The 116,553-nt window shown below is 40.1% G+C and overlaps 1 protein-coding gene across 5 annotated transcripts; it reads right to left on the reverse strand.

Annotated features, from left to right (window-relative positions):
- Positions 1-40,605: 40,605 nt before the first annotated feature.
- On the reverse strand, positions 40,606-113,110 carry CDK8 (cyclin dependent kinase 8). 5 transcript variants are annotated; one of them, XM_032679143.1, is made up of 13 exons: positions 112,737-113,110; positions 90,247-90,322; positions 78,535-78,645; positions 75,306-75,446; positions 58,416-58,473; positions 55,525-55,656; positions 53,502-53,645; positions 51,383-51,452; positions 50,281-50,353; positions 48,192-48,289; positions 46,785-46,863; positions 46,507-46,662; positions 40,606-41,897 (listed from the first exon to the last, which is right to left on the reverse strand). In XM_032679143.1, exons 1-13 carry the CDS (start codon positions 112,862-112,864, stop codon positions 41,772-41,774), a joined length of 1,392 nt encoding a protein of 463 aa, XP_032535034.1. In that variant the 5' UTR covers positions 112,865-113,110; the 3' UTR covers positions 40,606-41,771. The 5 variants fall into 5 exon arrangements, with proteins under 5 accessions (XP_032535034.1, XP_032535033.1, XP_032535035.1 ...); XM_032679142.1 differs by having other exon boundaries at positions 46,507-46,665; XM_032679144.1 differs by lacking the exon at positions 78,535-78,645 and having other exon boundaries at positions 46,507-46,665.
- Positions 113,111-116,553: the final 3,443 nt, after the last annotated feature.

Genomic DNA, 116,553 nt, shown 5'->3' on the forward strand with positions numbered 1-116,553 from the left:
ACAAATGAAGTTCCCCCAAATCCAGCAAGTTCACAGAGATCATGACCAGCTGCCCTGCCCAGGGTCAGCAGGCTGTCCAGATCAATGGAGGCTTGCTTGGCCTTTATTTGGAACAGACAGCTCAGGAGCTCCACAGTGATCATGGCTTGGAATGATGCTCTAGAGAAGAGCACTAGGTAGTAGAGCCCACTGTGATGATGAGCAGCCAATCTAACCAGCTCAGCAGCTTGTCCATATCCTTCGAGGCTCAGGCTGCTCCACTCCAGACACTTGGACCCTCACGGGTGGTGGGGCAGCGGTGTCTGGAGCTGTGAAATAATATTGAATAAATATCATTTAGTCAATAGATAATCACAGCTGAAAGTAGAGGTTATTGAACGCCATCTCAAGTCAATCATCTTTGGCAACCAAACATTTACTGAACTCACTACCCGGTTTTACCACTACCACTACCCAGTTATCCACATTTTACCTTACAGCAAAGTTGTGGGTTCAGGAGCACCTCCTTTTCACAGAAATAATATGCAGTATTGCTGTAATTTTCAGAAAAATTATTTGTATTTAAGATATTGATATCAGTCGTGGTAAGAAGGAACAGCTGAGAACCACAGCTGTAATCACTCAAAGTTCGTGGCAAAAAGCAGCAAGCCAACTTTGAAGTGCAGATGGTGACAGTTTTATGATCACTAGCAAAGCAAACAGAAAAGAAGTCATTAAGCAACATAACCCTAAAAGAAGGAAGCAACAGGCTTTTTACTCAGTATACGGGCTCAGTGTGACAAAAATCCTAAGAGGAAAATAGTCTCTAGGTTTTGAGAAAAAGTTGTTCTCTATTCAAATTGAGAGTATTTTCTCTAAAACACATATGCAGCAAGAGAATCTCTTCAGAGACTGTAAAATAAAAGAGAGGAGAAAGGACCTGGTATTGTTAAAATACAGCTGCATTCATACTCATTCAGTGGTGCTCTTTTTATGCTGAAAATGGGATCTTGAGCTTGAAAAATATTAGTTTCAAACAGACCTATCTCTACTAGTAATTTTTTTTCCGCTCCATCTATACAAGTAAGTAGCCTGTGTGATGCAAGGTATTAATTAACATTTATTTAATTCCAGCTGCTTCCCAGGCTCCTGGATTCATTTTTAGCTTTCATTTTTCTCCTCTGTATTCATGACATTTTTAATGCTATTTTTAATAATACGTATACATCTCGAAAAAAAGGAACTCAGGCACAGCTTTATTACTGCTGTTTTGACCTTACCTTTGAATTTGCAAATAAAGCAAATCTGCCAAACAATTTGCATTGGATCTGTATTGAGTTTTCATTAAAAGAAAAAAAAAGGTGGTTAAATTAAATGCAAGGAATAATGGAATCAGCTTTTTTCTGAACCAATATTATTTTTTTGTTAAATCATGCTTCAGAAAAGCCCTCTGAAGGCAGTAGATACAGGTTTGGACTGGCATACCAAGAGATGTCCAGGATTAATCTTCTATTAGTTTCACTTGGAGGAAGAATCAGACTTCAGAGAGTAATGAAAGGGGAGGGTTATTGGAGACCAAAGCCAAGATGAGTTACTAGAAGTGAACATGATATTTTCTTAGTCTCTGCTTATAATATCTCTGGTTTAGATCAAATATATAAGAGCCTCCTTTTCTTGAATAGTTAATTTCACCAAAAAAAAAAGGTACAGCATAAGAAGAAATAATATTTTGAAAGGCTGTTATACAGCTTGTTACTTCCTGCTGAGGAGCATATTTCATGATAAGGAAACCATTTTATCTTTCAGGAAACACAAAATTGCTGAATAATGCTAAAATAAATAGTGTTACACAAATTATTTACAATGCAAGCAATAATCATTACAGCATCTCTGATTATTAATGGTACATTGATGGGCCCCTGCAGAGTTTCTTGCTGAATCAGCTTTTGAAATAAATTGCTTTCCCTCCAGTCACAGCCACACCCCAGAGAAAGCCGCACCATGTTTTGGCTGAGGTGACTGGTTTAGGACAGCTAGCAGATACAGGCATTGCACAACCTCAGATGCTTTATGCATTTCTACATCTCTGTTAATAGAGTTTATTTTCCATTATCACAAAACTACTCAGCCTTGATAAGGCTGTGTACGTGCTTCTCATACTATTCATATTTTCAGTGTTATTGATATTACCATGCTACTCATATTTTTCAGGAATATTTTCCTGAAACTATTAACTGTTTTGTGTTTTCTTTATTGTTTTCCTCTAATACACCTGGATTGCTGGAATACTGAAAGACTAGCAGAAAATATGAAACCAAGATGCAAGTAGATCCTCAAAGGAAACATTCAATATAAGTTCAGTGTCACTGTGTAATCAATCTCAAGAAAAAAAAAATGCAGGGAAGCAAGAACAAAAGGAAGCCTAATAACTTTTCAAGATAGCTACTTTCATCAACTAAACAGGAGTTGTAATTCTGCCAATTAATAGTAAGGTCCATTAACTGTAAGTCATAAAAGCTTTTTGCTATGCAAAGTGCTTGTTTTTGTTTGCTGGCTCTGACATTTTGGGAGGGCACTGTAGCAGGACATCCTATGAAGCAAGGACTGATGATCTATAGCAGGAGTGGACATAGTCGTTTAATGATTTTACAGCATTGCCAGTTGAACAAGCTCCCTTTATAAAAATAAACACAGGAAAGACAGAAGAGTTCCAGGAGAGATTAAAAAATTATATACAGAAAGCTGTAGTTAGTTATACACTGTTGATTTAGTGCAGTGCAGGGCACAACTAGGACTAATGGGATCAAGCTAAGAATCAAGAGCCAGAGGCGAGGGCAGGGGAGGGGAGGATAGTTGGGTTTCTGCAAACAGGACTGTGTGAAATGTTTCAAAGCATACCATACCAAACACTTTTCCATCAGCTAAGAATGAGCTGAATTTTATTTCTCCTGTCTGGATTGACTGTAGCCATATGCTTTCTACAGACCCACCAGTCCTTTCCTAAACTTCTGTGCCTCATTGTATTATGACCATCAATCATAACGGAGGTATAACGACAAGGGGAAAAAAAAATCTCTTATATAGGTAAAAACAGGCTTTCCTGGATAAAAATAAAAGGGTAAGGAATAGCAACATGTTGTTCAGTGCCTGAGGATTTATGCAGCTGAGTTCTGGGAAGTCCCTAGCTGCTGTCTCACTCTACTGAGCCCATAAACAAACATAGATATTGAAAGATTCATGATAACTATGTTGGACTGCTCCCAGCCTGATGTCCAGTAGTTATTGGTAGCCTCACTCCACCTGAATTGTCTGTCTCTCATGTAGTATCAAGTGTAAAGTTTACCAACACAGATTGCAACCATCCATTTCCCACTGACTTTCAGCAAGAGGCTATCATCTAGCTCCCTTATGTCCCTTTAGAAATCTCTCTTCTCATCAATAGAAAAGAGAGAGTGCCTCAGTGTTGTACTCCATTAACATCTCCTGCTTTGGGAAAGGCAGGGGAACAGTTAGACACAACCAGAGCGTGAAGGTAAGCTATCAGACCAACATGACTTTGGCTTATATTTGAACCTCTGTGATTTGCCTTAGATATGAAGGTACTTTGAATGACACATGCATGTGCAAAACTTCAAACCCAACCTCGTTGAAGATCTTGGAATGTCCCAGCAGCATCCCACCTCTTTGAACAGACATTAGCTGCGGTGGGGGATGTAATGTAGGGTAAGGGAAGGAGATGGCTTTGATGAAAGGGTTAGTTACATTAAATTATTTTTCTTCTTTTTATTCAGTTATAAAAATCATAGTGGGTGCCAATAAAAAATATGCTCCTGGAATTGTAAGGAGGCATATCACATAGCAAACAAAGATGGGGCATACAGTAAAAAATTGAGAAAAATATAAAAAATACGAAAGTATCCTACTCTTCCAACCATGCAGGTATGCGTATCTCATCAGAATAAAGCTGTCATGGGAACATCTTGATTACTGACTTTAGTGTCTGCTTCACTGGAATCAATTTCTCTGCACAGCTATTTAGATGGCAGGGACCAAATGTGTGTACAGGTTTGCACAACAGTGAGCACAAAGTGCTTCTGAACTTTCCCTGGCCCATTGTACAAGGCTTCCCCTTAGGAGTCCTGTGACAAGTGCACTGTTATATCCTGTTATATGGCTGGAGAGTGGCACAAGGCCAGTGAGACCATCTTTCAGTAGCTGGACAAAGAAGCCTATTTTCCAGTTGAGATGCCCCTCTCCAACTCCCTGACCCCCGCTGCTAAACACAGCTGGATCACCAGTTACGCTTACCCAATGGACTTGGCATCTGATGTCCCAGAGTGGAAAAAGCTGAGATTAAGGTCTGGAGATAAAGGTTGTAAAGCACCAGAAGAAAATTAAATGCATGAATCTCAGAGATGAGATGGATTTTTATTGAAATCAGGTTTCAAAAATATATATAAACTGACTGCAAATAGAAAAGTTCACACTAAAATTAAATTGGGATAGTAATGATAGAGACATGGAAAATGGGAGCAAAATGACACCAAGAGATATCTTAATCCACCCTTCTGTGTGAAGTCTGCATAAATGAGAGAGATATAGTTATGGACTGATGTCTGCATGATTATTTTAAAGTATTTAATCTAAAGCAGAGAATTTCACAATTTCCTCCTGCATTCTTGCCTAGTGTCTGTTGTCACAAACTTTTTACTAATGTCTAATGTAACTGTTCCATTACGTAAATTTAGCACATTCTTTTCTCTTGATATCCGCAGTGGACATGGAGAACAGATTACAACCTGTGATTATTTGAAAGCTTCTCAAGTCTCTCCAGTCATTCATTCAATAAATTAAACCCCTAACTTTTTCATTCTTGCCTCATTAGACATGTTTTCTAATTCTCTGGTCATTTTCCTTTTCTTCTTTCGAACTGCCTCCATATTTGCTTAAATTCACTGCACAGAACTAGACACACAACATTCAATAGGAAAGCTGCATGTTTGCTTTTACTGTAATAGTATGACATTGTTGATACATATCCCACTTGTGAGTCACTGTAACCTCAACATCTTTTTCAGCAAAACTTCTGCCTAGTCAGCTGTTTCCCATTCTGTGTTAATGCACTTGATTTTTATAGATTAAGTGCAGACCTTCCATTCTACTCTTTGAAGTAAGTTCATCCTATTTTTTTTGGCCAGCTGTCCCATTTGTCAGGATCACTTTGATTGCTACTCCACCAGGTTTGAGACATCTGCAAATGGTCTAAACATACTTTCTACTTCATCATCCAGGTCACTGAAGTGAATACAAAACACTGCCAAACTCAAGACACATCCCTGGAGAACCTCAGCCAACCGTTTTTCATTGTAGTAGTGAACCTTCGATAACTATTATCTGATTACTGCTTTCCAAGCAATCTTCTCCTCCTTCTTAAAAGAACATCATAGCAATGTTAAAAACCTCTATCTATACTGAGGCAGCAGAAGTTAAACATTTCCTTAAAATTCATGTTTATATTAATTTTGATTACTTATCTCTTGTATCAAGTACAGAACACTTATATTTGCACAAGAGACACAAAATTATATTTCAGAATTGACAGTGAAAGCTGGGCTTTTTGGATACCAGGCAGGCAAAATTTGGATTTTCACTCATAGAACATCCTCAGAGTTTGAGCATCAGTAAAAAATTTGAATTTGGGTGTTTGCTTACTTGACTGAGGGTCAACATCACTTTGATTGATCTTGAAAATTACAGTCTTTCTTTGTAATGAAGTTTGAGAGTGCTATATCTATTGGATTACTTTTTTGATGCTTACTCTTTATTGTCCTTAACAACAGAGCTTCAACATGCAGATTCTCTAGCTTTTATTCTTTTTGGCTAGAGCTAATACAGTTTAGCTACATTTTAGATTCAAAAGCAAGAGAAATCATGCTCTTCCTCAAAGCACAATGCTCGTGTCATAATGCAAAGTTGAAGAACAATCACCGTGAGAGGTTTCCATCTTGTACACTGTATCCTAAGCTTCCTGTTGTCTCCAATTAGACTTTTGTACCCATGAAGCATGAAGCACAAGTCCCTTCAAATATCAGTCATGAGCTCAGTCCTGCAAAGCTCTCTTGCCCTTGCTTTATTGAAGGACCTTTTTGCTGAGCTACATGGGGGTTTAAAAGTTCCACCTCTACTTTCTGGATCAGCACGCTCATTTCTTTGCAGGATGAAACCTTACATGAAAAGAGCATGAAAAGTATCATTTTCTGTGTGTCTTAAGTCTGCCTGAAAGCTGCACGGATGCCTACAGTCTTCAGGGGAGATGCCTACAGTCTGCATCCTCATATACAATTCATATACACGTGCCCCAATGCGCAATCAAATCTTATCCATGTGCATGCAAACTGGAATAGGCAAGAGGCGTTGCACTGCACTCTGAGTGCTCGCTGTGTCAAAAGGAACAGGAGTGCTAACTCCCAGTGGTAATTAAACCTTGCTGGGAAATCGAGCATATGTCATATAGAATAGGCTCACTCTCTGCTTTCTTCCACTCCCTCCCCCCACCTCAATGCCATTTTGGATGGGAAGGAATCAGAAAATAGAATGAGGGGGAGATTTTAAGTAAATCTTAGCAGTAGCTTTTCAGCTGTAGGAAAATCTGTTTGAATAACAGCATTAGAAGAGAAATTCTTAACTGATGCTGGAGGGAAATAACAATCACACTAAGAAAAAACAAAAACCTGTCAGAATTAAGAAATTTTGGTCAACCCACAGAAAGGGCTATTGGAGGCTCTATGGGAGAAAGAGAGTGGCAGAGCCTCCATAAAATGTAGATGCTCAGAGAGGCAAGGCAGAAAGGAGAAATAAAGGCTATTTACTCATTTGGTTTTAGCTGGAATGGGAGATGGCTGTCTTTCCTATCATACATCAAACTGAGCTCCAGAGCTCCGGGACAAAAACAGTTCAATACAGACTGTCTGCAGCTATGTCTTTTTTATTCTCCTTATTCAAACAATACTGCATGGGAAACCACATCTCACACACACTCCCCCACCCAGAAAAGAAAAAAAAAAGTCAGTTTAGAAACAACTGTCATTACATAGCATATTTTCCTCATTATGAGGCACTTAAAGAACAAGAAAAAGCCATCTGCTGTAACTTGGCTGCCCTTTCCATTTTAGGTTAATCCACATTTCTGGCTTTTTCATTCTCATTCCTAATTAAATCATTCTCAAAAAATAAAATCGATGGTTTTACAATTTGTATTTAAACATTCTTATTAAATTCCAGTTCTTTTGGAAGAACATCTGACAAAATCATCCTATCTCATAGAAAATATTTCTACTTAAACTTTTAACATATAATTGATCTTCCATTTTTAGGCTGATCTTTGGGGAAAAGGACTTCAAGCTTCTGTGTGACTAATAGTTCCAGTTTTGTGCTGAACGGAAGTACAATGCATCATAGCATACCTTGAGTTTTAAGTACTTCCTTGTACAGAGCTCTTGTGTTGAGTCTTCTGTTCACTTCCACTTTACATTTCTAGGAAGCTACTAGAAGAAGCTGTTGTATTGTGCTTTGTACAGTCACAGAATTGCACCATGTCCTGTCTCTTGGGGAGATGTTTGATTTTTGTTCTGTCTAGTTCTATCTGTTGTGCCCTAATCTAATACAAAAGTATCTGTGTGGAGAGCAGAATGATGGGAAATGCTTGCCCTGGAGTTCTAATGCTGTCTCTCCTATTTCAGTCTGGTTAATGAACAGCAAAACAAAACAACAAACGGACAAGTTTGAGCTTCTCTTAGATATCACAGCAAGCAAAATGGAATGGCTTCTCCTAGGCATACCAATCACTTTTACCACATTTACAGTGCTCTAATAAATACTGCTTGGAGCCGCTCCAGGCAACTGTAATTAATTCTCAGTGGGATGCTCATAGTGGTCACCCCGGATCAGAAAGGTCAGGACTTTGTCTGTGCCTTTACAACATCAGTAAAAATTAAATACCCACTTTCCCCAAAGGTCATCACAAGCCAAATACATGAAACAATCAATCTCAATCAGTTTCCCATTCCCTGCTGTTTCTCATTATTTCTGTAGTTATCCTAAAAATTAAAAGTAAACACATAAACAACTCAAAGCAGAAGGTGTTTTCAGTCTTGTTCTAATGCTCTCTCCTATGCAAGGACCTGAAGACACAACCAGGGAAAGTGAGAGAACCCCTTGAGAGCGCTGGAGAGCCAATTCACTTATGGGGACCCTGGCTTTAATTAATTAATCTCCCTGCCTTCTTAGGGTGGCTAAAAAAGGAAAATCCAGGCTGGTAAACATCTGTTGGACCGCGGGGGCGGCAGCAACTCAAGGTAGAAGTCTAGGGAATCTGAAGGGAAAATGCTTCCCCTGCCGACTGCGCGGGCAAGGGGCGAGGAGCGAAGGCCGCCGCCGCTCAGCACCATGGACAGGGCGCGCTGGGAGGGCAGGCCGGGAGCGGGACAGGCAGGCCGGGAAAGGGACTGGCAGACCGGGAAAGGGACTGGCAGGCCGGGAAAGGGATTGGCAGGCCGGGAAAGGGACTGGCAGGCCGGGAGCGGGGCTGCCCTCCCGGCGGACCCCCGAGATTGCCTCCCCCGTCCCCGCGGAGCTCGCCCGGCAGCCGTCCGGGAGGGGCAGCGGGCTTGGCGAGACATGTCTTTCCTTGCTGCATGCGTTTATTGCCAGCACTCCACTGTATTTTCCATAACTTGTCATGCCCTTTTGAAAAGGGCAATGTGAAATTGGTTGTCAGTTTTCTTTCCGTTTTGGTTTGGTTGGTTTTTTTGTTCGGGTTTTTTTTTGTTGGTTTTTTTTTACTGCATATCTCAGAGCCTGGCAGTTTCGCAAAGGAGGAGGAGGAGGAGGGAGGAGACCTCAGCACAGGTGGAGCGCAAAAATAAGGTAGAGAAATAGAGCAGTGTGGGCTTCAGCCAAGAGAGGAAGCATTGGCCAAAGTCATGCATAAAATAAAACTGTTTCTGGACTGTTCTAACCACACAGTTGCTCAAAACTGCAGCCTTCCCGACGGAGCGAACATCAGTCAAATTTTCCTCGGTGACGCTGGTGTAAATCCAGGTGCTTCTTTCAATATAACTGTTTTCTCTTTTCATTGCCAGAGAGGTCAAATTTGACCTTGGAGATTTTATACAAAAATATTAATTTTACAGTAAATTTTTTCCTGCTTCTTCTGCTGTATATTTCCTTTATGTGACAAGTATTATTTTCTTTCACTGCCATGGTGGAAATCCTGAACACATTATCACTTCTTTTTAAAACCATGTAATTTTGCTTGTAAATGTCAAGTCCCATTGTTCAGCATGGGAAGTGCCAGCTTCAGGGCCAAGGCAGCTGGATTGGCTTAAACAAGTGCAACAGTCTTCAAAGGCTATCAGACGCTCTGTTAATTTCCCTTGGGACAGTCAATCTCTGCTCATAGACTTCTCACAATCCCCTGCAAAGTCTCACTCTCCTTATATCAATCTCTGCTTCCCTCTCCTTCACCATAACCTCACTTTTGTACATCATCTCTCTCACTTTGGTTTTTTTTTTAGTCATTGTGCACCACCATTAAACAAAAAAGTGTTCCAGCCTCATTGCCTTTTCCTCACTGCCCTACTTCCTTCAAAAAGCCAGGGAGCCAAACTAAGGGGGATACCATCACATCATACATGATGTTTCCAGGGGCTCTCTCTTATATTTCACTTATCTTGATTGCAACTTATTGGGCAGACAAACTCTGAACAGTACAATCTCAGTTGATTTTTGGCTGCTGCTGATGTACAAATGAGAAGAAATTATCTGCCTTCAACTTGTACACAAGATAATTTCATTTTCCATCAAATAGTGTGTCTTGGAAGAGATGCAGACAGATGATGGACTCTGGCTGGTGTTTATTATATGAAGTGCAACAACTGCTATGATGCAGTCCTCCTTTTCTGCTCTATCTGCCTATTGATTCCTATCACATAATTAAATTGTGAACTCTGAAAGAGAAAGCCATCTTTCATTTCAAGTACTGCTCAGCGTCTAGCCTACCAGGCTCTGAGCCCTTATGAGGTCTCTGGTAATACTGCAATGCAAATAATAAGGGAGCTGCATCTGCCTGTTCACCAGCCACAAGACTCCATGCTTGCCTAATGCAGGGGTCCTATACAGCCAATAACACAACAGCTGGAGTGACAGATCATTACAGTGCTATTGTGCCTGAAGTGTTGTTATGAGTATAAAGGATTGAGCCGGTTATTAATCATCTCAAAGCACTTTACGTGGGCACAAACATAAATCACAGCACTCCATCCAGTTGGGTAATTACATTCTGCCACAATAAATTCCTTCTAAAATTTCTACCAATAATACTATTTTTCACTTCCAGTCCTACACTTTGTGCTTTCTTGCTTTACACCAATAAATAGCTTGTGTTTCTCTTCTGAGATGATCAATTGCCTTCTGTGGAAATTCAGATGTCCACAGAGCTGCACTATATTCTTTATACAGCTGTCAGAGAACTCTATAAAGCCATTTCTTCACATTAAATGATGTATAAATGCACAATTTTCTTACAATAAAGAAAAAGCATTAATGACGTTTAGCAACAGAGTTCCTTAAGCAGACTTTTTGAATGCCAGAAGAGTAAACATGGATTCCCAAATCATATTTTCCTGTGATGTCATCAAATATAAAATCATCCAGAAAAGAGAGAAAATAGTCTAATCTCCTCTTAATGCACCTTTCAAAGTCTCCACACAATTTGGACAGTTCTTAATATAAAATGTCAATGTCATTTGCAACTGGTTATTTATTATTTAGTATACAGGCTATATAGCTGTGCATTCCTTTATAATACATGAAGGCAGCTTTTAATTAGTAAAGCAGGGAAGATTTGGTCCTTTTAGACGGCCACGCTTGAGGGCATTTGAGAAGCCTTGCGGAATCTCAATTTCTGAAGGCTTGTGGTGCTGTTCGTAGTTACCACTTAGAATTTGTTTCTCAGAAAAAGCAGTTCTCCCTGAACACAGTAAAGTGTTTGTGCACAAATGAAAATTACATGCTGGAGCATGCTGTGCTGGTGACAGTGCAGGTCATTTCCTTTATTAAAAAAATTAAATATAAATCACTTGCCCGTTGCTGTACATAAGTCCCAATGTACTCTTTCAGCTTCTAAAGAGAAGATAAATGGACCATCTTTTCAAAACAATGTCTTCAAATTATGTATAACACCTGATATCATCAGTTTTGCAGCTATCTTTGGAAGCTTCTCTGGTTTAGCAGCAAACTAAAGAGATAAGCAAACATATACTAGGATCTGCATCGTTGCTTGGAAACAATCAGTTTGGGAATGGCATAATCCTATTAGTCTGAAGAAGACCAAAATTTTAATAGACTTCATGCAATTCAGATGCAAACTCTTCCTCTCAAATCAAATTCTACTACACATATAACAGCTTTCCTCTTTTTTTTCTCTCCCCACTAAAGGATGTACATAAATGCCTCATGGCATTGCAACAATGAATAATGATGTGCTAAACCTTTATTGATTTGCTTGGCATTCTCATAGACTCCCCACTCCCAAAACATATGCACTGAATTACACACTCATGTTTGCAGTATTAAAAATACAGTACATTCAAAAGAGAAGATTGGAGAGCTTAAAAGGACTGCTAATGGAATATAGAGATCTGGATTACTCAAGATGGGCTTGGCACAAGAGCACACCTGGGTGCACAGGAAGGATGCTGACACCACAGTTTTAGGCAACTCAGTCAGTCAGCATGTCTGATTAGAGTCCTGCTATTGGGAATGGAGAAACACCAGCACCCCCTGTGACTGAGCCAGAGCAGAGGTCTGACTTACTGTCCTGCTCCTTCTCCACTGAGTATAGAAGGAGCCTAGCTACCTAAAAAGATCACTGAAGTTGAGCAGAGCCTTAGGCCTACTCCAATATATTTTCAGCTGTCTCAGATGTCAAGTCGATACCCTGGGACTGCTGCAGCACAGGGAAGCCCTGTGCTCATGCTGCAGTGCCAGCTTGGAGGGCACTAGAGCATGACTCTCTTCCTCAGCTCTGGGATGAAGATAGTTCTAGTGGTGACTCAGGAAGACAACTTTCCAAATTCTAAGTGATGCAAAGCATCAAGAAATAAATAGAGGTGAAGTCTCTAGTCTTCTAGGCACTGAAATCCATCTTTATTCAGAGGAGCTCTCGTTAGCATGCTGAACTCCCATCTGCTTCAGTGGAACAGAAACTTGTGTAAAGGGTACCATACACACAATGCTTTCCCAGTGAAAATATTTGTTCCCTTATGGTCATGGCTGTGGCTTCAACCCAGCCAAGAAGGATAGTTATCTAACTGTACTGTATCAGTGTGAAATTCGCTTTTTGGCCACAGGCAGCTCCTTCTCAACAGATATCACATTCAGAGCCACTACAACAACACAGATTCATTTCATACCTGTCAGCAGCAATGCAAAGGGTGGGAACAGCCTTATGAACAGACCTGCTTTTTTCACCCCAAGACACTTCTCTCTGAGGAAGGGATGACACTTGCAGGGTAAGAATAGATGTTGCCTGGTCCATTATCTCAGGCTGTCAAGCAAGCCTGCACTTTCAACATTAAAAGCATGAATTGTAAAAGTACAAATGGGAGATGATTCTCAGAAGGCATTTTTATAGCCAGCAGAAAGCTTCATGCCAATTGCTTAAAAAAGGCTTTGAAAGTTTTCCAAGAGAGTACAGCAAAGGCCCAGATCACTCCTACTAGTTTAGCTTCATAATTACCTTCTCTTTCAATACTTATTTTTGTCTTCAGCAGAGTGCCTCCCTCCCTGCTGCTCAAGTCCCCTCTCACTGCCAGCATCCCTCAAAAAGGGCTGAATAGAGCTTCCCTTCCCACCCCACAAACATGACCTGGCTGTTCCACAGGTAGCCATGGACAGAAGCACAAGGTGCACTTAACCAGCTGTGCCCAAAAATATTTCCAACATTCCCAGCATGAAGTATTAGAAAGTCCAGCTCTCAGGCACAGTGCAGCTGACTGCCAACTCCTGAAACCTGGAGTGATCCCATAGAATTTGGCAATTTCTGCTTTGCCAACACAGCACTTGCAAATTCTGTCACCCAGAATTACATGACCAGCTGAGAAGGGGAAATATTTGTGTTTCAGCCAACCCCTCTGAGTGTTGGGTTTTACTGAGACAGGTTTCTGCAAGTAACTTGAATAAAAGATCGTACTCTAAGCTCTAACATATATTGCCAGAGTTTCCCAGAAGCCTTTTTTCACCTGCATAATGTCTGTCCTCAGCTAGTGCTGAAGGTCCCATGAATTTTAAATGCAATATTTGGATCAGAATTTTTTTAACCTCCTTTGTTGCTGTTTCTGTACCCATTCCAGAAGAGTTAGTCTGACCTGAGTTGAGATTGTCCTAGAGGCCTTTACTTCTTTATTATCTCTTCTGCTGTTGTCTAAACCTCCTGGGCACTTGTATTTCCGCCTCAAGATCTCCAGTGGTGCTGTCCTCACTCCTGCATTCAAGCACTGAGAAAATTTTGATCTAGATGCTTTAAAAATGCAAATCAATGGATTTGCATAATGGATAATAACCTTTTCTCATTTGTGTTCCTTAACTAGATTTTCTGCTAGTAAAAAAATCTGCTTTTTTTCTTGTCTTTTCTACACCTTCGGCACTTTAATGATTAGTCTACTTCTTATTCCTTCCTCTTTGGATTTTTTTTTATATTGCTAACACATTTTCATCCTGAAAAGATTTCCTTGGTTCTTCGGTGTATAACCATAAGATTCTTAATATATTATTGTTAGCTGGCTGTTGCTATATATATGTGTGGGATACAGCTGTTTGTGCAGCTGACTGGTCCTGATGGTCAGCTTTTGCTGGGAAAAGGCCAACACAGAGTGAGAGTGATGGTGTCAAAGTAGCTCAACCCCCATTTTTGTTATTTTTATTTTCTTCTCTAACTTTTCCTAGTCACAGTTTGCAAGGGCCTTTCTACTCTGAAGTGGTAGCCCCCTCTTCCAGTCCCCACTCCATTTGTCTGCAAGGAGGAGGGAGGTCTTTCCACTCCACATGTGATCTGAGCTCTCTTTAGTGTGCTTGGCCTCCAAGGAGCCTCGGTTGGGAATGGCTGTGGGTACAGTTCACATGGAAATGCCTACAGTGATCACAGCACATGCTTTGGGGTCCTAGATGCCACCACAGGGAGCAGAGGCTGACATTAGCAAGGAGAGATAGGTGAGCCAGTGTCATGGAACCAGCCAGGTGAAAAGGGGAACAGCCAAGGAAGTGAGTCTGGTATTAACCACAAGAATAATTGTCTTTCCAGTAAGGCTGGAGGCAGCAGATCATGGCAGAAAATGAGTGTCCACATGCTAAAGAGTTAAGAGCTTGCCCATTTGTCACAAAGCACCATCCAGCTGAGGAGAAGGAATGAGTCACAAGTGTTAAGCTTTCCTGAGAGGCTTAAACATTTCAAGTACCAGCACCCATGGCCCTATAACCAGGGCACTGCCACAGTTCATAATGGGCCCTTATATAAGGTGCTGCGCTGCAAGGTCTCAGGGCTGAAGTTCATCAGACTTTTTCTTGTCTGAAGTTTTCTCTACCTGCCTAGAGCTTTGGTTTAAGCATGGATAGCTGTATCTGCATTTTTTTATGCTAATGATCAGGCAGCTATGCTTGATTAGTTTTCCTTTTGCTTGTTTTTGCTGGCTATAACTGTGATGTTTACATTGCCAGTAGCAACAAAGAGCTCTTCCATGCAGAATGAAGCCTTCATTTCTACACAATGAGGTGGTGCAGAGGAAGGCAGGGTGAGCGTGATAGCAGAGGCCTTGAATGTCGAGGCACAGGACACAGCGTACAGGCACAGGATGATAAGAAAAAGGGCAGAGCCCAGGGCTGGAAATGACTCATCCATGGTCAGTTAAAAAGATGAAAAGATCTGAGAGCTGCACAAAGCACATTTCAAGGGTAGCAAACAGAGCAAAGAACAAGTACATAATAAAAGTAAAAGTTACTGTATATGTAGATTTAGTTGCCATGCAGAGTAGCAAATCAAGGTGTGAACCAAACTGGCAAACTTATACAAATTATCCCAATTGGCTCCTATGGGGGAAAGAAGAAACCATCAACCTGGCAAGGTACTCAGAGGTGCTGTTGCCCCCCCATCCCCGTGGTCTGTAGCCATCAATCTAAGTACCCAGAATGGCAGTGGAAGGGGTTGGAAAACACTGGAAGAGGGGCTATAAACTAGGAGTGAATATAACAATTTTAGCTGTATTGTTGTAATTGAAAATTTTTCTATAGTAGTATTCTTTGCTTTTTTTCCCTTCCTTTTCTGTAATAATTAGATCTGCATTAATAAGAATTCTTTGACTTAGATCATTTAGATTTCAATTATGCTAACAGTAGATTCTTAGATCTACACAGTGTGTTTCCTTTTTGTCCATAACAAGATTTTGAGCTTAACACGTTCAATAAATCCCAAATACTTTGGGGACTTAGGGCTGATTTCTCTCTCTGTTAACAGCTACACACACCAGGCACCTGAAGGCACTAACATTCTCACCATTTTCCCCAAGCAATGTAAGTAAGAATGGGAAAGAAGTGCTCAGCAGTTGCAGAGCACCCATTACAGTCATTCAGCCAGCATAGCAGCTTCTCTGAGGCTCTACATAACCGTCCTAGTATAAAGGATTTCTCATTCCTGTAAGAAACCTTGCTTTTTCCCATGACTCTGCAGTGCGTGCAGATAATTCCCACCAACTCCTAGCAGCTCTGTGCTATGTGTTTTAATGTGCTTTTCTGAGTAGGACAGAATGAGGTCCTGGAAACCGTGAGGTCATCCCCAGCACCTTTATTTTTGCACTGTAGAAAAGAGGCTGTAGCGCTGTATTAAGACGGTCTTTAGCCAAGCATCACAGAGCAGAAGAAAGCCCCAGCTGATATGGGGTGTGTAGGATCCATTATGCCTGTTTCTCACCCACAGAGGCAGAGTCAGCTCTTAACTATTCTGGTTTTATGGTCATTTTGCCTGAGGAGAGCAATTTAAAGCAGGTGCAGCATCATGGAGAAATGAGGCCAGTGACCTGGAGTGTCAAAGGGATTTGAGCATCTAGATAGAAGTACAGCCTTGCTGAAACTACCCCACACTCTTTGGGATACTCTTTCCTCTACTACTGAGTATTTGGAGCAGTTTTTCCCCTGGTTATTTCAGCGCTTCCAACATTTGCTCAGAAATTTCCAGATCTCTGCTGAAATCGATGAATTTAGGAGACGAAATGCCAGCATTTCCTTCTATTATCACTGAGACAATCCACTGAATTTCCAAAGCTCCTTCCTGCAAATCTCACTCAGTATCAGCAGCTCTAGTGGGAATTCAACACCTCTGAAAGTCCAACAAAGGACAAAACCTCAGGCTATAGACAAACAGGAGAGGGTGTTGGTGAAAGAAAAGGAAGAATAACTCTCTGAGAGATGTGGTATTCCCTGGAGAAAAGGCTGTCCTATCTGGCTGCTGCATAGATCTTTAGGTTGCTTTCGAAAAAAAAAAAAGTTATTTATGAATATATTAAAAAAAAGTTTTCATTGACAGATTAGCACCTAAATCCTTTGCAGAAGAAGTGAATTAAAGAGGAATTTGAGTGGGGAAAGTACAACACTGGGGACAGGAGGCCAATCTCCTATGCACAGTCTATATGCCTTTATGATATACATTTCCTCGTGTTTCTCAACTTTCTTTCTGCTCTTTAATTTAAGGTTGCATATTCTGATGGCAAATGTCTCACAGCTGCAGAAAGGAAGTCACAGACAGCCTGTAATCTACTGCCAAGCATCACTCTGAAGAAGTTTGCAATTTGTGATAATGGTATTGTTCCTTCAGTTTTGTTCTTGTAGCTCATCCTTCATTACACGCAGTGCTTTACAAAGCTTTCTGTGTTTATCAGCATTAGCCCCTCAAGCAATAGATTACAGTAAGAATATTTAAAATGTTATTACTGCAGCTTTTTTTTTAAGTCCCTAGTAGCAGTAAGTACAAGGTATGAGTGGGTGGTGCTAGGAAAAATCACTCTTGTTTGCATCAGGCAACAAATAAACCCCACATGTCTAATACCACTTGACATAATAAACCATCAGTGCAATTAGCCCTTAGATTAGTAATTTTTATAATTCAGCTGTTCAGCAATGACTCAAACCTGTTGTATGCCATCTTTCAAGTAACGATATAAATAGCTTGAGGAAGCAAAAAAGAGACCTGCAATTTATGGCTTCAAAATGCACTTTTTCATTCCACATATCTGATCTTTTTCCTGATAAAACTGAAGACGATTTGGATTAAATGGATGGGCTTTACCCAAAGCAGTCTGAGGCTCAGCTAGGAGTGTATAGTCTGTGTTAGCCCTGAATGGACTTGGGAGATGCATACTTGCCCAACAATAGGCCATTTCTCTGGTAAAGAATTTGCACTTTACTGCTTTGCCAGACAAGATACACATCGTCTCTTACCTCTAAGGAGGGAGATGAGGGGGTGCACTGAGAGTCACTGTGCAGAATCATGCAGGCAGGAAGGCAGGATTCAAAGCAAACAGATTTGCAGTTTCTTTAGTGTAAAGGTTGAGAGCTGCTTTTAATTATGATACTGGTCAAATCCACAGAGGATTTAGATTTGTGAACCCTAGATTTACTTTGATTTGTGATATTGGTCTTGCTGAGTTTTCCCATCAATGACTCCCTCCAGAAACATTAGTTAGTGTCACCAAGGGCCTTCTGAGGAAGGGGGAGCGTTCAACTCTGCTGCAGAGCTGTTATTCACAGACCACATGCAATTGCTCAGGATCTGTGGCACTGCACTTGGCTCACAGATTGTTCTTGCATTTCTGCATTTTATCAGTACCCAGTGGATCCTCTTTAGTGCTACAGTTAAATGGTTAAGCTTTTCCTCTTCTGCGTTCCAGTACGATTGTTTCTTTTCTCCAGCTGGGTTATATCTATCCTCTAGAGAAATAATATCCAGTGCCTTTTGAAGAATCTCTGTTTCACGCAGTTTATAAATGCACTTTATACTATAGTCCAAACCTTATATCCCATGTCTTTCTTCTCACCTTAGTATGATGAGATAGAGGGAGCCTTGCAGGCTAGATCCTCATCTACTTCATGAAGAACTTACCCAAAACATGGCCTCTCTTCAGCTGAGAAAAGTTTTTCTAACTCTGGTAATATATATATCAAAAGAAAACAGAAACAGGAATATGAATCATCCATCTTCTTCGTATCAATCATTAGCTATATTTAATTGAACACCAGGTCAATAAAGGCTGGTGATCTGATAATTTATTTAAAGTAGAATGTAGGGAGTCAAGCTGATATGGTATTTGTGAGTTTAGATATATTTTTCAAGAGCAATTTTTGCAAAGTTTTGTAAAGCTAATGTGACCCTCATGATGTTAAATAGAGAGGTGATATAATTAGAAGGTAGTTCACAGTTAATCAATACTATAAAATTCTCCAAATGCTTTGGTAGATAGATCATCATATATGGTTTTAAATGAAAATACAAGTAAGATTGGTTGAAAAAAGTCATATTTTCAGAGCAATTCTTTGGATGATTTTTTTTTCTCAAAATACTTTGCAATTGGTAATTTTTGTGTGATTTGTCAGGAGTAAATGTAACCAGGTTTTACCCAGGCCCTATCTCATTGCAACGTAACAGAAGTAAGAAGGAGTCCTCTGTGTGATTTTTTTTTTCCTTTTTTAGTATTAGTATTTACAAACTAAGATAATTTCTTAAGTATAATATACTTTATTTTACTTCTAGCATATTTAAAATAGAATTTTTACTTTGATTTCTTGAGGAAGTGGTATCTGTGATTTTTAGGGATTTGTGGCACATGCAGCCATGTAGGTATGAGGCATCTTTGGGCAGCAAGGTCTCTTTTGGCAGCCCTTATATTCTAGGTACTGCCCAGCTTTCCTCAGTTAGCAAAGAGCTCCACAGCAGCAGGGAGCCCCAGAAGACATCATGGAACCCCTGTGAACAATACATTAAACACCAGTTGCAGAATAATTACTGTCTTTACTTTCATCTTTGCGTGATTGGCCACATGCAATCTGACCAGCAAGCCGTGACTTCCATTCCCCATGTGAATTCAGATTGCAGCTCTAACATGAGGCACGAGTGCTCAGTGGAACACAGACTGCCCCCAGAATGGCACTGGGCACATTTCTGAAATTGGGCTGCATGTGGGAGAGTTTTTGGAAGACCTTGCTTTGTAGGGCTGCTGGCTTGTGGGAACATGACTGAGAATGTGGAGTGACATGATTAGATGGGGTGATACTTCAGGTTTGCTGTTAACAATGGGAGGCATTTCAGCTACTAGTCCCTAGAGAAGAAGTTGCTTGCTGAGGACAGACTACCACTAAAACTCAGCATTAAGAGATAGCATCACCTTTTTCAGATATTTTGTGAGTCCTTAGGGACCTGATTGCATCTCAGGGTGAAGGCCCACTCACATCTCTCCTCTCTTAGTTCAGTGTTTGTGATACGTGCACATTACCGTTTCACCCTCATGTTACCAGGCTCCTCTGAGCCCACCTCAAGAGTAAACACAGACATTGCTTTTAAGACAAAGCCCCATTTACCCACCAAGAGATAAGTTCAGGTTTCTGTTAGAACATTGCAAACTAAATTGCCAGCAAAGCATTAATACAGTTTTAATCTCAGCCCTGCAACACAATATGTCTGTTTGCTTAAGCTCTCTTACCTAAGACGTATATCTCTGCTCCCAGAAGAAGGCTGAAGGCACCATCCCACCATCATGGTGTCAACCTCTGCAGTCCAGAAACAGAGACCTCTTCCCCATTGTGGAGCTGGTTTATAGACCTTAGGACTGGAGTTCAGAGATAAAAAAGCAAATGCTGAGGAAAGTATTTAGGAGTCAGACTGGAAATTAGGACCCCTTAAATATCTACAGACTGTATTTTCCTTGGTCTCTGGACAAGATAATGTAATACATTGCTGTGATATACTTTTCCTGTAGTTGATCACAGAAAAAAAAAAATATGAAACTCATAAACTCTGCCTACTTGCAGCTCAGATGCCCATTTAAATATTGCCTTATTTCTGTCCTTCTACCACCAGCAAATGTCACAGTCAGCACAGCAGAGCGTCTGAAGGACTTGTTTTCCTTCCTGATAACATGAAGCAACCCAAATAATACCAATGGGCAGAGGCCAGAAAGATTTACTGGGGAGGAAAATTAACCCAGCTGAATAAACATGGGTCAGCTTTGGCTATAGCCTCAGGGTGAAATCTCTAGGTCACTTTGGCTGAAAATGATGGTATGAAATGGGTTAGACACCCAGGCCTTGGCTCCCCATTTGCCAAGCTCAGTTAGTCTTCACAGGCAAAACAAGCAGGGAATGTTTTCCTGCTGATCCACTGGGGTTAATGGGCTCTGGGAGGGCACAGGAGAATGATGGAGCCCGAGGAAGGAAGGATAGAGACAGTCCATCCTCGGGGAGGACAGAGAGGAGGCAGAAAGGGAGCAGAGTGTTGTTGCAGCAACAATGAGTTACTGCAGCACCATGCGACTGCGCCCCAGTTCTCTGCACACTGGCAGAGAGGAATAATTGTGTTTTGAAAAGGCTGGTTTTAAAAGACACAATAAATTTCCTGACTGACACCTCCCTAGTAAATGTGTATAAATTCCCTCGGATAATGTGCCACTTGGAGAATTACAGGCTGTGAGTGCGTGGGTAAGTTTTACTGCTTTGGTTTCAGTAGGCTGGCTAATGGCTATGAAATTCCCTCCCAGCTCTTAGTTTGAGCACTGTATTCACAATTTAACAGCACTCAGATGTTTAGCTCCATGTTAGCAAAAAAAAGAGGCTACATGGGCTGTATGGTATGTTATACACCTTGATGGAGCTTGAGGGATACCAGAAAGTTCACTACATCGGCAAGGCTGTAACCTTAAGTGAATAAATACATAGAATAGCTTCTCCAGCCAAAAAGCAGCTTTGAGCACCAGGAAGAATAAAGTCCTAATTCTGCAAAGATACTATCAGCAGTCACTGCAGCACCTATTGTTTCTATTCAAAAGCTCCCTCCCGTATCTTTGTCTCTTTTACTACATCAGTTTCAGGCTACTGAGAAATTCCTTGGTTCCCAAATCAGGCTCAAGCCACTGTAACCCCTGGATGCACTTGAAAGCAGCTAATTCTGATTTGGTTTTTGTTCTATTATCTCACATTTCCTCCCTTGACCTCTTCAAGAGATACCATTCAAACACTCTGAAAAGAAGCTCTGACTTGCTAGTTACATAAACTTTCAAACAAAAGGCATGCATAATTAGATTGCCCAAATTTGTGCAGGAGCAGAAGCCTTGTTAACAGACAGCAGCCCTGGAAAGAGGCTTTCTCTTAACCAAAGCAAAACCACAGTGCTCTGAGGCTGAAATGCTGAGAACACTTGGACGGTACTTATCTACTGCAGTCTTTAGATGACATAATGCTGTTAATTAATGGACTCCAGAGAGTCTCCTTCATTTGTCTTTGTCTACAAGCAGATTTAAATATAAACTTTTCTATCTCTGACCTGGACTCTCTTTTAGGGACCAATTCTGCATTGAATTTGCTATGGAGATGAACACCCAGCACATACATAGAATAAAATAGCCGGAGAGAAAAATAGGGTCATAGGGAATTCTTTCAGCACAGATCTACTCATTGTTCCTGTTTGTTATCCATGGCAGTGTATCACATGTCAGACAGCACTAGGTGCTGCACACATTTGCACAAAGCAAAGCTAAAGCTCAGACAATGATGGTTGTTAGCTCACTTGGACAGCTTATGCTACAGCTAAAGAGGCAAACACAAGCTCCAGGCAGATTATGGCTCCTCCGGACACAGCCGTTGTTCAGTTCCTACAAAAACCTGTGACCTGCTCCACAATGTGGGGCTACCCTGCTCACTGGGCTGTGTGGCCATCACAGGGCGTGAGCAGCATCTCATGATGTTTCTCTGGGGACACAGACCATTTGTATCTTTCTGAATCTCTCCAAAGAGACATCAAGAGAAGCTGACACAGTCCATGGGAGATAAGGACCTAGCTATTGTCTGATCACAGCTACACTTTGGGACTGTGAAAGGCTCAAACAGCTTTGTTTAAAATCATGTCCTCTGCCATGAGAAATGAGGAGAATGGAAGAGAGAAAAACCATCCTGGAGAGCTCAGCTCATCGGGAAGGACTCCAGTGGCCTTGCACATGCACAGTGTGGTGTCTTCAGAGGGTTGGAGAGTGTATTTGGTTCTGATCTTGCATCCCTCCAGGCACACAGCTTTGGTGTATTCTCTGTGAAAGCTGTGGGTGCACAAAAGAAGGAGCTGAAAGCACATCTGGGCCCAGGTGTGTGCAGGAACATGGAGTGGGAGGGGGTGCGCAGAATGTGGAGGAGCATGGCATCTGGGTGTTGCCCTGCAAGGATCCACCTGGAAGCGAGGTGCCTGCTCTGCCTCTATAGTCAAGGCAGTCTCTGGCTTTTGAGGATGATTATACATCTCTTAAATTAGACATTAGCTTAGCTACATTGGATGCTTGGCAGTTGCAAAGGATGTGTCTACACTAATTCTCTGGTTTGGACCACAAGTGAGCTTTAGAAAAAGTGATTCTCCTGATCGGCTACATGGAGCTTTCCACGGATCCTGAGAACACCCTACACATTCCTCCCAGCATCCTCCTCTGTATTTTAGGGGGAGTTTCAAGCAATCAAACAATTGTCAAATTTCAAAGCTTGATAAAGCAGCTGTTTGCCTCCCAGAAGGTAATACACTGTATTCTTCCTGAGGAACAACCCTGAAGTCTAATTGATGAAGTTTGACCGTGGTAATAAAGGAGAATCTGAATCAAGGTGGCAGATGAGGTGAGGATGGATTTAGGCTCTTGTGCACTTCATGGCTTTTGAGCAGGTGCAGAGCTGACTGTTTCTCATGGAGATGTGATGAAGCCCAGGGTCACCAAAACCCCAGTTCAGCTGACAGACTATTGAGCAGCTCCCATCATTCCTTAACTGGGCCAAGGGCAGAGCTGGGAAGGAGAATTCGATTTTGACACTACAGACTGGTGAGGAAGTATTGATTTCTCATTCCCTTTTATTTCTGGGTAGACATTTGTCACCCAGCCCTATTTTTTTGTTGGAAAAGAGGTATTTCAACAGATAATCCTCTGGAAGTTAAAAGGAAAATATTCTCATAAAAAGAAAATTTCTTTGGGCTCAAAACATCACTGGAAATTAATCTACATTGAATAATAACTTCAATGTCAAAAGGCAATGGATGCTGAATTTTAGAATGTTTTTAAAATCTGTGTGGGCTCCAGGCAAATCCCCCTTCTTCTTTGTCAGAGGGAGGTGGTGCTGGAACTCTATGTGAGTGCTCCACCTGTCTGCACCAAAGGATCGATCACCCTCTTGTCCTCCATCAAAATGATTCAACTTTCTGCAGAAAGGCAAAGCAGGGCTTGCTCAAAGCAGGCTCTGCTGCCTCTCACTGAAGTGTGCTGCTCTGGGCTCATCCTTTCTGGGGTTTGGATTAGGAATTCTATCTTGGCCACATGCCTTGGAAAAACATGGGTTTCTGGGAGAGAGATGTGGCATTGCTGACAGCTCCCAGACAGCCTAAGCCATGGTCCACATTCTCCTGGCTTTTCAGTGCGGCCCTCGAACACATCCATGTGTCATTTCTTTCATGTACACTGACTACAAGCACCTAAGAAAAAGGGAGCAACTCTTCATTTGATATCAAATGATATCAAATGACATTTAACACAATGAAGTTTAGGGTGGCTTGCTTTGGGAAACGAAATTGTGCTCTGGTAAAGTGTGTAACATAAAGGAGATCTGACCTGCTGCAACATTATCACTGCCTCATCTCTCTCTGTCCAGGTTACTGCTCGTGCTATTAACACTTGGGACAGGAATGTGGGGGAGACCAAACTTACCAGAGACCTGCTCCACTCTCTCCTCATAGTCCCACCCTCCAGTGCTTCCCTGCTCCCATCTCTCTTGCTGAAGACCAGCCTACAGGCCTTACCCTGGCAAGAGACTTTCTTGCTTGGTGCCTGCTCATTGACTTTCTCTGGCACCTCTTGAGTCCCTGTTGCCTTTCTGCCTCCCTGCAAAGGCCTGGCAGCCCCAAACCCTTAGCTCATCCCCATCAGCAAAGATGCTGAGGGGATTCCACTGTAGCCTCTCATAACAGGCTGCTCTTCTTCCCTCTGCCTTCTCCCTAATGCCTTGGGAAGCCATACACACTCCACAAAGCCAAGCAGCCAACAGCAACCTCAAGCAAGACTTTTTGTGGCTGAAAGTATTTGCTGGAAGCTCCAGGACTTCTGTTGGACACTTCAGTCTGTTCTCAGGCCGTCACAGAAACTTCTGAACTTGGCAAAGTTCAGGCCCTTTCCTGCTTCAAACAGTCTTGGCAAAAACAATGTCTGCCCTTGCGAGAGTGATGTGGACTGGAAGAAAAAGGCAGTTAATGTAATTCTGCTCCTTAACCTCCTATGACAAGGCTTACAGAGAAGGAAGTTAAAAAAAAAGGTGTGACGGGAAAAGGACGAGGAAGTGGGAAATAGTTCAGCACTCTAATGAACACTTTTCAAAATATCTCACACCTAGTCCCTGAATTCAAATCTCCAGAAATGAACAACAAGGGGCATAGTGTTGTTGTTCGAGACAGACAAGGCGATAATGCAAGATACGCGCACTGGTACATTTTTTTTGGTTGATCTGTTTTTTCCCTTCTTTCGTCAAAGTTCAAGAAGGATGGTTCAAAAGGTCATACTTAGACCTTTTGCACTTCAGACCTTTGGGAAAATGTTCCTTCCCCTGGAGAAGGAAGGCTGTTTTTGTGACAAAATTAATTTTTTCTTCTGTGTGTCTATTAGAAACTGACTTTACAGAGAATATTATTTAAAATAGTTTGCATAGAAGAGATTGCAGCCCTTTTTGTATTGCAACACACTGGAATACCTGAAATTCTTCTTAGAGTGTAGCAGCCTTTCCAAGATCTACTGAAAACATCCTGGGATAAACCGATGGAAAGAACATCACACTCTCCAAGATACTGAGATGTTCCCTTCTTGTTCTCTCTGTCAGAGCTCTGTGTCCACCATGGCCCACCTTTACAACCGACACCCACTACTCAGGACAGGCTACAGGTCCCCCAGAAAATCCACAGGGAATCATCTCCCTCTTATGGTGCGATCCCGTACTACACTTGGGTACTCCTCTCCCAGCTCCCCAGTGTTTGCTGGAGCGGGCAGGGGGGCGGGCAGGAGACATGGTAACAAAACCATAGCAAGAATGATCTAACATGGGGATGGGCTGGAAGCTGAAAGAGCGGAGGAAAATGAGGGCAGGAAGGTGATGACGAGGTTGTTCGGTTTGTGACTGAAATGGGAGGCAATCGCCTGCAGCTGCTGAGGACTGGAACCAGCAAAGCAGAGCTCCTAGACCGTCTTTTCCACACCAAATCTAAACATATTCCTTCACCCTGAAGCTGTGCTGGGGCACGTGATCTCTCCTCACGGATAAGGGTGAGTGGCACAGGCCTGTTTGCCCATCAGACAGGTGAGCACTAACCTGGCAGGACTCAGTGCTAAGGCTGGAGGTGTTGCCATCACCACTTAGTCTAAACTTTCACAAATTCTATATACCTCTTCTTGGCAAAGTTGCTCCGTCTGACAGAACTTGCAAGGCTCTGCCTGGCAAGGGGGGCTGCAGCTGGGACCAGGGAGGGCAAGGGCCAAGCAGGCTGCTGTGCCCACTGTCCCAGCTTGAAGCCCTGCTCTACCCAGTCATGATCACTAAGGCAGACCTTGTAGATCTCCACCTGATGTCTGCTCAGGGAAGAAGTTGACTAAGTTTGCCAAAACAATCCTTATAGCTGCAGCAAATGTAGGGAAGGCTGGGTCAGCACTGGCCTGTTGGTGCAATGCCCGTGTTGCCCCAGGGAGACACAATTGCCTATCCAGGAAGCATGGCAGCTCCCTCCTGGCTGCTTTCCTCCAGGAAAGCAGTTCTCCTTCTGCAGCACCTGGAGGGAAGCTGGTGTGTGCCCAGGTCCTGCCTAGGGCCCTTTGCCCAAAAGGGCTGCCTGTGTGTTCTGATGGCGCGTGCCCAGAGCCTCCAGCATGACAGTCCCATACCAGTCTCGTGCAGAGGTGCAGATGGTTTTCATCATTTACCTGATACATGGGAAACCTTCATGGAGCAATTTCTGCTACGTCCATGCATCAGTCTTCAAAGAGGAATGCAAGAGCTTCCCTGTGTTGAGGTGACTGTCCTGAAGAGTTCAGGGCAACTGAGGAGGCCTCACTTCATGATGAATATTCGAAGAGAAAAGTTAACCTGGATTAACAGGAATTCATAGTGAAACTGGTGACATTAATTTAAACAACCAAACTGTCTCCTGTTTGCTCTTCACACTCTGTGATTTTTATAGACCTCTCCAGGGCTTGACTGATTACTTTTAAGCCAGACTATTTGTGTCCAGTTGACACAAGTAGCACTAAAAAATGTGGTGCAAGTGCAGTGCTCAGCAGCAGTCTGGGGGCGAGTGCCACATGCAGGTGCCAGGACCTCACACACGGGGGGTGCATCCCCTTCGCAGCTCATGGCAGAGGCACTGCCCTTCCACAGAGCTCCTCTCTGCTTTCCACCTCCTAACTACATCTCTGGCAGCTCAACTAATGTGATACTAACTAAATACACTAATAGCCAGGTGTTCATCCTTTTAGATGGATTTGGGAGGTATCCAGGGGCTGCTTTATCTTCCAAGCAGTGCTACTGGCTGGGACTGGACTTCATGGTCAGTGCCCAGTCCTTGTCTGTGTCTGCCCCTGGATTAAATAATTTTATGCACTACAGCAGGAGTTAAAGGGAAAAACCAAATACAGTTGAAGTTTGGTTTATATTTAGACTTTGCTCATCCCCTCACAATCCCAACCTGAAGAGTGGCCCAGTGTTCCAGTGCTGCTCATTTTGTTGGGTTACATCCTTAACAGTGAGAAGGCTCCTGAACTTGCTCAACAAATCAGCAATAAAGTTAAAGAGTTCCAAAGGATATCCCAATACACGAGATCTTCTATTTACAGGTTTCCCCTAAATATTTCCCTCTTTGCAAAAATGAAAGCCACAGTTTTCATGTATTTTCATGAATTTACAAGATAGGAATAGTAGCCTATCTTCCAACTTCCCACAGAGAGAGTGGGTTAGGAATAACTGTCTTCCAAACTGCTCAGGTATCTTCCTTCTAGACCTGCCAGGAGACACTGCACATGCTGCTGCACCAGACGTGCTGATCTCTTGGTGAAATTCCCAGACCTAGAGACTTGTTAATCCCCACAAAACCAAGGCAGAAAGCAGGAGATAGGTGTCTGTAAATCCTGGCTCCTCATTTTCAAGGATTACTCCAGACTCCCACTCCTGTTCAGTAAAACACCAGCATTAGCCACAGCATGTCCCCCATAGGAGAAAGACCCCTTGCTGCCTACCATTCCCTGCCTGCCCTTCATGTTGGATTTAAACAGGGACTCTCAGTCTCTCGTCTATTTGGTTTAACAAGGTACATCTCTAATTACACTCAAATTATAGGGAAAATGGGAAAAAAAATCTGAGATTTTATTCGCTGTTCTGAAGTAAGAGCCCCTGAGTGATGCTACCTACCAATAAAATGGTTGAAAATAAAACAGAGATTATGGAACTGAATGGATAGTCGTGCTACAGCAAGCAGAGGTAGACATGTTCTACTGAAGCTGTAATTTAACATGGAAGTACAGAGAAAAAAGGCTTAACAGAAGAGCAAGAAGGATACCTACTGCTGGGGTAGGTGGTGATGGAGAGGGAAGAAAAATACCTGTAAAAAGATTTGTGAAAATCACCAAGTATTTTGTTCATACTCAATGTCCTGTCCATGCTCCCAGTCCATAGATGTACAGGAGGTCTCTGTCCCACCTGGATTATATTAGGGTTATTATAAGCCCCCTCCAAAGTGGGCTCTTAATGGGCTGCAGTGATGGCAGCTGCGTGCAGCACACCGGGGGCTGTAAGTGGCAAACTGTGTCTCCCAGCACCGGCTGCTCTGGGCTGTGGCAGCAGCCACATGGCATTGCTTCTGGCCACTGACTGGGTGACATTTCATTCAGTATAAATTACAAATACTAGAAGTAAATGAACAGTTTGGAATTCACAGAGTCATAAATGGGAAGGCCGGGGGGCCACTGCCGTCAGCCGCTCAACCTCCCGTTTAACACTGGCCATAAAATGGCAGCTGGGAACTCCTGCATCCAGCCCAGCAATTTATGCCTGAGCAGGAGTGAATCTGTGAGAAACACACTCTGTCTTCATTAAAATCCTGATGTGACAGAGAGCGCATAAATCCTGAGATCTTCTAAAGGCTAATTACTCTCACAGAATTCATACCTTATTCTCAGTTTGGGTTTGCTCCTCCCCACAGGGTTCCTTACCAGCATTATTCTCAAAGCTCCCCTCCAAAAACCAAACTGCGCATTTTGTTGTACCCACTGGTGTCTGACAGCCCTGAGGACCAATGTTTATGAACTAGATTCACAAATTACCCTGAGCAAACAAGTAGGGGCATAGAATCAACTACAGGTTTTGGAAATACCAAAATATTCAGGACCTTTATCAAATGTATTTCATACAAATGATTCACTGAGCCCTCATCTAAAAGATGTCAGGGGGCACTTGTGCCCCCACTAAGGGCACACAGGGAAAAACAAGAAGAGGGTGAAATGAGTGAGAGGATTGACCCAGAGATGCTAAGGAGAAGACTGGTGACAGTGTGACAAGCGTCACTGGGGACTGAGGACAAAAAGAGGAAAAAAAGAAAAAAAAAGGCACATTTTGGGAAGCGTGAGTGTTGCATGAAGGATGAAGAAAAGAGGTTTGAAATAGAGGTGCCAATAGGTGACACCTATAGGTGGGGGGATGTCTGTGCCGGGTGTGGGGCTGAACTGAAGGCCAGGAAGCTGCTCTCAGCCACCGTGCTGGGAGCAGGCAGGCTAAGGAGGAGCTGCCAGCCAGCAAGGCACCAGAGAGCACCCGGAGGGCAGGGAACTGGCTAGTTTCTCCACCTTCACACCAGGCAGAGCCTGACTTCTCATTCCCATGGCAACCCTAACCCAGCTGCATCTCACCGAGGCAGATGAAGGCATTAATTTCACAGCAAAGTCAGCCATCTCAGACCCTCGGCACGCACGATGCAGCCGGGTTCAGGTTGCTGGGGGAACCATAACTTTTTAATCACACTGCATTAAGGGTTTTATTACTCTGCATATTTATAAGGGTTGGTTTATTCAGATCCAGAGAGAGAGAGAGAGCGGAACAGAGAGATTTGCTGGTTTTACTTTCAGATTACCCCAGGTTTTTCCCTACATGGATGCAGTGTGCCGGTGACTGGGGTACCACTGCTGAGGGCAGATGGGATGCAAAATAGTCACAGCATGTGCAAGCAACATAGCAACCAGAGATGCTATAGAGAGAACTGTGAAGTATGTGAAGGAGGGAGTTCATAGAGGTGGTAGATCAGTGTCTAATATAATACATAATATTTCCATGGATTTTCAGTGAAAAGGCTGCTGGGACAAATTTTATCAGGGTGTTTTACATAAATGGCAGCTATAAACATTTCAACAACAGAAAAGAATGACAACTGAAGGAGAAAAGGGAAAGCTCAATGAGCTACTTTATGGAAATACTGGGGAACAAATGCAACCCAGAAGAGAAGTTTTTCTGCCCTTGAGGGCCTTTGCACACCCCTGTTATTCTCCCTCCTGGCCTGTACAGCCTTGCTCAAAAACCTATTTGGAGAGCTTTTGGAAAAACATCAACACTAGTCTATGTTTGAATCAGCTGGAAAAAATGACCTTTCCAAAACATTTGGAAAAGCACAAAAATGACCTAAAGAAACCTCTTGGAGGTTGTCCTAGACTCAGAGCTCAGACAGATTCGTTCCCTCAGATTTAACTCAGTGCTTTAACGTGTCCTTCCAAACTCTTACCCCACTGACTTCAGTATATTTGGGCTTCTTGCTGAGCTGCTTGGCCCATTGGACTAGCTGGAATGGGAGGTGTGGGATGCCAGAGCCAGGCATCTCCTCCTTCAGCCCTGGAGAGATGCTGTGAGGCTATGTACAGCCCACAAAGGGTGAGTGATTTGGCTGCCCCTGCCAAATCTTACAAACAGATGAGTTCATGCCAAGGAAAGTCCCCTCTGAAAGTAGCAGGAAAACTAAAAACTGTCAGCTTTGTGCCCCATGATTTGGAAAATCCCTTCCAGTGCTCTAGTCATCACAAGTTCCATCCCACACAAGCTAAGCAGCTGGCTGTGCCTCAGCCCAGGCTGCCGATGCCAGCCCCATCTGTAGTGATCATGCATCAGGATAGAAACCAGATCTATATAGCTCCCTTCCTGCACTGGCTGCTGGGTCTTTGAAAGGGCTGTGGGCACAGAAACACCAGAGCCTCTGCAGGGACTAAGAGCTGGTTTGTTTATTCCAGTGAAATAATTACTGGGAAGAGAAGTCAAACCCAGGAGCTAATAGCACGTGTACCACAGTGGGTTGCACAGATTGGGGTGCTCCCACTGCTCATGTTTGTCCTCTTCTCCATCTGCTCTCCTTTCTGTCTCTGCCAGTTATTCTACAGCTCCCCAGCCTCTTCCCACTCCCTCCAGTGATACCTAAGCTCTTGGTGGTACCAGCAGCAAGTGCCCCAGGAGTTCTGGCACCATTGCCTCTCTTGTCCCCTCTTCTAATGCTGCCAGCCCAGTATCTCCTCTCACTTTACCCCAGTGCTGATTTCTAATTTTTGAAGATTTTGGGCTTTGACCATGAGAGCAATGAATGGGCACATGATTTCACACCAAAAGGCTCCAGCTGTGCTGAGCGAGCTGCCACGCAGCTGGACTGAGGGGGACGAGTGCAGCATGTTTGCCAGGCTGCAGCCACAGAGTGACCTGCACATAGTGGTCCAGGGACAGCTGCCTCCCACTATGTGAGACAGCATGTTGTAGAAGAGCAGTCACCTTTGGTCAAACCAAATGTCCATCTGACCCCACAGCTTGTCCCTACAGGAGCAGATGCCATGGGAGGAGGGTGAGGACACAGTGAACCCATTGCAGCACCTTCCTAACCTCTCCCCCTCACCCCTGGGGATCCAAGGGACCTCCTGGGCCAGAGGCCTCTCTGTAGGCAAGACTTTAAATTATTTTCCTTTCATGATTTTTTCCTGCCATGTTTTGAAGCTGTGACTGGCACTTGACAGGCTCCCATGGCAGAGCCCCACTGTGTAACGACACGTGGTGTGAAACCACCTCTCCATTTTAAAGCTGCTGCCTCCAGCTTTTGCTCCATGCCTTCAAGGTGTTGGCTGGGAAAAGGCAATGAACAGTCATGGCCTATTTCCCGTCCCCAGGCCTCTTCTGTCACCTCTTCAATTGAAGAACACTACCTTTTCCTGATACCGCAACTGCTCGACAACTTCAACTAGAAAAGCTTTCTGGCTGTATGGGGCAGGCTGTCACACTTGGCACCCTTTCTACAGTCACTGTCAATGCTGTGATGCCTTTCAGTGTCCTTTTCTTTTTCACACAGCTAGTAATTTAGAAGCACACAAGATATTTTTAGACCTAACTTAGAAGTGCTTCAGGTCTGCCATTGGGTGACTCAGCTGCCAGTGTTATTTACTTTAGTTTTACATTCAAACTGGGCAATTACAACCCTGAGCAGCTATTTAGAGACCATATTTCCTTGTCATGCTGTCAGAGTTTGCACGCAGCATTGTCTGTAAAGCACTTTGCGCATCCAGGTACATGTCTGAAGGTTTTCTAAAGCAGGTGGAGAATAAAGCCCTGGGCTGTCACACCTCTTTCCTCTATCTGTTTGTAAAACCACCTTCCTGTGCCCTTTGTGACACCGCCTTATTGCCAGATGATCCTGCACGCTCTGCTGGGGACGCTCCCCAAGATGACAGCTCGCGAAGGATTGCTGCGGGATTTGGGTCACGGCTGGAGCGTAAGGTGGCATTTTCTCCCTAATGAAAGTCTCTCTCACAGCTTTTTCCTTTCAGAGGAAGAAATCTCCACAGATCACAGAGCCATTTGTACTGGTTTAATGATGCTCGAGACATTTATCCCGGGGAAGAGTTCTGCCTGAGCTCCCTGTTTACTTCAAACCCACTTATTTATAACATCCTTTCCTTCAGTTCTTGAATCCTTCACCTGCACAAACATCTCCTCTAGATCATCTTTATTGAATACAGTTAAGTGTAGCTCATGGGGTTATTGAATTACAGGCACGAACTTACCAAAATGAGATAAATCACTCACATATTAGCCTCTCTCTATTAAACACATCTCACCCCGAGGCATTTTTCCATAAAACAGATACCATATATCAAGCGTTTGAATATTTGAAGCAGTTAAGTCAGGCTTCTCCCAGCAAGAAGGCACACAACAGGAATGCAGCAGCCCTCTCTGAAGGAAGCTTTACTGCCTAAAATATTTATTAGAAATAACACCCTCTGTGTGAGGCTTGAAGGGTAAGAGCTTGAGATGGAGTCTGAGCTACATTTGCTCATATCAGTTTCTCTTCCATGCGGTGCACCACCACCCATCCCTGACATCTGCCCCTGCCCAGTCTCTGGGACAGGAGGGACAGTGCTCTTCCTGGGGTCACTCACCAATGTGCCCATGCCAGGCACCAGCTTTGCCCCCACAAATTGCCAGTTTGAGAGAGATGTTTTGTCTTTGAGAGATAGTTGAGCTTGATTTGGGCAGAGGCAGCAATAGGAAATGTTCATGCCATTTGGAGGTGCAAAAGGGACTTGGCTGTGTGCTCAGCCCCTGGCATGGGGGGAGCAGTGGGTCCTGTACTGCCCAGTACCAAACCACACCATCTCCTTGCATGTCCTGAAGCACACTCAGATTCACACCCCTCCAAAATATCTCCAGACCCCTGGTTTGCCTTTTTCTCTAGGTAGTTTTCATTCTGACACTCCTTTTAACTTCTCTCACCATGGTCTCACCTTTGGTATTTTTACAGCCAGTTTCATATCCACATATTTCCATCCCTGCCTTGTAGTTTGACAGGTCTCAGATTTTTGGTGGATTTTTTCCCCTCTTGCATCACCCTATCTCACTTGGAAGCCTGAAAGGCTTTGGTGATGGCTTATTTGCAGGATCCTGATCCCAAACTGCATCTGCTCCAAGCCACTGATGCCGTAAGAATTTTCAGATAAAAAGATTCACTGAAATATCAAGAAGGGAAAAATATATATACATACCTACAATAATCTGCCTGATACGTCACCATGATCAGTCACCACTTAGGACACGCACATGCCCTGGAGCGTTGCTGGATCCTTGCTCCTTATGCACAGGATTTTTTCCTGAATAACTCTTGGATATTAATTAACATTTTATAAATAATTAGCATAATCAATGTTTTAAATCCTGGCATTGTTATGGATTACACAAAGATTGCTAAGGATCGACACAGGTGTATTTGTAACCTCAAGAAGTATAAACTATCCTGCTTAAGTACTACTATTTAAGGTGTAGTATTCAAGGAAAATAAGTTTTACAATGAATTAATTAGGTTTCCAGACAGTTAAACCTAATTTTCAGTGTAGATGTTTAACTCTTTTCTCTGGAAATACCTTTAATTAAGGAATGAACTGCAAATTCAATAACAGGGATGACATCTATACATTCTAGAGTCCTCTGTCTGCGGAAGGGTCTTTCCTTCCCCATTTTGCAATATTCTGTTTCCACTGTGGTGGAAACAAAAGATGCACCACCCCTTTTCCTGCCTGTGGCCCTGCACTCTTCAGGACCCCTCTCAAAAACATGGAACCCCACGAGCGGCACTTCTGACTGCAGCACCCCTGGGCCGTGCACAACACCGTTGGCCACTGCCCATGGGTGTGGGTGTACGATGTGCTGAAATCAAACTGGGGGGGAACGCCCCTTTTATGACCTTTTATTCAAACTGCAGGTTTATGACACATTATACCCACTTCATCTTCCAAACCCAGATTCCACCTTGGATTTTCCCCATTCCTTCAAGGTATGTGCACGTTCCTGGTTTACAGACACCGCATGGTGCAGCATAGGTTACTCCATTAAGACATAAAACTCTGCAATACTGTTTCTTCTCATTGCCAGTGAATTGGATGTCACACTTTTTATTTTCTGCTAAAAAGAACCCAAATAGACAAACACGACAGACAAGCTTTCATGGTAACATTTTATGGTGATCCATTTTCTCTGTCTTCTTTCCTGGTAGAAGCTAAAATCACTCTCTGAGCCATTTCCCACTCTGTAGCATCTTAACCAAAATGAATCATCTCCTATAAACACAACATAGCACATGGTTTATCAGAGCAGCAGTTTGGCACCTGTGTCACCAGCTTCCCCCCATGACTTCACCTCACTGTACACACATTTGGGGTGCTGCATTCAGCAGAATTTGGCAGGCGAGGGCACACAATAAATCCTGCTGAGAACAGGATTGCAGCTCCCAGCAAACACTTAAAGTTCAGCACCACAAGGAAACAGGTGCTGCGTGAGGCAGCCAGCCATCAGCTGGTCTTCTCCTCCAGCCCCACTTTGGGCCATTAGGTCTGCCTTGGAGCAGCCACACACTCTGCAACTTTTCAGTTGGAGAAAAGGTGGTTTTCCAGTAGACTGCCCCTTCTGACAGCAGGTCCCCACAGCACCTCAAGCCATCGCCATCCTGCTGAGCCCCAAGGTGCAGACCAGCCAGGATGACTGACCAGCACCTTGCTGCCTGCAGACACCACCTTTCCTCCTCCCCTCAGACCCAACCAGCAACACCTGTGACTCCTGGGGAGCCAGAGAAGTGTGTGATTGCAAATGACAGCTTCACCTCTTCACCCACTGAGCAAGGGCTGGATGAGATCTCATCAAGCAGCTGCTCATCAGCCCCAGGCACCAACTGCCCATCACTCAGGAGGCACATGCTGCTCTGCATCACAAGTCCCCGTGGGGCTCTCCCAGCAGGGCCTCCAAGGAAACTGAGGGGATTTTCAAACCAGCTGGTTTTGTCTGGTGTGCAAGTAAATTGTGTGGCTATTTTAAATACCTGCGTGGCTGGAAGTAGTGGAACATATATGAGGATACAGGGATTAATACAGGGATTTTCAAGTTCCTGAGTTGGGATGTCATACTCCTTTCAACTTTTCCTGATCTTCTGAAAGTAAGGTGGAGCAGAAAGCCAGGGCAAAGCCTGAAGCCTGTGCATAGAGGACACCAGGAGTGCCCGAGCTGTGTATGGGCTGTCTGCTCTGAGGTGAGCACACCTCAAAGCACACACCCACCACAGTGATCATTCCTGGCATCCAAACAAGGATTTATCCCCAAAGAATCCTTCTCCACAGCTTGCTGGGTATGTCCATATTCTGATCTACAGGAACATATGGCTCAAGCAGGTGTGAAGAATGCCAAACTATTTATTCCCTTGTCTTCCCTACCCAGTTAATAGGAAGAACTCGCTAAAGTAGAGCTGGTGTAGAAAGCTTCACAGGTCCTACTTATATAGTGAGAAACACTATAAATGGAAATAGAATTTCAATTTAAAAAGTTGATCAATAAGAGCAGCTCTATGCACACCCGGCCAGCATCTCGTGGGAAGACCAGCCAATGGATACTAAAGGTGACTCTGCATAAACTGGAAACACAAATGTAGGACATGGTCAGATTTTGGCACAGTAGGTTGGAGAAGGAACAAGGTCCCATGAAAGACTGGAGCGATATTTACACCTCAGGGCAAGACAATACCTGTTTGCCTTCTCAGAGAGTGCCTTTGAAACAGGCATAACTGCAAGCCCTCCAAAAGCTCAAGTACTTTTCAGCTCTGTCTCAGCACTCCTGTAAGCACTGTCCTTATATAAATCCCTACTTCATCTCCCTCCCTCCCTGTCAGCCAGCTACATTTCTGATGTAGCTAGTGGGGTGACAGAGAGGCTGCTGCTCTTCAAACACTGTTGGCAAAGCATTGTACAAATGCTAAGTTCCCACAAATATTAAACGAAGGCTTGCTCCAAGGATATGGCAGCTTTCCCACATCCCAGGCTGAGCAAACGTAAACATTTCCCAAAAGCACATGCTGTAAAGGCTATTCCTTGGTGTTTCTGTGGGCACAGGGTTATGTGCCAAGATGTGCTGGGTGGTTTAAATAATAAGCATTCCTGCACTAGCCCTTTCACCATCTCCCCTGGCTCAGTTGGCATACCCAGTCCACCTAAGTAGGACCAGAAAAGCAAAGGGATAGTTAAACTCAGTGTGAGAGCCAAGGAAAGACATCCTAATCCTGGCAGGTTGAAAAGTGTCTTTCAAAATTTTGTGACATGGGAGCTTTCAGAGGAGTGATGGAGCTTGTCCAGATTCCCATCCTGGGCTGGAACTGGTATGCATCACCCCAGAGCAATGGCTTCATTAATGTCAGTGCTCGTGCCCAGCCCTACAGCACAGGATCCCTGTAAGTACAGTCCACTGGAGATGGCTCCTGCCATCAATGAAGCCAGGCACCAAGACAAAAGCTGCTTGAAATCCTCGAGGAGGGTAACTTATCACAAGAGCCCTGATGGAAGCAGCAGCAGCTTTGTTTCTGTTTTGCTTTCAAAGGGTAAGCACCTTTTTCTCAATCTCTCCTACTACTGTAGCACAGTTTGTACATCCCATCACTCAGATGTCTGACAAATTATTTCACAGAGTGTTCTTTATCCATAGCTGTGACAAGTAAATTACACCAAATTAAGCTCATCTACCTTGGTCTCAAGGGACGCTGGCTATTAAACTGTCTCAGAACTGGCAGCCTGAAGCACTGTCACCACTCAGCTTACAGAAAGATGCCGAGACAGCTGCACTACCCAACAAAAAAAGGCTGCTCTGTTCAGAGGAGGAACTAAAACAGGATGTAGGGAGCACCACATTACTCATTCCTTCTGGAGAACTGAGAATCATCTTAACAACGGCAACAATATTTACTCCAAAATGGCAGGTCTGCAACTTCACCATGGGCTCCAAGAAATTATCTATTTCTTTCCTTCCTCATAAACAGTAAGTACTATGAGATCCTGCAGGCTTTGTTACCCCACTTGGTGGCAGCCGAACTGCCTAACCACGCCCAGAGAATCATCAACAGCCACCACATATGAAAGGCAGATCATGGCTTGCCTTTTAGTGAAGCCAGGATGGGTTTGAAGAGGTACCACAGGAGCAGCTTATTGTTCGAAGGGCAATTTCAGGAAGAAGCTGATGGACATAAGTAATTTCTTCTTCTAAAACCTTGGCTTGACACCGACTCCAAGCCTTGATCTCACTAACTGCCACCTCTGCTGGGGTCTGAACGGGCAAGAGACCTACAACAAGGTGAAAACAATAGAAACCGATTCCAAGATCGTTTTTGACCAAGCTTAAGGCCATTTCACATGACATGGCCAACTCTTGCATGCTTTGCTCACACTCCACTGGTTTCAATTGGCGAGTTGACACCACTTCCCATACAATAACATCCTAATGATCAGAAATGGTAACATTCTAATGATCAGTATCAGAAATATGTTGCTCCATGCTGCTGAGAAAGCTCTGTGTACTGCTGCCACTGACACAGTAGCTGACAAGACACTTGGGACTAGGGCTGCTGCTGACCCTCAGCAAAGAAATACAGAAGAACTTGCTCCTTTCTTTTGGGGAAGCCCATCTAGCACAAATGAGATGCCAAGGGCTCCAATACTGTTTGAACAGGCAAATGGCACCTACCCACCTCCTGCATTAAGTATCTGCCCAGTGAAAGCAAAGCATGGAAAACATAAACCCCATAAAAATTACATGTTGCACACAGAAAGTGAAAAGCAATTTTGAGGCATTTGTCTTCTGTCTAGGCCTGCCACCCCAGCTGCCTGAGCAGTTTGCTACTTACAGATGAATGATCCCAGATCCAGAAGAGACTGTGCCCAGCAGTGGCTTCAGAATGAAGGAATCATAGAATCTCCTGAGTTGAAAGGAACCCACAAGGATCATCCAAGTTCACCTCCTGGCCCTGCTCAGGACAACCCCAAGAATCACACCATGTGTCTGAGAATGTTTTCCAAATACTACTTGAACTGGTCGAGTTTGGTGCTATGACCACTTCCCTGGGGAGCCTGTTCCAGCGCCCAACCACCCTCTGGTTGAAACTTTTCCTAATATCCAGGCTAAACATCCCCTGAAAAAGGATGCTAAAAGAAAGCCTGAACAATGGCCTACATCTCAGCTGGACATTGCCTGGGCACTGCCATGGGCAATTCAATGAGTTCATTGAGCATTTTCCAATTTATATATATGCACAGAAAAAGAACAGGACAGAACCAGTCTCCTATTTCTTCCTTCAGACTGCTCCTCCCATCATTAATGCTGAAAATCCCTCTTCAACAGGGATCACTGCAGAAGTTGTTTATTTCTTCTCAAAGCAGCTGGGTCTTGATCAGGTATGACAAATGCAGAGCTGCCATGGGCCAGGTTTGCTGGGAGGGCCAAGGTTAAGGTGCAATAGCACATTGATCCTCAGGATCAAGTTAAGCTTGTAGCCCATTTTCAACACAAGCCTACTCCAAAGCAATTTGTTCTTTAAGCAGAGTTAACAAAGACAGGCTCCTAGACTCCAGCTATTTGAAATGCACTCAGATGGGTCCAGATAATTGTTGGTGAAAAAGGAAAAACTCTGAAGTTCTTGAATCCAGCAACAAACACTGAGCCCAATGAGGGAAGAGGCACGGCTCACACATCGACTGCTGCTGCCATCTCCTCATGGGAATTTGTAACTCTTCTACCATATGTTCTCAAAGGTGCTTTCTTCCTCCCCTTTCTGTCACCCTCATGTAAAACCCACTTTAAGAGCAAAACAGGAACAGGATTAATGTATCTTTTTTTTAAAAAAAACAGTTCAGGAAAGTAATTTAGAGCCTTGCTCTCAGTATTCCTAAAGCCAGTATTAAAAAGCTTACTTAATGCAGAATATAATTTATAATTATCATGAATATGACAAGATTGATTTTATCTGCAATAAATATATAATCATACCCTGTCTTGAAGGTACCAGAGGTTATACTAAGCATTGAAAAACCTTTTCTTTCCACAGTCCTAGAGAAAGAAATGTCAGATTCCTTCTACCACATGACCAGCTGACTCAGACATCAGTACAAGTCAAATAATAAGATTTTACTTCCTGTAGGATCTGTTTGTTGATGTAATCTGCAGTACATCTACTAAAAACAGGAATACGAATTAATGAAATTACTTAGAGTAGTAGGCTATTCAGAGCTAAATGCAGAGTATAATGTAGTTTTATTATATTTAGTTGATAAGCTGCATCTTCATCTCAAATAATTTAATAGAAAAATTAAATTCAAGTGTAAACTAATGACAATAGCCCTTTTTGTCAGCTGGATGCCTTTCCCTTTGCAAAAATGAAATTAAAGCCAGCCTGCTACTTTTAAACAAAGCACTGGAGACATCACCATATACTATAAAGTCTGCTTTAATATGAATAATATTACCTATTATGCATTAATATGAATATGCATCAATAGGAAACAAAAAAATCTGAGCCAATAGCAGCTTAGCCAAAGAAAAGTTACTCTTGTCACCATTTGAGTACCTGGGAACAGTCAAGAGATATTAAACAGGCAAGCTTAAAGCCTATATATATAAATTAAGGACAAAAAAATAAAAATGCTTTCACTTGAAAAGCAAACCAAAAAGAAGTTTAAGGCACTCTCACCTATATATCCATTTGTTCCATAAACTGAGGAAAGCCAGATTTTGACACCACATATCAAAATTAAGTGGATCACACACTATCCCTAAAGCAGCATAATCTCTGCACTCAGGGTTGTTTTTTTCTTTCAGTCTCCTGTTTTAAGCCTCCTGAATACTTTCAGCTGTACTCCATCCACTCATATAATTATCTATCCACCTCAAACATGGTTTGCCTTTCAGGATGGCTAATGATTTGGTTTTTCTTTTGCCCCCCCGTCAGCATCTCAGTGCATCTGAATCAATCACACTAGTCAATATTCACACTGCATGAAGCACTGACAGAAAAAAAATCCTGTGTATGTCGCATATATTTATGTCATAAAATCATGGTGTGGTATTAGATGCCACAATAAGAATGAGTTACAGAAACCTCAGAAGAACTATCCAGACAGAAGTGTCTCAAGATTTTGTAGATGAAAAGGAGCTGTTTGATCTAGGAAATGTAGCTAGTAATATACCCACTTTTCATGTATTTCCAGCTGATCAGCTACATGTGCAGAACAAGAGTAATGACACTTTTTTCTGCTATTTAAAAGAAAAATTGTCCTTCTCAGCAGTTAACAGAAGCCTGCCCTGCAAGAAAAATTCCTGTTGGATGGTATTTCTCAGGACACAACCTGATATAGACGTATGGATGGGGGAGTGGGGTGTTGTTGCTGATAAAAAGGAATACATGCAAAGGGCATATGCAGATTTATGAAAAATAAATTTATTACATAACACCTTGTTTTAACAATGTTTGATTTTTTTTTTACTCAGAATACTTGTGTCATTCATGTAAAATAGTTTGATACAGTACATTGTATGTAAGTTTTTCCTCATAAATTCTAAGGCTCTCCTAACAGCTTGTTCCTCTGCAGTAGGAATGGCACTCCTAAACGACGTGCGAACGTTTAAAAAAATAATTAACCAAACAAAATTTAAAATCCACTACACCAAGCTGGTTCTCAAAAATCATGACAAAATATCTGAATGGATGCCACACCTTTTTAGGAAATATCACTCATGCTTTTTTAATCCCAAAGCATGCTCACAAATCATTAACACCAACAGGAAAAAAAAATAAAACACTGTCTATGACAATCATTTTAGTTTGTTTGCTGAACCAAACATGTTTATATCAATGACAACATACTTATTTTACTATCAAATAGCAGCTTTAATACCAGTCAAGTCATAGATTTTAAAACAAAAACAAAACCTTATGTTGGAAATTAATCTTTGGGACGTTTGTAATTGCTGGGAAAAAATGCAAACACTTTCATGTTCTTAAAAAAATCTCATCGTAGCAATTGCGTCGGTCATAAAACACTGATCTAGGTGGAAAATGAACCAACCCACAAAAGTCACTAAAAATAAACGTCTATCAAAACTGTCTGAGAGTTACAGTTAGTTTGCTTTTTTGCCATGGTAACATATACTGTATGCTTCAAGTACCAGTTCAAAGATGTTGCGTACTATTTGTCAGATAAAGTTGTTACATCAAGAGAATTCACCACATACGACAACAAAAATGCTTGCCCCTAGCACATTTCACAGTTTCAACTGCTACAGACTGTCACTGAAAAAAATGCATCGGTCAGTCTGAACCATGTCAAGTAAACTACAGAAGTAGCATATCCACAACACAAACTGTGCTAGCACTTTCTTTTCAAGTCTAACCCCAAAACCAGGTACAATTTGGGAGCCACTACTCCGCTCTGTGGCAGGGGGGTGGATCGTGGTGGTCAGACAGGTTGGAGGTGTGGTTGTACAGTACATTCTCGTGGCCCAAGCCGGGTTCCAGGCAGGCACAGCTGCGCGGCCGGTCCTGCAGCATTAGCAACAGTGCATTGACGTCGTCGGGGTGCAGCTCAGTACCGGTGAGTCTGATGCGAGTACTGTGGCGGCTGCTGGGAGGTAGCTGAATATCCCATGCTGCTCTGTGGCTGTGATGTGCTTGGTCCGGGGTTGGGGTAGGCAGCATGGGGGTTGGAACGCTGCAGAGGGGCAGAAGCAGAGGACATGCAATCCTTTGTAACAGGGACATCACAACACAGTTTCACCTACTGATCTATTCTTCAAGAGGTACCAGGCACACACAGTCTCAAAGCAGATGCACTTCCAGGCTTCTTTTCACTTACTCTGATTACAGCAGGTAATGAACACCAGGAATACATCACATTAGAAAGTGACAGTTGCCACCCTTCAGTTATCCATCCTAATTACCTCCTGTGAATCTTCACCCATCATAGTCAAACCTCCACCCAACCCTCTGGATGGCTACACTGCACCTGCACATTACACAAGGCTACCACCACTCACGGCAATACTCTTCTCCACTCGCTCTCTTTCATTAACAAGAAGGTAGGTTGGGGTGGAGAACCAGATGAGGCATCTTACTGCTGATGAGCCACTCTGCCTTATTCTGGAGATTTTCACATATAAAGAATATATTTGCCACCCTTTTCTGTGACCCAGGAGTAAAGGCTGAGAGTGCTGTGACTGGGCTGTCATCTAGCAGCAGCCTTAAAATACTTGAAGGAGAGTTTAAAGACAACAATGTGTTCCTCTGCGGAAATAGATACTTCATGGGAAAACAGCAATAGATTGCGGCTTAGGAGGTTCAGGTAGGACATTGGAGGAGGGACTACTAAGGGACACTGGAAGAACTTGTCCAGAGAGTCTGTGAGGTCTCTATATATGAAGGTTTTTAAGACTCATTTAAGTAAAGCCACAGCTGACCTGAGTTAGTTAGCATTAGCAACAGTCCTGCTCCATGCAAGAGACCGGGCTAGATGGTATCCGGAGGCCCCTTTCAACCAGCATTTCTACAATTATTTACTGAGTGGAACATTCATCACTGCAAGAAGCTCTGAGCAAACCAGAAATTACCTACTTCAATTTTAACCTAAAAGTTATTACTTACTGATCATGTGCTATAAAGGAAAGAAGGACTGCATATGAGATTTGCAATCTAAGCATCTGACCACTTTGGAGCATTTAATATTTAATTAAATTAACACAATTTCAGTACATTACTGTGCTGGTTTACATTCATGTTAAGGTTTACACATATAGAAACTTTGCAGCATTGTAGAAACTGCTGTGTAGCTTCTGAACTCTTGATATCACACAACATATTAGGTTTTTTAGAAAAAGCTGCTTCGGATAAAGGTCTGGAAACTTATCTGAAGTGACAATTCCAGGACTAGGATATTGCTACTGAGACCTGAATAAGCAAAATTGTGGTGAACCAACATCCCAAGAAAGTAAAATATTAAAACAGCTTTACAGATAAGTCATAATATAAAATAACGCCATTTTTTCCTGCCTTTCCACATTTAGAAAGGAAACTAGGTCCAGGATGCAGCGATGATGGCAGAAATAAAAAAGGCAAACTAGTTGTTAACACATGATCGTAGGACTGAGCTAAAACTATAAACCTCTAGAGAAAAGGGGAAGAAATGGCTGGACCAGTAGTTAATGCCAGTGGGAACAAACCAGCACTGCTGAACTTCACCGTTAGCATAGTGACTAAACTTTTGAGGCATTTGCCTTCAGCCTTGAGAGAAGGACTAAGTCACTCATCAACAGAAGAGCCACAGCTCTGGGTCACCCTTCCCCATCTTACAAAACAGGATGTACTTCAGAGAGCAAAAATTCTGAACGTTCATTTTGCCCATTGTATGGAGGAAACTATCACAAGTTTAACCACTTAAAAACTGATCATTCATGTCAGTTGTAAACACTCTCTGTGTCCTTACTTCTAAAAGAGATCTTATTTTAAGACAGAGGCAATGAAAAATCAGATTCTTTCACAACACCCAGTGCAACAAATGGCTTTTGTTTAAGAACAAAAGTAAATATCCAATCCTTTCTAAATACCATTAAGCATCCAGAGGGGTTATTACAAGCAAAAGCTCGGAGCAGTGGAGTTGCTAGAGCCTGTTTAATCACATTGCCTTTGGGAGTGTCACATTGCAGATTTGAACAATAAGTCAAGGAAGTCTGTGTGCCATGTGTATTTTTATGCATGGCAGAAAAGGATACAAGGTCAACACGCCCTGCAGAGAATAATTCAACTTCTGAGAGAATGGAGAAACTGTCTTAGTGTGCCTTGCCCAGGAGATGGCAATACTTCTTCACAAGCTTTATAGGGGGAATTTGAACAAATTAAACAAAGAACAAAGGAACAGGTGTTTGATTAAAACAGAGGGCTGTACAATAATGTTTGTTTGCAGTCTCCTCAAGTTGCAGGATCAGAAGCAAAAAATGTGAAGAACTTTTTTCAGGGAGACCTGAAACCATCAAGAGGTAACCCTTAACTGCTTCTGTTCTAGTGCTAGCACCTTTGGGTCTCCTCCCTTTGATTAGCATGTTTTCCAAATAACTCAATCAGAACAAATCTACCCACTGCCTTCTTGCAAAGCTAGGGGGAAGATGATGGGGTTTTTTTTGAAAACCAGGTATTTTGACTCCTAGAGACACAGCAAAGAGATTGGTCAGGAGCAGTCAAGTTACCCATAGGAGGCACTGAGATAGCAAAGCAGCAGTTATCACTATCTCAAAAGAAAAGTATTCTGAAATTACGTTGATCAACAAGGGCTGCCCCCAGCTGTAATCCTGAGATGGATCTCTGAGATGACAAAAGTTCTGCTGAACATGAGCTGAAAACAAACTAATGTCAACTCCTGCTGAGGCAATTTGAGCCCTCTGACTTGTCAATTAGTAAACCTCACCTCTGGCTCACAGGTCAAAGCTGAGGTTTGTTAAAAATGCTACAAAGCAGCAGCAAAACGAGGTGAAGGGTGTGTAAATAGGGTACATAAATGGGGCTCCCTGACCTGACACAGTACATGCAATCACTGCATCAACCTCCTTAGATATGTGACTCCACCTGAGGGCAGGATTAAGAAAGTTACAGCTGCATTTGCCTTCTGTTAGGTGTGTGTTTTCAAGAAGTGGTAGAAAGAGTCAACTTAAGAGGCCAAACCAGCAATCAACTGCAGCCTGCCAAACTTAAAGGGATGAAACTCCTGTAAAGTAGCCTGAGACAGACAATCTAACTAAAACAAAGATGCCATTTATATTTAGAGGCACCCCACCCTGCAGCACTGTAGTTAAGGCTCACCACTGTCTCAAACAGCTCTGAGAATGTACATCTTTCAAGGAGAATGACTTGAAAACTTGAAAAAAAAGTGTTATTCATGTTCTGGGATAAACTGAACAAAGGCACTTTGGGACTATATGAAGAGTCTCACAATAAAGCTCCTGAAAGTTACCTTATTTTATGTTTTTTAGTACTTTCAAGTTTTGGTCAATGCTGGGAAGTATACAGATTTAGATAAGGATGAAGGTAATGCCTCCAGGCAGCCTTTAAGGATATTTGGTGCTCTCTGGAACAAATTCTGAAATGCAAGATTTTAAAGCCCAATGGTGTTCATGGAGAAGCAGCATCAAACTGAAAATGCAAGTCAACCGCAGTTTTACTGACATGGTCCTTTAACTCTCCCTATGTTTTGCTACAGAATATAAACACAGTTAAGTGGGTTTCCAATATCAGGGTCTCAGATTCAGATATTAATCTCTAAATTACCTGAAAACATTACCAAAAAAATTTCTGACTTCCTTTTCTTTTGTTTTCATCCAAGACTCTCTGACAACTGGCCTCCTGTACTATGCATTCCATGTACAATAATAGTTCCTGCAGACTAACATTTCCAGCAGCATGCCTCCTCTTGAAATCTTCTATTCCCTAGGTTTCCAAAAATCTGCCATTCTCCAACTGACCCTACATGTATCATATGCAGTCTTCCCTGCTCCTCTTTCATAATTTCTTAGCTTCAATTAAACTAAAGGTTCTGTCCTTAACTCTCTTCTCCCCAGTCTCCAGTAGTAACCCAAATAACTCAGGCATCGTTCCCTGGAATGACTAAACTATTCTTATGCTCCAGGCTCTGATTCCTAATGTCTGACCACGAGCTCAAATGTAGGAAGGCTAGAATACATTTTTCATGTTTTCCTCAAGTTTTTTTCCCCTACACTCCTCATCTTCCTCACTCTTTGACTGCCACCATCTCACCTGTCTTCAGATTTGTAATATTTGGCTTACTCAACCCGGAATCTCCCTTGATCTTCAAAACAGAGATTATGACAGCATCATGCCAAGTCTTTGTCATCCAAACTACTGTTTTCACATCCATCTGCCCAACTAAAATTCTTGTTCAGATTCTTATTATTTCACAGCTTGTTTACTGCAATATCCTTTGCCTCCTACCACTATGGGCTTGTTCAAGTAAGAAATGGCATTTATAGGTGATACAGTGCACAGCGCAACTGGCTCCTGTTCCACAACCAGCATTTCCTAATATGAAGGTAATAAATTAGTAACTGCAGTAATATCTGATCCTGATTTCGTTACTGCTAACCTAAAGAGCATCAGCATATCAACAAACGATCAACTAAATGAATCTGAAAAAAAAAACTTGAAAGATGCCAAAAAATACCAGTTAATACAGTGACACTTACAAAATTACTTTTTTAGCTTGAAGAAACACTGCTGTAAACATGAGAAGCAAATAAAAAATATGTGAATAAAACAAATACCTGATAGTCTGAGGTCATAATAAGTCCACCTGAGGTAGTGGTAGGAGGAACAACTCTCACTTTTTTCAGTGGGGGTCCCTGTGTGTGACTGTTGTCTTGGTTCCCTGGATGACCAGTTCCATTAGTATGGTTATTGCCCTGCTGCTGCTGCTGGTTCTTCTCAATTGTTTAAACACAAAGAAAAATTTCAACTCAAAAGCAGTACATGAAATAACATGAAATCAGGAAATAGTGTGAAAGCCAGTGAAACGTGATGATACTGTTCTTCTAGTACTTACTTTGTCTCCTTTATCATCTGGTTCTTCTTCTGTTAAAAATTCCCGTTTTGGGTAAGGGATTTGACAACCTGCAAAAACACTGCCCCCCAAAAAAGTCTATTTATCACTGTATTAGAACAGAAGGGTTAGACCTGTAAGATTCATACTTCACCCATGCTAGTTTCAAATTGCCTGAGCCATCCCTTTCCCTGCCTTACTATCACCATAGTCTAAACTTAGTAAAAATCTATTCACATTTGATTTTAATGTTCAGTTGACTCTTTTACACTAACTTAAAGTCCCAGTAGATTTTTCACAGTTTCTGCTAACTGCTGGCTGGAAAGGTATGCCACCCATTAGGTATCTGCACAGGCAAAAAGAGCTATTTTAATCCAGCTGTTCACAATCTCAGGAATAACAAAAACAATCCTGGAAACTCCATTGACTATTAATAAAATCACCTGGAAAAAGGTTTAAATAGAAATGTCACCTGTCAATTCATATCTCATAGTCCACATGGATTTGCCACTGCTAGTGCAAGCTAATATTTACCTGCCCTTAATCAGCAGAATGTATTTATAATGAAGTCTCTCTACACCTGTTAGCAATACTCATTGTGTATTCACATTAAAAGGCCAACCTAAACTTGAGAAAAAAGACAAACACTGTCCTAAAAGCAGTGTCTGCAACAGCCAGGCATTCACATGACTTTAAACCACGGAGAGGGGTCAGGAGATACTATAAATAATCCAGTAGAGGTTTTAGTGAAATAGTTTAATTTTTAATTAATCGCTTATAAATATACATATTTTATAAATTCTTCCCTAGATAAGGGTAGAGAATCACACATGGGATATACTAATAGTTTTCCTAAAAAGGTGTATAATCTCTCTGGCTAGTCTTTTGGGAGGGGGGCTTAATTTTTAATGAAATCATTCATTGTCCATAAATTTTCTCCCTTTTGTAAATCTGCCTGCGTAAACAAAATTGAGACGTGTCTGGTTTTAAGTTGTTAAGGATGACAGCACAGAGACACAGAGTTGACTTTCCCCACCCACTGAATTTACAACAAAGGCTAAGACAGAAAAATGTAAACTAATTAGAGAATGTCATCTGGCATTCTAGAGCAGAGAAGTGGACCTGTGGCACTTAGCAGTTGTCTACCAAGATCTGTAGCATGCATAATCAACCTGTCAGTGAATAAGAAGATTAGTGCTGCAACTAATAGGATCTAAGTTCCATAAAGCAAGAGATTAATAAAAATGCTATTTAATTTTAAAAACCACAAATGGCATTTAAGTGGTTTCTTCAGTTGTTAGACAATAAGTATTTAGCTCAATATTCATGAACATATTTAGGGAAGAGAGAAAGCACACAGTTCCAAAGCATCTCTGAATGTACTGATAGATTAATAAACTGACCACTTACTCGGACGTGGGAAGAGGATCTTCTAAGAAATAGGGATCCTGCATAGCCTGTTCTGAGGTAATTCTCTTTATTGGATCCATAGTGAGCAATTTCTGAAGCTGCAAAAAATAAAAGATAAAAAGCTCTGCATTACCAAAACCATTTGCAGAAACTTTACTGTATTCCTGAAAGACAATACAAATGTGACTGAACTCAAAAGCCTAACTACATTATGCCATAAATGGCATAACTACATTCTTCTCCTCTTTTAAAATAGTAACTTCATTTCCTATGAAAGAACACATTTTCACTTGCAAAGCCCAGGACACTCAGTTCCAGTCACAAATGTTGTATCGAAAACATTCAGAAACTTTCCATAATGTACTAGCAAGCTTTGATCATACAATAGTTTGGGCTGGAAGGGATCTTTCAAGGTCATCTAGTCCAACCCCCTGCAATAAGCAGGCACACCTACTAGAACAGCTTGCTCAGAGCCCCATCCAGCCTGTCCTTAACATTTCCATGGATGGAGTATCCATAACTTCTCTGGGCAACAAGTTCTACTGCCTCACTACCCTCTGAGTAAAGAATTTCTTCCTAGTATCCAATCTAAATCTACCTCCTTTCAGTATAAAGCCATTACCTCTTGTCCTATCAAAAAAAGTCCCTCTCCAACTGTCTTGCAGGCCCCCTTCAGGTGCCTGCAAAGTACTATAAGGTCTCCCCAGAGCCTTCTCTTCTCAAGGCTGAACAACCCCAACTCTCTAGACTGTCTTCACAGGAGAGATGATCCAGCCCTCTGATTATCTTTATGGCCCTCCTCTGGACACAGCACTCCAGCTGGGGTCTCACGAATTAGGAATGACAGACCAGAGTGATTTTATTTAACTCTAGTGCTGAACTGCAGTGATGCATTCTAAAAGAAAGATGCTTAAAAACCCTTGGGTCTGATCATCAGAGAAGGTAGAGCTTCCAATGACTTGAAAAAAAGCCACATGGTCCTCAGACATCCAGGCCTCTTAACCATCTTCCCTTTTCTCCAATTTAATACATATATATATACACACACACAGAGTTTATTTTAGTGGCTTGAATGTTCTTTAAAAACAGAGAAAAAGGCCCAATATAGTATAATTTCTGAAACAACACAAAGCAGGCACTTCCAGGGCTAAGCAAGTGCATAATTTTAACTGGAGTCTTCATTAAAAAAAGTAATACATTCTAGAAAGAAAATAATTGTTGTAAAGGTTCTACAAAGTATTCATAAGAAAGCTATAAAAGATTAGCGCACTGAGAAGACATATTAAAACTTCCCAAACTACATGTTCAAGCCTTAAGTTAATTTTATTTTTAAGTCTAAGATACAAGCTTGTATCACAGAATCATCTCATAGAATGGTCTGGGTTGGAAGAGACCTTAAAAGATCATCTAGTTCCAACCCCTCTGCTGTGGGCAGGGGCACTTTCCAGGTTGCTCAAAGTCCCATCCAGCCTGGTCTTGAACACTTCCAGGGACAGGGCATCCATAACTTCTCTGTGCAACCTGTTCCAGTGCCTCACTATCCCCACAGTCAAGAATTTATTCCTAATATGCAATACAAATCTACCCTCTTTCAGCTTAAATCCATTACCCCATGTCCTATCACTGTTTGCCCTTGCAAAAAGTCCTCCAGCCTTTCTACATGTGCCTCCTTTAAATACTGCTATAAGGTCTCCCCAAAAGCTTAATAATGAATATGTAAAAAAAAATGAGGCATATAGGAACTTTTAAAATGTAAAAAATAAGCTATTGAAAGTACGCAATGCAGCAAAATGGCTAAGAGTTGCAGCAACACTGCAAATTTAATTGAGAGCTAAACATGACTTGAAGACCGAAAACTTTTAAAATTACTGGATACTGAAGCTAATCCAGTGAATGACACACAGAATAATTTTATCAATGTGGAAAGATACAGTGACTTTGCAATTCTCAAATTGCAGAGTATCAGTTATTCCCAACTTCATTTATAAAATAAACTTAGTCACAGTGTACTTGACTCCAGCTCAACTCTTACTTTGAACAACTGTAACTTATAGGAGGGGTTTGATTTTTTATGTATGCACCAACTTACCAAGTGGAATGCCTTACTATCTGGTTTAACTTTATGTTTTTCCATATATTTGATAAGGCTGCAGTTGGTATACCTAAAAAAAGGAGTAAAAGTGACATTTCTAATATGTAAATCATTGATAGTGCCAAACTTTCTTAGTAGCCACAAAACATATTAATAAAAACAGTTTAGTCTCCATTGCAAATCTGCTAAGCAGGGAAAACCCACAACTACTAACACCAGAGACTGCTTAAAAATCAGACACTACATAAGGCATCTGTTTCCCCCATACGCTTGTAAAGACACATCACATCCACACAAAAAGCACAGTTTTAACCCACATTCAGACAGCAAACTATCAGTTGGGTTTAAACTGCCTGTGGGCAATTTTACTACTATATTATTTGATTCTGTGTATTTCCTAAGTCAGTAAAGATGCAGATAAATACTAAACCCATTTGAACACACTCTTGCAACATACAGGTTGCTACAAGAAAATTCATGAACTTTTTTGAAGAAGAACTCAAAAATAAGGTTTCTAAATGGTTACAATAGCATGGCAGATGCAAGAAATGTATGTAACTGTACAGGCCCAAATCCCTCAGCATGGAAAGCAAGCAACAGGGTGGCATTTTAAGTGCAGGTATTAGATACTGTCAATGTGACAGCGAAGCTGAAGGGTATTTTTTTCTTTAGCCTTCATAAGCTACCCCAGACACCAACCCTGAAAATTATACCCACTATTTGCTGGAAATGGTATAAGGTTACCAGACCCCTTTTATGCAGCTATTACAGAAAAATCATTTCCAGGACCACAGATTTGGGAACAGCTGTGACAAACTGTGCTTTGCCAGCTTCCAAGCTGTGTGGGGTCTTACTGGATCACCTGTTTCACATCTGCTACCTTACCATTTACAGGCTGTCTCTGGCTACCCTTCTAATTCACACCACCTCAACAGGCCAAGTTCACCACTACAAAACAACTTCATTTCTCATTTCACAATCTAAGTCATAACTATTTCATAGTCCTTGTTTGGCATCTACATACAAAAGAACCTGAGCTACAAGAAATTTAGTGTAGGAGAGAGATATGTTTTCTTAAGAAAGCTCAACTCAGACTTACGTGTTTCTCCGGAAATCTTTCATTAAAGTTGAATGTTCGGGCATCTTTTTTATGTCTTCCCAATCTTTATCTGCAAAATCAGTATTAACTTTGGTTTTTCCCTTTTCCCCAAGTAAAACAAAGGGTTTCCAAGTATCTCCATAGCCCTTTTTTGTTTTTTTTCAGTCTGCTTCTCTAACCTTGCAGTTACTTATTTCTTTATATTCTTCAGCTCAGATTCCTTCATCATCTTTTCACAAAAAAATCTTACCAACACCTAAGAGGTTCCAGCTGTGTGCTGATTAACTCAAGAACTTGAAAAAACAGATGCCAGCTACAGTGAAAATCACCATACGCCCCAAACACAATACTGATGAAAAACACATCGGGCATTGTGCCTGAACCCTTCAAGACTGTTATTTAACTTATTTAGACACGGTTGTATCTCGGGACAGGAGTACATAAGACTCCAGCAAACACTGTCTCCTTCTAAGGGATTCTTCATTCTGACAGCTTTTAATTGCAGGAAAATGTCCAGAGGTGCTTGTGCAAAGTCCTGCTGTCTCAACCAAAAAGAAATCTGTTAGCCAACAAAAAGTTAAGAAAAAGTAAAATTTGCACACTCAAACTGATGATTATTTCATCTCATCTTCTCTGAAGCCAAGGCCAAAATGGATTTAAAAATTAAACAAAAAACTTACTACCAGCACCTAACCTCACCCATATTACAGTCTAACTCCTGAAAAGGCTCTGTGGGCAAGTAGTTTGGTTCAATTCAGATCTTTATGAAGACTGATCAAAACTGAAGAACACTGAGATTAAAAGTATTGGGTGAACAAATAAATCAGAGATTAATTATTTAATTATTACTTAGTTAAACAAAATGTTCTCCTCTTTCCCAAAGACATGTGAAACTATTTCAAATATAGCAAGTGTCAATTAAAAAGCAAAAAAATTGCTGCAATTAAATGAAATATATTTCTTGGTAACAACGAAGGATCTTCAAAGGTCAAATGCAGACCATTGGAGAGGATTAATTAAATCAATCAGGGAACAGTAATGAGAGTATCATTATTTATGTAAGCTATAGAAAATCAATGTAAAACCCAAAAGAAGTAAGAAAAGCACAAAAAGGTAAAATTCTAGGCTAAAAGCAGAAAAGAACAGTGCTGCTTAAAGAAGCAAAACTAAGGGGGATTTTCCAGAAAATAAAAGTACATGATATGCAAAAGCAACATTTCCGGGAATCTCATAAAGCAGTACAGAAACAATGAAGTACATACACAAAAAAAGTCAAAGGGAAAAATAACAGCATGTTTAATAACAAAATTCTAGAACCACGCAAACATATAGACCACAAAATTCATGTGATAGAAAGAGGAAAATCCACAAGAACAGTAAAGAAAAACATTATTAACAGTGAATGGACAACAGCAGGGAACACAAGCAGTGAGAAAGATAACCAAAAAGTAAAAAAAAAGCCCATTATCCTGACATCTGCAATCATGTGAACCCTAGAAGATGAAGCATTAACTGCAGAGATGCAAGGCAGCCTGTAGAAATATAAGATATAACCAACACTGAGGGGAAAATGCAACAAATGATATCCACAATGTTATTTGTTTTGGTTCATGCAGCCAGTTTGTTCTTCTGGTTTGAAATAAAGAAATTTTCTCCACACCACAAGCTTTCTACCAGGGAAAAAAAAATTAAATACCCTACCTTACTTCCAAATGTTTATTTTAGCATAAAATATTTATGTTTAATTTGGTATAAGTTAAACAATTGCGTAATATTCGCTAAATGTATATATTTTTCTTTGTTTCATGTAATTATCAGTTGCTTTCTAAATCTATAATCAGTACTGTTGAAATGCAGAAATACTCCTGATTTTTAATCATCCACCATTTCAACATAATCTTTTAATAAAACACTGATACCTGTATACACGAAGATAATCCTATCATTAATAATAGGGGAAATATATAATTTGACCATTAGATTCTATATTTATACCTAATGAAATAAAGACTGTGTTTGAACAGCTCTGTTGCTTTGATCAGCTGTCATCTTCATATGCAAAGAAAGCCATACAGATATCTTTCTTTGAAAAGTGGTGATAAAAAAATACAGTATGTACCTGCAGGAAATCCCATTACATTGAATATTCTGTCCAGCTGGTCATGGTGATAAGGGTTACTAGTTTTGATATCTTCTTGTCGACAGTGGAATATTGGCTCTGATGTTAGCAGCTCTGCAAATATACACCCTATGGCCCAAATATCTTTAAAAAAGGAGAACAGAAATTAAAAAGAAAAATCAAATTAATCTTTCCGAAAGCATCGGGGTGAGGCAGAATGTTAGGGTTTAGCTTATCAGAGATAAGGTTCCTCCACTGAAAATGTCAAGTTTCTGTCGAAGAGATGCAACGCTTCCTCAACTTTTTCTTTTAGCTACGGATGGAGATACATAATTCAGTAACTACACGGGAGCTGAGAGAGTATCATACAAGTTTTTGTGGGTTTTTTAAAGTGTAGTTACCATTTAACATTGTAAAAAAATTAATCTAGTTAAGAAAAACAGCAAAGGAAACTACTTGGGTATTTGTGGATGCATAAAACACAAAGAAAAGCTAAGCAGCATCTTGGTGCTTCACTGCCACACTGGCCTGGCCAAGAAGGGTGTCTTCGTTGATCAACCACTGAGTTTTATATTAAATGACCCAAAATATATAAGCTGAAAAGCCACGATATTAGAATAAACCAAATGCTATTTACAAAACCTTGCAGAAAGAGAGTAACAAGAAAATTTCTCCATGCTCACATACATCGCCCTCTTTTTTTCATAACATTCATTAAAATAAATCCCAAAACCTAGCTTCCACAGCTTTTATGTTTTCCCTGTTGCATCCCAATCTTTAAATCAGATAGCCTGCATTTTCCCAGTTGTATTATCGATTTTTTCTAGCATATACAAATGCAATTTTTAACTTAAAGTAATGCTACACTGAATCTTGAATAAACAAGAAAAGGTCATGAACAAGGACAAAAGCAAATGATGCAGCGAGCATAACCCCATTAGTCAGTGTTTCTACACAGTCAGTTTTTATCTACACTGAAAAAATTATGTACTGAAGGCTATGACTGCCCATGCAGTTTTCACATGCAGCAAGCAGAAGAAAGTGCCAGTAAAGTGAGGGAACATGCAAATACAATAAATAAAGCAGTTTAAAGGAACATATAAAGAAATGTATTTGATCTATAAAAGAAACACAGTATTAACAGAGAAGTAAATGAAAATACATTTGAGGCATAAAGATTAGAATTTCTGACAAAAACACTGACACAAGCTCTAAAAAAAAAAAAAAAAAAAAAAGACTGAGTTCTGAGGAAAGAATACAGAAATGACACAGTACGCTGACATACAACCTCCATGTCTGTGCAAACCAAGTGAAGCATTGCAGGGGAAGTTAGTTATTTCCAAAAAAATGGTTGCCAGGCTCTAGCATATCTTTTAAACCAGCCAGCAAAAGAAAAACTTCCCAATCCTTTTCTCTACAGTCTCTCTCCCTTCCATAGCAAAGCTGTTCACACTTAGTAAAGGTGAACCTTCCTCCAGCCTGCTGTTGGGTTGTTCCCTGTCCTACAGCCCCAGCATACAACGGCTCTGGCCATCTGTCATCCATCTTTGAAAAAGACACAGAGACTAAAATGCAGCTTGATTTTATAGTTTAGTTTCAGTACTCAATATACTTTCCATTCTGTACATTCCTTATTTCATGTATTTATTACACTAGATAATAACCTCTGCAATAAAACTAATGCACTGTGCCTCACAGTCATCATAATATGAATTCTACTAGCAGTTTAAAGATACATCCATATTTTTATTTAACAGCACTTATGAAAGTCTTGTGTGAAAGCCATATAGACTTAGATTTTATCACAGGGCATTTGGAACCAAAACCCAGAAATATTTCATTCCTATATATAGCCAGAGGCCGCAGTAAACTAAACAACTTGTTAAAGATTAATATTTCTTCAAGAAGCAAGTAACACACCTTTAACTCAGCAACTGTCCTTTGAATTATTTATCAATACTTCAATATTTGGGTTCAGATTACATAAAGAACAAAATAGTCAGTTTTTGCCCAATTTACTTACCAATAGCTTTGGTATAATGCCTTGCTCCAAGAAGCAACTCTGGAGCTCGATACCAGAAGGTTACAACTACTGGATCCAAGTCTGCTAAAGGCTTCAGAGGTGAATTAAATAATCGGGCAAAGCCCATGTCAGCTGCAAAATTCAAAGAGAGATGCTTTAAAATTTGAGGAAAACTACGATTTTTTATTTTTTTTTTTAAAACAAACTGATTGAGTTTACTTGTTAGCGCTACCACCACTGCTAAATAAAGTGCGAACACGGACTGTAGCAGATATGAACTCTGTGAGCAGATTTTTCTTAAAGCTTTTGTAAAAGTTACTGGATGGCATCATCTACAAAGTATATAATTATAAATCATTACTAAGCCATTTAGAATGAAGAATTAACCATTGTTCTGAAGAAGTGCATCAATTCACTTCTTAGGACACTGGTAAATCCTGACTCATTTTACTGATACTCTCTGGTAAAATACTCTGTTATTATAGGATGGTTCTTCAAAAAGCAGCAGTTTTTAAAGTGAGCAAAATGCAGGTTCTGCAAAGGTTAGAATGATTTATAATACATACATGCACATGACAAAAGCTCCCTCCTCATGAAGTTAGCTGTAGCAAGACTTCCTTCACACAAAAACAGCAACTAAACCTACAGCATCTGCCTCCCTGCTGATTTTCTGTCAAGATGTATTTCCAGTATCAATATACCAGCACTGAATACCATTTAGGCTATAATTTTAAAATTCTGGTTGTGGGCACTATATCATTAAAAACTACTTTTTAGAATTGGTATTATACAACTGCCTAGAAAGCTGTCTGAACTACCAAATATAAGTCTTACAGGAAAAAATGGGCAGAGACTAAAATACGCAGCTTCTCCCACCAGGTCTCTTTCCCAACCCATCACTCCCCAAACCCCAAGACAGAGGGACTCTGCGGTGTAGGGATATTCATGTGCTGAGAAAGACTCAAATGAAATGAGATGAGTAGCCATTCCGAGGGAAAAGGACCTACATGAGGGAAAACTGTAGTGTAAATATGGGTCTAACTTGACTACAGAATTCTTAATTATTTTTCATATGCATTCCTATTTATGATTGTTTTAATGCATTTAAAAAGAGAAACATTTTACCGTTTTCTACACTGAAATATCAATTACTCAAAATTGATCAAGTCACTAATAACTATAAATAATAAGGAAAATTGTTGGCAGAAAGTGAATTTATGACTCAGAATGACACAAAAAGCCTATAAAATTATTTTAAGTTAAATCCCAGTTATGTATTTTTTAGAAAAATTAGTTACACTGGCAAAGTGGAAGCCCTTGGTATGGGTATAACTTCTGTATTCTTTTACTGCTGTGGCAATATCTTTAGAAAATAAGAAACAAAAATTCTACATTTTGATAACACACTTAGAAATCCAGGGTTCCCCTCCCTCTTCCCCCACTGGGAATGGATGGCTCAGAGGACTGGCGGCCCAATACAGAATCTTTCACCTGTCCATTAACAGAGTGACTTAATTTAGTTGTTTTCTAAGTTATTCCCAAATTAATTCAAAGTTATAAGCTAAGAAATAAACGGGTGGTCTACGTGAAATTACTAGCAAGCAGTTGTGTACAGCAATTATCACCACCACGGTCAGAAGTGAACATGCCCAGAGGATGACCTACATTCTCTGTTTTGGAAGCAACTGCTCCATGAAGAATAAGGTAACATGAAGGAATTTTCCCTTCTGCTGTCCATGCTGTGCCTATTTTCTATGCAGAAGACTTCAAACCCTACTGTCAACCTTAAAGCTTGGAAGGGCATTAAAAACTTTCAGGGTAGGATCTGCAGAAGCATTCAGCCCTAGCCCATCTGCTCCCTGAATTTCAAAGGGCAAGGGAAGGACTAGAGCAGCACTGAATGCTCCAAGAAAATCCTACCCTGAATCATTATACTGGTGATTAACAATATAGTTCAGATAAACAAAACACTAAGAGAACAGAGTAACAATGCAGAAGAATAATCTCATAAAAGAAAGCCAGAGGGAAGTGAAAAAGATGAACTAGCTTTAGAAAACCCTTCCAAACAAGGCTGCCTTACCATAACAAATGTAAGCAGGCTGTGCATTAGCAGCCTGCTGTCACAGCACTGCCACGATAATGCACAGCCCGCTACAGTTTATTACTGTTAGACTACTGTTAATTTTTATTTACGTATTTAAAACAATTGAAGTTCTATAAATTATCCTCTCACTCCAAACACTAACTCCCACCACAAAATGTTACAATAGTGGGAAAACACTGGGTCTTTCCTTCCCTGGTAAATTCCAGGTTGAACATTTAGCAGGAGTTCTCACTAAGCATTTTGGGTGGATTACTGTGTTTTCTCAACGTTTAAGATCCCTTGTGTCTATCTCCAAGGGACCTGCCTACTCTTTCAAGAATATTTTGTAGTCTAAATGACACCTTTGATTCCATTAAAAAAAACATTTAAGCTTTGTAGCAATGAGTAGTTCCCTATTTAGATTTTTATAAGCAGCAGCAAAGTATAATGTCATGGCATTACAGAGGTAAATGGAGGAAATTTTAAAATCCCCTTTATTTCTCCTCCTTTCCCCCTAGCTAGCTGTCATCTTTTATTCCCACATCAAAATCCCCCACCCCACACACACACCCACTTAAACAAAATATAATGACATTTTCCACGTTTTATTGATGAGGCTACAGCATTTCATCGTCAGAACTGGTGCATGGGGCTAATATCATGAAGTCAGTCACTCAGAAAACAGCATTTGGGCAATGTGCCCAGGCACATACTAGTATTACAGTGACTACTTTAGGTGGTACAACTGCACTTTCAGAACATTCTAACTTAAATGCTACACTGGGACTTATCAAAGATATAAACATACCAATTTTTACTCTTCCTCGCTCAGGACCTTCACCCATAACTAAAATATTAGCAGGTTTCTGTGGAAAAAAAAATAAATATACAATACATATACCACGATAAACCTAAACATTAGTCTCTGAAAAGTTAGTTAAGGTTTGTTTTCCAGTTTTAAACCAACTTCGTTTTGATAAAAATGCCAAGTTTCTCTGTCCCGGTAAAGCTGTGCAAGGATCCAGACACAGGCTCTCCCTGACTGCATCCTCCTCGTGTTTCCTTTCGCTGTTGCTGAGCTCCAGCACCATGTTCCCTCACTGACACCCTGGTGTCTGTCCTCAACCCGCATGAGCTGGCAGCCGCCAAGCTGCTGACATTTCTACCCAAATAGCCACAGATCCTTTGGTGGGAGGCAGTACCACTGCTGTCCACCACCCCAGCACAGGGATGGGAAGCCAGCTCTACAGCTGCCCAGGCTTATTAGGCACATTTGCAGACACATTTTACAGAAAAAATATACAAGTGAGATACAGATGAAACATTACCGTATCACTTAATATCGGAGAGAAAAATGATCTAATTATTCCTATTTACAAGTGTCCTATGTACAATTTACCAATTCACGCAGCTGCAAAACTGGAAAGCATTGCCTTTACATTATTTTTCTCTCCATCTTCTCTTTCTTTGTTTTACTATGGAGGTGAGTTAAAGAATTAAACTAGAGCTCTGCTGGTTTGAAACATAATTAACTCCATAATCCTGTATTTTCTGCTGTCCCGTTTCTCGTAATCCATTCTTGGTATCTGCAGTCAAAAGATTCCTCAAATGCTAATGTTTATATAATGAAACCTGCAGTGCTTATTTTGAGGGAAAAAAGTAAGGAAACTCACAACTAAAGCTGATAATCTATGCCAGACTTGCTCTCAAATAGAGTGATTTAGACACCCCTTCGTTCTGTAAATCCTGGGCAAAACAGGGGCTCCTATTCAGGTGTGACCTGTAAAAATTATAAGGCTGAGTTACAGCTCGTTTTGCTTTCCCAGTTTAAACTGATCTTAAGAAAAGAGTATTCCACCAAAACAGTTTAGACTACCTAAAAGTTAACATAATAAATCCCAATATCTTAGTGTGATTTAGTGAACACATTCTAGGCAATTCCCAAGCCCCTCCTGAATCTATCAGGCTCTGTTGTAAACACATGCAAAGAGGCAAAAGATCACAATTTGATAAATAATAAGTAATTCACATTGTGTAAAACAGGTACAAAAAATTAGTAATCCAGAAAAAAAATTTCCTTGATAAACATAACTACTGTTGTTTATGAAAGGCTCCAAAGTGGATTTCTGTAACTCTACAATCTGTGTACAAAATACGTAAAAGGAATCTAAGGTGTTACATTTCTGAGAGCAGGTTAAAGATGGAAGAAAATATTATAGTTTGACCGTGGATCAAAAAAGGTAAGATATATCCCATTGTCTTCCAACAGCAATAACAGATCCAACTTGTGCTGTATTACGCTCAGTGATTTGCAGAAGAAATTGTCCCCCATACCACCACCACCCCGTTTCTATTTTGTCTTTTAATAAAGGCATACATTCCAGGTAAATACTGCTTCAACATCAAAAAAATGCAGTATGTAGGCACACAGCTCTCAGAGCACTCCATTTAGGTTGTTTCCACAAAAGTTCTAGAAATAAACAAGCAGCGTACATCTTTAAATTCAGAGTTAACGCTGAACTTTGTAGCAATTCAATCCATTAGGTAAGAAACACACCATTTCAACACATAAGCCTTTCTATTGTTATTACACTGTGACTCAAAGAACAAACCCATACCTTTCACAAAATGTGCTTCAATATAAACGGGGTGCTAATAAGCTACATGCCTAATTAATATTTTTTGAGTAGAGTTAACGGCACATTACACAGGCACTAAAATTTTTCAGATGTATAATACATTGACCTGCAAATTCACAAGTTGATAATACTCTACAAAAATGCTTGTAACATCCCCATGGTGTTTTCATCTTAAGATATTTTACTGTTTGGATTTTGATAAGGACAAGGAGCCCTATTCACACAAAGACTCCATTATACCAGATGACTAAAAAACACAGCACTGGGTAACAATTCCTGCACCGAAGATCTTCTACCCTAAGTTCAAGGTAGGTAGAGATGAGAAGAGAAAGCACAATGAGATAAGATAGTACTGGTTAGCAAAATAAGTATCAACACCCTGACTCACACTCAAGATTTCAGGAGTTACAGAACCTGTTTAACAACAGAGACAATTTAGAAATCTGTGTAGGAGTATTCTAAAGCTGCAAAATGAAAAACACCCCTCAGTTGTTCTGAAATAACCATTCACAGCAGTTCACCTTTTTTTCTAGAGTCAAAGGTCCTTCACTTAAACAGCTCTGTTTGGAACAGAAGATTCTTCCTACAGACAAAAATATTTATATAGTCATATCACTGTAAAAATACAGCATCACGTTTAAAAAAATTAAATTTTAAATAAGATGTCTTATTAGGAAGGTTCCCATTTCTAATATCATTGTCTGGAACAACATTTTTGGTTGAAAGAATTTTCCAAACAACACCATTCAATTTAAATGCACATATGCATTTTGAGGAATCCCTGAAAAACACCAAAGTTCACTAACAAAAGTCAATATATGGGTGAGGGATTTCTGTTAGGTATCTTTTACTCTAATCTGCCATCTGGAGGAAAAAAAAAACCAAAACCCCCCAAAAAAAAACAACCAACAACTCACAGATTTTGGGCAACTCATTACACATTAGAAACTTATTTGCAAAGAAAAATAAGCAGAAAGAGAAGAGAGAAATCTGGATAAGCATTAGTTTAATTTGTTAATTTTCAATTAAAATTTAATTATTCAGAAAAATAAAAGCTGAAAAAGCTTATTCAAATTACTTGGGCTGAACAAGTGAGGAAAAATCTTTCAGCAATTTTTGTACTCTGTTCTGAAAACACACTGACAGCTATCTTTTTTTTTATAACTACAAATAATCAACTTGAAGTCACTCATTTTTGTTCTAATAGAGGCATCTCTAGTTTTGCCATTAAGTAAAATAATTTGCTCATGCCAGACAAATGCAAATGAAAAACCTGTCATGATCGTAAACCAAATGTGAAAAGCCATGCAGCAATTTACAGCTGTAACTTCAGAGACTAACAAGTTTCTGGCAACCCCACGGAACTACACTTCAGAAAAATTACCCTTCCTTTCCCAAACCCCACCTCAACAGCAGGGGAAGAATTCATTCTCATGAATGAATTCTTGTGACCATAGCACAGCACTAAATCTTATCTGGCTTTGTAGGACGCTTTGTTGCGATACCTGGACAAATCCTCATCTTGTGCATTTAATCACTATTACTACTGATGAGAGAAAAAAGATCCTCACTGAATCATTTTTAGGTGCTTCTAATTTAATCATTATTTGCAAAGTGTAAAAAGAAACCCTAAGAAGCAAGCTAATTTCGAACAAAGGACATAAAAACCCACAGGCTACAGCAAGAACTTCAGGCTGTCACCTTCACCCAGCTGCCTGACCTGACGCGACACCACTCTCTCTTCACTCTGATCCTGAAGTCCCTGGTAATGAAGGCTGCACAATTCCCAGGCAATCTATTCTCTTTCATTCTTCTCCACTGCAGTGTTTTCCCTTTCCTTCTCACACAACAAGACAAGGTTACTCTCATTGCCTCTTCTACATCAGCAGAAGGAGCAGACAACCCCTCCTTCACTGCAAGAACTTCTTACACTTCAAGACAAACCTCTCTCTTCAGTCCTATCACCTAGATTAAAAAAAAAACAAACACACAAACTCTTGCCTGCTCCGTGTTTCCCAGTTGGTTATTTTTTTCTGGATGTATGATCATTCTGGTGGATTCCCTTTAGCTGTTCTGCCGTGGGCCACCTATTTATTTCAAGTCAAGTGCTCCAAATTACACACTGCTCCTCCTGCAGTGGAGGGATTGTTTTACATGCCTTGCACAGTATCTTCCACTTTATATGATCCTTATATGATTTTTATACGAGTGAGGTATCCTGCCTCACTCTGTAAGACTATTGACTCATGTTAAGGTTACCAGCCATGCATTTTCTTCATATCTTTTCTGCAGGACTGCTACTTGGAACGAACATTGCAGTCACACACTGCTTCTTAACATACTCTGAAAATGTTTGGGTATATTCACAGAGAGGAAACTCAAGACTTCAAAACTTACTTATCTGAATTTCTATTTTGAAGGTAAAAATGCAAACAAAATGAAAATTATACCAGTCTGTCTTGATGAGATGTGACCAAAAGAAAAAATAAAAAAACCACCACCATAACAACAAACCAAAAAAACCCAAACCAAAACAAAACAAAAAATGCCTCACCACCAAAACCAGCATTCCTGTTGCTCAGAGCAAGTTATTGATAGGAGCAGGAGATGATTATTTATTCTGTGTTTGCATACTAGATGTCTGGAAATCACAGAACATTGTCTCATACTCCAGGAAAAGTACTCTGCTGCTGAGTCCTCCTCTAACTACACTTTACTCATCAAAGCATCGAGGAAAAGATGTGCCTTTTCAGACAGCTTAGCCATTGAAATCTTTGATTCTTAGTACTTTTAGCATCAAACCAGGTCTGCAGGAACTATTGTTTTGCTACTAGTCTGTTTCTGAAATTGGTAATTTTCAAAGACTGATTTTAAACATAGCTATTGGTGACTAATACAAATTCCTTTGAATTCTTATTATAGTATTATTATAACGTAGATGCTACCTCCTCCTCCCCACCCCTATTATTAACTCTTTGCAGCAGTCTATGTATATTTATGAACAGACTCATACTCTTTACACCTGCATTTTAATGCATCTTTTAATAAGGTTTTAGTATCATCCTCACTAATTTTCATTTGGATAATTCAATACTTATGAGTTTGGCTACTAAAACATTACTCCGCAGAGGATTCACAGTGATGGGGTGAGTCACACCAGTGACTTTTGTTAACCACTGCTATTTGTGCATCATTAATGGCTGTGCCACCAATATTCAGAACTGGCCATGCCATCCACTTCTACCTGTGACAAGATAACTGATAGAAGTATAACATTCCTTTTCCATTTAAAAAAAAAGCAGTTTAACTTGAAAAGAACAACGCTAAGCAAAGGGCTTTTATCCCTAAATTGTTTTGCTTTTGCAATCATGACCTCAATGATTCTATTAAGATTTATATTTAATGACTTCTTTATATTTTAGACTTCAAAGTATTAAACAATACAGGAACAGAATCAAAAACACAACCCTACAATCATACCAAATCAAAACTGAACTTCTTCAATTGTATGTGAGCAAGTGCCTGAGAAGTATGAAACACAAGTTAAAAATGTCTAGCTGTGAAGTTCATAATTCAATGGCATGGAAAAAAATAATCAAAAAGGTTTAGAAAGACAGCTGCAAGGGCTTAGCAAAATGTAGCCTGCTTAAAAGAGCACTTCTGTGGCATAGCAGTAGAAATTTTAATATATTGTTGTGGTTTATCACTTCCCAGTTAAGTCCTCGGATTGGAAGAGCTGTGAAGCAAAACCTACTAGGCTTTGGTCTATGACCAACAACACATTCAACGTTCATGCTTCTTAAAGTACATCTCTAATAACCTTGTTGATCTTCAAGCAGTCATAACATACACCAAAATAGTTCCTTATTATCAAGGTGGGATGCTCCCTTATTGCATTCTTAGGGACTGGAACTGTCTTTTTGGAATATTTTCTGATTGAAGAAAATAATCCATTTTCCTTCCACTTTGAACAAAACTGACTACTTCAATGCTAAACAGCACTCTCACACAATAACAGGGTCAATACACCCTCATTCAAGTGACAGTATCAGCACTTTTCTGAAGTTAATTTCTTTCCTTGAATTCAAAGATGTGTATTCGCAATCAAGATAATTTCTGTTGCATCTATTAACTGATTTGGGGCTTTAAAATAAATTATAATCAAAAGACCACCACAACCACTGGTGAAAACAATGGCTCCACAGAACTCAACATGTATTAAATCTAAGCATCAAAACACTTCTTATTACAGAACACATTAATTGTGAAAAGCACTGGAAAATTAAGAAAACCTATTTTAATGTAATACTTTCTGTAATTATTTTCCTATAAAGAACATCCCAGAGCTGTTTAAAATAAATAAATCAAGCATCTAAATAAAATTCTCATTAAAACCTGGAGTCGTTAAAATAATCAGTAACAGCCAAACAAAAACAAAACTCTAAATTATCAAAGCACACATGTTCAAAAATTTTAAAGTACAGGAAGTGTTTGGCAAGATAAAAGGATGCTGTATCTACGCCAGGGAGGCCTTCTGCTACTTACCATCAACTGTATTTTATCTCTGTTTCAGTCTGATAAAAGCTGTTGGTCTCACTATTACATTTTTATGCACTGAACACAGTCCAAAAATTTCCTTTCAAAGCCTGTACACCACCTAATACACAGGTTTTTCTATCACTTTCATTGGATCTGAATTCAAGTTGAAAGAAAAAAAAAATTAATTACATTCTCAGGACATCAGGACAAGCTGCAGGGCATGACTTTCTGTATTAAGTCTCCAAGAAAGAAAAGGTGGGTATCATAGGCCAAAAATACTATTATAGCAGGAAAATCTAACAAGTCAAATATCATTAACACATCATTCAAAAGTGTAGTAACAAACTTTACACATTAAAACAATCAATCTTGAAGAAATATATTTCCTAAGGGTTTTGCTAAAGCAGCAGAGGTCAGGATGACTCCGGATGCTGAGGACACATCAGAGCAGGATCAAATGCAAGAGCAGAGCGTGCTCTGAAACTGGTTTTTAGGTACTATGTTATTCCACATGTAATTCCAGCTCCTTTTTATATTTAGAGTTCTGCCTCACAAGTAGGGATTTTGAATGGGTAATAGAAACACTGAGTACCATTTTTACTCATTAATTTTGTTGGAGCAGTTTCCACAGGTTGACAGATATTCAGTAGTACTGTAATGTCATACATCCCAATCCTTTCACACAAAGGCAGAAAATTGCCTTATTTACTCCTTGGATTGCATGCAGTTGTGGTAACTCATACCATTTTCCTTAACAGCCCTATTTTACTGTTTTTTCATTTAAATAATACTCTCATTGCTTCCATATCACCCTATTTGTATTGACTAACACAACTCCTCCTGTTCTGGATTAAGAAAAAATAACAAAGGTGAAAAGCCTATGTAATTTATTAGTATGCACTTCCCAGTGGTTGCGTGGGCTTTCTGTTTACCTGTTAAAGCAACTTTGTATTTCAAACAACACCTTAAAGATTGTGTTTTGTGTCACTCATGTTAAGAGCAAGACATGAAGTTGGGAGTTCATAAAGAACAAGCTTTTTATAAGTTTATATAAGTTTGTCCTATTTATAAGGTCACTTGAAAACTGCTTAGATTTAATCAAATGACTGTTTTCTTATAATCTTTTCCTCTACGAGTATAAATCATACAAAACACAGCATCTTCTTTCTACAGCAGACTGCAGTAAAAGCATTTACTACGGCTCCTGCCTGTATTTTGAACAAATGCTCTCTCACAGCATTTTACGTGTTAACTTTGACACAATCTTAAGGTATACAGCAGTTAAAAACAAAACAAAACAAAACTAAATTGCAAACTGCATCTGTTTCTAAAATCATACTCTAGGGTTTTTTAAAATCCTACTGCAGCGATTTTATTGACTAAGCTTACTTCAAAGGTAGATTTGTGATGAAAGAGCTTCCGATCCCCCATACCTCTCTCAGGTCAGAACCACAAGTTATGCTGATACTTTTTCTGTTTGGCTAGTACACCTTAGTGGCAGAAATGCCACCTGAAGTTTCTAGAATGCCTTTCCCCTGTAGAAGTCTTACCTCTAAATGTATTTATCTAAATGGATATGAGTTATTGCAGCCACTTTAACTACTGCATGGCAATGCACTGAGATGACTTGAGTTAACCTTCAAACAGTGAATTACCTACATTACTCTTTCCAGCACCAGAATTAGTTATTTGGCCATATTGGAAAGCCAGCACATGAAAAAACAGGCTAGTAATGAAAGAACAAGTTCATAGTTACAGAAAACAAAGAGATCTACTATAGTCCTCCCATGAGCTAATGTATTTGCATCGTCAAACATGTCATATATATACAGGCAGATAGACAGAAAAATTATCTATGTATCAGGTATCCATCTATGAATGACATCCCTCAATATTACTTACATAACACCCATATAATTTTCATTACATTATTCTACTTTAGTTATCAATCTACTCAAATGCCTTGGAATTTAAGTTGAAGTATTTCTAAGCCTGAAAAAAGTAATAGCAAAAGTATTTTACCAGTTGGCTCTGGTGCAACTCTCAATGCATTTCTCCCACAACACATGCCCTCCTGTATCTGACATCTATTTCTCATGAAATTTGAAAGAAATGGTCTGTTTTGATACCCTATCTTTTTACCAAATGTACCTGAATTTTGCTAACAGATACAAAGGTTACTTGGGGGAAACTAACAAAGAACCAGCTTGCAGAGGTGATCTTTGTCTCCTTAAGCAGCTACACAGTATCAACACATCAACACAATGGGTTTTTTTTCTTGTAAAAACGGAACTTGCTTTTTTTTTTAAACTATTTTTTCCTAGAGACTGTAAAAGCAATGCTATTATTTTGCATATCTAGAACTCTAAAGCACCACCTTGTTTCCAGTTCACAAGTCAATATGCAATATGAGGACACTTGGGTTTCTGGTGCTGTTATTAAACATATATTCCACCAGACAAGGACAAACTTCCCAAAGGCACAGAAGAGGTCTGCATTGACTTCATACCCTGTAAGGTAAAGATACAAGTGGTTATAAAGATCAGTCCTGAAACACTGGATCTAGTCCTGAAGGACTCCAGGGAAACAAGGAGAGAGAAAACAAAAGCAGTACTCTTCACATTTATAGCGTTTATATTAATATAAAGAAAAACTACAAGTTACTTTCAGATTCAAATTTGTAGTTCCCCTTTTGTAATAGTTCTTCACTGTCTGTTAATCTGTCTAGGATTATTGGTTAAAATTATTTGATTTACAGTGATGTAGAAATGTCAGGGAAAAAATACTCCACTTTCATTGCTTCTTGTGTCTGACAGTTCTACAGCAGATAAGGTAAAAATATATCACTAAAACATCAATAATCATGTAATGCAACTTCATGTCTACAAACACTAATCTGTGTTGCATTTGTATGTCCCTAAGACATGTTGTGGTAGTTCAACAGAAGTTTACACTGATTACAGAACTCCAAATTCAGAAACTCTATTTGTATTTTCTCCAGGCAATAACAGTCTCAGAGTAATTCTGCCTAGGTTTGGTCACATTATTGAATTGGTAAATTAGCAAAGCTCCTCTTATAATACATATATTGCTCTCCCTTGACCTCCCCTTTAAACTTTGGGCAAAGATTGTACTTACTGTAGTTTCAAAACAAGATATACTCACTAAGAGAGCAAAAAATAGTTGCCAGTATTATTGCCAGCTGTAAACACGAAGGTTGCGAGACTTCGGTTTTATCACCACAGAGGATTAATTATTTTGAGGATGGTTTATGGAAAAGAAATACTGAGCTAAAAAGCAGAAAACCCAAATTTAGGTCCCACCAGACAAAGCATAAGTCAGTACCCCAGACAAACAGATACAGTTAGATCTTTTGGAAACACCTGCAGAAGGTAATAAAAGGCTACAAAAAATTACAGATAAGGTTGGACTCGACAATCAGGTAAACGGGGCTTTGAACAAAAGCAGTAGTCTAAGAGAAGTGGATTTGAAAAACCCATACCTGAAATAGAGATTTCTGACCTTTCCTTGCACCTTACTTTCATTTGAATCAACTTAAGAAACGAGCTTTTCACTTGGAAATCAGAAAAATACCCACCAAATGTTCCCCTATTCAGCACTCCATCTTATTATTAATTTGAAACTAACAGCACAGTGTGGTAAAATAGTATCAAGATTTTTAGGACACTTTGCTAAACATTAGTTGCTTGGATAAAAGTTTTCAGGTGTTTTCTGTTGATCTCACATATTACGTAAATCTTTGAGTTTATAGTATCCTTTCACTATCCTTAATTAAAACTTGTTAAATGGCCTTGCATTTTCTTATAAGAGATCTAAGGTTAAAGATGATCAATCTATAAAAAGCTATGAAAGAATACATTCATATTCAGGAATTGCTTGAATGGATGTGCCCTGTGAATTAAAAAAAACAAACTCAAAACTTTTCACTATCTTTAAAGACTGTCAGTTTACAAAATCACCAGGAAGGCTTGCAATGAAGACCCAAATACAACTGGAGGAGTAGACTAAATACTGTGTTTTCATTTATATTTTCCATTGGATTCCAGTACTTAGCACCTCCAGCTAAGAATAAAAGATATAGGGCTAATCCAATAAAGGTCTAAAAATACGAATCTCTGTAACACTTTAATCCTATAGAATTGACAGGTTTTTTAATATCTTTAGGTATCTCTTTCTAGAGACACTAGTGTTACACAAGTGTTTCATACCAAAGTCCGTAACAACTGATGATCCAGTAGAAGTATATCTTTCATTTTTTGACCACACAGCTTCCAAAAAAACTTTTGGTGATACGTCACCTTTTTTATTCAGGAAAAGAAAATGGCACCACATCCTCCCCCTCATCATACTGCTGTCAAAATACATTGCAAAAATGTCTTCCTTTGCTGCAAAGGTTTTGTATTTCACTGCGTTCTTCACATTGTTATTACTTATTCCATATGAGCTATTTGATCTTTCATATTCACCTTACACTTCCTCCCTCATAGCTCCCCATCCCCTTGGTTTCTCTTCTATTATTTGTCATGAGCTGGATTTTAGACTTTGAAAAAACAGTAATTTTTCAAGACAGATCAAATGACGAAGATATAACACATTCACAGAATGGCTGAGGTTGGAAGGCACCTCTGGATATCATCTGCCAGCTTGTTGAGGGTGTGCTTTCTCTCTTTGTTTACATCACTGACGATGATGTTAAACAGCACTGGTCTCAGCATCAACCCTTGGGACACCGCTCTAGTGACTGGTGTCTAGTTCAGTTTCATGGTACTGATCACAATCCTTTGAGCCCATCAACTCAGCCAGTTCTCAATCCACTTCACTGTGCACTTCCTAGTCTCTACTTCATTAGTTTGTCTACAAGGATGTATGGGATGCAGAGTGGAAAGTCTTACTAAAGGAAGCAATATCCACTGCTGTTATGCCACCCATCAAGCCAGTCACTGAAGGTTTTCAAGTTGGCTAACCACGGTTTCCCCTTCATAAAAATCCATGTTGACTACTCCCAATCATCTTCATATCTTTCAGATGCTTGCAAATGCCTTCCAGGAGGATTTGATCCATTACCTTTCCAATGATCAAGGCAAGAGTGATTGACTGGCGTGTAATTTCCCAGATTCTTTCAAAGAAAGTGGTCTCACAATGATTTGCATATATGAATATGAAGCATATTGTATTATGTATCTCTATAGGCTTCTCTATGGTAAACTCAAAGATCTCTACACAAACTCACACATCTCTCCATACTTTTCTAACTGGAAAGTTGGTAGTACTCCAGCAATATGCTCCACTTCTACTTTTAAATCTGCATTTGTATAAAGTTGACAGACATTATTCAGTCAAAAGTTTCACCTAAGAGGTTATTTTCTTTCAAGTTTTTTGGGTTGTTTTCCTTTTTTTGGTAGTTTCTCTCTTTTTTTTTTTTAATCACTGGCACGAGCACCAAGTACTTAAGTTTTGCAATCTCCTTTGATTATTTCTATATTTGGATTAGTTACTCGTTTGAAAGTTTAATCTAAGACAAAGAAAATACTAAGAAAGGCAGGCAAGGGAGTAGTCACGTTCCCCATAAATAGAAGCATTAAGGTACACTAGATATTATTTTAACTATAGAATATTTAGAATTATAGTAAACTACAACTCAGAGAAAAGCACGTAATTGTAAGCATATGCAAGAAAACAAGGTTCTGCCAGACACACTGTTCTTTTGTGATCTCATGAAAGCACACACCTAATGAAAAACACCTTGCAAACAAAAATCCTGGGAAATGTAACAGCTGACAACCAAAAGGGTGACTGGGCTTGGACTGGGCTTTTTTTTGTTTTTCTCCTCTGAAAGAAAATCACTACCAAGTCATTATAACGCCTTTCAGGAAACGATGCCTATTATACCTGTTGATATACTTAAACAGAGTAGAAAACCATCCTGCTTTTAAAAGCTGCAAACTTCTTTCTAGTAATGTGCACAGCTTTTCCTATTAATTCTTTCTTCTTTTTAAGCATTTAGGTTCGTTCCTTCAAATGACCGCAGATTTGGAAGCCCTACAGCAAGACCAAAGGGCATTCCTGTATTTCTGAAGCCATCATTGAATATTGATGAGGGAGAAATCCTTGGATTCTAAAGCTCTAATGGGGAAAATAGTAAGCTGCCAGGGTAAAAGTTCCACGTATTTAACTTTGCCTAATGCACACAATTAAGTGATTCACCTTCCAGAGCCTGAAAAGTAATTAAGACTTTGTCTACAAAAAAAACCCCACAAAACCACTCTGGCAGTGGCTTCTCCTCACTGATTAAAACATCTCTAATCCCAAACCTGGCAGCAGGTATCCTTGGGAAGAGTCCAGGTCCCAGGAAGTTATGTTCTGACTATAATAAAGCTTGACTACCTCAAAGCAGCAGTTTAGCTGAGCTACACACTAGAACACATTCACTAGCAGTATCCTGTGCTAGTTTGCAAATGCTCACATCCACAGTGACACAGTCCCAGACTAACTAGGACACAGACGTTATTGACAAAGGTTTAGAAACTGTCATTCCTTTGGCAAGATACAGGAGGAGGGGAACAGGAAGCAGGAGCCCAACACTGTGTTAACCCCTCTTCCATACCTGGTTTGCCAAGTGGCAATTCATCTGTTCAACACCCACTCACACTCCACATAAAGAAATAGGCCAGAGAATGTAGTCTGAAGATTTAGAAACAAAAATAATTTTATCCTAGTGTCCCAGCTGCAGTACTATAAGTAAGACCTGTGAGATTTCCTCTGTGGTTTTTTGTTTGTAGTTTTTTTGGGGGTGTGGTGGTATGCTTTTAAGCATTGCTGCACCATGGAAGTACTTCAAATAGTTTAGATGCAAATTCTGTTATTAATGTAAATTGCAGACTAATCTTACTGTCAGTGACCACACATGTAGTGGAGGGGTGCTCCTCTCTTAGCTCAGACTGGATCCTGACTGTGTAGACAGGACTACTACAAAATATTATTAAATAAAGATGCACTTTCAAATACTAACAGGCATGGCACGAAAGTTACTGTACCATGCAAAGGGACTGCTGTTTTGAGCCCATTACTTGAAAAAACCTTCCAAGCATGCTGTAAAAGGCATCTTCTCTTTTCCCTTGCTGTTGAGGTTGCAGACTGATGAAAACAGATCTATGGATAATCTTCTGCTTATGCTTATTTTTAGTATAGAATAAGAACTTGCAGTAAAGGAAGAAGTCCAATACCTGGATATTATAAAATGGAAAAAATACTAGGAAAAGAAGTCAGCAAAATGCATGCTTCGTAACTAAATTCAAAATATTATTAAAACTGTAATTGATGCACTTTGTGGTAATTACATGAAGCATTCTTATTTCCTTCCTGCTACAATCAGAGCATGAATAAACTATCTGCTTTCAATTACTTTAAGCCATAAGATTTAAAAAAGCTGAAGAATATGCAAGTCAAGTAAGAAATTTAAAAAAGGCTGGCATTTATTTGTTGAAAAATTCTACTGGGGTGTTTCAAAGACTTATGGAAAATCTAACTACTGAAGCACTGCAGTATTCAAAGATAAATGCAATCAACATCTCCCTTGCTCTGATGGAAATGGTGACCTGGTTTTCATGCACCCAGGGAAAGAAAAAACCAGTTAACTATTTAAGTAGTTAAGTTACTGTAAAGATTTGTAAGCATTTTCTTTGTTAAAGACAAACCATGAATACAAAATTCACAATAGACAATTGTTGTCTTCTTACAGTTTTTACTGTTTCATACAGAAGGATAGTCATTTATACAAATCTTAAATAAATTAAGATTCCTTGATTCCAACACTGTGAAGACAAATTTCAGTCTTAAGTTCCCATGATTTAATAGCCACTAAGTTTTACTGCGTGGCTTGTGGACACTAGCAAAAAAGAAGTTGCTTTATGCTATACTTTGTTTCTGGTTACATAAGTCAAGATCTCAAACTCCAGAACATTACCTACCTAAAAGCTAACTTCACTAACTTAAAAAAAACCCCCAACAACCAAAAAACCCAACAGAAAATCAAACCAAAAGCAGAAAATTGCACTTAGATGGAAGATAATCATATAAATAACTCACACCCTTTAAAAAAATCCTTAGTCTATGAGAGAGAAGTAGCAAATAACAGATTTTTCTGCCAAAGTACTATACCTTTTAGCTTTCTACCACCCCCAAGCACCATCACTCTTATAATAGCTAGTATATGACATGAAAGAAAGCATGTTACTTAAGCAGCTCTGTGGGTGTATCTAAATCCAGGAAAATATAAGCCACCTAGAAACTACAGCAACACCTATCATTTTAAAGGCACAGTAAGAAAAACATAATAAATCTGTCCAGCCATCCAATCTGGAGTTAAAATTTACAACTTAACACTGTTATTCCTGAAGAGTAACATATTCTGGAATAGAAAACCACATCTAATCATTAACATCAGTTATTCTGCTTTGAATCAGAATATAGGTGCTAGCAAAGTCCCAATTTTTAGCTTTACTTTTCACCACCCTGTCGTTCTAAGACAAAACACTAGGTAGAATCCTTTTTGTTACTCAGGTTACTCCCAGGAACTCTACAACTAAAATAAAAGGAAGAGAGCATTGGCAGGTACAATTCTGTCTTTTGTCCTGCATGAAACATGTGCCTTCTAAATGCAGCTCAAACTGGACGGTTTCAAAATGACAAGCCTGAAGGTTTCCACAGACAAGGCAGCACAGGCAGCTCCTGTACAGCTTTTATAGGATTCTCACCAACACACCTTGACAAGGTTCCGGTGGGAAGACCTCTCAGTCTCTGCCTCAAGCTTTTGGTCTTTTCCTCAGATTATCAAAAGATAGCCAATTGTGAGGTGGATTTTCTGCTGGAAGAAAACTTCATGCTGGACTGAGACCACCAACTCATTTCACACAGACCAGAAAATGAGATGGTAATAATTTTTTGCAGTTGCCAACTTATACTGTATTTGAGCTACAGACCTAGATGTGAAAGGCTCTGTAACAAATTACCCATCTCCTGAGCCATCCAGTTAACAACATGCATGGTTTTCTTTTAAGCATAACTGAGTTTTAAGTTAATAAATTTTCTGAAACTATAAAAAGTAAAATATGAGAAAAATCTGATTCTTGATAACAGGTCATTTACTTTCTGTATGCCTCTTAAAAATATACTGAGAGTACTATTGCAGGCAGAACATTAAAGGAAGACATGACATTTTGGTTTCAAACCAAGTTGTCTAAGTAGTAAGATGCACTATGAATTTCTTTATTATATTTTGCTCCACTACTTTGAGTTATCATAAGGCCACTAGAATATTTTTGATTTTCTTTTTTCCACTCAGTGCTGAGGCTTTTGTTCTATTCCTAAAACCAGGAGCAAATTAGAAGCAACATTCACACAGTGACTTCGATAAAACAAAGCTTCTTTGTATTTCAGTTCTGAAAATGATGTTTAGCAGAGATAAATCTTTTCCCATCTTTTAAAAAGAGATATTGGCAATCTGTAAAAGCATGTATCAGGCATGAAAATAGACAAATAACCAGTCCTTGACCACCTTCCCAGGAACACTACTAAAACCTGTTCAAAGACTAAAAGTGTTCAAAGACTAAAAAGAAGAGTAATAAGGAAGCCAGACTTATTGCATCAAACAGAATAGAACTGGTAATAAGGACTCATAGCAATGAAAGGTCAAAGTAATGATACTCTCATACACAAATGAAATTTCAATAATTAGAAGTATCATATGTAGGTATCATACTTTGATAGCATTTTTTTTTTCACTTTACTTCTAAGAATAAGAGCTAAAGACAACTGGCTCAGGAAAACTACCAAATTTTAAGACAACAGACAAAACAAGGCCAGCTAGATATGAGCATATTTCAAGGGCAAATAGATAAGAATTGGTGAGATTCACCAATTTAAAAGAATTTGATGATTAAAAAACACTCAGGTTCAAAATGTTTTGCTTACAATGTGGTTTGGATAAACAGCAGTTTACTTGCAGAATACTTCAGAAGTTGGCGTGGTTATATTTCTGGTAGACTATAAATATTAGGAGAAGATAATGGCCTTCAAAAGCTACTTTCCTATGTAAAACTTAATTTTAGAGAATTTTTATTTTTCAGCAGTTCTTACAGCCAATCATCCTCTCCCCCACCTACACAAAAGCCTCATTTAGTTATTTATCTTGCCGCAGAGATACTACCAGAGGCATTTTCTGTACCTCAACGTGCCTGTTATTTAAGTGAACACTTTTAAAATAGTTTGTTTAGAAAAATCAAAAAATGAAAACAGCCGTCTGATACACTTGCCCTCATAAGCATATCAGATCACAGCCAGCTTTTAAACTTCACTCTACTAATCAAGGCTGTTTGACTGCAGCGTAAAAATACATATTTATTAGCACAAGCATTTTTGTTTCCCAGTGATTTTTCATTAAAAAAACAATCCTTGCCCTCAGTCATCATCCCAGTGCTAAAACCCATTGTGGATCCACTTACCAAATCCCTGTGTAACACCCAGTTAGCATGCAGGTAGTGAATACCATCTAGGATCTGATATAACAGCGACTTCACCATTCCTCGAGGTAACTGAACTGGTTTCTTGTTTGCTTTAGAAGCCCTGTGAAACTTGATTATATGCTGCGAAGGGGAAAAAAGAAAGGAAAATAAAAAAAGTGTAATGTTTGCGCAAAAAAATTGCCACTGATTCCTTACACAGACTTCTTAGGTTTTTTCCAACCCTTTATGATTCATTTTCAAAACTAGAAACATGTACCTTAAGTACTAGAAAATTAATACTGTGTTAGGTAAAGTGATCCCTGTCCCAAGAAAATCTCTCAAAAATGAAATCAGTTTTCGCTGTGGTTTAACCCCAGTGGGCAGCTAAGCCCTACAGAGCTGCTCACTCACTCTCGCACACTGGTATGAGGAATACAAAACCAATACAATTGTCAAAGCTAATTTCCTAGCAGATCACTGTTCCTAGAGGTTTTAGAGATGTTTTTGTTTGGGGAGTCTTTTTGCTAAGATATGCTGATATCTTGTCTGTCACATCACATAAAACATCCTACACTATTTCACTTTTAGATTTTTCTCCTACAGTAATAATGACAGTGTATTATTCAAGACCTAATGCCAAACAGAAACTTTTGCAAACTGTACTGGGAGTTTTTCACATTTAAATCAGAAGCCCAGATTTATTGCTTCTTTATTCACTATACTCTTAAAACCGTACTCTCAAAACAGAAGCTGCTGACAGAGCAAAGCTATAGATCTGTCCATCTGAAAGTCAGCCACCAGGCCAGTCATGGAAAAAACCTTTAGCAATTTTAAGTGTATATACAAGCAATGATATCTAGCAACAATGAGGAGTCCAAAAGGATTATGTTGTCTTAGCACTTGAGTCTCAAGTGTCACTAACTTCAATAGCAAGGTGTGCCATGGCCATGGTAACCATTTCCATTTGTTTCCTTCAAACAGAGGCAATTTCTAGAACAATCTTCTCAATTCTGTAATGGCTTGCACTTCTGTGATCATCAAAATAGCCCTGATCTTGTCCATCCAAAACCTGGCACCAAACTTCTATCGTGTGTTCTTCCTACCTTCCTGATCTCTCATATTCCAGGTGTTAGTAGTTAAACCAACTCCCCCACACTCTTTGAGAAACTGCCTTTCCTCTCTTGCCACAGCCCAGCTCCGTACAGCCTGCCCTCCTTTGCTTCAAGCATCAAGCTTGGCTTTCCTGTGAGGAACAGGCACATTCCTGCCCTGTCAATGATAAAAATGAAGCTGCACAGAGGAAAGAAACACTGATGAAAAGGTGACAGTCCCTGCACAGGCAGCCAAGCACCACGTGCATGAGCATCCCTCAGCTACAAGTTTTCACCTCCCACTTCCTCCGACTTCAAAGCTAATGTTATTTTTCACACAGTGGACAGAGAGAAGTGAATCTTCAGAGACAGGCAGAAGAACAGATGGCTGTCCTGGACTTTTTTGTTCCTGCTCTAATACACTCTGTGCCCTTTCCCAGCCTTACTTGACACCTGTTGTGCTAAATATGCACAGCACTGGAGGGCTTGGTCCATAGCTGGGGCACAGAGCCAGCCCAGACACTGCAACTAAGTCTCTCTCATCCACGTACAGGGAACAACCAGGAGCTGGTATGACTGGGGAGCTTTGGAATTCATACAGGTATGTGCATGTAAGCACAGAAGTCAAAATTGAGGGTCATTCCTAAGTTACTTATATACAAACCAGTGTTTCATTAACAGAAATGCTTCTGCAGTGATTTAGGTTAAATATGAAGCAATGCAGAAATGTATAAATACAAACAAAGATAGGTAACTAATAGTCACAATCATCCTAAAAAATATAAAGCCTTGCAGCACATTTTGAAACAGAAAGAAAACCTCGAACATTGCTAAACTTCTGTAGCTTAGCATATCATAAATGCAGGGAAGCAGTGGGAAAAAAAGAATGTGCTTGTTTTTCCTCCACGTTAAAAAAAACAAAAACAAAAACAAAAACAAACCCAACTTTACTCAATTTCCTCAAGATGTTGTGGTTTTTGTTTATCAGCCTTCAGAATGTCCCAACATTTCAGCTGTTTGGTAACTTTCTTTGTCTCTAATTTTATTTTGGTAACAAAATCCCAATGCCAAGTACCAGAACTTCCAAGACACTTAACAGCGAGAAAGTATCTTTGATTTAGCTTAGCAGAAAGAAAACTGACACAGTAGTTTTTAGGCAAATGCTACTGAGATATTCCCAATTACAAGAAACACCATTTTCAAAAACTAGTTTTACTCTGATTTGTACTAAGCTACATGCTGAAGAAAAAACAACTCATAACTAATACTGTTAAATTCTTACATGAACACAAACATAAAAATGTCCATCTCATTCCAAATTGCTTCCACTGTACCCTTTGATCTGAATCTTAGTATCTTTTAAGGTTGGTATTACAATATTTGTACCATTGAGAGCAATGGTCAACTTGTATGCCAATTAATTCGAGGCACACACACCTTTTTTCAGGGAAGTCAAGGTTGCATGGTATTCCTAATTTTTCATGATCCTACTTTATTTTTTTAAGTATTCCAAATGGGTATTAAGCTTAAAAATACTGAGTTAACACAGGAAAGTGGTATCTATCTTAAAACAAGTACTTTGACTCCAACATGTTTATATTTTAAAGCTCTATCTTGCAATTAGGAATAAACAGTTTTCCTCCCAAATATATAGAATTTCTGCAGAGGAGTTGAGTAAAAATTCTTCCTACTGAAACATATGAATTAAATTTCCATTATGTACAGTGGGACTACTCTCACTTCATGTATTCACGGATTACAATCAATGTAACAAACTCTAAACTGTCCTAATCAGAAAATAAGTTTGTCATTTTTCAAAGGGAATTCACTTGCATCATCAATTACATTTTCCTGCACCCTACTTTAACTGTAATAGCCGGTTCTATTCTATATTTATTTAACTAGAGTTCTAGCTACTGAGAACTGATTGCAGATTTTTATCTTCTTAAAGAGATCACAGGTTAACTGTGTACTGTGTTGACTCAACATTTTCAGTTGCTTTCCCTTTAGTACTGAAAATGCATCCAACAAGCATGGAGTATGAGGCTATACCGTGCTTAAAATGATGTCTCCCCTGATCTTGTCCCTTTGCTGCAGCTAAAACTCTAAGCCTGGTACCTACAAACAATTTACCTTACCCAGAGGTCATGCTCAGCGTAGTCAAAGAGAAGCCACACCTTCCTGTCAGCATGAGAAAGAAACACCTTTTGCAGAGAAATGACATTTGGATGCTTGAGCTCCCGCAGCAACTGCAAAAGACAGAAAGTCCACAACAGTTATATCCACACATCCAGAGTCGTGAAAGGGCTGGAAAGTCCTTTTAATAGTCTTTGCTACACACACTCTACAACATAAATAACAAAAGTTAAAATCTGCAAGTCACAGAGAACCACATATTTTTTCATGAAAAAAAGAGTCCTTGGTTTGAAATCAAAGCTGAAAGCAGGTCAATACCCCCTCAGGGCATTCACTTCCTACTCATTTCCTAAAAGTTGAAGTCTATGTAAACCTCACTATTATCCAAGATCAAGACAACTCCGCAAACAGCCAGCTGTAGCATCTGTCCTTTCCCACAGGTTGTAATTTTCAACAGTGCCATCTGGGGCACCCAATTTTCTCCTGACTCCCAGTTATCTGAAAATGCCACATTTTGGTTGCAGACATTTGAAACTGAATGAGATGACTTGTTTCAGAGTCTGTCAATACAGTCAGCTAAATGAAGATGTGGTTTGTAAGGTGGAGTCAGCTGATCTACAAGGTCACCACTCCCTACAGAAGAAGGTCCAACTCCCTCCTACAACACAGATTACACCAGTCAGTGCACTCAAGAAGCCACCCATAAAACAGCTCCCAGTTCAAGAGAAAACTACCCCAGATACACAAAGGCAATGACCGGCTGCGGAGCTCTTGAGCCAAGCACTAACAGCAGAGAGCCTCAGTGAAGGGACACAGCTAGAAGAACTTCTTTCAGCAGCAGTGAGCCATTAAGCCTGCTCAGCTGCTTCAGAAACTACAGTTTTAACCCCACCAAAAGAAAAGCATGGATGAGATACAACACAACAACTGAATACAGACAGCATCAGTCTATTTGAGCTCTACTGGTTATATTGCGATCATATCATACTCATTCAATTGTTAAGAAAGAAACAAAAACTTTATCTAAGCAAACTATGGTCAAGCATGGCTACCCAAGACTAGATGAATTCTTGCCAGCTCAGTCTGCCAGAAATGATGACATTTGTAATAAAAAGAATTGTGACAAATACCTCTAATTAAAACTTTGGAGACGGCCAAATAAAGTGAAACAAAGAACTTTTATTAATAGCACGTTGGGTCCACTGCACTTGTGACCAGGTCCGAGCACATCCCAAATGCGAGGGATGAGCCCTTTAAAGACTCTTTGATTTACATAACCACTCCCTCACTCCTCCCATGCCAAGCCTTCCTCTTTTCTTCCTTAAAAGGTGATATAGTCTTCTTCTTGCAGTCCATTGGTTGTTTTAACCAACCTATCAAGTTGTTTCCCTGCCCCCAGCCGCATGGTCCCTTGGCAGTGAGCCCAGACTGGTCTTACTGCCTTACATACCTTCCGCCCTGCCTTCACACCCTAACTGTAAGTAACTGTAAGCAACCCTGTAAGCAGAACAGTAAGCAGCAATAGGTAACTGTAAGCAGAACAGTAAGCAGCCCACCAGTCCTTGGCCATAAAATGGCTCCCCAACCCCCCAAATAAAATGACCTCCAGGTATCTCGGCATGAGGCAACCATGGAAAACGCTGCTTGTAATAAAACCGTCTTATTTCCCGCAGAATGGTTAAGGGTTTGGGTTTTATTAAAACAATGGAAATTTAAACTACTATTTGAATATGCAATTTTACTTCTGAGAATGAATTATTTTCAAGAAAATATAATTTTCCCTCTATGTAGTAGAGGAAACAAAAAAATTCATTCCTTTCTACCGATACCTTTGTCACATATGGTAACTTTTTAGAAGCTACTGAGACAGTAAAATGGAGGTAGATAGCCGCATGTTTGTTTCCTTCTTTTCTATTTCATTTGAGATAGACTCCCATCCCTACTCACTGAGCCGTCTTCAGTGTGCCATTTCTTGAGCAAGAGGGCCTACAGCCCACAGAGGTTTTCTCTCAAATATGAGATCAAACAGGGAGACAGAGTTGAGGAGACAAAGCAACAATACAAATCAATGCAGAAGGCAGTAGTTTCAGCATGGTAAAACTCTTAAGATCTGTGAAAGCATTACATCAAGGCACTTAAAGGCAGGATCCACAAGAAGTATGGAATTCTTTAAATTCTTCTAATTCCTACAAAGCGTAAGATCAGCATGGGAAAACAACCCAAGAAATGCTTATTTGCAAATTTTTATCAATTACAGGTGGGAACTGCCTGTGGTGAGTTAACCCCAGCCAGCAGTTAAGCCTCACATAGTCACTTTCTCACCTTTTTCAGTCAGATGTGAGTGGAAGAACAAAAAAAAAAAAGCAAGCAAATTTTTGAGTGAAGATAAGACAGTTTAATAAGTGAAGGAAAGAGGAAATAAAGAAGCACCAAACCCACAACAAAACAACAGAAGCAATGCAAAGGCACTCACAACTTCCCACAAGAAGACTGATGCCTAGCCAGTCTCAAAAGGGAGGAGAGGCAGAGTGGGAAATAGAGAAAGCCTGAACACTGTCAGCAATAGCCAAAACACTGGTGGGTTATCAACACTACTTTACCCACAAATCCAAAACACTGCATCCTACAGACTGCTATGGATAAGATTAACTGCATGGCAGACAGAGCCAGCACAGCATGAAAGACCAGCCTCTCAATGGTGAATGAGGTTACACTGTTTAAGGATACACTGTGCCAGTCCTTATAACCCAAGAATTTTTGTTTAATCAGCATAAATTCACATCTTAAATTTATGCTAAACATCTTGATGAATTAACTGTACCAGAAGACTGCATGATAGTTCAGCGACTATGCATCCATACCAAAATGTCATCAGACTTCCTGTGGCCTGATGGACACATCTTTACCAGACACAGACTACTCCTCGATGAAAGATGGAGATACTAGTAAGAGCTCTAGAAAATAATACTAATTTTCTCTTTTCCTGTCCTATTTTAAGTCTGTCCTACTCTTTACTCCAGAGGTAGCAGCTATCACTTAGCTAGAAAATCCAATCTCTATACATCAAATCTGATTCAGCTTGGAGAGCACACCAAGAACCCATCACCAAAGCTGGTCCAGAATATCACATAAAGGTGAGAAAATTTTGAGTACTGCAGCAGAAAGCTTTCCTGTCTGCATTGTGAGGCAACATAGATATAATTCTCATTCATTATTGCTAAAGGTAGTCAATCCTGCAGACTTGGAGATTCACAGCATTCCTTGCTTTTTCCTCCCCAGTCCACCTTGATCACTCCCTTTCTTGCCTTTTATCTTTCCTCTAAACATCCCAGCAGTCCTCTCAAATGCCCAAAAAACCCCTATCCTCCTATATGATCTACAGCAATCTGCTTTCCTTCTCATCAGTTACAAAGCCCCCGCTGGCCCTCCTCAAGGACACACCTGAGAAGTTCCTTTTGTGGTCCATCACCAATGTTTAAAAAGCTCTGACCTTTGTTACTGTCACTGATGGCAGCTGTTACTGTTTGTGCATCTGTGTACTCAGTTTATCATTATTGCTGGTTTCTGCCTTTGCCTCTTGTGCTAAATAGCCCTTAACTACAGTCTGCTTAAAAAACCTGATGGGTTTGGTCAAAGCCAGACAGCTACAGGCACCCCAGCGAACAGGATGGCTAACATACAGCAGCAAAAAAGATCGCTGCAGTGGTGACAGATGATTCTTGAATCACTGTCTCGGAAAGGTTGAAACTCTCAGAGTGACAAATGCAAACAAGTGTCTGAAGGGCAGAAAGAGCTCATGCAGATCATAACACATCACATGGTCTGAAACGAGCATTTTCAGCAACCTCAGTCTCCATGAACCAGGTCTGTCTAGCCCATATGCCACATGCCCCTCTACCAGATGATATGTATCCAGCAGCTGACAGAGTTCAAACAAAGACAGTTCAGATAAAGTAGACTGCAAGAAACATGGTCTGAGTATTGGTATGATGCCTGGTAATGACAAAACCTCTTATTTGGCCTAATGGCTCTGATACCTAATTGCTTCTGTCTCTTCTAGCTCAGTTCTGTAGAACACAAAGAGAAAGAAAAAAAACTATGTGTCTGGCTATCAGTAAATTGCCTTCCTTTTCATCTGTGTATCACATGATGATTCAAATCTATTCTCTCAACCAGAAAGGTTTCCCTTTTATTGGTTAGACCCTCTTTAAAGAAGGCAGACCCAAAAGACCTTTAAAGAAACAGAAATCAGCAAATGATGAAGATGCCAATATATCTGGTTTGACTTGAGTGTTAGAAGCCCACGTTGTCCCTGACTGGTCTTGCCCTTGCTTTCATATTGTTCAAGATCCAGCAAGGGAAACAGCATCCCTAAGTGCAAGTCCTGGGCTTGCACTGAGGTTCCCCCACCTCCCTCCTGAAATGCAGTAATACTCCTTCCACAGCCATAGGGCAGCTGGGGGACAGTAAAGGAAAGTGTCCCAATGATGCATTAAATCGTTAAATTGCTTCACAAACCAGGACAAAGTGGAGTAAGCCAGGATGTTATTAAATAATCAACAGCAGCATTAAGGGAGCCTGGCAAACTGCTGCATGACTAAAGCCAATCTTTTCTGTCACTAACAACAATTATCTTTCACATCAAATATGAGCTGAACTCAGCACAATTCTTTATGAACATGACCTCCTTCCTCCGGTGATATTCCCACATTTCCCATAAAGCTCTCCACCACTACAGCACTTCTCATGAGCCAAGACACTGCACTCTTCACATAAGTAAGGATTTCTAGCTATACCACAAATGCCATTCCACCCTGCTCTTGATGCTTGCTAATCTCTGTGGTCTGTGGGGAATGTTAACCTGCATAGTGCTGCAATATTACCTTGCTTCTAAAATTCAAGTTGCATCAGGTAGGTTTAAATTAGTAATCAGGAAAATTTCTTCACCCAAAGGCTTGTTAAGCAGTGGAACAGCCTGCCCAGGGAAGTGGTTGTGTCACCATCCTTGGAGGTATCTAAAAGACATGCAGATATGGTGCTAAACCACTGGTTTAGTGGTAGATCTGGAAATGCTGGGTTAATGGTTGGACTTGATGATACAGGTCTTTCCAAACCTAAACAGTTCTATAATTCTATAAATGGAGCACAGACTAACTTGTTAGAGCAATTGGCCAGGTGACCTGGCCTCGGAGTTTCTCTGATGCCCTGATCAGGACATTAGCTGTTTTAGAACAAGCAGCTCCTTGCCCTCACAGCCTTCATTTGAGTGCCATGCAGCACACTTCTTCCAAAGCTTAGAACAGTCAGAAAGCTGGCTACACACAAAGTCATCAGCAATATCAACCAAACATTCATTTAAACGAAATTCACTGTTGTGTTATCTTTGTGAGTTTAATGGCATAAATTCAAACTCCAATCATCATCTTATTCTTCAAAAAGATTCACATCAGTTTCACCAAAGGATCCAGCAACAAACATCATATATTAACAGTCATGCCATGGCCTTAAGATGGAAAAATGGGCAAACAAGGAATTGGAACAGAAAGCAGATTGCAGTTGATGCAGAAAGGCAATTTTCAGACTGGAAAGTGACGGACAAAGATTTAGTCATCCTTTAACAGATAAGATGCCAGTGGAATTAATGCTACAACAGATGAGTATAGGCAGTAGTGAGACGTTACCTGAAACACCATGCATAATTCTGGCCAATTCAGAGAAGATTAATTCCAACTGCAACAGGGCAAAGAAAGATCAAGCCTATGCCCAGAGGAAGAGAGAGCCTTCAAGGCTCAAAGGAAACAAGCAAGGCTCAAGGTTCAAAGGAAATCAGCAAGCCAAGCCGAAATGCTTATAGCCTGCCAAAACAAAGCCAGAGAAGAAACAGTCTGTATCTCTCTTTAAAATGAAAGCAGAAAAGCTATTCTAACTGACAATATTATCATAAAGGGGTATGAATTAGTCATGATTAATTTTGGCTTAAGGGCTGAATAATATTTATAGAGTCACTACTACAATGAGACTTGGGAACTGCCTTCAGAGATTTTTCTTTTCCTTACACGTTTAACTTGTAGTTTGCTAAATTTTTGAAGGTACACTTTGCTCATCTACAAGAACAGGAGAAGAATATGATGACTGGAGATGTCACCCAGTTCTAAGCCACAAAAAAATCTGAAAAAGCCTTCAAATCATTATTCTTGGTTTCCTAACAAACACTGGAGCTCTACTCAAGTACTTTAAATTTGTTATTTAAAAGAAACCCCAAATTTTATTACACAAGTTCTTAAATCCTAAGTTGCCTTAGCTGCTACCCAGTAGATTCAAGATCTGTTTGCTTCAATGTAAATACAATTTTACAGTTTCATACTCTCATGAGTCAGATATTTCACAATACTAAAAAAAGAAAAGAATACCTGCTCAAAGTACATGCTGTTTTCCTTTCAGAAGTGTTCAAATGAAAGCTTACTAAGGCAATGTAACAAAGTTATAATACTGCTCACTCTAAGAATTTATTATGAAGCTGACAATACATTTCTGAAGCTCCAGTTCTTCAGACAAAGCAAAAATTTCACATGGTTGTATATTTTATTTTTTTAAAGTCCTAAATATGCAAAAAAAAGAAGCCTGACAACATAAAACATCAAGAGAAAAAAAAATGTATTTCTGTTTTTAACTTCCACCATTTCTAAAACAAATAAGTCCTATGTAATCTCACATGCACATCAATATTTATTAGCATCTCCTATGTCCAAACACATTCAGAGTGTTAGAAGAGGCATTATTAAAGGTCCTCTGAAAGTAAGGAGATGGACAAAGAACCCAGATGAAGCAGACACTGGATGTCAAGCTCGGTCAAATTCTGCTGTTCACAGAAAACATGATTCCTAAGGATTTCAATTAAAACATTTAATCACAATACCTTAATATCTTTGTCTCACTGTCATAGAACTAAAAGTAATGCTACCCTCTCTTTACACAAAATCTCTCAAGAATATTGTTTGCAGCCCAGCAACATAGCTTGATAAAGTTATTGGGACAGTTTTTTGTTCTTTACCAAGGGAAAGTGTTGAAGAGAGAGAATCTTGGAGTCACCCAGTTTAGCTTCTGCCTTATGGGGTCTCTCTGGCTGCTGCAAGCTGCAGAGTCCTTGGTCACCCTCAGACCTGCTCTGAAAGACCCCTTACACCCTTCTTTCAGCCCTTCCACTGGCAGAGGGAAAAGAGGCTTGATAATCATGTAAAGCCATGCTCTTATCACTCAGGGCATAGAAGCCCCAGTGTGTGGGGAGGACCAGTTCACCTCTAGAGTAGCCTCCTCTGCCAAGCTCAACTCAGCCAAGACCACTTATGAACAGCAGCTCCCTTCACACCTTCTACAGGGCACAGGCCTGCTGCTCCAGCTCTGCCACTACCTCTACCACCTTCTAGCCCAGAAGCTGAAAGCCAAGGTGATGGAGCAGATGCAGAGATGAGCAGGCCTGCTGCAGAGGCTCTCCCTTTCCAGGGAGTTATGTTAAGCCACAGTGCAGCCAAAGGATAGTTCAACTCAGCTTGCTCACTCAACAGGAAACTAACAGAACTGCTCATCTTCCCTTTGGTGAAGATGAACATCCACAGTCTACAGTCACACTGTCACCAGATCCAACACAGAAGACCTCACCTTTTGTCCTAACAGCCTGCATTTGTTACAACGGGAAACCATAAAATCCTACGAATGCCTCCAAGGTCCTGGCGGCCTCAAGGCCGTTTTAACTTGCACAAGCTGGATATGGTGTTTGACAGACACCACAGAGACAGGAGACAGCCAGAGCACCACATTGTCCACCCCAGATCTGTCACATTCAGCATTTCCATAACTGAAAGTGTCTGCTACCATACCTCGCACTTCCTCTTTGGAGACAAGTCAAAACCTAATGGTATCATATAAAAAGACTACGTGTTTTATATGTTCCATACAAAACAGCTTTTCCAGGATATTTCTGTCAACCAGACCAGGCACCAAAAAACAAATCTGCATGGAAGACCAGTAAAAAGAAAAAACAAACAACTCCCCCACAGCTAAACAACAAAAAGGCAAACAAAATCCCAACCCAAGCAACTCTTCACTGGCCAAACGAAGCATATGCAAGAAAAGTACTTGCAAACCTGCTACAACTGAATGAAAAATGCTAATCAACACAAAAAAATGTCACTTGTTTGGTTCAAAACCTAAGACACCTGTATAGGAAACTGCCCAAGCCAAAATCCTGAAGCTCCGTTTAAAGCCTGGTTAACTACTTCAGCATCCTACAGCCTTGAAGAATTCTCTTGCTTTGCGAACTGTGAAATAGCATTTGCTGCACTATTCCAGGTGGATAGGCTTTAATGACTTTCTTCAATGTGATTAAATCAGAAGACGAGGAATCAATCATTTGGGCTTGTATGTTTTGCATATTTTTATACAAATCTTCTCACCATTCTATCCCATCTAACACAAATTCTTGGCATGCTGAGCATGCAGTTTTTAGTGCCTGCTTAAATCCTCAGAAGTGAAATTGAAGATCACAACACAGATACCCAGAATCCCAGGCACCACACAGACCTGCAGAGAAAAAGAAATGAGCAGCCAAATATGTGGTTAAGGTTCTGAAAGAGGCAAGATTCACAAATGTTTATCATGATTGATGAATGGGGAAAAGATTAAGGAAGAATATTTAAGTCTTCAACTATCTTGATGTTAAACATACTGATTCAATTAGCACAGTAACTGTTAACTCCACCAGCAAGACAAAATAGTTTACATAAAATGACAGAAATAAGGGGGGGGGTGTTTACAATCAAGTAAGAGACTAGCTAGGTTCTTGAACATTAGGTCCAAGTTCTCATCCTGTAGAGAAGTACAGAAACGTACAAAGTCTTTCACATACATATATATATATTGAGCTCATACCATCACCAAGTCAGCTGTTTAAACTCAGGTCTCTGACCTAGTTCAAACTCTTCCCCACAAATGATGAAAGTCGATAATTATTTTATTTTTCTGAAGTTTTTACACTGTTCTTCATCTCAGGTGTCTGTATCAAACTGATGTCTTGAAAGAGTAAGTTATGGATATTTTTAAACATAAAAGTTATTCAATACTCCAAAACTGAAGCTGCATATACAAGACAAAAGCCATGGCAGAGCTGTAAAAACTAGAGTTCTACTGGGATTTATACCAAACTACACTCTTCCCAGATTTTCACAGCTCTCCGGAGAAACTGAAATGCATACAGCTCATATGCAAATGGAATCATCCTCATTCCTCTTAATAGCACCATGCTTGCAAAATGCATTAACCAGGGTAGTCCAGAATACATTGTAACAAAGTCTGGCGTGCAGCCTTGACTTTTTAAGTACAACAAAAATAATTTTATTAGTTGTACAGATCACGTTAGAGTACAAATGTTAACTCTGTAGCATTTTCATACATAAACAGTATGATTATTATCCTCAATTTGATCCATCTTCATATAAGGTTCATTTTGCTCCTTTTACAATATTAACTGATAGAAGAGGTGGGGGAAAAAAAAATCTATTTAGCAAAACACTATGGAAAACACCACTGGGGGGGGAATCTCCTGTTCACTCCAAACAGCAACATCAAGAGAATGGCAAGAAAAATAAATTCAAGTCCATGGTGAATTATTAATTCAACTGCAGGAAAATTCAACTACAGTATTAGGAGTTGCAAGCCTGGAAGCACAATCAGAAACAAAGTCAACAACAGTTCAGTAAACGCTAATTCAGGTTTCTCTTTCTACCTCTACGCCTGCTTTTGGGCTCCACTCCCCTCTTTGCTCTCAATACCTGCTTTCTTGGCATCTTTGGTACGTTCAGTACATTTCCCTCCTTCCCTCACGTAACCCTGTTCCATGTGGGTCCTGTGTTGTACTGCTGTTCTCTTCAAAGGGCATATGTTGCAACAGCTCAGAGAAAAGAAAAAGCCTTCCTGCTGCTCGCTCCTTTTCCATCAATACTGGTGACCTTGCTGCCCAAAGGGAATGAGCACACAACACTCCTCAAGCCAAACAATGAGGCCAAATTCTTCCTGACTGTCAGCCAAGTTAATGATTCTCTTAATCGTCAGAGTAAGCTAGGGTCCTATCTAGAGCAGAGACACCTCCCCCTAACATCAGCCACGCTTCTCCTGCCAAATTTTAGCAGAACAAACTCTTCAAATCTTTTTAGGTCAATCACTGCAGAAAGACAAAAAATTATCCCAAATTCCTCTGAAATGGTAGCTGGCATTTCCTAAAGGTATTCAGTCAGTCACAACATTTGGAAAATTTCCACCAAAATGGTTGAAATCAGCAAAATTTAAGACCCTGTTTTCTGTTCATTTAGTTCAGAGTGAAGGTCTACAACAGCAGAAGACTCAGCTTTCAGCACTGGACAGAAAGAGTATCTCCTGAAGAATAGTCTTTGTGCATCATTTCTTTCACCTCACTCAGTTCAAGGACTAATGTTTTTGATATCACAAAGTCAACTGGAATTTGACCAAGTGGGAAAGCCTGGTACTAACTCCAGTCAAGAAAATGAAATTAGGGTAAAGTTTCATACTCTTGAGGAATACGGACTGAAAATAAACTATACTCTTCCCACACATCCCTTGATATTATGTGCATTTCCTTTTAGTATGCAATTTCACTTGAAACATTTCAATAAACTCAAGCAGCAGTAAAACATAAGAACATAAAACAGTTCAGAATATTGGTTTTACCACTATTGCTTTGGAAGCCTGTTGCAAACCATAACTACATCACACTATTCACCAGTTTCTAACAACATGAAATATACAAATACAAACCTGAAAAACTGAATGAAATGTTTAAATAATATTCATGGTTGTATCACAGCCTCTGAGGCAACTTCAGTTTAGTTTGAAGTCTTTGCTTAAATAGAAGTTAAAATGTTTTAACCATTGTAAACCAATAGGAACTAATCTCTTTAGGAAATGAAGTACTAATGCAAAAACTCAGATCAAATGTGTCATTTAAGTCACTAACTCCAATCATGTTTTTAAAGCACTTGTAATGGGTTTGTTACCCTCCCTGGGAGGGAAAAGGAACTAGATAGACCACCTGATTCATATCGTGCCAGTAAGGTATTCCATACCATGTTACGTCAGCTCAGATATAAAAGAGCCGAGAAGGAAGTAAGGCTCTCTTCTCTTTCAGGTAGCTGTGTGGAATAGTCGGGCCATTTCTTCAGAGGAGGAGAGTGCTCTCGTGGGGAAGTAGTCTTTATTGTTAGTTCTTCTCTGTGTGTATAGTGTTTATAGTTTTTTTCCTCTTTGTGTAAATATTAAACCACCTTTCTTAGCAGCTTTGGTTTCGCAGTTGTTTTTTTTTTTTTACTTTTCCCTCTTTCCTCCTCCCCTCTCCTCCAGGGGGAGGCTGGGCACAGGCCGGTGGATACCTGGCATTCAGCCAAGGTAAACAATAACATTATTAAACTGCATTTAAATATGATTTGCCCCAAGGTAGGCAGTAACTTGTAACTTAAAAACCCTGTCCTTTTTAGACAGCAAACATAACAGGTACATAAAATCTTCCATGGTGTTTGTACTTACTTTATACCTCTATGCTAAAGACATAATACCCGTAGTAGAATAACATGATTCAGCAAACAAAACCCAGCATGCATTCAAGTCAACACTTTCAATAAGTCTGGCTAGTAGAAAGAACTGTTACTTACTGCTATTTCTCTGCATGCAGACATAGAAATTCCAGTACCTTCTATCTGCTTTAAAGCGTAATCTTTATCATCTTTCCTGTGAAAGAGAAAAAGAAGGGTTTTTTTAAAAAAAATTGCACCGTGAATTCTAAATGAGCTCCTCAGCACCATTCAGAGGACAGTTTTTAATTAATACAAATTCTGCATTTTATTTTCTTTTGATTCTTTACCAGTTTAATGTCTGGATATCAAGCTAAACCTTAACTACCATACTACCTTGATAAAGCTAAAATATGTCTGCTCTCATTACACCAAGATGATTTTAAAACCTTTTTTTCAAATACAATGATTAACATTCTTTCCTTATTAAAAAGAAAACAAAGCAAGCAATTAGTACACACTAGAAATAAGCCTAGCTAGGGTTGTATCTCACATAAATTTATTACTCTGGAACACAGTAAATTTCCCCATATTTTAATGAATTCTTGAGTAGCCCAGAACTAATGTCACATTAAAACATCTTTTTTTTTTTCTCCTACCCAAATGTGCCTGAAAATTTTATTCCTATCAAGCTAATAAAACTACTAAGATTGTGCAAATATCTGGTGGTTTTTTTTAATCAATCTGAAGAATCCAGAAGTGGGTTCCAGTGGAAGGTGTCCCTGTCCATGGCAGGGGGGCTGGAACTAGAAGACCTTGAAGGTGCCTTCCAACCCAAACCATTCTACAGTTCTATAAAATGTTTATTTAGCTTTAAACATATATAACACGTAAACAAACCACTATCACCTCCTTGTACTTGAACCAGTATGTACCTTACAGTCACTTATTTAAAATGCAAGCCTATTAGTAACTCCAGCCACCAAAAGCAAAATGAAGAAGAGATACACTGCAGCAAAAGAAGATACTGAACTCTTGCCCATTCTCAGCCTCAAAGACTTAAAACTTTTAAGAGATGGAATGCTTGTCCTTCCCACTTGTGGGCTGGTATTCACAGCACTCCTGGGGGGCATGACACTTAACAGTACTGCCTTCAATATCTGGAACACTAGTATAGCTTCCAATCTCTAGGTTACATAAGAAAACATATTAATTTTTAATGAATCCAGCTTTCAGAGTTGTGAAGAGTCATCCTAAAAAAATGCAACTCGAATATCCGAAAGGCAAATAAAACCAAACTGTAGCTAAGCATTGAAAACATATACACTTGTTTCCTGCAGCTCTTGCTAACTATTTGCAAGGCTTCGAATTGCTTTCTTCCTTCCTGAAACACATGCCTTCCCCTATTCATCACTACCTAGGGAAGAGAGAAGAAGTGAAAAATGAATGGACAAAATCTGAACACAGCTCATTAAAAGAAAGAACAAAACAGCAAATGGACAAAAGCAGATTTCAGCAAGAGGCCAATTACATGGATGCAGCACGATAACAGACAAGAAAATACACAAGATCTGACACAAACATGAAAAAAAGTAGGTAAGACAATGACAGAGGGCAATAAAAAGCTTGCATATAATAAAACCTGAAATTTGCCAGTCTAGAACAGAAAGAGCCAATGCTGAGCACAAACACATACGTGGCCAAAACAAGGTGTTATACAATCCCTTAGTTCTCACGTTAAGACGAAAACAAGTTGTATGAAGCCCAAAAGCAAGAAGCTATTATGGTATTAAGCACATAGTTGAACTGTGCAACTCATGATGACAGGATATTACAAGGATCAAAAGCACAAACAGATATAAGATTAAATTACACAAATTTGCAGCTACTACTCCATGAGCAGCTACTGAACATAATCCCAATCTGCACAGAGATTTCCTATGTTGCTCACAGAAAAAGACAGGAAAATTTTCTCAGCTAAAAATTGTTTTACCCTCTGCCTTAAAATACCAATGGCTTGCAGCTGTTACTGGACAAGTGTGAAGCAAAATGGATTGGACTAGAAGCTATTCTCATTGCCCTATGTGCTCATCTACTTAGTTTTGAGGTGTTTGGAGAGATCTCTTTTTCATGAGCAGTGCTACCACACAGCTGTTACTGTTACACACATTACCACTGACTGACTAGGGAGCAAAACTGGTCAGACTAAAGGTTATTCTCATTGTCCTGTTGCTTATCTGCTTAGATTTCAAGGTATTTGAAGGAGAACTCGGTATAATAAGAAGTACTACAATGTAACTGGTGATATTACAAGCATTTCTGGTAGCACTGTCTACAACGAAGCCTGACATACATTTAAGACAGTACAACTATTTTTAATTGGTCAAATTTTTAACAAATTAAATATGGACTAAAATTTTCCATATCAGATGGCAGACCCTCTCTGGAAATTTTTAGAAAAAAGACCTCAGCTGTTTCCTAGAAAAAAACTGGAAAAAGACACTTTCAGCTGTGTTTGTTAACTCTCACAATCAGTGTTTTAATGCTGAAATATGACATGGTGGCTTAAAAACATAGCATTTGGTCTTCTCAAAGCAATGGATGAGTATGAAGTCTCTGAAAATTATTTTTCTCACATTAAAAGCCAGTTAAAGAGCTGTGATCCAGAGCTCCAATGCCCAACCTTGCTTTGCCCTTACAGTGACCCAGGGCTGTGGGGAATGAACTGATTGCTCCTTTCCTCTGCCCAGGTTCTGCATGTAGAAACCCAAAACAAGTGGCCTCTGCCCTGTCCTCCATCTATCCAAGTAGTCTAGAGGAAATATAAGCACGGTGAAAAGAAGGAAAATAAATTACAGTTTAGGGATAAAGTCCATTTTTAGCCCCACAGTACTCTCTCCTCCAGAATGTGAACAAACTAACCAAAGGTTTCCAAGACTTAAATTCTCTGAATTGTTCTGGCACAGTTGAGATACAAAGTAATAAACCAATTTCCAAACCTCTCTAAAATCCGTTCTACTTGGAGGCTGCTAACACACCATGGTTACCCATTACACCACTAGTACCAGCTTCTCTATTTACAAAAGCAGGAAAATCCTACTCCTACCTTTGAGTCAAGTGAGATTTTCTTTATAAAAACCTAGTGTAATTCTTTGTGAGCCAAGGGAACTGGGAAAGTGGCTTTTAAAGGGAGTGATAAGCATTTACAAAAGTGTTAGGAAGCCAAAAGAAAGGTCAAACACGATGACCGAGCTCCTTTTACAAAACTCAAAAATATTTTGCCAAGTCTGTTTAGAATCATAACAGCAGCCCAAATGGCTTCCCCAAGATTTTGGATAAGGGTAATTTCCTCCTCTGAAGATAAAGAGAGATGTTTGAAGATAAAGAGATGTTTGATAAAAAAAAAAAAAAAAAAAAAAAACAGAAAAAAGTAAGCAATAAGGGAAAAAAAGGGGGGAATAAAAGCCCTGTTTATAAACAACTTCCACAGCTAACTGCAACACTGTAGCAGCTCGCATTTAAGGGCCCTGCACCATAAAAGAGTAAGTGTTGCTCTTACAGCTTGAATTAAAAAATTGCCATCTTTAAGAGAATTTTTTATTATAATGTTGCTTCAAAACATTATTCTTTTTAAGTTCTACTAAATTTAGAAGTACAAGAGCACCATAAGAAACATTCAGTCTCTGAAAAAATAAAAATCAAAAGGAACAGGAAGAGACACCTGCTGAATGTGAGCATGTTGCAAAGTTTTAGTATTAAAAAGTCTGGTATTTCAAAGCCTAATTTAGAAGGATACTTTAAGCACAAATATGTTCAGCAAGTGTGAGAAAATATCCCATAGATGGAAAAAAAGGAAGTAGAGGAAAACCAAATTAGAGACATCAACAAATTGGACAGGCACAAGACCAGGGGGGCTGCATTCAACGGTGCTTAACGGAGCTGGCAAATGTCACTGCAAAGCCACTCTGTCATCTGCAAAAGGTCATGGTGCTCAATGGCAGATTCCTGAAGATTAGAAAAGGGCAAATATCAGGACCCTCTGAGGAAGGAAAAAACGTTCGTGATATTATAGGCCAATCAGTCTAACCTCAGTCCATGGAAAGGTTATGCAGCAAATCCTCCTGGGAAGCTATTTTCAGGCCCATGAAGGAAAATAAATGAGTGGAAACAGCTGGCAAGGATTTTCCAGGGTAAGTTGTGTCTGGCCAACCTGAGTGTCCCATACAACGAGAGGACTAGCTCTATGGACAGCGAAAAAGCACTGGATGTTACCTCCACCTTAGCAAAGCTTGTGACATGATCTCATCTTATACTCGGCCAAATTAGAGAGCCTAGACAGCATGCGGCTGCGTAGGGTTGAGCTGCTGGGCTTAAACCTCAACAAGCACATCCAAGATATACAGCCTTTATAACTAAATAATATAGTAAGTATTAAATTTACTAGGCTTTATTGACACGATCCAACCGGTTGAGACCAGAAAAAAGCTTCAAATTCTAAAAACATTTAAATGCATGAAACCCAGCAGTTATCATTGCATACATTTCAATGTATAAAGCTGAACGGGTATAACTCTACAGAATGAGATGTAACAGTTCTGTGAGGATAGAGGGTAACAGTCAAATAGCAAAAATTATGCGCATCACCAAAAAATAAATCATACAGGAAAACAGCTTGGTACAAAGGCTGAGAAATTGCATTATAAGCACCTGACTTCCCAGAAAGCACATTTAGGTCAAAACTTTTGTCAAACTAATTAGCACACACAGTAGGTCTCATCACTGATCCCGTAGCTTCAGGTAAAATAAAGACCAAAATCTTACAAATCATTCTCTCAAAAAAATCTGAGCTAACAGTGATGAAATGATAACCACTTCCACTGTTTGTAATTTCCTTTTTTCAAAACCTGCTGGGTTTCATATATTTAAATGTGTTCAAATGGTGTTGATAAAAAGAACTGAAAACTACCAATGAAGTTTTGCACAAGGGCTTGCTTTGGTTTGCCGCTCAAAGAACCCCATCTTCATCCACACACACACTCCTGTCCTTTGCGCTACAACCCAGGCACTCATTTTCCAATGGAGATGAGCTTATTCAGGGAGTGGAAATATATATTTCCAAGTTTTTCTTTGGTAGACTTTCTGCCCCATTAGTAAGCTGAAGTGGCCTTCTGACTGCTCAGATGAGCACTGGAGTTATCTAAAGGTATAAAGCAGACCTAGCAAAGTACAGCAGTTTCTGCTCACATTTAAGCTGAAGTTCAGTTATCTTCTAACCACTACTTTCTTTCCACGTCAGCTTGATGCAATACACTCACCTTTGCCAGAAAGCCGCAGCTAAGTGCGACACCCCTTGCAGAAGTAATTCTGGTAACTGGAAAAACTCACTACAGCTAAAGCAGTAAACTTTTTCAAAATACAGACACAATATAAACTAGAATTATGTTCTTTCCTTATAGCTGTTTGAGGGGGGACTTGAAAGTTACTTTAGCTTTACTGATGCTCTAAGCATACAACACAAAATTTGATTATTCTAAAGACACTTTATTTTCCAAGGGCCACTTGTGGGTTTTGTTTTGTGACCACATTTCAGCTAAAATAAGTTGGATGAAACAAAACTAGAAGACAAATATGAGCTCAAATTACTGTTTCTTCATTTGACTGCACTTAGAAATATTCTGAAAAATGTGGTAGTCCTATAACATGCATTAAGCCTACAGAAAATAGGTCATTATCTTCTCGATTATAAACTGTGCACTACACAACCAAAGCATGACTATTTTTAAAAGTTCAGATTTATTCAAGCCCAGAGTATTTAAATGTATTTACAACCAGATTAAAGTTTATCCCATCATAAATTCCAGCTTGTTCCTTTCAAGGAAAAAATCAGCCAAAAATCAGATAAAATCACAGATTCTGTCACGAAAGCCTCTTATGTATTAATATATGAGAAAGGATCATGAATAATACAATCCACTCAGAAAATCTGTGAGTCTGAACTACTTTGTCAAGCATTTCAGCTAAAAACAGTAGTTTACAACTGTTCTTCTCTCCTCTACAAAGTTACCTGCAAAGAGGTGATGAGAATAAAGGAATACCTCTTTCCCAGAAGAGGTGTGCAGAGAAGAGAATGAAGTGCAGCTGGCACGAGTTAATCTGCAGATGAGGATAAATTCAGTTCATAAAATAGTGCGACTTCTTATATATTTGTGCTTGCCACTAAGAACAGCACCTCCCACAGGTTTTAATGTAGCTGCCAGCATCAGTATGTGCTTTAGTGTCACACGCTCACAACAGTGCTCACTCCCAAAGGGGAGATTCAGATTGCTTCCATATTTCTGCAGTAATAAATGCTATTTACTTCTCCAACTTCAAAGATGAGATTCATTAAGTAAGAATAAAAAATGCTTGGAAGTATGTTAAAAATAATAGTAATCGACTATCTAGAATCAGCTAGAGCTGGATGGAGCCTCCAAAAAATAAAGTATCCCTGCTAAACTTGCATGTTGCAGAAACTTCATATTTAATTTCAATTACCCCACTGATCTCGTCTTTCCCTCATTTTCTTCCAGAGAAGTAACAAAAATATATTACCATCTTAATGCTAGGCAGCAAATATCTTCCACTTTTGTCAATAAATTCTACCTGAATTAAAATTTAACTTCAAAAATGTCTAATAGAAAGACCAATATGTAAATACTAAACAACTCAGCAGAAGAAAAAATTTTAAGATTTATCTCTAAGGTAACATTTAAATAAATTTGCATGGTTGAGGCTGGGGCTTTTTCCCTTTTCAAGACAGGTACACAATGCACAGAAAAAGGAGAGAGGGAAAAGACAGTATATTAGGAAGCAGGGGAAAAAAAGCTAGTTTGTGCTCTTGCTTATTGCTATAAGCCTCCCTCCCCACCTCCCCCATATAGCTTATCCTGAAAGAAAAGTAATGGTTCAGAATGATAAAGTCTTGTGAACAGTTTAATATGCAATTTTTATAAACTGTGTGCTTTAAGAAAAAACTTTTCAAAAGGACAGAAGTGCATAAGGTACACAGTTTGCGGATGAAGCCTATTTTATGGACTTCGATGTAATTTTACAAGATGTCATGTGAAAATAAAAACCCATATTACTCACCAAAACACTAACACAAAGAAATTATTGCAGGGGGAAAATGCACTAACAGAACCGAATTTATTAAGGGTCTAGCTAAGGCATCCATACTTTTTCCATTCCCAAAATACTTAAAAGACATGGCAAGACTGCTGGACCAGAACAGCATCATTATTCTCATCAGATAGCAAGGCTTCTGCTGAGAATATTTTCTACTTCAAAATAAATCCTTCAATAATCAGAGCTTTCAATGGGTAAAGAAAAGGTAATTTCCACAGCTGGAGGAAAAACCATCAACAGCAAGCTAATAAACACTAGGGCTTCTGAGACAGCTGATGTGGTGAATGTCAATTACTGATCCACTTTTTTCCTTTTGTTCTTAGATTTTTTTTTTAAATTAACGCTTTTCACCACAACAGGTAGTTTGGCAAGAAGTTCAAAGTAACCAAGTAAATTCAACGATGCACAGTACATGTGGTTCTTCTGATCTAAGAATTTGCTGCTGTCAAAAGGAAGGCTTTTTTTTGACATCTCTGGCCTGCTGCTGCAGAAAAATCCTCTCCTTTATGCCAGCTCTGATCTGTGCCACACTCTATGATATGATTCACCTCCCGCACTTCCCAAAAAGTCATCCACTTCTAAAAAAGAAGTTAACTAATGTTAACTAAGTTGATTAACATGAGTTAACTAATTCTGTCAGTTTACACCAGGGCAATGAGTATCAAAACCAGCACTAATAAACTATGTGGTAAGAGCAAAAGGCAACAAAGGAATGAGTAGAAGAGAGAGACAGAGATGGAGCAGAAAAAGCAAGATGCCACTCGCTTCACCCCCTGCTTTCTGATGGTGGTGAAACCACAAGGAGTTCAACTGGCCATAATTCAAAAAAACTGAAAAACATACCAAGCCAATCTTGACCCTAGCCCTGCAATTAACTCCGGCACAAAAGTTCCACAGAGAAGAGAATCCCTGGGATTTGATTACTTTTTCCTCCTTTCTCCCACAAAACTGTAATTTGACAGCCAGCCTAAAACTTAAATTTTAAACCACGCAATTATGAAGATCATGCCCATGAGACTAGTTGACAGGCAGCAAACCCAGACTCAAAGCTCCATGCTGCTTTATTAAAGGTCATGGTAGTTTTAGCAGTACTTTTACAGAAAGCAAAACAAGAGGTGCCAATGCAAATTGTCTCTAAAGGAAAAGATTGCTGTATTTCATCTGCACTTTCCTCCTGTTCTCAGATTGTTCTTAAGTCATCTCAGTATTTCTACCACTTCAGAAACCAGAAGTTGCATAAAGAGGGCACAGCCTTTCAAACCATCTGTTTTGAAAAGGAAACAACAAACTGGTCTAAAGCACTGAGCTAAACTGAAGAAAATCATAATTTCATTAGTTAACTTCTATGTTTGGTCCATTTTTCTTCAGTAGTCAAATCTGTGAGATTATTTGGTTTACATGGAAGAAGTTACATATTTTTTGCTTTAAAAAACTTCTGTGATGAGAAGCTTTTTAAGTCACAACTTTGCCTAGGAGCTACAGGTTCATATATTATATTTTCTTATTTAATAGCCCTTAATGGATTTTTCTATCTTCTCAATGACACTCATGATTTTAGAGGCTTTCCCTGTCCCTCTCTAAGGGAATAACTGAAGTTTTTATACAGACACCACTCAACATTTCTTAGTATTGTTGTTAGTCCTCCTTAGGTCTATTATACTCTGCCTAGGATGAAGGGATTAAAAGCGCCTACAATACTGAAAATAAGATTTACAGCAACAGTGACACTGTGCTTTGTGCTCCACTCCATTGCTGTGATTCCATTGCTCCAAGTCCTGTGATTCTCTCAGTTTTTTAGCAATTACATGCACTGAACTGGCACTTTCACAAAACTGTCATTATGAACTCCACAATCTTTTTCTTAAGTAATAAAAAACTCAGAGACTACAGCTGTGTGCATATAAAGAAAGGACCATTTTCCCAAATACATCCCTCCACATGGGGTATGACATGTTATTGGAGGAAGACTTTGTGATCAATATCATGAGGACCAAGTCTTCATGATCAGTCCTTGCCTTCATTATCCCAAGTAACACTCACTCATCAGCAAAGCTGCTTCCCAACTATTTATGACAAGTGATTTCCAAACAAAACTTCTGAGCAGCATAGATTACTGAGAGATACCACTAATAACCTCTCACCATTAATTCACATCTCTAGTTTCTCCATCCAGAGGAGGACTGCCTCTAAGTTCAGCTTAAGTCTTTGGTAGCTGACTTAACAGAATGTCTTTTGGAAATCTAGCTAGATTACATCAACTGCATTGCCCTAATCTCCATTGATGGATATTAAGAGACTTATAAAGTGCTGAATGTGTTTTTAAAGGCTGTTGTCTCTTCATCTCAGCACTTTTCATGTGTCCACTATCTCTGCTCTTGGTTCACCTTACCAGTTAGTAGTTTTCACTCTTCCAAAAAGTCCTTTTAAAAGCTGATCTCACTACTGCCCCTTTCCAGTCTTTCCTAACTGGGTCAATTTAAAGCACACGGTTATGCTTTCTGGTTAGAAGTTTGCTCCTTCACACATCTCACCTTGACAACTGACTGCTCTTCAGTTTATTCAAACAGGCCTTTTCCCAAACCCTGCAGTTTGAGTCAGATCCCCCAATGAATGCCTTCACCTCCAGTCTTTTAAGTTCTTTCACAATGCATGGACAAAGTAACAGCTTTTCTCTTGCTGTCCTTTCATCTTCTATAAACACTCCTTTTATCGCTCAGTGGTGCCTTGATTCTACAGATAGCACTGCAGGATTGACGTATCAGAAAAGATGGAGGGAAAAAAATATTAATTTCATGCTATTCTCAAGTACTGTCTCAAGGTGGAGGGAGCTTCCGCGTGTTTTTGAGGGCTGGGGTAGAAGGGGGTTGCCAAGGAGGCTCTCATATTACAGTTTTACACTTAGCCTACAATCACCTTCTATTTCTTTATTCATCATTCATATTCATTTTTCAGAGAACATATCCTCACTCCCAGGGGTTTCCTTTATTTTAAGACTTCAGCATGTCAGATTTTTTTAACTGATGTGTTTACAGTGCATACTCACTCACTCTCACTCACTAAGAGCCCAGCAAAGCTTCAGAAGTGATTCCCAGGCTGTTTGCAACATTTCACCTTCTTGGCTCTTTTTCAGCTTTAAGAGGCCACCTCCTCCTATCATCACCTCCCTTATTTTCTAACCAAAGTGGTACTTCAAGCAAATTTTTTAACCTTGTATAGATTCAGGATCCTTCAGCAGCAAAGAACAAACCATGTTTGTCACCCACAGTCCTCAGTAATACCCTTTCGAATCTGCTCTTTCATCCTGCTGTAAGCCAAGTCCCAAGTCGATTCTCCCTCTGTGCGTGCCTTGACTAGCTGTTTCACTAACTACTCACTGCCACAAAGTTTTGTCTTGGCAAACCTCCCTGACAGAAAGCACCCACCTAAGTGAAATGAGGCTAACGAGTTGTTCATTGATGTATTTTCTGCTTTGTAGCCTTGCTGATCTGCTGATCCGACACAGCACAGGCAAACTAATCAGGCAGATGTAAATGCAGTCTTAATGATATTTCCTCCTTACATTTTACACACAGAGCTTTCCATGTTGCAATAGCTAGTCTTTTTTTGAGTCTTTTGGTATTTGACACTCATCTGGCAGAGTCACATAAGCTTCCAATTGAGCTTTTATAAAATCAAACCAACATAACAGTGAATGGCACTGTTAGCACATTTACTTGTGAAGGGTTGTTTTGTTCAACCCTGCTTAAACAGGATTGAAGTTCACCCAAAAGGAAATGAGAGATTTTGAATGCCAAGCTGTTCAAGTCCAAAAAGTTAGATAAGATTCAAATTACACTCAGGGACAAATTTGCTGCCTTGCTGTCTTGAAGTTCACCTAGGTAAAGCTTGCCCCACTAGCTTTTGTTGAGCTCCATATCTTGGCACAGTAGTTCCGTGAGAACACTAGAGCTGATGAAACCTGACTTTCCAAGGCTTCATTGTGGGATTATCCATTATCTGAATGCAAGCTGTAATTGGAAGTACACCTGCAGCTAAGGCTCCCAGCTCACAGGGTAAGGCTATGCCTCTCACAGAAAACATATCCTGGCCAGAAACACAAAGTGGAATCAAGGGATTGCTGCAACTCAGATCCTTTTGTATTCCAAGTTCTCAGCTGCATGTATTATTCACACAGACAGTAATAAATTGAGTCTTCTTTTTTAGAGCAACTCTCAAGTGTCCTTTATTCAAATGTCAACATCTTGTATGCAAGGTGTTACAAGCACACATCAGAGAGCTTTCCCAGAAAAACAGGCAGATTGTTTCAGTGACCTTTAGTTGTGTTCTTCCCTGTTCGAAAAACATGTGAATCTCTTCAAGGATAATTTTAATTTTGGATGTTTAGGCTATCATCTGTAGTTGAGAAAAACCACTATGTTCTCTTGAACATTTTGTCCTTTAAAAAGAAGTATCTGGAGCTTTAATTCTGACTTATAGTTCTTTTCCTGCAAATTCTGAACTGACTGCACAATATGCTTTGCCATACTACCACTCAACGCTCAAGGTAGTTAAGACGCAGTTGAATAAAAACTGTTGCCTCAATAGCAGCATCCTTCTGCTGGAACATTACGTATAATTGTACAAGGACTCTTTGGCATCCCAATATTCCTATGCTTAAGTCAGTCTTTTATTAGGACATGCAAAAAAACATGCAACAGGGCAACAACATCAGTAGAATTCCACGCAAAAAAAAAAAAAAAAGGCAGAATATTAAATTATCTATCGAGTACCTTTCCTATATAAGCTACTAAGGACTTCATATACTTCTGTGCAAAATCCAATACCTTTATTTGTAAAATCATTGGGTTGGAAAGGACCTTCTGAATTCAAACAGCTATTTCTCAAATGGGAAGCCTACAATACACAAAAGTTAGCAACTCATTCACAAGTAGGTTCATACCTAACAAAAAATTGTAACTATGAATAAAGCTATGCTGTAATCCCAAATGTGCCATTATGGGGCTTGACAAGGTCTCAGAAACCATTTGTTGAGCTTTGGAGGAGACAAGAGAGAACAGCAGGCTATTCGGCCAGAACACAAAACCCTCCTGAATGGTTATCAGCCCACACGTAGCAGTAACACACAGCATTACACACAGCAGTACGTGCCAAGATCCCGAAGAAAAGATGGGTGACATCAGGGGGAGAGGCGCATGAGAGTTAAAGCACTGGTGGGAGGAAGCCTGAAATGAAACTTTATTCCCATTCGTTCACACAAGACAGGCTTCTGTACTCCAGACTCAAGACTACTTTACAGGAGAAGATTACCATAAAGAAAGTAAGCCTTTTATTAGCAGCAAAATTAAGTATCTTGATGCTCCTGCCTCGGCTTCTTTACTTTACTTTGTCACATTTTAGCTGTATTGAACCTTAAAGAATATTTCCAAGACTTAAAATAACAGATGAAGATGAACTGTTATCATCATCTATCTAAAGTCACAATACAGAACTCTTAAGTATTTTATAATATTACAAACCCACTGGTTTTGTTAATATTTTAAACAAGCATAAAAAAGTGAGCTAGTTACATAGTGATTAAACAATCTTCATATTCTTACTCAGTTTCAAAATGAGAATTCTGAATACATCCCTTCAGCATGGGCCCTTTTGTCATATTCCAAATGTTTAAGATCTGGAAGTTCCTCTTTCCCCAACACATGCCCAGAAAGCAAAACATTTTAACCTCAAATCATTTGAGCTGAAGAAATCTAAGATTCTTCACGGCAGCAAACTGGCAGAAGACATGTAGATTATTACTTCCGTACAACACATTACTTACCTCGTCCTAAGAAACAGCCCTAGCTGCAAGCATACTTTCAATCTGAATTTGCATTTAGACAGTGGATAACTCCACAATAAAGCAAACACCCTTGGGGAGGAGAACAAATACATCAGGTTTCATAAATGTCATCACTCACGTTACTACTGTGCAAACTACAAAAAGGTGCAATCAGAACTAGTGCGGTCTGTGTAAATTTAAGACAGCAAGGCTGGAAGTCCATCATCATTTTCCAGTATCTCAAAAGTAGCTGGTACCTCAGATCCCTTTGTGGAGGGACTCTGTACAGACACAGAATTCTTTGGGTTTTAGAAATACAGATGTTATTAGTATGTAGAGCTATAAAATTAAGATTCCTTTTTTTTTTTCCTTATGCTTAAGAGACTTCTGATGGTTTTGGAGAAATACTTAAAAGCTGTATTTTCCACAGAACCATTATCACATGCAGAGACCACAAACAATTTTGCTTAAAATCAGCAAAAAGGCTAGGAAATGCATCTGGATATTCATCCCCTACAGGTTATTTTTTTAGAATCTGAAAAGGCCAGCAAAGATCCTACAGAAGTATGAAAGGTGTTAGAGCCTCATCACACTCATCCCTGAAAGCAAGGGAGATGCTGCCCCTCGGGTTGTTTTGGTTTTTTTTTTTTTTTTTTGGTTAAAAATTCCCCCCAAAAAAAACATTATCAGATATGAGGAAACAGTCTCTCAAAATCTGCTTTCAACCTGTTCACTAAAGAACTGCTATTGCATTGCAAATTACCTGCGCTGTGTGTATTTCCCCCTTCCTTGCTTAGCTACCTCAACTTTTGTTCTGTAAATACTTTTCTTCAAATTCACAAAATTACAAAATTAGATCCTACTTTAATGCTACTATTTTATTTCTGCTTTCAGACATAAGGGGTTCCTTCCAGGTCAAGTCTAGAATTTTTTCCATAATTTCTACCTGGATTCTCAAAACGCAGTGCTGAAAACAAGAGCTGCAAGATCTGCCATCCTGGTCCAGGAGACTCCCAGGACTCTGACTCACCTCTCCCACCCTACTCATTCTCTAAGACAGACACCCAGTCCTACTCTACACCAACCACTGATTACAGCCCCAGGAAAGTTTTAACTCTATCACTTTTCTTCCTGTCTCCAGCCTGTTTGTTAACACAAAGAGAAATGCACTTTCGTAGTCTGGACCTAGTACAGCTGTACAAACAGGAGCTTTCCCATGAAGATAACGATGCCCAAGCTCTGAGTTGCTGAATGCTGCAGAGCCTCACAGCCACCTCCACTGTTTCTCTCACCTTCCCGTGAAGGGCAGTTTAGTTCCACGTTCATCTCCTCTTCCTTCACAATGCATTTTTTCAGTGCACCCAACAAACACACATGTTCTGCACTGTTGTCCCAGAACCAGACAGTGCAGTACCTGGTTTCCACTAGTACTCCACTAGGCATCCTGGTATCTATGGATAGCCACGTTTCCCTTTCACCTCCATCACTTCTACTGCATATTGTTACCCCCAAGTCCACTCTCGTGGGCATCGTTCATGACTGCATGCAACCTTCATGGCTATAGGCAAGGAAATGGAACAGTCTCTCCTGAAGTTCCTCATGAATTTTTCAAGTTTGGGGACATAAACCTGATAAGAAAACCCCAAAGAAACTATTCTCCAAGATGAGGTGAAGAAAGTAACACAATAGCTTCTAGCGTACTGCAGCGGTCTACCAAAAATCCCTCTTGCTTACCAAAAAAAAAAAACCCAGTACACATGTAAGAGCCCATTTTCAGCATGTAGAAGAGGAGAGACAATGAAATCAAGACAAACACAAGCATCAACTCTCCCCTACAACTGGCTTTCAGTTGGATGCTATGTATATACACATAGACCATTTCAGAGGGGCAAACATTCCGCAGTCATTCGAGTTCACCAGCCATTTCCAATTTATTCTTTTCATATTCAGTTACATACTAGCTAAATGTGTGCAAAAACTAGGATGGCATTAGGCTCCACAGTCCTGGGTAAACAGTTGGACTTTATGATCATAAAGATATTTTCCAACCTAAATGCCTCTAAGACAAATAGGGAGTTTTCTTACATATATAGAAGTCTAGAGGGTAAAATTACTATCTGGTAAACTTCAATTGTCTGTCTGCAACCAATGCCATTATCACTTAAAAAATTTTAATCATTTTTTAATATTCCCCAAACAGAAGACATTACAAGATCATACAATTATTTATGACCCTCTCTTCACCCATCCCCAAGCAGCAATACCCTGCATCAGCAGCACTGCAACAAGTAACTACCACACTTCTGCTTCCATGGCTTCCAAGGCAGTCATGGAAGGAAGTCAGAGAAGTTCACCTATCTCTCCTATTACAGACTCTTGTAGAAAAATTCAGATTAACATCACACTTCAAAATGAAAGGATTATCCTCTGCAATTAAGAACAAGAGGCAAGCTTGAAAGACTGTATGGCAAAAATACAGACATGGCAAAACATTTTATTCTAAGACAAAAAACCAGCACATCAGGCAAATAGTAAAGACTGAAGACAGTACTCTTGGTCAACACAAAACAAAGGAGATTCTGTAAGATGCACAAGGTGTCTCCTTTTAAGGCTGTAGTCCAGCATTTCTGTTGGCTGCCAATTGTCAGGACTAGTACTGACTATCCTGCTTTCCACTTCTTACTAAACTAGTTTTATGTTTAAATCCAAATAAAAGAAAGTGAAAGGCAACTACACCCTTCTGGAACTCAGCTGCACCTAACAGTATTAACCACAGCAGAGGTGGGAAGACAATCCACACCAGCAGCCCATGCACTGCCTCATGTCCTCATCTAACCACAGCATCTCAGTCCTTAATGACAATGATAAGGATCCACAGCAGAAAGAATTCTGTTCCAAAGAAAGCTGATAGGTGAATAAGGTGAAGAAAAAAACCAAAACCCCCAGTACTTTGCTTAGAAGGTCCTGCTACCCAGATCTTTGCAATTAATGTCCTGCTTTTCACTGTCGTGCTACTTGGCTAATGAAAATTATTCTGTCAAAAGATGGAAGCATCTCTGTATTAACTGGCCATTCAGAATTATCTGCTTCTATTGGTATTTCGGGTACACCGAGGAATGGCTTTTAAGCAGTAAAGTTGAATAAAGAGTCAGATTTTTACAACCACTTTGATACAGTGGCAAAACAACCACCTTTGAATGCCAAAATGGACACATCTGGGCTGTAACTTGAAAGTCTTGTGAAGTGCATATCACTATGTCGGCTGTTGTTGCATACAACCTTGCCATACACAAACCCAAGTCACTCTACTTTCGTCACGTTTCCACTGTAGTTTTCACATTCCAGCAAGACTAAAAGTCTAGTCTTAAGAATAAAGAAATGTTTCAGTTTCTGCTACAGTAGTTAGCAAATTACAGCTCTTCAGATTGCAATGATAATAAAGGACGTTGTTTTGTGGTTGAACAAAAAACTTCAGAAAGACTTTCAAAACAGAAAAATCAAAGAATACTCAAGATCTAGAGTGAATATATTACCTCACTGACATTTGGCTGAAAGCAGTGCTCTCTCATGACATGCACCTTCTGTATAATCAGCACTCTCAAAAACTATGCCCTGTTCCCTCATGAGAAATCAAGCACAGCAGTACATGCCCCCATTATTTACATATATTATTGTAATTTATAAATCCAGAATAAAACTACATAGAGATCTTTGGTGTTTTTCTTTGTTGTTTTGCAACACTGCTCTCATGCCCTCCCGTTGGCACTTGTCATGGGCTTCAGGCAGAAATGAAACACTAACTCATCTTTGCTGCAGGGTATGCAAATAAATCAACACATCTGTGACAAGATAAGATCACACCAAATAAAGTCCAAGGGCCACGGAAGGACTCACTCATCCACATGACCTTAAAAACCTATAAAGCCTGGAGCCACCTAACCAGGTGAGAAGGGAAGGAAACAGATGGAAGACAGCTAAAAGAGTGGTTTACCATAAGTATTTAAGAGCACAAGACTTCATGCAATACACCATGTCTACTTCATTATGTAGATACAGTTTAATTGGGAACTTTTTAACTACTATGGTGAAGGATCTAAAAGAGACTCAGGGCATATACTCTAAGAAGATAATAGCACATATTACGTACACAAATAAAGTCTGTGGCATTTAGAAATTCCACACTATTGTTGACAGGAGTCAGAAGCCAAAGACTTGCATGCTGGCTCTGTGGCTCTCACCACCTGCCTGTAATCTCCACCAACTGCTTCAGGTCAAAACAGTTAAAATCAACACACAAATATTCAGCCAACAAAAACAAACAAACAAACAAACAAACAAAACAAAACAACCACAACCATAAAAGCATAAAAGTCATCATCTCATGTCTATTAAATTAAGAGAAGACAAGAGTTTTTGGAAGTTGATAGAAAAAACTAACAGCATGAATTTCATAATACAACTCCTGTAAAAGCTCGATATAGAACTAATCAAGAAGTTCCAAGTCCAGTCCTGCTGATTCCCTTCTTACCAAGAAAAATTTTGACTCATTACAACTACCTGTGGTACTCCCAAACTCAATGAAACTCTCGTTAAAAATCAGTTTGATATAAACCTTAACAAAATAATATTATTTGATGTAATTCCATCAATACATACCCACAAACACAGACAAACTGCAACTAATCTATTAACAACCTTATGAAGGGCCAGAAAGTATTTTGAAGCGTTTAAACAACACAAAACAAAAAGACACCAAAACTCAGAATTACTTAAATAAACCAAAGTGGGTTTTTCTGCATGCATTGCAGAGCTTGGCTTGATCTCTAACTGAAGAGCTTAACTTCTACAGCAGAAGAACATTCAATGTGTTAGAACAGTTAGGCAGAAGTGACTGATTCTGATAACATTTCAGAACAGACACTAAGCTCTTATCTTTTTCCTTTGACAACAGGTCACACAGTTTATCTACACTGCATTAAAATATTTCCTTATTATTTCCTTATTATATTCAAATGCTGTGAAACAAGAATAGCACAAGCTTCTTGTACATTAGCCAATCCATTCATTATTTTATCTAACTTAAACACATTCTGCCTTCTATTTTTTCAAAGATAAATACTCCCCATCTCTTGTTTCTCAAAGTTTCTCTTTATACAAAAGTTTTTAAGAGATAATCATCATTCTTGCAATATCCTTTTAACTGGTAAGTAGAAACTATTATATGTTATATTAGAAAATAAGTAACCCAGTAATTTACTGGACATCTACTTTTCCACCATTCTGTTTTTTTTACAACTCATACAGACCCTGAAAGTTAAAAAAAAAACCCAAAAACAAAGGTAGATTAGATTTGATTGTTCGAAGCGTGCCAGTCCAGCACATAAATATATTTTCATAATGTCAATTACAATGCGTCAATATGTTCAAATGAAAGAATCTGTTCCCCTCACCTATAACAATGCTTTCAACACAGAACTGTAATAGCTGAAATATAAAAAAAAAAAAAATCTCCAATTCCACTGGTGTTTGGGACCAAGATCACTTTTCACAGTTCTTGAGAGTTTGAGTGTGACTAGGAGAGCACTAGTTTGCTTACTGTTGGTTCCCCACCAGTCTCACAACTTAAGTGTCTTTCCCAGAGACTACGAAAAGCCTTCAATAGAGCACTAGAGGATGTTACAGTTCAATACTTTCAATTATATAATTTTTTTGCTGTCATAATTAAAAAGTGAGATGCTGCCTAACAGTGACATTCAAGAGGTTCTTATTCTCATCCAAACCACATCCGATAAACAGGAAAAATGAGTATTTGGAAACACTCCAAATTGCCACTGAAACAGACAGCCTTGCTCCACAGAATAGGCCTCTCTCTCAGATTTCTGTCACTGTATCATAAAAACTGAAGGGAGAGGAGAGCAAAGAAAGCAGTGCAAGATCAATCTCATTAAAACTCAGCACCACTATGACGTTATCACACACTCAGCACATGGTTCCAGTTCCAGGAGAGCATGTACCTGGTGTGCTGCCCAAGCTGGGCCATCAGGCTTGCACGAGCAGCCCCCAGTGTCCTGCCACCTCAGTCTGCCCATACCTGGCATTTGGTTTCTAGTGAGCTTTAAAGGTGCTTTATCTAGTCAATAAAAAAAAATAAATAGATAAATGAAAATGTGTATATTAGTCCACTAATCAAAAACTGCTGGCATGTTTTCCAAGTCCAGTGTAACTCAAATAGGTAGGTTTAATATCCGGGTTCAGCAACGGTCCTGAGGGAGCACCCAAATGGCATGCTAAGCAGCCTTTATGCAGGAAATAACTGACATTTTCTGGATCAAAAAAAAAAAAAAAAAAAAAGGTAAACTATCCTACCACCACAGGAGACGAGCAACAGTTCCTTTATCTGAAGATTGATGTTCAACACACCATGCCTGCAATTCCTTCTCAGCATCTGCCTTTAGAGTCGATTGTCTTCTTGTATACTCTTCTGCTATAAAATTAAAGCCCATGAATTCACAGTTTGTTCTAAGCAGGTTTTAGAGCCCACTGCAGGTACTGCACTGATGAAAAAGACAGCACCACTCAGTAAAAAGCCAGGAAGATGCAACCACATAGACCACAAACTTAAAGTAAGAAGGATTAAAATAAAAACTCGAGAATACAATTTTGCTGCAGGCAATGCACCAAGTAGAGCTCAGTTGTGATGCCTGACACTCGGCTGATCCAGTGTTCAGTGGGGTCAAGTCTGGCAGCTAATATGTGAGGAACCCCCATGGAGCTCTACCTGGTGATCCTCAAGAAAGACCAGGTGAGACCCCAACCCTCACCTTATGCCAAAGGGCACTTCAAGGCTTTTCTGCTGGAGCAAGGTATGAAATCCAGGTTACACTGTCACTGGGTCATTAGAGCACGTACTTTGCACTCATTAGAAGGATTCTCACTCCATCAAGATTCCTATAGGACCATCCTCCAAAAGGTTTCTGTGTCTATCCAATGGCATACAATTAACTTCCTACAATTAGGACACACAGCTGCTATCTAGTTTTCAATTGCCATACTGCACCTCAGAGGCAGCTGTAAAAGCAATAAAATAAAAAACAGGAGGTGAAGACTGAAGTCGTACTACAGACACTGCTCCTAGTACTCTTGAATTGTATTTTTATCACTAAGGGCTTTAGAATACACATTTGCACAAACTGAATTCCTAAAATTTACTTCTTTTCTGTGTTCCTTCTATTCGTTAGACATCCATAGTAAAAGATGTCATTTAAGAAAAAGCTGCATCAATATTGTTAACAAAATATTTGCAGTCCTGCAGCCTGCTCTTCAAAGTACTCTAAAAATTACACTGTGTATCAAAAGACTTGAAATATTTGTGCTACTTAAAGTAAGAATTAGAACCATGTAACAAAGTTGAAAGCACACTTGTAAGCTCAAGGGAAATATAAAAAAGAAGGTTTGAGCTGTATAGATATTAGAAACAATTAAAAATGGGTTATTGATTGATCACTACTTACCATTCGGGGAATACTACAACGAGAGAATATTTTTTCAATATTTGCATGTAACAACATGCAAACATTGAAATCTGTTTCAGATACTCCCTGCTGAAAGACATAACGTCCATCTATATATTACCATAGCTTCAGGAAAACTGTTATTTCACATTTGCTTCATCGATTTAATTGATTCCCTTTAGTTAAAGGTATGTAAATTAAACCTTCAACTTCAATCCTAATTCCACCCTTATAATTTAAGATCACATATGTACAAGTATATCACAAGCTGCAAATGCATCTATGGATGTTTCTATTTTACAAATTTTAGTGACTGTCCAAGGGCAATTACACAGCATACTTAAAAGTTTTCAGAATCAGAAAGGCAAATGAGAAGTATCAGGGAAAGGGATTGTAAAGGAGGCACTAAATGAACAATAAGGCAAAATAAAATGGAGACAATACATGTTGCTCACCTTTTTTTTTTTTTTTGCAACTTTATTCAAATATCATACCTTGATTTCTCCACTCACCAACAAGAGAGGATTTAAAATCATAGACATCCTATGATAAAGCCACCTTTGAGTAAGTAACTATCCATTTTTAAAGCAAACAATTCCTTTTTTTTTTCTGAAATTTCTCAAAATGGCACTACCACCAGCAACTCTAAACAGCCTCTCCCAAACAACATTAAGCATACTGATAGTTTCACCAGAATTATGTCTGATTATGTGCTTCAGCAGTATCACATGCTGAATTTCCTACACATAGCAGCAGTCCACCACGCCGAACAGCCGCAAAGAGCCTGACACGAACATTAGAAATGTGGCCGTATCTTTCGGTACCTCAATCTATTTTTCATATTACAGATCTCCTTATCAGCACAGAAACCAGGGCTAGCTGTACCAGCAAAATTAGTACCTGCATTTGAGGAGACTTGAGGCAATAGCTTATCACAGTCACAACTGGTTTTTTCCTCTTAGCCTCCCAGAATCAAAAGAATTCGGGCAAGTTGAGAACTTCTCCTATGAACAGTCTGAAGGATGCAAATATAAGAGGTGTATAAAAAAGTAGCTACCTGACTCATACCACTAAACAAAATTCATGCTGAAGTAACTGTGCTGCAATTAATATCAACCTGTTTAAGACACAGACAAGATAAGGTGCAATCAGTCACATTACAATCATTCTATAGGTAATGGTTAAAGCATTTCTTTCTAGAACCAAAGCTTATGTAAACACGACTGAATCATATTTTGGCCATGACTGACCACTGCCTACTTTAAAAGTATTTTTTTTTTAATTTATGAATGTAAAAATAATACCCAGACTTTTAAAATACACCTTATTTTAATGACAGCATACAGAGCACCACTGCAATGAGACTGTAACAAAGAACGAACGTAATTTAAAATTTAGGAACCTTCTACAGGAACAACCCGTGCTTCTCCTGTTTCTCCTACTCTCTACTTCCTATTGTTCCGCCGTTCAGCAAGTGATGCCATGTCACGGACGACGGAAACCTAAATGACAGTTTGCTAGGTCTTTCTTGAAAACGTTTATGCCAAGAAAAATAATTTACTCAGGTCTGCATCGAGAACTGGTCATGCACAAAGGATGATTTAAAGCATTCTAAAGCCTCCAAAAGCACGAGCAGACTTTGGCTTCTGAAGCCGCCAGCAAGAAGACCCAAAATGGTGACTACAAGTAATAAATCATAAAAACCAGCATTGTTTAAAGAAAAAGAAACAGCAAAACAAACAAACAAACAAAACCGTTCTATGGAGCCGGTAGTCAGGCTTAACAGTGTAAGCCGCCACTCATTTACTCACAATGAAAACCCATTAAGCGAAGGGTTTTCGTCGGCCACAAAATCTTTCTCCCCAAATCCACCCGTGCTGCAAGCAGACCCCGTCACCGCGTTGAGGGGCTGCAGACGCCCGGAGTGACCCAGGGGAGCCAGGCACCGTCCGGCCGGGATAGCGCGGGGTTCCCGGGCAGGGATCGGACAGGGCCGGGGAAAGGGCGGCATAACCCGGGGGGCGGGGGGGCACATGGAGGGAGCACACAGGACGCGGCCCGGGGCGGGAGGGCACGGACGGGCCGGGGCCCGGGGGTGTGGGGAGCCGCGCTCCTCGCCCCCTCTCCCATTTACTCACCCGTCCTTGCGCTTGGCTTTGTAGACGTGCCCGTAGGTGCCCCTGCCCACCTTGCAGCCCTCGTACTCGAACAGGTCCTCCACCCGCTCGCGCTCCCCGGTCAGCTTCACCTTGAAATCATAGTCCATCTTGGGCGCCCGCCGTGACCCGCCGCCGCCACCCCCGGCAGCCGCGCCCCGCCCCGCCGCGCACACCGGGCGGCGGCAGCAGCAGCAGGACAAGGAGGAGGAGGCCCCCGCGTCGCCCCGCGGAACATTCAGCGGCGGGGCTGCTCCCTTCGCTCCGCGCCCCGAGCCCCGGCGCTCCTTCCCTCCTCCCCCGCCTGCCCCGCTCCGCGGCTCCGCCGGTGCCGCTGCCCGGGCGGATTCTCGGGGCCGCGCCCGCCCGCGCTGCCGCAAACCAACGTCGCAAACCGCGGCGCCTCCCCGGCCGCGGGCAGGGCACCACGTGCAACGGCCCGGCCCAGCCCGGCAGGCCCCGCGCGCCGCCGCACGCCGGGAGATGTAGTACGGGCGGGGCGGAGGGTCGTCGAGCTGCGCTGCATGCCGGGAGTTGTAGTCCCCGGGCACGACACAAGGCCCGCCATCAGGGGCACCGCGAGCAGGGCGTGTTCCCATCGCGGGGGTTGGTTATGGGGGATATGCCGGTCCCCAGCTCCATCCAGGCTGGCGAGGGCAGACTGGTTGGTCTGTGCTGCTCTAACAACTTGTTAGCATTGTTGAAATTAAGAGAATCCCACAACTGAGGACACAGAATCACAGAATATTCCGAGTTGGAAGGGACCCACAAGGACAATCAATGTCCAGCTCCTGACCCCGCACAGGATCATCCCCAAGGGTCACACCATGTGCCTAAACTCTGTCAGGCTTGGTGCTATGACCACTTCCTTGGGGAGCCTGTTCCAGTGCTCAACCACCCTCTGGAGGAAGAACCATTTTCTAATACCCAACCTAAACCTTCTCGACACAACTTCAGGCCATTCCCTTGGGTCCTGTCACTTGTCACCACAGAGAAGAGATCAGTGCCTGCCCCTCCTCTTCTCCTCACAAGGATGTTGCAGACTGCAGTGAGGCCTCCCCTTAGTCTCCTCAGGGCTGAACAGATCAAGTGATCTCAGCCACTCCTTATGCGCCTTCCCCTCCAGACCCTTCACCATCCTCATTGCATGCTCTCTAATGGTTTAATATGTTTCTTATATTCTGGTGCCCAAAACTGCGCACAGTATTCAAAACATGGACAGATGTCACAGTGCTGACAAACCTTCTCCATGTGGCTGCGGAGACCAACCGGGATGTAATGTTAGCAAGGCCCTGGTAGGTGACTGGTAAGTGGGCATCATAGTTGCCAACCCCACACAGAGCCAGTGGGTCATTTTGTAGAACAGAGAGCTTGGAACTAAACTAAAGCTACAGCAATCATTCTACTTACAGCCCAGCTTTTGGCATTTTTAGTAATCCGGTACATATGCTTCATGTTTCATCTCAAGAAGGTAGCACACTGAGTACATGTGAGCACTCAAATCCCCAACTTAAAGACATCATAGAATATGAGGACTTCTGAAAGAAAGCATTAATATTTTCTGGAACGATCTGAAATCATCTCCATTTTCATTTACATGTTAAGGTTGGGTTCTGAAAATTGTGGAGAGGAGTGTGCCAGTGGTGCCTCTTGAGCTGGCTTGACTCAGTCGGACTGATTTCAGATGCCCACAGTTGGACCCTTCAGTATTTTGCCATGGAGTTGTTAGCGATATTATGTATGTTAAACAAAGCAATTAGGCAAGTGTTACAAAAAATAAGTGCAGAGAGAATGCAAAACTATCATCTTATTTGGCCAGCAAATCAACTAAATTATGCGAGAACATTGCCTAGCACCTCACTACACCAATCAAAGAGAAGCAGGTCAGGGCAGCCCAGCACCCCATAAAGATCAAACAGTCTGGAAGATGCCATCCATCTCATAAAATTCATCCACTTCAGCCCCATCTCTGCCTTCTGGGATGCCTGGCTTTGGGGACTTCCAGGGATGGCAGAGACCAAGTTTGCAAGGCCACACCCACCACTTACAACACCTCCTGCGTGCTCATAACCCTCAGTCCTGTCAACAAGCAGGGGGGAAGTAGCAATAACCACACTTCTGTAACTTTCTGATCTTCTTTGCATTATTAATCACTCTTTCGTGGAAGCAATGAACACCCAAACTCCTTCACGCAGATCCAATTACTGCATGGTAATTAATGGTTGGGATTAGTCTGTACTGAGCTAAAATACTGCAGGATGTGGAGGACAAACAATGCCTGTTTCGAAAGAAAAGAGTCATGAAGGAAAACAAGAATAGACAATCCAGACTTGTTTTCTCACAACCTGTGCTGTGCTTTACATGTTTGCATAAAACACTTAGAAAGAATTTCAGACTTTGACAAATAAACTCCGAGAAGTCAAAGCCACAACAGAGATAACTTCATTTCAGATTTTTTATCCTTTTGTAAGAATGTTTACAAGTTTGCTGAAAATGTTTCTTTCATTATTTTTACATGCCATTTGGGTTATATGCCTTCCAGATTGAGTGTAGCTGTAAATCCGCTGCATCTTCACTCTGTTTCCACTTCAGGTACTTGTATTGTGAGCAATGTTCAATTTTACCAAATCAAACGTATGGTCTCTAAGTCATGAGAGATTTGAAAACAGAAAACACACTTTAATCCTTTTAATGATGAGAATGGAATACAGACATTTCAAGGACAATTTTTAATTCTGTTTCATAGAAAGTTGCATACTTTTTGTGGTTTATTTTAAAAATCTGTCACAGTGTAACATAATTTCAAGAAAAAGTTTAACTTTGGGGTCTGCTTTTTAAAAGAAAGACATGACCAGGCCATGATCTGCTATTCTTGAATCTCAGGTCCCCACAGTGGCCCTTTTAATTGGTAGGGTTTCTTATCTTTCACTGGGTGTTTTGTATTCCCTTCTTTCATGCTGTCTGAGGAATCAATGAAAAAATATATGCTGAATTTGGCTTTTTGGAGTTTTCCTCTTTCTCTTTTTTCTTCTAACATTCATGGTTTGCTCTATCATATCCTTCTGTTCCAAGTTTGTGTAATTTCTAATACGTCCAGAATACACACACTTTTGACCTTTTTTTCATTTGACATCCCCATACCTTTGAAAAATGTCCAAGTTCTCCATAGGAAAGCCACTGCTACCGTGTTATCTGCACAGATAATGTGCAGAGGGATGGAGACAGTTGTCAAAGCAAGCTATGTCCTGAGAGGACAGTAGTTAAGGAGGGTTGACATCATTTAACATCTCTCAATGTATTTCAGGGAATTGTATTTCAGGTGAAAGCCTGGATTGTCTGGGAACGAGCTCGACTGTGATAATAAGTAGATGCTGTCTTTTGGGGTACAGCATCAGCTAACAGAGGTTCCGTACCCAAACAGGAGCAGTGGTACCAGAAGCAAAGCTGTTTTTGGGGAGTGTGTGTTTCCATGCTAATGGCCATGGCGATGGTGCTAGAGTCAGAGTCTGTGAAGCAAAGCTTACAGCTGGAGAATGTACAACAAGCTGCTTACTCTGTGTTTTGCAGTCTTCAAAAATAGAATAAAAACACAGAAAAGTACATGTTTAATGTTTTGTCTTTCTCATCTTTATAAGTGGATAACCTATAACACTCAATCATATCCCCATGCCATTAGAATATCCACTCATTCAACTTACTAATTTTCCAAATTTGAACACAGTTTTCCTTTTCAGAGAACTTTTCATGTAACAGTTTAACTGCCTGCTAAAAGTTTTCCATATACCCGAAGGGACATTCT

Source organism: Chiroxiphia lanceolata, chromosome 2, assembly GCF_009829145.1.
Source record: "Chiroxiphia lanceolata isolate bChiLan1 chromosome 2, bChiLan1.pri, whole genome shotgun sequence".
Lineage (NCBI taxonomy): Eukaryota > Metazoa > Chordata > Aves > Passeriformes > Pipridae > Chiroxiphia > Chiroxiphia lanceolata.

Coding starts and splice junctions, on each gene's coding strand:
- CDK8 (XM_032679142.1), bottom strand. CDS start 112,864: ATGGACTATGATTTCAAGGTGAAGCTGACCGGGGAGCGCGAGCGGGTG. Junction 90,323..112,736: donor AAAGCCAAGCGCAAGGACGG/GTGAGTAAATGG, acceptor TCTCTTTCACAG/GAAAGATGATAAAGATTACG. Junction 50,354..51,382: donor AAAGATTTCCGGAGAAACAC/GTAAGTCTGAGT, acceptor TCCTTTTTTTAG/GTATACCAACTGCAGCCTTA.